Source organism: Peromyscus leucopus, chromosome 13 (assembly GCF_004664715.2).
Source record: "Peromyscus leucopus breed LL Stock chromosome 13, UCI_PerLeu_2.1, whole genome shotgun sequence".
NCBI lineage: Eukaryota > Metazoa > Chordata > Mammalia > Rodentia > Cricetidae > Peromyscus > Peromyscus leucopus.
In genome coordinates this window covers 3,109,259-3,231,154 of record NC_051074.1, presented here as the reverse complement: position 1 = coordinate 3,231,154, position 121,896 = coordinate 3,109,259, and the positions used below count along the sequence as shown (strand labels likewise).

At 47.2% G+C, this 121,896-nt stretch overlaps 3 protein-coding genes and 1 long non-coding RNA gene across 12 annotated transcripts; 1 reads left to right on the top strand and 3 right to left on the bottom strand.

Moving 5' to 3' along the window:
- Positions 1-9,506: 9,506 nt before the first annotated feature.
- Positions 9,507-12,332, bottom strand: LOC119088887. The gene is made up of 2 exons (XR_005092627.1): positions 11,265-12,332; positions 9,507-9,664 (listed from the first exon to the last, which is right to left on the bottom strand). It is a non-coding gene; the product is annotated as an uncharacterized LOC119088887 (long non-coding RNA).
- Positions 12,333-12,423: 91 nt separating this feature from the next.
- Cops7b (COP9 signalosome subunit 7B) lies at positions 12,424-42,866 on the bottom strand. 7 transcript variants are annotated; one of them, XM_028876233.2, is made up of 7 exons: positions 42,621-42,866; positions 34,444-34,621; positions 31,053-31,128; positions 22,799-22,887; positions 20,033-20,235; positions 17,766-17,871; positions 12,424-14,458 (listed from the first exon to the last, which is right to left on the bottom strand). In XM_028876233.2, exons 2-7 carry the CDS (start codon positions 34,603-34,605, stop codon positions 14,300-14,302), a joined length of 795 nt encoding a protein of 264 aa, XP_028732066.1. In that variant the 5' UTR covers positions 34,606-34,621; positions 42,621-42,866; the 3' UTR covers positions 12,424-14,299. The 7 variants fall into 7 exon arrangements, with proteins under 7 accessions (XP_028732066.1, XP_037065943.1, XP_037065941.1 ...); XM_037210048.1 differs by lacking the exon at positions 34,444-34,621 and adding an exon at positions 20,318-20,376 and having other exon boundaries at positions 42,621-42,794; XM_037210046.1 differs by lacking the exons at positions 22,799-22,887; positions 42,621-42,866 and adding exons at positions 20,318-20,376; positions 38,038-38,801.
- A 72-nt stretch (positions 42,867-42,938) lies between these two features.
- Positions 42,939-87,131, top strand: Pde6d (phosphodiesterase 6D). 3 transcript variants are annotated; one of them, XM_028876237.2, is made up of 5 exons: positions 42,939-43,418; positions 82,755-82,843; positions 83,585-83,710; positions 84,486-84,591; positions 86,557-87,131. In XM_028876237.2, exons 1-5 carry the CDS (start codon positions 43,369-43,371, stop codon positions 86,636-86,638), a joined length of 453 nt encoding a protein of 150 aa, XP_028732070.1. In that variant the 5' UTR covers positions 42,939-43,368; the 3' UTR covers positions 86,639-87,131. The 3 variants fall into 3 exon arrangements, with proteins under 3 accessions (XP_028732070.1, XP_037065946.1, XP_037065945.1); XM_037210051.1 differs by having other exon boundaries at positions 82,755-82,932; XM_037210050.1 differs by lacking the exon at positions 42,939-43,418 and adding an exon at positions 43,772-44,158 and having other exon boundaries at positions 82,747-82,843.
- A 13,755-nt stretch (positions 87,132-100,886) lies between these two features.
- Positions 100,887-104,705, bottom strand: Ptma (prothymosin alpha). Its single transcript, XM_028876231.2, has 5 exons — positions 104,459-104,705; positions 102,300-102,371; positions 102,070-102,163; positions 101,788-101,861; positions 100,887-101,617 (listed from the first exon to the last, which is right to left on the bottom strand). The coding sequence occupies exons 1-5, from the start codon at positions 104,501-104,503 to the stop codon at positions 101,570-101,572; spliced, it is 333 nt and encodes a 110-aa protein (XP_028732064.1). The 5' UTR covers positions 104,504-104,705; the 3' UTR covers positions 100,887-101,569.
- Between the last annotated feature and the right edge of the window lie 17,191 nt (positions 104,706-121,896).

Below are 121,896 nucleotides of genomic sequence, written 5' to 3'. Positions count from 1 at the left end.
CTGCTCACTTCTCTGTTGCTGGGAGAAATCCCACGATCAAAAGCAAACTGGGGGAGAAAGGTTACCTGGCTTACACTTCAGGTCATAATCTATTATGAAGGGAAATCAGGGCAGGAACTGGTAACAAACTGTGCTGTGATGCTGCTCACGGGCCTGCTCTCTGGACCACCTGTCCAGGGGTGCCACTGACCATGGCAGGCTGGCTTCTCACACATCAATCAACAGTCACAGTGATTACCCAGACATGGCCATGGGACAATCTGACCTGAGCAACCCCTCAGTTGAGATCCCCTCCTCCCAGGTGACTCCAGTTTGTGTCAAGTTGACAGTAACTACTGATCAGCACAGCCATCATAAATTCTTTGCCAGGTGGTGGTGGTGCATGCCTTTAGTCTCAGCACTCAGGAAGCAAAAGCAAGTGGATCTCGGGGGTTCAACTCTAGTCTACACAGTGAGTTCCAGCCTATCCAAGGTAACACAATGAAAACATCTCAAAAAAATTAATTAATTTAATTAAATAAAAACTAATCAACACAGGGAGTTAAATGTGTATCAAATATTTGATATCCAGGAAAACAGACTTTCATACAAACTGTTATCTATCTATCAGAACTCAGAACATTGTTTCCATGAGATCTTCCTGAAAAATGTATTAGAGATAAGCCTCAGGCTGCCAAAACCAGCAGTGCCATCAAGAGGTAGAGAGCTCTGAATACACAGGAGCCTGTCAAAAAAGCAGGAGGTGCTGAAGGTGTGAATGGGTTTGAGAGAACTGCAGCTAACACAGGAGTAGGCAGCCCACAAAATCCAATAGAAATGCAAGCTCTACAACAGACATGGAAAAGGAGAACCCATGCATTAAAAGAGGTAAAAGACGGGTCTTTATGGCTGGCAGGACACAGCCAGTGTCTAAGGAGGCACCTTTGGGTGGCAAAGCTGTAAGGCAGGTGTGCTGGCTAGTCTTATGTCTACTTGACACACCAACTAAAGTTATCTGAAAGGACAGAACCTCAACTGAGAAAATGCCTCCATAAGATCCAGCTTTAGGACATTTTCTTAATTAGTGATTGATGGGGGAGGCCCAACCCATTGTAGGTGGGGCCATCCCTGAGCTAGTGGTCCTGGATTCTATAAGAAAGCAGGCTGAACAAAGCAGGAGAAGCAAACCAGTAAGCAGCGCCCCTCCTTGATCTCTGCGTTAACTCTTGCCTCCAGGTTCCTGCCCTGATTGAGTTCTTGTCCTGGATTCCTTCAATGGTGAACAGTACTGAATAAACCCTTTCCTCCCCAAGTTTCTTTGGTCATGTTATTTCATCACAGCAACAGTAACCCTAACTAAGACAGAAGGGAAGTTACTTAGCACTTAGAATTTCTTGGTATCATCAGAGCCTAGCAGGTCACCAGGCCAGCCATGGTACACTGAGTCATACCAGCAAGTCTCTTACAAGAAGCTCTGGCCAGGCTGGCAGGAAAGAGATGGGCAAATGGGTATGTGTCAGGAGTCACTCAAGTCTAGATGAGACGAAATGCACACACACCATACTCTGCCATCATCCTAGAACTTGGGCAGTACCATAGTGACATGAGGAGTGACTTCCAGCTGAGGGACCTTCGATACCTCTGTGGACAGAATTCATTTATCTCTCCGGCATTTACAGGCTTGGCCTTCCTTTTTGTAATTTCTGTGTGTATGTGCACATGTGTGTGTGTGTGTGTGTGTGTGTGTGTGTGTGTATGTATGTGTGTGTGTGTATGTGTGTGTGTATGTGTGTATGTATGTGTGTGTGTGTATGGTGTGTGTATGGTGTGTGTGTGTGTATGTGTGTGTGTATGTGTGTATGTATGTGTGTGTGTGTATGGTGTGTGTATGTGTGTGTGTGTGTGTGTGTGTGTGTGTGTGTGTGTGTGTGTGTGCATATGGAGATCAGAGGACAACGTGCTGAAGCTGGCTCTCTCCTTCGACCACAAGGTAGAAGGATCAAACTAAGACTGTCTGACTCCGTAGCAAGTGCTCTTCCTGCAGAGCCATCTCACTGGTCTCTTGACCTTTCATCTCTGTGATCCTAAACCACAGCATAGACTCTAATTTGGAGAGTTTAAGCACTTATTCTGGATTTCTAAATCCAGACTCAAGATTTGCCCAGAATGCACTGTTAAGCCTCAGATTCCAGCCCATGCCATTATGGTATACTGCTGTCCTCTGCTGGCCATTTGTAGTACTTAAAGACAGCATTTAAAAAATAACCCCAATGGCAAAATGTGTAAGAGAACAAGTCAAGAAGAAATGCAATGAGATAAAATATATGTATACACACACACACACACACACACATACATATATATGTCTATATATTTAAAGTTAATACTTCTGGTTGTGGTCATGTGTTTAGTGTTTCTATTACTGTGAAGAGACACCATGACCATGGCAACTCTTATAAAGGAAACATTTAATTGGGGTGGCTTACTTACAGTTTCAGAGGTTCAGTCCATTATCATCACGGCAGGGAGCATGAGGATGTGCAGGTAGGCAGATGTGGTGCTGGAGCTGAGAGTCCTTACATTTTGACTCAGGCAACAGGAAGTCAACTGACTGTCACACTGAGGAAAGCTTGAGCAAAAGGGACCTCAAGTCCACCCCACCCCACCCCACCCCCCAACAGTGACACACTTCGTCCAACAAGGCCACACCTCCTAATAGTGACACTCCCTTTGGGGGTCAATTTCTTTCAAACCACCATACCATAGGATTTCCAGCGGGAGAGACTTGGACATCCCAGGTCAGCACGGTGCCTACAATTGCCACTTGCCCTTCCCATGCGTGTGTCAGACTGGGGCTAGAAGCCTTCCGCCTGAGTCACATATTCTGTCACCAAGCTCACATTCTCAAGGTTGCCCCCAAGTTTCTGTCTCTGCTCATTAGACTAAGAGCTATGTAACCAGGGAAGGGGCCTCATCTGTGATGCGGTCTACAGCTGGGGAAATGTCATAGGAAGGACATGGCATGCAAAGGGGCTGGCTCTGAAAGCAGAAACTTTTGACTAATGCCATTACATGTTACACATATGTAACTGGATCAATAAAGACTTTTGCAGGTAAAAAAAAAAAAATGTCAAAACTCATTAAAATTCAAGAACTGCTAACTGAAACTCCAAGAGAAGTTCAGTCAGAAGGTACATTAGTCAGGGTTCTTTAGAGGAAAAGAACTGATAGAATGAATCTATATATACAAAGAGTGGCTTACAGGCTATGGTCCAGCTAATCCAACAATGGCTGTCTACCAACAGAAGGCCCAAGAATCCAGAAGCTGTTCGGTCTATAATGCTGGATGTCTCAGCTGGTCTCCAGTATACTCCAGAATCCTGAAGAAGTAGGCTCTAATACCAGTGAAGGATGCACTTGCCAGCAAGAGCAAGCAGGAAGAGAAGGCAAGCTTCCCTCCTCCATGTCCTTTAAATAGGTTGCCAGCAGAAGGTGTGGCCCAGATTAAAGGTAGCTCTTCCTACTTTGAATGACTTAATTAAGAAAACCCTCTCATGAGGAGTAGAAAAATTCTCAATAAAGAAAAATAAAATGAAATAAAATAAAAATAAAAAATTCCAATTACTCTCAAATCTCAAACATTCCACTTACAGAAATTTTCCTTAAGGAAATGATCAGACAGGGCTGGGCAGTGGCTCAGGGGTTAAGAGCACTGGCTGCTCTCCCAGAGGACCCAGGTTGGCTCCCAGCACCCACATGGTGGCTCACAGCCACCTGTAACTCCAGTTCCAGGGGATCTGATGCCCTTTTCTGGCCTCCACAGTCACCAAGCACACACAGTACACAGACAAACATGTCAGCAAAGCACACGTATACATAAAATAACAATGTTTTAAAAGCGATCCTTCAGGCCCTCTGAATAGGTGAGACAGCTGATTGGCTTGATCAGTTTGGGAGGCATCTAGGCAGTGGGACCAAGTCCTGTGCTCATTGCATGAGTTGGCTGTTTGAAACCTGGGACTTATGCAGGGACACTTGGCTCAGTCTGCGAGGAAGGGACTGGACCTGCCTGGACTGAGTCTACCAGGTTGATCGCAGTCCTCGGGGGAGGATTTGCCCTGGAGGAGGTGGGAATGGGGGGTGGGCTGGGGGTAAGGGGAGGGGGTGGGAGGGGAGAATAGGGGAACCCGTGGCTGATACATAGAACTGAATGGTATTGTAAAATAAAATAAAATAAAAGTAAAAAAAAAAAGCGATCCTTGCAGTGATGAAAACGTTCTGTATCATAACTGTGGTTGTGGGCACCTCTGCCTACAGAGGTGAAAATGTTACCATCTGGAGTCTTAATCAGGTTTACTTTCTCTGCCAATTAAAGGCGGGGAAAAATCTCCAGTGCTACAGGTGCCAGTGAAGAAATCTCAAACACAGCAAACAGAAGCAGACAGACTCAGCAGCTGAAGAATTTGTTTTTTGTTTTGTTTTGTTTGTGGGTGAGGAAATAGACACATGCCCTGATCCAGCCTTGAACTTCTTGAGCCATCCCACCAGCAGGGACCCTACTGGCAGGACAGAAAAAAAAAAAGCCTACAAGGCCTTTGTCTTAAGCTGCCAGGCTTTTGTCTCAGGTCAGGAGGGTGAGGAAGAAGCCAGCCATCTTGGAAGCGGGCCATCTTTATTCTGCAGTTGTCCCAGCTAGTTTCTCTGTCAACTTGACACAGCTGGAGTCATTTGAGAGAAGGGAAACTTAACTGTGAAAATGTCTCCATAAGTTCTCGTTGTCAGCAAGCCTGTAAGGTATTCTCTTAACTAGTGATTTCAGGGAGAGGGTCCAGCCCATTGTGTGCACAGGTGGGTTACCCCTGGTCTGGTGGTCCTGGATGCTCTAAGAAAATAGGCTGAGCAAGTCAGGAGAAGCAAACCTGTAAACAGCGCTCCTTTCTGGCCTCTTCATCAGCTCTCCTTCCAGGTGCCTGCCCTGAGTTCCTGGTCTGACTTCCTTTGATGATAAACAGTGAAGTGTTAGTGTAATCCAAATAAACCCTTTCCTTCCCAAGTTGTGTTTAGCCATTGTATTCCATCACAGCCATAGTAATCCTAACTGAAACAGAAACTGGTACCAGGATAGTGGGCACTGCTGTGTCAGACCTGACCATGTCTTTGCGGGGGATTGTGGAAGGACTCTGAGCTGAAAAAGCCATTGAGTGCTCAAACTTGGTGAGCCTTTCTGTGGGTGCTTGGAAGACAAGAGCTGTGAAAACGTAGATGATGGAGGCCTGGCTTGTGAAGTTTCAGAGGGAAGCAAATACTCTAGGAGGCTATTTGTGTGAAGAATCCATGGTGTCTGGTCACCTGGAACTGAAGAGTCTGATGTGATTAACAAGAGACCAATGTCATGGAAGTGAAACCTTTGCTTTACTGGGAAAATGATATTGGTCAGCTGGAGCTGAGAAATTAGCAGTGATTAAAAAGAGACCAGCATCATTGAGATGAAATCTTCAAAATGTTTCCTCAGTGTCAATGCATAGAAGCTGTATTCCAGAGGTGGCCAAGGTTGTACCTTGAGCTGGAAGCCAAACTGGGTAATGTGTAAGTCTCCCAGGTAGTACTGGTTTTGAAGGCACGAAGAGGTCACGGAGAGCAGCTGAGGTGTGGCACCGTGAGAGGCCAGAGAGACCAATGGTGGAGCTGCTGCCTCAGTGGCATTTTCTCAATTAGTGATTGATATAGGAGGGCCCAGTCCATTGCGAGTGGGACCACTCCAGAGGAAGGTGGTCCTGGGTTCTCTGTGAAAGCAGGCTATGCAAGCCATGAGGAACAAGCCTGTAAACACACCCCTCCATGACCTCTGCTTCAATCCTTGCCTCCAGGTTCCAGGCCTGCCTTCTTCCAATAATCAACTGTGATATGGAAGTGTGGGCCAAATAAACCCTTTCCTCCCCAGGCTGCCTTTGGTCATGGTGTTTCATTAAGTAATAAAAGATTTTATATTCATATATTTATTTAACTATGTGCATATGTGTGTGGGCTTATGCACATGAATGCAGTGACTATGGAGGCCAGCAGATGGTGTAGATCCCCTGGAGTCACAGGCAGTTGCAGCCATCTGATCTGAGTGCTGGGAACTGAACTTGGATCCTCTCCGAGAGTAGAATATGTTCTTAACTGCCATCTCTCTCTCGTCCCTAAACTCAGCGTGCAACTGGAAGAGGAAGCTGGCTTCTGAGCTTCATCTTTCATGGGAGTGTCCAATAATTTGTGGACAATTTTAAACTACAACATGGAAAGATGTTCACAATATACTAAGAAAATGAAGAGAAATAAGAAGAGCTTGATTGATAACTCCTTAGCTCATCTGTAATCCAGGCCTAAACCTAGGCCCTGACCCCTACCATCGACATTTCCCAGAGGCACAGCACAGGATTTCAAACCCTGCCGAAAAGTGGTTACAGTCTGAGCCCAAGTCACGCCTGGGTTTAAGTCCCAGCTTCACCACACAGTGCACAACAATTTGTGTCCTCATTAGTAAGCAGCTCAGTTTAACAATCCTCACTCAAGTGCTGAGACGAAGCTCACCCTGCATAGTGAGCATTCACGTCCTAGCTGCCTGGCCTGAGAAAGTCTAAGTGGCACATTTCACTCACTTTGAGATGAGGCCCTGGTGAATGTTTCCTGGCAAGGGCAAGTGATTCTGGCAATTACTGTAACCCCAGATAAGGCTATACCCTAGAGCTCCAGGGAACCACAGAAGCCACCCTCCACCCACCCTGGCTCAGACTACTTAGATTCAGGAATGCCTTGTTTGCCAAGCACCTCACAAGATGCTGCAGACACAGACAGACTCAGGGTACTACACAGACATAGAGCACAGTACTGCTTTCCAAGAGCCACACTCTGCAGGGGGACAAGTACTTCCCAAGAGGGTTGTCTTAGTTAGGGTTTCTATTGCTGTGAAGAGACACCATGACCATGGCAACTCTTATAGAGGAAAACATTTAATTGGGGTGGCTCGCATACAGTTCAGAGATTCAGTCCATTATCATCATGATGGGACTTGGAGGTATGCAGGCAGACATGGTGCTGGAGAAGTAGCTGAGTCCACATCTTGCAGGAAACAGGCAGTGGTCTCAGACACTGGGCCATATCTTGAACATATATGAGACCTCAAAGCCTGCCTCTACCGTAACACACTTCCTCCAAAAGACCACACTTCAGTGGTGGTGGCGCATGCCTTTGATCCCATCACTCGGGAGGCAGAGCCAGGCGGATCTCTGTGAGTTTGAGGCCAGCCTGGTCTAAAGAGTGAGTTCTAGGAAAGGCTCCAAAGCTACACAGTGAAAACTCTGTCTCAAAAACAAAACAAAACAAAAAAGACCACACCTATTCCACAAGGCCACACCTCCTAATTTTGCTATGCCCCTTGGAAGCCATTTTCTTTCAAACCACCACAAGGGTCATGCAGGTAACGGGAGCTGAGCAAGGTGCAAAGGGGGAGTGATTCTCCTCAGCAAGGTTGGGTTTGTGGATGAGTGCTTACCAAGTACATCAGAGAGGACAAGCCAGGAAGAGCATGGTGCACCAAAGCAGAGGCACCGGCAGGGAAAGCATCTTCCAAGGGCTACAGCAACTCTGAGAGAAAGAGTTCTTGCTAAAAATATCAGTCGCTGTCCAGGACTAGGGCTCATTTAGTCAGAAGCACATCAAGCCCACTTGGTGGGAAGATCTTTAATGTTTTTACTGAAAGGCGGTGTGCATTGGGATTTTTATCATCTCAAGGAAGTATCCTTTGCTTAAGTTTAGGATATGCCTGGCTTCCTATAACATTCTCATCTGTACTTATAAGTGGTTCTTGTCAAAGGTGTGTGTACAATGTGTGTGCGTCACAAACGCCAGAGGACAGCTCTGTGGAGTTGGTTCTCTCCTTCCCCATTATGTGTGTTCCAGGGACTGAACTCAGGTGACCAGGCCCACACAGCAAGTGCATTCACCTGCTGACCTATCCTGACCCATAAGGAATTTTGTTTTGTTTTTAAAGAAAAACCATTTTGTTGGATTTTGGTAGTAGGACTCAACTAGAAACTTTAAATTGAATTTTCTGTCAAATCACCCCGTCAGCTAAGGATGGAAGGGAATTGCTGACCCCTTAGTAACACAGAACATGAGCCCATGGCCCTCCGGAAGGTGCATCTTCATGGGGTTTACTGTTGTTTGGTTTTGCAATGCTGAGCATCAAACCAGGGCTTTGTACTCTATCAGTGAGCTACTTCCCTGCCCTAACGTTCATCATCATCATCATCATCATCATCATCATCATCATCTCATTTCTCTTCTTTTTTGAGACAAGGTCTCTCTCTTGGAACTCACTCTGTAGACCAGGCTGAGCTCCAACTCAGAGATCCACCTGTCTCTGCCTTCCAAGTGCTGGGATTAAAGGAGTGTGCCACTAAACCTGGAGAGAGAGAGAGAGAGAGAGAGAGAGAGAGAGAGAGAGAGAGAGAGAGAGAGAGAGAGAGAGCGCCCAAATGCATGCCTGCATGCCACGAGGCACGTGTTGGTCCGAGAACAATTTGAAGGAGTTGGCACTGAGTCCCAGGATGGAACTCAGGTCATCTGGCTTGACAGCAGGCAGCTTTCAGTACCTTTAATTTCTCGATCTCCTTATCTCATGAATGAATTATAGTCATTCATCTCTTTCCAGAAAACTGTCATTAATTTAAATTGATATTTAAACTAATAGTCTCAAACTTTTGTGGTCCTCTTTGCTCATTTGTTTTTGTTAATTGGTTTGGTAGGTATTTCCTTTTTTTTAGTTAAAAAAAAAAGAGCTTGGATTTATAATTTTGACTTTGCAGCTTACTTCTGCTCATCTATAATTTCTTTGCATCTACCTGTTGTTGTTTTAAGACTGTCTCACACTTGTGACCCAGGCTGGCCTGAACTCACTATGTAGCCCAGGCTATCACTCTGAGTGGAGGGATTACAAGCATCAACGACCACAGTTGGCTTCATCTACTGTAATCTTACGTATTCTGACCTTCGGCTTCATTCCTAACAGATAATAATGGCTACCCAAAAAGGACGTTAATGAACCAATTTTCAAATGCTTGAAGTGGCAAGGGAGATAGGAAAAGGTTAGCTCAAATAAAGAAAATACAAGTCAGGATGTGAATCAAATATAGTATAGGGACACAACAGGATGAACCTCAAATTCTCATCAGGTAACGACTATTATGGTCTATACTGTGTCTGAATTTATTTTGAAGGCCTACACCCCAGTGTGAATGTATTTTAAAATGGGACCTTTAAGGGGGTAAAAGTTCAATGAGATCTTGAGGACAGGACTCGATCTCCTGGCAAGGCAAGGAGAAAAGGTCCTGTGAGGACAGAGAAGACCTGAGGACAAGTGTCTGCACACAAAGGAAGTGGGCCTCAGGAGAAACCAATCCTGCCAACACACTGACCCTGGACTCACTGCCTCCAGAACTGTGAGAAAATTAATTTCTGTTGTTTAAGACACATGGCCTGAGGTCTTCTGTTATGGCAACCAGAAGAAACTTGGATGGTGACCATCATTTATTGACAACAGATCTGAGAAACGGCCAACTGGCTGTGTTTCCACACTGACTGGCCACAGATGGAGAGCTGGGTGTTAGAAGTGAAGCCAGAGCCGAGCGAAAGAACCACACACCTATGGAGAATGGACACAAGCAAAATAAGGTCACAATGGACTCCAGAGAAAGTGCTTCTTGTCAGCTGGAATCTGTAAGGTCCTCTCCATCCCAAAGGCTTGTGGTTGGTCCAGGATGGTGGAGATGTCAGGAGTGGCAGAAATGCTAGGAGAGGAGAGCCGCCTGGAGAGAAGGCTCTGTACCTTGTCCCCTTCCTCCCCTGCCCTTCTTCACAGCTGCCTAGAAGCAGACAATTCAGCTCCACCATGATGCTCCACCCCACCGTGACCCAGGAACAATGGAGACTAGGGACCATTGACTGAAGCTTTGGATTTTCTCGGGTTATTTTGTCATGGCAACAGAAAGTAACTAACATAATCCTGAAGAAATTTAGAGCAGGCAGCGAAACATAGGGAAGGCCTGGGAATATTAATGCCATGCAGGCTGAGAGAACACCAGAGCAAGAGGGTTCATCGGCGCTGACTGCCACGAAAAGTCATGATTACAGGTTTGCCACTATCGGAAGGTTGGAGGTCAGTGTATCCTTGACCAAAAAGAAGGAAGCAGGGGAAAGGTGGCTATTCAGAGTCAGGTGTCCGTGAGGAGGACGGTCACTGTGTGGAGACAGGTGTCGGTGAGGAGGAAGTAGAGACAGAAACCGAGCTGTTAACACAAAGGCTGTGTCTAGGAAGGGACAATGGATCCAGACAGGATCTACCTGGGACTGTGTATCACATATGGGACTGGGAGATGGAAGATGCAGGAATGCAGGAGATGGTGGGGTGGGGAAGAGCTGGGGGGCGGGGGGATGATGACACACAGGGTCTCCTGTCACAGTGAGAACCAAGGAGGCAGTGGACTGCTGCATTTGCAGCTGGAAGAAAAGAGACCGGGTTTTCCTGGCCAATGTTTTCTACTATCCCAATAAAGTAGGAAAGTCTGGTCATCCACTGAGAGCAAGACAAGAGTGATCAAACAAACCACTGTCACTGTCAGAAAACAGTGGGGAACAGGGCTGGAGAGATGACTGACCGATTAAAACCACTGGCTGCTCTTCCAGAGGACCTGGGTTCGATACCCAGGGAAACTTCCTCACACACAGGGAATGAGAAGGAGCTGACTAGCGGCACCGCATGACGGCACAGCAGCCCTGAGGACCCAGCCAGGCCGGAAGGGGACGACACTCTGCACTGGGGGGCGGGTGGTAACCCGTGCTGGCCAGCTGTGCTGCAGAGGACGCAGGTGGGCACACAGGACCCCAGGCCTGGGCCTCACCCTGCTTCCCCACGACTGACTTCACTGTCTTCCATTCTCAAAGACGGTGTCGCTCACCTCTCCTGGTCAGGGCAGGCAGTTAGGTTAGCTATGCTAATGTCACAGGGTCAAGTCAAAGACAGCCTTCTTGGGAAACGCAGATGTGAAACCTCCATTCTACACGGGCACGGTGGTACACACCTGCAACCCCAGCTCTCGGAGGGAGGCCAGCCTATGCCACACAGTAGGACCCTGTTTCAAAAAATCTACTTAATGAGGTCAGGACTGTGGGCAGGCCTGCTGTTGCGGCCCCAGCCAGCGGCTGGTGGGTGTGAGAAAGTGATATTATAATGCTGCAAGACTCACAAAACAGGTCAATTCACGGTCATGTGACAGACAAGACGGAGGTATGAAAGAAGCGATCAGGCTGCTTCCTGAGAACATCTGTAATGACAGAAATGGTTCACATTAACACAGGCCTGGCCTGATCAGGAGGCATCAGCTCTTACCTCAGAAACACTGGACGAAATGTGGGGAGGACAAATTCTACCTTGAGCCACATCTGAAAGAGGTTATTTGGTAAAGAAAGGAGAGAGAATGGGTTGAGGTCTATGGATGTGCCTGGTCTCAGTGTGTTTCTATAAACTCAGTTCAACCTGAACCACAATTTAAGAATCATTTGCTCTGTAAATGTCTCACTCTAAATAAACTTAATTTTTTAAAAAAGCCACATAATGCTCTAAGTATGTATACAAAGGAGATATTTCCAACACAACTACAGTTTCTAGTAAAAAGCTTATAGAGTAGACAGACACTCGTGGCTACACCAAGAATCCCCAGAAGAAGAAGAAGGTGCAACCAGACTGCTCAAAGCCTGCTGCTAGACTTGACCCTCAAATACCTTAGGTAGAATGATGGGTAAAACTCAAACAACTGCCTCTTTGAAAATAAAACTCTGGAGTCTCAGGCTGGTATCAGTTAAAAGACAAGTCTTCAGAGTAACAAGCGAGACAGGAGCAAGACCGAGAGTCAGCTGGAGGGCTGGCTGTAAACCAGAACGTCACACCAATGGTAGGACACATGAAGTTTAGAATCCGGAGTCCTCTTTTGTGTCACTCGCCAGCAGGGCCCTTGACTCTTTGAGTTTCCTCCAGTGGAAACTGGAGATGACATCAATAATATCCTCACTGCTCTCCAAGGATTGGACAAGGACCAGCTGGAGTGAGGACCATTCTGACACAACTTTACCAGTGTACCGTCATTAACATCACCTTCCAGGAAACAGCAAGCCGGGAAGACGACCCTTGGAGTGATGGACTGCCAAAACAAATGGACATCTGTGGCATACAAACCCCATGTCCTGCCTGCTGCTGCTGCTGCTGATGGTGGCGGTGGTGGCGGCGGCGGTGGTGGTGGCGGCGGCGCATGCCTTTAATCCCAGAGGCAGGTGGATCTCTGAGTTTGAGGTCAGCCTGGTTTACAGAGCGAGTTCCAGGACAGCCAAGGCTACACAGAGAAACTCTTGTTTTGAAAAAATTTTTTTAATTAAATTAAAAATAAACAAACCCCATTTCCTAATAGACTTGCCAATGGGGGAAAAAGATGAACAGCAGCTTGTTCATAGTGTATCCCTGTCTGGGGTCTAGAAAAAGTAATGGGGGAAAAATCTACGAAGCAGGGAGATGTTCTGCATCTCTTAGGGTTTTTGAGAAGTACATGTTTCCCAAAACTTACCCAAAATGTATCCCATTAGAAATACCAATACCCAGAAGGATCTGGTGGAGAAATCAGTATGGGCATGAGTTTCATTCCCAGGATGCCTCCAAGACTTTAGTAATGAATTTCCAGTGAGGATTTGGGGTGCAGGGAGTGCCACATTTATTTAACAACAGGACCCCTCTTCCACAGAGATGTGATCCAGAGATTCATCAAACACACTTTGGGAATCAAACCTAACCTCTGGTTAGGCACAGTGGTATATGAGCACATGGACCAGCATAAAAGAAAAACAAGAATACTTTTAACACTGAATCAACCCACTTTTCAATCATGCTACAAAAACAGTCACATTCTCTAAACCACCCAAATTACTGCTCTCCAAACCCACCTGTACAACCCCATATTCTAGTCACATATGCCAAATCTACACTCTTGTTATTTTGTTGTTTCTGTTTTTGCTTTTCTAAAATGTGCTTTTTCCTCAATAGAGTTTAAAATCAGTCCAGGGCCTCCACCTCCCCTTAGGAAAACAAAATAAAACACACACACACACACACACACACACACACACACACACACCCTCCAACCAGGTGAGAAATCCCCGGCGATTAGACTGTAACAAATATTGACACAAAGGGAGAAAAAAGCATGTTGAAATGTATTAGAATCAACCTGTACAAAAAAAAAAAAAAAAAAATTAAAATATAACCTGAAACTGTTCAAGTTCAGAAAGTCTAGTCAAGTCCTTTTCTCTGGCCAGGAGTAAGATGTCATCAGAGGGCTCTGGGTCGCCAGCCAAGGAGGGGCGGGAAGGAAGGAGAAAGAAGCAGCAATGGTCCTTCACCAGTCTGAGGGGCTTCGGCACCACCATTCCCACCCCGGGGCAGCCAGGAGGCATGAGAGATCTCGGAGAGCACTGTCGGCAGACACTCCCAGTGGGCAGCTGGGCCTACGTGCCAACCCACGGCTGAGCAGGCAGAGCAGGAGGGGCCGGCAAAGGACACCACGCTGGGAGGAACACCTTCTGCCGCCCACAGACCCCAAGCACCCCCACTGGACTCAGGTACCAGAGGTTAGTCAGCCCAGGGCTCCCAACTTGACCAGAGATCCTGGCTGGGCTGAAGAGGCTAAAAACCCAAAGGTTTAGTAAACAGAGCCCAGCACCACGTCCCTCCACGGCCTGAACTGGCACTGCCGACAGGGGTAAGGCAGGAGAGGGACAACGTGGCTACCTGACTAGAGACACTTGCACCATTGTGGGTACTGTGGTACGTGGGGCTGGAGAGCAAGGCTCCTCTTCACCCCGAGAGGAGCCTTCTCCACAGTCACCCCTCAAGACTGAGGAAACTGCCTCCAGCTTAGGACCAGCCTGACAACATGACATGGAGCAAAGGAACACCTGGGAGGGAGGCAGCCCATCGACGAGGAACCCCTGGGGGAGCTGGGCAGTGTCGGACCCTGTCGGGATGGCATCCGCTGAGCCCCTGAGTCTGAAGGGATCAACTAGGAAAGGAGGCAAAGGAGGAGCAATCATTTTCCGCGATGGTACCAGTGGGTGGGGAGGTACTGGAGAGGGTGGGCAGGTCTGGAACTCACTACAGGTGGAGAGGGGAGGAACAGGCCCTGGGCGTCCCCTCCCCACCTGACCCAGGCCTGGTGAGTGCCAGCTGCCCCAGCCGGCCCTAGTGGCGGCTGGAGACCAGACCTTTCACTTTGGACATCTTCTTGGTGGGCTGCCTCTGCTCAGTGTGAGGAGGACCCTCGCGGTCAGCCAGCTGCTGCTCCATCTCCTGAGCCGAGGAGGAGGCTGTTGCTTTGAGTGTCTTCTTGATGTTGCTGACCTGGAAGGAGAAACAAAACTTGTGTGACCTGCCTGAGCACACCTGAAACCCAAGTCCTGTTCTCACCATGAGGACCACCAGAGAAGCTGCCCAAATCCTCTGCAACAAAATCTAAATGACATTCAGAAACCCAGAGAAGACAAACCGGCTGCTCACAGATGGAATGGAAATGGATTCAGCAAAAACGTGGAACTAGGAGCTGCAAAGATAGCCCTGGAGGCCAGAAGAGGCCATCAGTTCCCCTGGAGCTGGAGTGACAGGGAGTTGTGAGTTACCCTGGGTGCTGTGAACTGAACTTGAGTCCTCTGGAAGAGCCGCAAGCACCCTGCCCTGCTGAGCCCTCTCCCCAGCCCACATTTCCAGTTTAAGAACTAGTGTTGGTACTAGTACAAACAGCCCTCTATTTACCGCTGCACACCGTGGGAGCATCTGTGAAGGACATGCTCTTAGAGTGAGCTTCCCAGATCAAAATGGACACAAGTTTAGATTGAATCAGTATCACTATGCAGATTGAGCATCCAGTATCTGAAATGACTCAAACCTGGGGTGTTTCAGATTTCAGTGCTTTTCAAGATTTGGGGATAGATAGATTTGGGGATACATTTTACTGATAGTCAAAAGTTTCTTAGATTGGGGCTAGAGAACTGGCTCAGCAGTTAAGAACACTTGTTGCTCTTGCAGAAGACCCAAGTTCAGTTCCCAGCACCCACATCTGGCAACTCACAACCTCCTATAGTTGCAGGGGATCTGACAACCTCATCTGGCCTCTTCAAGCACCAAATACATGTAGCATACACTCATACAGACACACAATAGACACATAAATAAAAGTAAAATCTTTTTAAAATGTCTTTGGCCAGACATGGTGGCACATACCTTTAATCCTAACACTGAGGAGATGGGGGGAAGGCAGCTCTATGTGAGTTCAAGGCCAACCTGGTCTACATAGTGAGTTCTAGGCTAGCCAGGACTACATAGTGAGACCATGTCTAAAAAATAAATAAATAAAGTCTTTTAATAAGAATCACAACTCTGCTTTTTAAAAATCCACGTAGTAGGCTAAGGAGACAATGCATTAGTCAGCACAGGGCTTACCTTGCAAGCACAGGCCCTGAACTGAACTCCAGAACCCAGACACAAAATGCCAAGCTTAGCAGAAGACATCTGCAATCCCGGTGCTCAGTGGCAGAGGCAGACCCCTGGTCCTCACTGACCAGTTGGCCTAGCCTACTTGGAGACTTCCAGGCCAATGAGAGACTCAGTTTCAAAAAAAACATCAGAGAGTACCCAAGGAATGACCCCTGAAATAGTGCACTGGCATCTACATGCCTGTGCAAACTCATGTACCTGCAGACCTGTGCACCTGCACCCACAAATGTACACACAAAGGGAGGAAAACAGGTGACAGACAGAAAGACAGACAGTGATGACCAGCGCCTCTACCAGACAGTACCAAACTGAGTGTGGGTACCCACGACTAGGACTCAAGAATGGCTACCCAGGCAGGTCTACCAGTCAAACCTATTTTAGCCTCAAAGACTTTAAGGTATCCAGTCATCTGCACCCCCACATCTTGCACCCACTTGATAACAAGTACTCCCACAAGTGTGTCTTCTTTGACCAAAATCTGACCAGGGCTTTCCTAGAGGCTGCCTCTACCCGCCCACCCCCCCAACCCAGGGAGTCTAGTTTGTAGAGCTTTTCCAAAGCATCAGCATCAGGAATCTCCCAGTGGGGTAAACCTGTTAACAAAATGTAGCCTGGTACTATCAGAGATCAGAGACCCTAAAGACAAGCAAGAGACAGAAGAGCTCCCCAGGGGAGGAAACTGCATTCGGAGGGGAGAACCAGGGCAGGTGTGGGAGGCAGACGGTGTGGTGATAGGTAAGTACAGTCCCAATACTCTAGAGGCTGAGGTGAGAGGATGGAAAGCTTGAAGCCAGCCTGGGATGAATTTTAAAAAGCAAGCAAAAGCAAAAAGAGCAAACAGAAATCAAGCCTACAGGAAATGCGATGGAGACGTGAAATATGGTGAAAATCGCTCTCTATGAGGTACCCAGGAGGCATGGTTTTAGCACACTGTAACAACTTAACTCCTGAGGGATTTTCTACACAATAAAAAAGAGCGCTTACTCTTGTTCTATTACCTACGTGAGGGGAACACAGTCTGTGACTGTGTAACAATAGCTATATATTAACATTCCACAGAACACCACACACAGGCACATTCAAATACAAAGAGAAATAGATTCCACAAGCAAATGTAATGAAGAGAAGCTTTGTGGCGCTGTGAGCCATCCTTCTGTTCCCGCCAGAGTGCCTTCAGAGACGCGCAACGCCTGGAAACGGTCCTGTTGTCCTATGTCTCCCCCAGGTATGCTGAACTATAGTTAAAGAACGCTACTTCTAGAAAAGCTAAAATGAGAGAATTCTCAGGCGGTTTGTCATAGGGATGACTGAACTCAGACGGAGGCTCTGGAAGGCACAACTCACCAGAAAGTTGTTGTTCTAAGATTCGGAAGGAAAACATCGAGTTTCTCCCCTCTGAGAACAGCAATGTAATTTAAGGACAAATGGAAAAAAATATATCTCGCCTACTCAGTTGAGAAAATGGTTATAAATCTGGGCAAGCCTAAGAGAAGCACAAGGAGTATGCCAGCATCACCTTGGCTCTGTGTCCGCGTGTTCTGGTCAGGTGAGGGTGCAGTCAGCACCTGAAGCATGCTCAGCCAGGGAGGATGAGCACCTGCTCTTGCTACCGGACCATGAACAAGGTGCTGAGCTCCGCTCTCTCTAAGTTTCTCAGAAAGCTAGTAGGTAGTTAGTAGGTTGTTTTAACGGGTATGGAAGAGGTCATGACCTTGCCCTTTCCTCACACTTCTTTCACATTTCAGTATTTTTTAGTATTTATTTGATTTTACGTGTACGTGAATGTGCCTGGCATACATCTGTGAACATGTGCATGTAGGAGCCATGGAGGCTAGAAGGCAGCATTGGATCCCCTGGAACCGAGTTTCAGGCGATTGTGAGTTGCCATGTGAGTGCTGAGTCAAACCCAGTCCTCTTAACTGCCGAGCCATCTCTCCAGCCCCTTCTATCCGGCTTTAAAACACATCGCCAACAGTTCTCTTCCTCGGGAGCTGCACAGGGTGTGTACACTGGAGAATTTCCCGTTCTATGATGTAAGCCTTCGAATTCTCTGCTAAATCCCTACAGTCCAGCACCGAGCCCAGGCCATGGCAAGGGACTATTTGCTGCGTTCACACAAAAGCACAGGACAGGAACTATCTAGACCCCCCCTCTTTACCTCGGCCTCCACCTGCTGCTGCGTCCGGTGGTGGTTCTCCTTGTACTGGTTGGCTCTCAGAACTTGCTGCTCAATGCCCAGCAGAACGGCCTCGCAGCCATCACACCTGCAATGGAAACACCGTCCTGAGCAGAGTCGCCCAGCAGCACCCACCCCGCGGACTTCCTTGAACGAGCCCCACTGTCAGATGCTCTCGCCAGTCTGCTTTCCTTCCAAACAAGTCCGCACATCCAGTGGCTTGTGGGGGTTTCTCGGAACACAGAAACAGTTGTACAGACTAAGACTGAAGGAGGGACACACTCTACAAGTAACACTGGCTGATATTATTTTAGAGATTGCCTTTTTCCTCAGAATTTGATGTTATTTCCTAGTACCAACAACTTCTCACTTTTATTTTCCCACTTTTTATTTAAAAAATTTAAAAACAGGCTGGGCCTGGTGACACAGCCTTTAATCCCAACACTCAGGAAGCAAGAGGCAGACAGACCGATTCCTGAGTTCAAGGTTAGACTGGTCCAGACCAGCCAGGTCTCAAACTGAGAGTCTGTCTCAAAAATAAAAAAATTTTGGAAGAGCCATGTAATGAATAGTCACATCCCATACACTACTGTTCAATACGGCCAACACTTTGCCTTATTTGTACTCTCTAGGGATAATTCTGTTTCTCATTTACCTCTAACACCTAATTAGGAGTTCTGGGAGTCTCTTTTAGTCACTGAAGTGATGTCTCAATGGTTAGGACACTTGTTGCTCTTACAGAGGATCCAAGTTCAATTCCCAGCACCCACGTACAACCTCACAACCATCCATAACTCAAGGGAGTTCCAGGGAATCCGACGGCCTCTTCTGACCTCTGTGGGCACCAGATAAACACAGTGCACCTCTACACATGCAAGTGAGACACTTAGAGAATAAAATTAACGTGTGTGTGTGTGTGTGTGTGTGTGTGTGTGTGAGTGTGTGTGTGTGTGAGAGAGAGAGAGAGAGAGTGAGAGAGTGTGTGTGTGTGTGTGTGAGAGAGAGTGTGAGAGTGTGTGTGTGTGAGTGTGTGTGAGTGTGTGTGTGTGTGTGTGTAAGAGTGTGTGTGTGTCCCGAGACAGGGCTTCTCTGTGTAGCCCTGGCTGTCCTGGAACTCACTCTGTAGACCAGGCTGGCTTCCAACTCACAGAGATCCGCCTGCCCCTGCCTTCTGAGTGCTGGGATTAAAGGGGTGTGCCACTAATAAATAAATCTTTAAAAAAAAAATGTGGGTGTGGTAGCACCTGGGAGGCAGAATCCGGCAAATCAGAGTTCAGAGCAAACCTAGTTAAACTGTGTATCCCTCAAACCTGGGATACAGAGTTCCAGGCAACCCTGAGCTAGAGAACAAGTCCTGTCCCTGCTACCCTCCCCCAAAAGCAAGTTTCCCTACCTCCCAGAACAAAGCTGTCCACTCTGCCTAATGACATACAGAATGCTCTGAGCCTATGTGGGATACTCTCCTCACTCTCAACAATGCTCTCTCCCTCAAAACTTCCTCATGATTCCCTAAGATCTGGCCTCATAAGCTCCAAATCAGTTAAACTTCAGAGCAAACCCTTGGAGAACACGTAATCACTTTTGCAAACATCAAATTCCACTAAAATAAGACTATATCCCAAAGTCCCAGTTCTTTTACTAAATTCATTTACTTTTTTGGGGCAGGGGGGTCTGTTGGGAACTAGAATCTACAACTGGCCTCCAACTCATAATCCTTCTGCCTCAGCACACTGAGTGCTAGGATTATAGGCATGTACCACCACACCCAGTTGCCCAATTCTTTGTATGCTCAAACAATGTCAAATATTCTGTGTCTGTGTTCCAAGTCACAAAAGCCCGTTCACTCCCAATGACATAACCCTCACAATGTCTCGTCAGCACTAACTAGCTTAACGTGTTACTGACAGACACTACCTTCCTGAGCTCGGCCAAACTGAGTTCATGTGTGGAAGGCCCAGGCTTGGTGCCACACAGGTGGGACAGGAAGGCTCTACCTGCATCCCCACATGAATACTTTATAGCCCACTATTAAACAGCCCTGCTGCCTTTACAGTTGGCTTTACAACCCAGGCACAAGGAAGCCTGGAACAGTCCTAGCGCCACACAGCTGGAATTACAAACGCAGCCCTGGTCTCTGTCTCCGTGTCCTAAGGCCCTCATTCCCTGACCTCCGCGAGGCCTGCCACAAGCCCTTGGCTGGCTTCTGAAGGTCACAAAGGGCACACCAGGAGCCCTGTCTCCAGCCTCACCACTCATGCAAGGTCTTGACAATGTCACTGATGTCTTTCTTTCTGATGTCACGGCCAATGCAGAAATCCACTTCCAGCAGCTGGTTTCGCTGGTCCAGCTTGCCCTGGATGATGTCAGTGTAGACAGCCTCAATGATAAGGTCTTCGAGTTCCCGGAGATTCCTCATCTCCAGGTCCTTCAGCAGCACAGAGTAGGGGATGCACTGTGGACAGGTCATATGACAGTTATAAAAACCACTTGGCAAGCATTGCAAAAGAACAAAAAAAAATTCAAGTATTACCCACATAGGCAATAGCTGTCTCTCTGTGCTTAGGCAATGCAGGCCAGTGGTAATCATCAATATCTAAGATAACAGGAGATGGATAAATAAACTATGGAACCTGTGACACCCAACAAGATCCTACAGCACTCAAGAAAGCACCTTCCTAGTTCTCTATATCCTGGTCTTCACCCAGCTCTCAGCTTCCACATCTATACTCGACAGATGCTAAACACTCCTTCCACAGGAAAGAGATACTCAGTATGTGCTACACTGCCACCTTATGGAGGCTTGAAGACTTTACATAAAATGCTGAATGGTTGCAAGCCTCAAACTGAAGCCAGACACTAAATAGATGGCTTACCCAGTAGAGGCATAGCAAAACAAAACAACAAAAAAATACACTCATGCGCGCGGCGCGCGCGCGCACACACACACACACATACACACACACACACACACACACATACACGCAAAACACGCACACACCACCAACAACAACCCAGTCACCTTGCAGGCCAGCATATCTACTACCTACAGTGGCCAGTAGAGCTGGGCAACTCACAGGTTATCCTCAAGTTTGTGTTTGTTTCTCAAACTCCTCAGCCAATATCAAATCTCCAATAACAGCCCTTCATACTAAAAAAACAGAGTATCTAAATTCATGGATTCTACAAATCCTGAGATATCAGAACTAGTTTAGAAATAGCAGTTAAGTAAACAGAAACAGATTAGAGGAAGGTGAACGCAGAAGAGAACAGAGCAAGCATACCTAGAAGGCTTTTCTATGGATTAAAGCATGCTCTCTAGGGGTGGTGGATGGGTGTAAAATGATAGACCTGGAAAGAAGAAAACGGTCTTCCTACTCCTTACCATGCGTGAGAAGTCCACGATTAGGAAAAGAGAAGGTCCTGGTACCCCATCCCCCAAGAAAGCAGGGCTGACTAGGCCACCAGGGGAGCACAGTGGCGGAGCACCAGACAAACATGCACACGGCACTGAGTTCCAATCCCTCAGTTTAGTCTCCAGAACAAGAGAGAGGGAGGAAGAACAAAAAGAGAAGGAGCCTCCACCTGAAATACGAGGCTGACCACCAGAAAGCCGTGATTAGATCAGATACAATTGTTTGAACAAATGAAAAGACAATCAAGGAAGAAATCCACAACTCTTAATCCCAGAGGAGGAAAGCAAACTTCACACAGAAACAGACACAGTTAAGGAAGAGGTGAGCCAAAACCAGCTAGGAATTCATGGCGTCCGGCCTTTCTTTGCTAAAAGCTGTAAGCTACTGGCTGTAAGGCTTCTTCTAAATCGGCTGAGGCAGAGATCCTGCAGCTATGATGTGGTGCAACTGGACAGGATAGGGCCTAACACTGGCATATGAAAATTAAATAAAAACAAAGTTAGCAGATGAGGAAAAAAGAACAAATAATGCAGTTAACCCTGAGAATCCCAAAGAAAAACAAAATAGATATCTACCTTGCCAGGGAAAGGGGCACGCCTTTATTCCCAACACTCGGGAGGCAGAGGCAGGTGGATCTCTGTAAATTTGAGGCCAGCCTGGTCTACAGAGCAAGTTCCAGGACAGCAAGGGCTACACAGAGAAACCCTGTCTCAAAAAAAAAAAGAAAGAAAGAGAAAGATATATTTCTCTGGACTGGTGGTTGTGGCTCAATGATAAGAGTATTTGCCGCCAGGCGGTGGTGGTGCACGCCTTTAATCCCAGCACTCGGGAGGCAGAGCCAGGCGGATCTCTGTGAGTTCGAGGCCAGCCTGGGCTACCAAGTGAGTTCCAGGAAAGGCGCAAAGCTACACAGAGAAACCCTGTCTCGAAAAACAAACAAACAAACAAAAAAAGAGTATTTGCCCAACACGTACAAGCCTCGAGTTTAATCCCCGGTATTACAAAATAAGTAAAAATCCACTTAGCCCAACACAGCAAGTCTTTCCTCCGGCATGACGGCAATGAATTTGGTACTCTAGGAAATTCAGGAAGTTGTTAACTTGCTGCAAGAAGCCTTACTAAGGCCACTATGGTGTGACCTTAACCACCTGTAACCCAGCATGTGGGAGGCTGAGGCAGGAGGATTGCCATGATTATGAGGTCAACCTGTGCTAAATAGTGAGTTTGAGAATAGCCTGGACCACATAGAGTCGGTATCACCATAACAAAAACAGTCAAAGAAAGATACCTTGCTGTATCAAGATGTATTTTTTTAAAGAGCATTTAAGTAGCGGGCTCCTCTTAATCTGGCAAATTGCTTCCCCTGCATGAAGCCCCATAGCATGCCAGAACAGAGACCTGATTAACCAAGCAGTCACTGCTGGGCTCACTTTTCCAGAACAGAGCGGGGAGTGACTGTCCACACACTTTAGCTGCTATCTTTTTATCTGCCAAACACACTTCATGTATGTAGGATATGAGGAGCTGCATATTTGTTCATTGATGGCAATAAGACACCTGAGCTGGGGTTCAGATGAAGACAAGAAAGGTTTGGGACAGTACCTTCATCCTTGATGCCAAACTCACGATGGTAAGATGCCTCAGCTTGTTCCGCTGAGCTGCGCTCAGTTCTGGCAGGCTCTCCTTGTTGGCTGCTCAGTCCCACCCACCACAAAAATCAAGACACAAAATAAAATTAGGATTTATTTTTATGATACGCTCATCAACTCCCCCACCAAATCTACTACTAGATCACTGTCATGACTGTGCTCTAACTCACTCAGCAAACACGCCATCAAGAGCCCCTACCTGCTCTGGAAGATCAGGTGCTTCCAGAGAGCAGACTCAGTCTCTACACAGGAGTTCAGTTTGGAAGCCAGAGGTGAACAAACAAAATTACATGACCAGCTATCTTTTTTTTTTTTTTTTTTTTTTTTTTTGGTTTTTCAAGACAGGGTTTCTCGTGTGGTTTTGGTTCCTGTTTTGGTGCCTGTCCTGGATCTCGCTCTGTAGACCAGGCTGGCCTCAAACTCACAGAGATCCGCCTGGTTCTGCCTCACTAGTGCTGGGATTAAAGGTGTGCGCCACTGGGATACTGTTGGTGACCCTTGTGAAGCTCAATTAAGTTCAACAATCCTTCATTGAGCGAGTTGTGTGCAGTGCACACATGGCTTACAGGAAGTCGAGGATGAATGTGACTCCAGGCTTTGTCGGGCCGCACCACACAATCCAGGAGTGCCGGCCATGCGGTGCTCAATAACCCTGGACGTGTCCTCAAGCTTGTTCTGTTTCATTGTTGATTTTTGAGGGGAAGGGGTTGAGACAGGGTTTTATGTAACACAGGCTGACCTGACGCTCGTTATGTAGTCGAGGATGACCTGACGCTCGTTATGTAGTCGAGGATGACCTTGAATTCCTGATCCGCCTGCCGTTGCCTCTGCCTCCAAGTGCTGGGATTACAGGTGTCAGGCACCTGGCCACCCAGCCTCAGTCTCCCAAGCACATGGTGCAACAGCTACATGTGCAAAGGCAAAACTACCGGGAGAAATTCAGACTGTCCGGAGAGACAGGTGGAGGGCGAGGGAGACAAGAGAAGAGGTTAGAGGAAGAAAAGAAGAAAAGGGACAGAGAAAGAAAAACACAAACACAATCTCGTCTGGGAGGCACAAAAACCTAAACAAAGGTTTCATGGAAGCAGAGTTTGAGACAAGCCTTGAGGGATGAGCAGACTTTTAGTGCTGACATGAATGGTCGCAGCAGCAGCTGCCCATGACACAGCACAGAGCTATTCACGCACACGCAGCTCACCCTCACAGGCACTCCACGAGACAGGACTTCAACGTCCTCAACCATGATTCTGGATTCCAAAACACTGAAGTTTGTTTGGTTTGCTTTTCTCCGTGTAGCCCTGACTATCCTATAACTCGCTCTGCAGACCAGGCTAGACCGGAACTCAGAGAACCACCTACCTCTGCCTCCTGAGTGCTAGGATTAAAGAAGTGCACCACCACTGCCCGAGGGGAATTTTTTTTTTCTTAAGCAGAATGTTGAAATTTATCAAGCAGCAATTCCTACCTTGAACTGAGGCTAGTTTTTTCTCCTACTTGTGAATACTCACCTGTTTTGTGGAAAAATTATGAATATGTTTGACTTCAGCTTTGCCTACATCCCATGAGATTACAGAACAAGGCACACAGAACAAACTACCTTTCTCTAAAAAGTATTTTCAGTATATTTAATTGTGTGGGTAAGTCTATGTGTGGGTATCTGCACATGTGTGCAGGTACCTTTAGAGGCCGGAGCTTTGGATCCCTGGAACTGGAGTTATAGGTGGTATTGAGCTGCGTGGTGCTGGGAACTGACCTCCAGCCCTCTGCAAAAAGCAACACATGCTCTTAACTGCTATCTCTCCAGCCCCATGTTACCTTTTTAAATTCCCCAAACTCTAAATCCTGAAAATATTTAGCCTAAAGACTTGAAAAACTGCCAGGAGGCAGAGACAGGTGGATCTCTGTGAGTTCAAGGCCAGCCTAGTCTACAGAGTGAGTTCCAGGACTACCAAGACTACAAGAGAAACCCTGTCTTAAAAATAAAAACACACAAAAAAGACTTGTATAATTGCTCTCATTTTACAGATAGGGAAACTAGGGTACACACATGATCATTTAACTTGCTAAAAGACACACCACTAGTCCCAGTGGCTCTAGACTCCAATGCAGGCAGTCTGGAGCCAGAGTCTGCAATGCTGCCTTCTTAGACAGTGGCAAAAGATGCTCATCAGAACCAAGAGCAGGGCAGAGAATGCCATGTACGCAGAAGCAGTGAACTGTTCAATCTGACAGCCACGCAGAGTGAGTCCAAGTGGCCAGTGAGGTAGGAAGGAATGACAAGGAAACAGGAGAGGGAGTCTTGGGTACCAGGTTACTTTTATAGCATCAAGAAAAGAGAAACTCAAAGCGATTCCACTAAAATCAGGAACAAGACAAGGCTGTCCGCTAGCTCTCCCCATATTTATTCAATATAGTACTAGAAGTTCTAGCTAGAGCAATAAGACAACAAAAGGAGATCAAAGGGATACAAATTGGAAAGGAAGAAGTCAAACTTTCACTATTTGCAGACGATATGATAGTATACATAAGTGACCCCAAAATTTCTACCAGGAACTCCTACAGCTGATAAACTCCTTCAGTAAAGTGGCAGGATACAAGATCAACTCAAAAAAATTGGTAGCCCTCCTATACACAAATGATAAAAGGGTTGAGAAAGAAATCAGAGAAACATCACCCTTTACAATAGCCACAAATAATATAAAATACCTTGGGGTAACACTAACTAAACAAGTGAAGGACCTGTATGATAAGAACTTTAAGTCTCGCCTTTAATCCCAGCACTCGGGAGGCAGAGACAGGCGGATCTCTGTGAGTTCGAGGCCAGCCTGGGCTACCAAGTGAGTTCCAGGAAAGGCGCAAAGCTACATGGAGAAACCCTGTCTCGAAAAACCAAAAAAAAAAAAAAAAAAAAAAAAGAACTTTAAGTCTCTGAAGAAAAAAACTGAAGATATCAGAAAATGGAAAGATCTCCCATGCTCATGGATAGGTAGGATTAACATAGTAAAAATGGCAATCTTACCAAAAGCAATCTATAGATTCAATGCAATCTCCATCAAAATCCCAACACAATTCTTCACAGACTTAGAAAGGACAATATTCAATTTCATATGGAAAAATAAAAAACCCAGGATAGCTAAAAGAATCCTGTATGATAAAGCAACCTCTGGAGGCATCACCATCCCTGACCTCAAGCTCTACTATAAAGCTATAGTAATAAAAACAGCTTGGTACTGGAATAAAAACCGACATACAGACCAACGGAATCAAATTGAAGACCCTGACATTAATCTGCACATATATGAACACCTGATTTTTGACAAAGAAGCCAAAACCATACAATGGAAAAAAGAAAGTATCTTCAACAAATGGTGCTGGCATAACTGAATGTCAACATGTAAAAGATTGCAAATAGATCCATATCTGTCACCATGCACAAAACTCAAGTCCAAGTGGATCAAAGACATCAACATAAATCCAGTTACACTGAACTTGATAGAATAGAAAGTAGGAAGTAGTCTTAAACGCATTGGCACAGGAGATCACTTCCTAAATATAACACCAGTAGCACAGACACCGAGAGTAACAATTAATAAATGGGACCTCTTGAAACTGAGACGCTTTTGTAGGACAAAAGACATGGTCAATAAGACAAAAAGACAGCCGACAGAATGGGAAAAGATCTTCACCAACTCCACATCTGACAGAGGACTGATCTCCACAGTATATAAAGAACTCAAGAAACTAGACATCAAAATAATGAACAATCCAATTAAAAAATGGGCTAAAGAGCTAAACAGAGAATTCTCAAAAGAAGAATCTCAAATGGCTGAAAGACATTTAAGGACATGCTCAACATCCTTAGTCATCAAAGAAATACAAGTCAAAAGAATCTGAGATACCACCTTACACCTGTCAGAATGGCTACGATCAAAAACACCAATGACAGTCAATGTTGGAGAGGATGTGGAGCAAGGGGTACTCTCCTCCACTGTTGGTGGGAATGCAAACTTGTACAACCACTGTGGAAATCAGTATGGCGGTTTCTCAGAAAACTGGGAACTCTTGGGCATATACCCAAGGAATGCTCAATCAGACCACAAAGATACATGCTCAACTATGTTCATAGCAGCATTATTTGTAATAGCCAGAACCTAGAAACAACCTAGATGCCCATCAACTGAAGAATGGATTAAGAAAATGTGGTACATATACACAATGGAGTACTACTCAGCAGAGAAAAACAATGACAGCATGAAATTTGCAGGCAAATGGATGGAACTAGAAAATATCCTGAGTGAGGTAACCCAGACTCAGAATGACAAACATGTATGTACTCACTCATAAGTGGATACTAGATATAAAGCAAAGGACAATCAGACTGCAACCCAAAGATCCAAGGAGGCTACCTAGCAGGGGGGACTCTAGGATGACTGTGGTTTATATTAAGTTTTGGGTTTGCCCAATCACTGGGCAAGCTTTAGTGAACATTTCACTATTACGATAAGAATTTGTACTGTATCAAGCTGATGAAAGAAAACAGACTGTACTTTCAGGACGGGAGGCTAAAATCTTTTTAGATTACAAATTATCTATAGAAAAATGTCTGCCATAAATCAAACAGTGAAGAGGAAGATGAATAGGAATCTTACTTACACAACTTAAGTAAAACGTAGCTCTCTGAACAGATGAAGATAAGTTTCTTCTGTATCCCAGAATCTAGTGTGTGTGTGTGTGTGTGTGTGTGTGTGTGTGTGTGTGTGTGTGTGTGTGTGTAATTCAGGTATTATTTGGCTTAAAAGGGCTTATTGGGAAATGTTATCATTTTTACTATTTTCTACAGAGAAAATATTTTCCAGTTTCAAATAATTCTGGAATCTTGAATTATAACCTGTTTTTAATTAAAAAAAAAAAAAAAAAAAAAAGAAAGAAAGAAAGAAGGAAGGAAAGAAAGAAGGAAGGAAGGAAAGAAGGAAGGAAGGAAGGAAGGAAGGAAGGAAGGAAGGAAGGAAGGAAGGAAGGAAGGAAGGAAATGTCCTGCAGGCTTCCCTCCAGCTGGATCTTCAGGAGGCATTTTCTCAGTTGAGGGTCCCTCATCTCAGATGACTCTACTATAGCTTGGGTCAAGTTATATAAAACTTTCCACCACAAACCTGTATCAAGGAAGGAAGGCAGAGTAGTAGAGCAGAAAACCCGATGTTCTTCTCATTCAAACCACCACACACATAAAATAAATTTAAAAAAAAGATGATCTGATACTCACTAATCTTACCACTTTCGCTTTGTATCATATTTAACCCTTTCATTGGCTTCCTCAACTCGAGGAACCGAACTCAGGACCCTGTGCATGCTAGGCAAGAGCTCCACCACTGAGCCACGCACCCATCCCTTTACTTAAACCTTTAAGCACTATGAGAACACCCAAAGATCCACTGGCTGGTGAAGAGCATCACAGGGTGCATCTATCAAGTGGAACAAGACTACGGCGCCAAGGGCTGAGGTTTGCTGACCCTCCAGACATCACGCTTGGGGACAGAAGCCAGACCTAGAATGAGTGAGTGGCAGCTACCTGGGACCACAGTAGGAATAGGGACTGATTGCTAAGGGATGAAGGACATATTTTGGCCTTGACAGGAATGTTTCAAATCATACCATGACAATGGTTGTATATCTCTGTGGATTCAATAAAAATCACTGACTTATACACACTGAAAACAGAGAGAGAGAGAGAGAGAGAGAGAGAAAAGAGAGAGAGAGAGAGAGAGAGGAGATAAATGTCAGTACCTCACTCCTGATTATGTAATGTTTCTTAATATTTTATTTCACTATTATTGTGTGGGTGTGTGTATAATGTCTGAGTGTGAGCACAGCCGTGCTACAGTGTGCGTGTGGAGGTCAGAGTCAGTTCTCTCCTTTGACTCTGGCTCCCAGGGATTGAATAGAAGTTGTCAGCCTTGCACAGCAAGTGTTCTACCTACTGAACCATGTTGCCAGCCCACTCCTGATTTAAGATTATAATTTAAGGCCATTCAAAAAATGCCCTTATCAGAGAAGCTGCTTCTTGCAATAGATGACAATTAACACAGAGACCCATAGCTGGACAATGTGTAAACAGTGAGAGACTTTGGAGCACTTGTCCCAGAGAGGTTGTCTTCATCACTCCTCCCGTCAAGGCCCAGGGATCATTGCAGAAGAGGAGGTGGAAAGACTGTAAGAGTCAGATGTGGTGGACCATGGAATGGTCTCATCCAGACACAACAGGACTGATGTACACATGAACTTACAGAGACTGTGAGAGTAGACACAAAACATGCACAGGTTCAAACTAGACACAATCCCAACACTGAGAGGGAAGACAGACACAAGGTCCCACCCCTAACCAAGAAGCTATTTGTGATTGACACCTGCTGGGGAAGAAAAAATCAGTTTTCTCCAATGGTGTGTACTGAGTACATCAACTGTACTCCAGGGCAGGTTCCGTGCCCAGGAGTGTGAAGCAACACAGAATGAACACCATGGTTTTGATGAGAGCCTTTGGCTTTGTTTTTGTTTTGTTTTACTTTTTATTTTTTTGTCTTATTGTTTTTTGTTTTTATTTTGGTTTTTATTTTTTTATTTTCAAGAGAGAGAGAAAAATCATGAAGTTGGGTGGATAGGAAGGTAGGAAGAATCTGGGAGGAGTTAGTAGGGAAAAATATGATTAAATATATTGTATGGCCAGGAGGTTGTGGTGTACATCTTTAATCCCAGCACTCGGGAGGCAGAGCCAGGCAGATCTCTGTGAGTTCGAGGCCAGCCTGGTCTACAGAGCGAAATCCAGGACAGGCACCAAAACTACACAGAGAAACCCTGTCTTGAAAAAAAAAAAATTGTATGAAAAAATTTACCAAAAAAAAGTGAAAATAAAAACATTCAAATGGGCTAAAAATGTAGCTCAGTGATACAGTGGTTTATTATGAAATAGTAAAAATGAAAGTAGACATGATGGCACATATCTGTAATATAAGAAATTGGGAGGTTGAGGCAGGAGGATCCAGAGTTAGAAGTCAGCCTGAGCAACACAGCAATACTCTGACTTAAAAAAAAAAAAAAATTATCTTACATATGGATTGGGCAAAGCCCTGGGAAAGGCAAAGTATGAGACTGCATACACAGCTAATTATACCCATATAACACAAAACAAGCATAAGGGGAAAAAACACCTAGTATTAAAAAAAATGCTAATGGTAACTTCATGGTCTATAACGTTTTATTATTTTTCAAATTCTCTTCAATATAGTAATCTTATTTTGCTAACAATCAGGTTGGGCAGTGCTTATAATCTCAGCCCTCAAGAGAATGAAGCAGGAATATTTTGAGTTCAAGACCAGCCTATGTTATACATAACCCTATCTCAAAAAACAAATAAAGCAAAATAAGAATTAAAAAAAAAAAAGTGTGAGCCGGGCGGTGGTGGCGCACGCCTTTAATCCCAGCACTCGGGAGGCAGAGGCAGGCGGATCTCTGTGAGTTCGAGGCTAGCCTGGTCTCCAAAGCGAGTTCCAGGAAAGGCGCAAAGCTACACAGAGAAACCCTGTCTTGAAAAACCAAAAAAAAAAAAAAAAAAGTGTGTTCGAGTACAGGGGTCAGCTCTCTCTTTTCACTAAGGGTCCCGGGATTGAATTCAAGCCGTCATCAGGCTTCGTAGCAGTTGTCTTTACCTGCCGAGCTCTCTCACCAGCACCCCTCAAAAATGTTGATAACATTTAAAACACTGAACTGCCAGGTGTGAGGAAGCACGCATGCCTTTAGTTTCAGCACTCAGGAGGCAGAGGTAGGTACATCTCTGTGAGCTCAAGCCCAGCCTGTTTTGCACAGTGAGTTCCATGCCAGCCAGGGCTACATAGTAAGATTGTCTCAAAAAAACAAAACACTGGATTATTTTGCTAGGTGAGTGTCCTACAAACACTAGTTCTCAAGATGCTGATCTGGGAAATAAACAAGGGCTCTGTTCACAGATGCACACACACACACACACACAAAACCCATTTATGCCTAGGACATTAAAAGGTTATCAGGGAAATCCTTCCATGAAATTAAATTACCTTCAGAGCACAGAAGACAGAGATACAGTCAATCATTAGACCTGCCTACCCTGCCCACACCCTGCGAACAGCTCAACAGTTCAGACAGTCTTCTTAAGATCTTCTGAAGGATCTTCTCCAACTCACCTATGTAATCCGGGTATGTTCCGTAGGCAAACAGGTTCAGCAGCCGCAAATACGCAGCACTGGCTCCTTCTGCAAGCTGAAGAAGGACAGGAAAGTTCACCACACAATAAATCTCCACTAATCACTTCAATATTCTAATACAGGACATGTGACCAAATGCCAAAGATGTCATGGCCATTTCTTCTGTACTATTTGAATAGGTAGTTCCTAAGGTCCTTTCCACTTCTGATTCCACTTTAGTTCAAAATAACTAAAAAAAACTAAACAAGATTATTTAAGTCCAAAAGTGACTCTTCTTCCTCCCTCAGGAAGACATTTTGCACAACATATAAGATGTTCAAGTAGCTTCTTCTTCTTCCCCCTTTCCCTGCCCCCTTGCCAGCCACTCCACCACAAAGCTTTGTGCACTAGAGGCAGTTCAAGTCTTCTCAGAATCTCCTCTGCCTTAAAACAAATACTGAAGGCTAGGAGAGTCTGGCCTAACATGCACACAGAGCTAGGTTCAATCCACACTGCAGAAACTGGGCATGGTGGCACAGGCCTGCACTTCCTCAGCAGGTGGACACAGGAGGATCAAAAGTTCAACATCATCCTCAGCTACTTACTGAGTTCAAAACCAGCCTGGATTACTTGCAAATGAGAACCTGTCTCAAATGAAAAACAAGAGTGTGGTAATCCTGCCCACATACCAACTTGTGTATTTCTTTTGTTGTTGTGCATGATGTGGGCATTGTATGTATGTGTGGTCATGTATGCAGTGCACATGCATAAGCTCACAGAACAACTTTATGGAGTCCATTTTCTTTGGGAACCATTGATGAAGGTTCTCAGAGATCAAACTCAGGTCATCAGGCTTATGTGGCACTTTTACCCAATAAGCCATCTTGCCAGCCCCCAACTTAGTACAGTGACACCCACTATCAATCAAATCTGAACAAACTGTATGGCTAGTTCTAAGTTTCAGCACAAAATATGAACTATGAACCCTGGCAATATTAGCACAGTGTAGCATGTGACAGAAAGGCTATACTGAAACAGAGTTATTACCCTGAGCCAAATAAAAATGTTCATTAATTTATTTCACTTATGTTGGTGGCAAAATGATATCCATGGGAAAAAATGCAGAGAGCAGCTGAGTCACCTTGCACAAGCCTGTAACCTCTGCTACTTGTAAAGCTAAAGGAATAAGATCAGAAGCTCAAGGCCAGCCTGAGCCACAGGCTTAGGAAACTTAGCAAGACCCCGGCTCAAAATAAAAGTAAAAGGAGGGCTTGGACATAGTTAAGCAGCAGAGCACCTGCTTAGCATGCAGAATGTCGCAGGTTGAGTCCTCAGTAACACACACACACTCACCACCTCTTCCAACTTACCAAATTCCATAAAGCAAAACAGGAACAACACTAGTCTATCTTAGCTATCTAAAAAGGAGTTCCAATAATCACATCCATAATTTCAGAATGCTGAAAAGCAACTAGCTTCTTCCTGGCTCAAAACAGGGACAACAGAAACAGTAGGCAGAGAAGGTGGTCTGCTAAGGCCCAGCAAGCACCAGTGTGAGAGTGCTAGCACCCTTACACTTCAAGCTGCCATTTCAGAGTGGAAGAAGTCAGTAAGAAGACTGAATCTAGCCCCTACTTTTCATACAATTACAAAGCTAGCTGGAATAGACTATTTTCTCTAGTGCAGGTACTCCGAAACTTCTCTGACTCACTAAGTCTGTAAGGTCTCATTCAGGTTTTTCATGAATCTGAAGAAACAATTACAGCTGGTCAGCTTTCCTATTGGAAAATGAGCTTATCCAAACACAGGGGCACTCTCCTGCAATCCCAGCACCTGGTAGATGGAAACAGGAGGAACAGGATCAAGGGCAGCCTAGGAAACATGAGAGTCAATCTCAAAAAACCAAACTAAACCAAAACAAAAAGCCTAATTCTCAAATCTTCCTCAAAGAATTATTGATTGAATCTTTACTGAAAGTCTACTATGTGTCAGGCTACGTACTCAGCCCAAGGAAGCAATGGTAAGCACAAAAGACTTTACCCTCACAGACCTTAGCATAACAAGCAAGTTACATTAAAAAAAAAAAAAAAAACAACTCACAATTGGACCGGGCAGTGGTGATGCACGCCTTTAGTCCCAGCACACAGGAGGCAGAAGCAGGCAGATCTCTATGAGTTTAAGGTCAGCCTGATCTACAAAGCGATATCCAGGACAGCCAGGATTACAATGAGAAATCCTGTCTTAAAAAAAAAAAACAAAAAACGAACCAATCAAACAAAAAACCCTTACAATTAACAAAATAAAAATCAGGCTGGCTGGGAATGTGGCTCATTGGTACAGTGCTTGCCTACTATGCATGCATGAAGCCTCAGGTTCAATCCTCAGCACCAAATAAAACCAGATATGGTAGTACATGCCTATAATCCCAGAACAGAAGTACTGGAATTTCAACTCATCTCAAGCTACATGCTAAGGTTTAAGGCCTCAACACAGACAAGATCCTGTCTCAAAACAAACCAAAAAAAAAAAAGTGGCTCCATTTTCATCTCTGGCCATCATAGGAAGAAGAGCCACCTGTGAGGTAGTCACAGTAACTCTAGTTTCCTGATCAAGAGAAATAAGGAGACATACAGTACTGAGCCCAATAACCTGAAGGCTCACACCTCAGATTACAATTGGCTCTAAGATAAAGCTGACAATAGATAGCAATGGTGTCATGGTGGCCATGAAGGTAAGCTACCTAACTAATGCCAACACATCCTATATGCAGACCACTACCACCAAGAACACCAGGGCCACCCTCAGCTGCATCCAGCAAATGACTAACAGGAAGTCTTTGGTCTAGGTCAGCAGACAGTGGTCATGCACACAGTCAGTGCCATCCTACACAGGCAGAAGCCTGTGATGGCAGAGGGCACAGAGCCTGCCCCCCAACACACTGACATCTCCTGAGAGCTCCCTCCAATGCAGAAATACATCTGCAATTTTCTCAAAAGAACAAATAAAAACAACAACAACAAAACCCGTGTCTAAAGTAAGAAATAGAGGCTGGGAAGTATTAATTGCTTTACATCCCTTTATTCTTCAACAAGTCTCATTTTTAATGTACAATGACCAAAACCAACTACAACAATGAAACAACACTACTTGTGTTGACATCATTCGGACTCCTTACTGTCTTTCAGACAACTAACAACACAATCTGATTTTATCCAAGTTTAAGGGAACACTGGATAAAGACTCTAAAACGTTATCCTTGATCTCCTCCCCACCAATTCCAATTAACAGGGTACCAAACAAGTCCACAGTCAATGCTGAAATTTGCCGGAAACCTGGAGAATCAGAAAACTATAGCACAGAGAAGACAGAAGCTGTCTGAAAACATTCTTACCTCCTGAACATTGGCCAACTCCAGCAGTTCTCCAAACACATATACTCCAGGAGCCTCCAGCACCTGGCTTATGAGAGTGGTGAGGGCTGAGCCACTGGTGCCTTTGGCTAACAAAATAAACTGCTCCAGGAGGTTGCTGGAGGGTTTCTGTTCACCTGCCATTCTCCGGTCTTGAGATCTGTCCAAAAGGAAAGTGGGCTGGTCATTCTACCACCTTCTCCTCTCCAAAGTGTAGATAAGGCTGGATCAGACAAAAGGACACTTTTGGTTTGGTTTGTTTGTCTGAGACAGGGTTTCTCTGTGTAGCTTTGGAGCCTGTCCTGGAATTAGCTCTGTAGACCAGGCTGGCCTCGAACTCACAGAGATCCGCCTGCCTCTGCCTCCTGAGTGCTGGGATCAAAGGTGTGCACAACCACTCCTGGCTACAAGAACACTTTAATTTCACAGCTCTTCATAAAACAGTCCCTGAATCTACATACAATTCCACTTTGTGAGCTGGGCAAACTTCACTCTGGAGTTCAAGATATTCTGTCCTCAATTCTGAAGGTGTTCTGAAACACATCTTCTAAAAGACACTTTCCTATCTGTACCCTCAGAAGCATCATCTTCTAAGTCCATAAAGCTGACCAGGACACAGGGAAGTTTCTTTACATACGTTTTGTGTGGGAGGGTTCTTATGAGAGAGGGATAAGAAAATATCAGATAGAAAGAGAGATCTAGCTAACGAGAAGAAAGACAGAAACACAGAATAGTTACAGGAGGGCCTTTTCCATTTATTTAAAAGGGATTTTTATAACAAAGCCAAGGGCTGGGGCAAAAGACCTCCCCCTTGCAAGATCAAAGCACACCGCACAGCCAAGAGTAGACCCTTCCAAACACCTGGTAACCACACCCATGGTCAAATCATCTCCTTATGTAGCCCTGCTAGGTAAAGCAAGCTCAGATTCTCTGACCCTGAGTAACTGGGGCCTGCTCAGTTTTGTATCTATCTCATTTCTAGGCTCTGGTTAAGAGAGAGAGAATACTGCCTATGCACAGAGGCAATTTTTGTATCATTAGAATCCTACCTACAGGGGCTGGAGAGATGGCTTAGCATTTAAGAGCAGTGGTTGCCCTTCCAGAGGACCCAGGTTCAATTCCCAGCACCCACATGGCAGCTCACACCTGTCTGTAATTCGGTTCCAGAGAATCTGACACCCTCACACCATTGCATATAAGGTTAAATAAATTATTTTTTAAAAATTCCACCTACAGTCAGGCACATATCACAAACAAAGAGAAGACAAGAGCCACACTTCATTTAATCAAAAACCCCATTTTAAGGGCTCCACAATAAATCGATGCTTAGGATACCATACAAGGCATGGGGTTGCCCAGCAACAGAAAAAAAAAAAAGTCATTTTAGCATAGGAAAGTGGGAAAAGTAATTACAAAATTAAGGAATGATAATTCAAATCTAACCAGGCAGTGGTGGTGCATGCCTTTAATCCCAGCACTTGAGAGACATTGGCAGTCAGATCTCTGTGAGTTCGAGGTCAGCCTGGTCTACAGAGCTAGTTTCAGGACAGCCAGGGCTACCGTGTCTCAAAGAGAGAGAGACAGAGACAGAGACAGAGACAGAGAGAGACAGAGAGAAAAGGACAATTCAAATCTAGAAAATACATTCTCTTTAAGTCAGAAAATGTATCTATTTGGCCTCCTGCTGATACAGACATTTTAACAAACATGACTCCAGAACTTGTACAAAATCTTAATAGGATATGAAGGAACAATGCAGATATTGCCTTTTAATTAATTTTTTTTCTATGAGAGCATTTTGTCTGCATGTATGAATGTGCACCATGTTCATGCCTGGTGTCCACAGAAGCCAGAAGAGAGCACCAAATCCCCAGAGGCTGGAGTTACAGGTCCTTTGGAGGAGCAGCCAGTACTCCTTTTTTTCTGTCTCGAGACAGGGTTTCTCTGTGTAGCCCTGGCTGTTCTGGAACTCGATTTGTAGACCAGACTGGCCTCAAACTCACAGAGATCCATCTTCCTCTGCTTCCTGAATGCTGGAATTAAAGGTGTGTGCCACAACTGCCCAGCCAGCCAATGCTCTTAACAGCTGAATCATCTCTACTACCCCCAATGCGGATATTGTATTGTCATAGTCAAGATATGAGGTACAGAAGAGTTCAACAATTGTGTAATAAAGATATGATGAGTGTGTATGGGCACTAAAGAAATCCCACATAAAATTTTCTTCCAGAAATAATACACACTGAAGAGTGTGACAAACGAAAGAAAAGGTGTGTGTGTTTGTGTGTGCCTGTGCAAATGAAGAAAAAAAAAGTCAAAGACCAGCCCTTTCAGGATATTAGGAAAAGTAAGTATGTTGCCTCACTTAGGGTTACCTAAGAAGATCCTATCACAAACAAAAAAAGTGGCCTGACGTTGGTGGCCCATGCTTTTAATCCCAGCACTCGGGAGGCAGAGCCAGGCGGATCTCTGTGAGTTCAAGGCCAGTCTGGTCTACAGAGCGAGATACAAGACAGGCACCAAAACTACACAGAGAAACCATAGAGAGAGAGGAGAGAGGGGAGAGAGAGGAGAGAGAGAGAAGAGAGAGGAGGGGAGGAGAGGGGAGGGAGGGGAGGGAGGGGAGGGAGGGGAGGAGAGGAGAGGAGGGAGAGGAGAGGAGGGAGAGGAGGGAGAGGAGGGAGAGGAGGGAGAGGAGAGAGAGGAGGGAGAGGGGAGGAGAGGGGAGGAGAGAGGAGGAGAGAGAGAGACTGAGACTAGAAAACAAAGTCCTGGGGAGGAAAAAGGAAAGCTGAGGAAAGAAGAAAAGGAGAAGGCGAGGAAGATAGGTGAGGAGAAGACTAAGTTAGAAAATGAGGAACAGCCGGGCGGTGGTGGCGCACGCCTTTAATCCCAGCACTCGGGAGGCAGAAGCAGAAGGATCTCTGTGAATTCGAGGCCAGCCTGGACTATAGAGGGAGTTCCAGGAAAGGCACAAAGCACACGGAGAAACCCTGTCTCAAAAAAGCCAAAAAGAAAAAAGAAAAAGAAAATGAAGAACAAAACCTGGTCCCACCCCACCCCGCAAACACACACAACTCTAAAGATAAGTGGGCCTCTCAGCCAAGAGACTAAGTGGAAGGAGCGGGTGCGAGGGGTGTTGGAGACGGGAAGAAACTGAGGTGCCTCTGAAAGATCTCAATCTCAAGAGCAAAGTCTGTGGGGACACCCTAGATGGAATAAGATGATGATCTTCTGAAGTGGGAGGCTCCTCGAGGAGGCGGATAGGGACGGAGTGGAGATGAATGCCCGTCTCGGGAAGACGCTATTCTGAAACGCCAAAAGGGTCAAAGGAAACAGCCTCTGTGGGAGGGAGCGCATCGAGGGCAGCTACCGCGCGGAAGATGACAGTCGCAAACTAGAATGGACGTCAGGACTGATGGGCTTGCTCCTACCACCAGCACACAGAGAAGACCTCCCGGCGTCCTGCAACGGGGGCGGGGCGGCGTGGCCATCGGCTTTCTTGGGAAAGCCTGCGGGAGCGAAGCTGGAGGTCCAGCCAAGACCAGTGGGGCCTGCCCTCTTGCCGTCCCCTACCTGTCTGCGCCGACTCTCTGTCCTCTTCGCCGATGTCTCGGCCTCCCAGAGCCTGCCTGCAGGTTGTCAAGCTTCCATGATCGGCCGGGCGTCCGGCGCTTTTCTGTCTCCGCCGACCCGTCACCGGTGCTGTTCCCCCGGAAGCCTCCCACCGCTGCACTCGAGTTCCGCCTACACAATGTTCCCGCTAGGCTTTCACAACCTCCCACCTAGCGTGAGGCTGAAGCGGGAGAAGAGGGTCCCTGCCCAGCTGCAGCCCCAGAACTGGGAGGAAAGGCAAGTAAAACATAGCGCCCGAGGAGAGGAATGTGGCCTAGGTAATTCTAGGGCTTCTACAGTAGCTGTCATCATCACTACCCTGGGCCAAAAATCTTGCATCCCTTTGGCTGAATTTTCTTTACAGGTGAGCTCGCAGGCAACTGCGGCTACCCTGGCGTCCTGACACACTATTTATTGAACTATTTTTCTATTTGACAGATGTCCATATTTATCTTGCCAGGTTCTCATAAAACTATGATCTGTATAAAATATTCTCATTTTCCGATATGCTAACTAGGGTTAACAGTTCAAGTCAGTAAGTGGCAATGTTGGAATCCAGGCTCATGGAAGCCAAGGACGATGTTCTTAACCTCTATTCTGAAACTGTTTACAAATAAGCAGATGGAAGACTAGAGAGATGGCTCATCGGCTAAGAGCCTTTGCTGCTGCGGAGGACTCAGGTTGGGTTCTCAGCTCCCACATGGCAGCTCACACCCACCTGAAGTCCAGTTCCAGAGAAATGCAATGCCCTCTTTGGCTTCCTCGTACACTGCGTTCACATGGTGCGCATTCTACACTCAAGCACACACATGTACATTAAAAATAAATAAATAAGTCTTTAAATTTTTAAGCAGTTGATGGGTGCCAGAGTGGTGGTTCAGAGGTTAAGAGCACTGGCTGCTCTTCCAGAGGACCCAAGTTCAATTCCCAGCATCCACATGGTGGTTTTCAACTGTCTGTAACTCCAGTTCCAAGGGATCCAACACCTTCTTTCTGACTTTCAGGCTCTGTACACATGTAGTACACAGACATGGATGCAGGCAAAAACACCCATACACATAAAAAAAATTAAAAAGTAAAAATAAATTCTAAGCAGTTGAGTTGGGCCAACAATGAATGGTTCTACAAGCAAAACGTCTTTCATGGCATTACATCTGGCACCCTGAGAAGACAGTCAAGAGCTACTGTGAAATTAAATAGTTCAACAGATTTCTTCAGCGTGTATGACACAGATTTTCAGATCCTGAAGACATGAAAAGTCCTTTCTACCTATTATACATTAGAATACACACATCAGAAAGGAGGGGAATGAAGGAGGCCAACACCAACCGATTCATTCTTTTTTTAATTAACATCTAGGTGCTGTAGTGAGAGCACTGCCGTTCTTCTAGAGGACCCAGGTTCAATTCCCAGCACCCACGTAGCAGCTCACAACTGTCTGTAACTCCAGTTCCAGAGGATCTGGTGCCCTCTTCGGGTCTCTACGGACACCAAGCATGTACATGGTGCACAGTCATACATGCAGGCAAAGCATGCACACACATAAAACAAATAACTTTAATTATCTATTGTGTTCTAGCAGGAATTACAGAAGGTTATATGATCACATGATCCCAAAAACAAACTGTCCACAAAGAGCTCCAGTCTATCAAGTGCCATGAGAAAGATTGGAAGCATAGAAAAGAATAGATTGGGGAAGAAAAACTAGATATTTGGGTTTGTTTGTCTGGTTGGCTGGTTTGTCTTTTTTGCCTTTAAGACATGGAAGGCACCAGGCATGGTGGCACATGGCTTTAATCCCAGCACTCAGGAAGCAGGCGGCCTCTCTAGTCCCCTCCTCCCAGTCTTACTTTTTTATTTTTACAATGTCTTTCTCTCCTATTTTCCTGTAAACATTCTATTAACCATATACTCAATGTTTCTTAAATTCAATGGAAAGAGCAAACTTAAACTACTCTAATATATTAATCACGTCTGGCTATAGGCAGCACTCCGTTATTGCTGGCCTGCTGCTCCCTTACAATGTACTTAATAACTTTTTCTTTCTCTAAAAAAATACAATGGGACTGGAGAGATGGTGCAGTAGTTAGGAGCCCTCATTGCTCCACCCAGGTTCAATTCCCACCACGCACATGGCAGTTTACAGCCATCCATAACTCCAGTTCCAAGGGACCTGACACCCTCTTCTGACCTCCAAGGAGAACAACCACACATATGGTGCACATACCCACATGCAAGCAAAACACTCATACACATAAAATAAATATTTTTGGCTGTGAGCCTAGCCTTTAATGGCTGAGCCATCTATCTCTCCATCCCACACATAAAATAAAAATAAATAAATCCAAGACACTTTTTTAAATCTGTACTAAGGATGGAATGTAAGTGAGTAGTAAAGCTCTTGCCTCGCACAGGAAAGATCATGGTTCAATCCCCAACACTAATACAATATTAGTGTATTATATTTCAAAAGACACTAGTAAGAGAATGAAGACACCTTCTTGGAAAAGATATTTGCAAAGTATATGTCAGGACAAGACTACATAAAGAACTACAAATCAGCCGGGTGGTGGTGGCACACACCTTTAATCCCAGCACTGGAGAGGCAGAGGCAGGCAGATCTCAGTGAGTTCGAGGCTAGCCTGGTCTACAAAGCAAGTTCCAGGACAGCCTAATTATAAAAAGTGATCAAAAGCCTTAAGCATTTGACAGAAACACCATTCGAATAGGCAATTAAGATGGTCAGCATTCGAAAAAATAGAAATGCATACTTTAACAAAATATCACATTTAGCCAGAATGACTAAAATTAAAAAGACTTATGGCAAACACCCAGTGTTAACAAGAACAAACACCAACTAGAACATTCCTACAGAGTGGGTAAAAGCCTCAGTTCTACAATCACTTTGGAAAACTGGCGATATCTACTACTATTGACCATATGTTAATCTACAAGATTAACAACTTTTTCCCCTAAAATCTATGCAACATGTCCACAAAAGGAAGCATACAAGAATGCTCACTTCAGAATGTTTCCCTGTCAATGATAAAACTCAGATGTCCATCAATTTCAGAAGATATTAACTCTGGTTTATACATACAACTTACCAACTGAAAAAAATGGTACAAACACAAAAATACTGATTAACAAGAAAGCCAGACATATATTATACACACAGTATAATCACATTTAAGTGAAATCTACATACAAATTCAAATACAGACAAAATATCTAGGAGCCATAAAACCAAGAGAGTGGTTGATTACCTCCAGATATGAGGATTCGGTACTGATTGGGGAAAGACCATAATGAGTGCTGGAAATGTTTTACATCTTGATTTGAGTGACATTGATGGATATATATATATATATATATATATATATATATATATATATATGGCACAGCTCAGTAACAAAGATAACTCAGGATTTAAAAAATGTAACATGAGGGAAAAACCCTCATCCTTTAAGTCAGTGGTTCTCAATCTTCCGAGTGCTTCATGCTGTAGTGACCCTCAAACCATAGAATTATTTTCATTGCTAATTCATAACTGTAATTTTGCCACTGTTGGAAATAGAGGTTTGCCAAAGGGCTGTGACGCACAGGTTGAGAACCACTGCTTTAAGTTAAAATGCCATTTCCACTTCATCAGCACCTCTAAGGTGTTCTCCACTTTATCTTAACCTAACGGCCAAGCAGTAACGCTCTAATGTCTTTTCTTTTGTGCCACTTATCAACTCCATCTTGAATCTCCTTATCTCCCTTCCAAATGATAGTGACGTACCTTTCCCTTAACTCAGTACCTGAACCAAAAAAAAAAGAAAAAGAAAGTTTGCTGAATTACTTGAAAGGAAAAAAAAAATGGGTGGGTGTTCAAATGGGTATAATAGGAACAGGAATGGGAAAGCCTACAGAAGGACATGGGCGTCTTTAAAGAAACGGAGGGTTAAAACAACTTTCCCTACTTTCTCGGAAAATTATATTAAATGTCAAATTGAATGGCAAAAAATCAAATCAAAATAGCAAGACGTATTTAGACTGAGAATATCACACTCTCACACTATAGCTCCTTTCAGGAAATCCACCAAATAAATACTTACCTATTCTGAGTGTTTCAACACTAGTTGGGAAAACCGTTCATTAAGGGGAAAAACAATCACATTGTCATGCTGCTAAAAATATCGCCTACCCAGTGTAGTGCAAAGAGACTAGACTACAGGTCAGTAAACTTCAAGCCAAATTCTAACTTTCTCAACTTGCTGTGATCTGGGGCCAGTCTGCCTCTCCGGTCCTCAATTTCTTCATATTTAAAAAATTAAAGATTAAAAAGTGATCGGGTTGGCAAACTCTTTTAAGTCTTCCTATACTGACATTGAGTATACAATCCTTATCTCTCCCAGTCCGAAGCAGAAACACAACATAAACCCTGCAAAACAAGTAAAAATGCACCTCGGACTAATAAACTAGCACTATTTGAGGAAGTCATTTTGTTCTAATATCGTCCAAGGCTTAATCTGTGGTTTGTTAGTTGTTTGCAGTCTTACCATGGTTTGCAGACTTCTGAGTTCCTTGTAAACAGAAGTTAACTGTCGGTGGGCTGTCATGTCTCCAGGGAGAAAAAGGACCTTCCAGCCGGGTTTCAAGAAACCAACCGGATTCAGAAAGCAACCCTACAGAAGGATTCCAAATTTGCGCACACTGCGCGGCACACTGGAGCCTAAGTTAGAAAGACCGAGCGCAGATTGTACTGGGATTTGTAGTCCCTGGCTTCTAGCGGCGAGCTGGGATAGCCTACTCCCTGGGAGACTGGGAAATGTAGTTTCTGCCACCTTGCACAGAGCAGCCTGCCATAGTCTCAGACCGCCAGTGCACCCGGCGACCGGAGTAGGTGCCTCAAGCTTCTGAGGGTTTCAAGCCACCGCTCCGCTGGGACAAACTCTAGGCAACAACACGAACAAAATTCTGTCCTCCGGGACTCCTCCGGGAGGGCCTTTCCCACTGACGCTCTCCGTCCCCGAGCGAAGCCGCTGAGCGTTGCTATTGGCTACTCGGAATGCCAATCGCCGAGGCTGGCTTGCCATTGGTTTCAGGGCGGGAGCTCCACGACTAGAGGGAAGGAGAAGGGATCAGGAGCGGGAGCCGAGGGGAGGGAGAGGCCGGTTCGGGTCTGGCCGCCGCCGCTGCTTGCCTGAGGTGTCCGGCCGGGCAGCAGCTCCGTCTCGGTTCCTGGGTACCGTCTGCGAGGCCCCGCCGAGCCAGCGTGGGAGGGCCGCAGGCGGCAGGCGCCGCATCATGTCAGCCAAGGACGAGCGGGCCAGGGATATCCTGAGAGGCTTCAAACTGTATCCGCCCGGGAGCAGGGGCGGGGCCGGGCGGGCTGGGGAGGAGGCCGTGGCTCCGGGGAGCCGGGCCGCGGCCGGGGGCGCCCGGTGGGCACCGCGGCCACCTCGCCTGCGAGAGGGGGCAGGAGAGGAACGGCGTGCCGAGCCCCCCGGGAGGGACTGCGAACGGGAGGCGGGCACAGGGGCGCCCTGAGGGAGGAAGGGGACGTTGACGGAGCCCCGGGGGACGGAGGCGGAGGAGCCCTGGGACCTGGCTGCGAGCGGTGTCCGCCCCGAAAACCGGTGTCCTGGGGGCTCGCCGGGGCCGGGAGGCTGGCAGGGGGCTGCGGTCCGCATGCCGAGGCCGAGGGGGTGCGGCGGGCTGGCCTCCGAGCCGGCCGCGGAGCATCTTTGGCGGGAAGCCCATAAGGGAGCAGGGGAAAGGGACGCCAAGCAAGTGACCTTGTGTGAGATAACTGTACATGCTCCTGGGTACCCCATCTCACTCCACACACGCCCACCCAACCACCACCAACCCCCGTCTGGTTTCCACAACTTCTCTTCCTCACTTGTGGCTTCTTCTAGGGCTGGAGTTAGGGCTGGAGTGGTGGAGACGGCGGGGGAAGGAGAAATCCAAGCCCGACCCCACCTTAACACTTTCTTGGCCTTTGAAGCATTGGAGGGTCACTTTTCTCCTCAGCCACTCAAGTTCTCTTTCCAGCAAGATGAGGACCATGAGCATGTGTGAGAGATACCTTGAGGTACTTTGAACTGACTCCTGGCAAAACTGTCTTTGTTCCTTGGCATGCTGTGTTTAATGTATTATGGTGGGGCTGTTCACAATTCCTTGTGTTGAGGACACGGTACAATGTAAGAAATGATTGCCTCCATGGACATAGTGTTGAATGCCTATTGTATCTCCCAGTCCTTGGGAGATACAAGCAAGAGGATCAGAAATTCAGGTCATCCTCAGCTTCATAGAGAGTTCAAGGCCGGCCTGAGTTGCGGAAGACCCTCCTTCATAAAGGGAAAAAGTGGGGAGGCAGGGAAAGGAAAGAAACAGTTGCCTCAGGCCTGTTGTGGTGTGACCATTGTAACCTCTCTATAGTAAGGAAGGTTTGCAGGGTTTGTTCTGTTTTGGAGACAGTGTCACACTGTGTACCTCTGGCTCACCTCAGATAGAGATCCACCTGCCTTTGTCTCCAAAGTGCTGGAAGTACTAGGATTCAGAACGTGGATGAAATGTGTTCCGGTTTTACATTCTGTTGGCCTTAATTTCTGCTTACACCCCTTCCATACAGTATGGACGATTCCTAAGTTCCTCCCTCAGTGAAATGTAGCCATGGCTTACTGAGCTCCTTCCTCCCCTGGAGGTTAGGAAAGCACTGTTCTCTGAGCAGCCTGTGGTTGTGAAGACAGGACCCTGTTTCACCTCTTCCAATATTTAATTGCTTTGTTATAGTCAGAAACCAAGGGTGGCCGGGCATGGTGGCGCACACCTTTGATCCCAGCACTCAGGAAGCAGAGGCAGGCGGATCTCTGTGAGTTCAAGGCCAGCCTGATCTACAGAGAGAGTTCCAGGAGGACAGCCAGGGCTACACAGAGAACCCCTGTCTCGAAAAACCAAAACTGGGGGGTGGGGGGCAGAAAAAGAAACCAAGGGTTACAGTAAAGTTTAGAGTGCTTAGCAAGGCATGATAGACCATGCTTATAATCCCAGCACTTGATGACCGGAGCAGGAAACTGTCTTGAGTTCAAGACCAGTCTAGGCTATAGAGTGAAACCCTAAATCCAAAAAACAAAAAGGACCAAAACCCACCACAGTCTTAAAAGGGGTGGAGGGGTGGACTGGAAGTATAAACAAGGCCTCGGGGTTCTGTAGTACCAGGGAGAAAAAAACAACACAGGAAGTTCTGGGTGCAGAAATGGAAACTCCTCGAGTGAAAACAAATCTACTGAGGTTTTGTTGGTTTGGTTTTAAGGGCAAGCAAGCAGTGTGTATTGAGAAGAAAAGAAACAGCTCCCTGCAGCTGGGAGGGGACTGGGAAATGAGTTGCCCCTGCTGTGCTTCTTAAAAACAGAAGGCTGCATCTCCTTACATATTGCCATTCATGATGCACGTTCAGTGTTTTTACAGAGTGAAGTTTAGTAACAGACTTTTTTATAGCTTCATGTACGATTCTGTTTGTCTTTATAATGGACCGCCTAAGCAGATATGGATGACTAAAGTGTTAGAAAAGCTATAACATGGCCTTTATTTTTCCTTTAAATAATTTATATTATTAATGTGTATGCTGTGGATAATAAACCATAGGCTGTGGGGAATTAAATTCCAGAAGCAATGCTTTTGTCAGATTATAATTAGCACTGCTAAAAACAAATGTTTGGAATAAATGAATATAGCAGAAAAGCTTACACATTGTCACCTTTACTCTTGACATGGACCTGTTGAGAAAAAGGCTAAAGGGCAGATATAGAAAAGACTTAAAGCCTTGTGTGATGGCACATCCCTTTAGTCCCAGGACTCAGGAGGAAAAGACAGGCAGATCTCTGTGAGTTTGAGGCCAGCCTGGTCTACAGAGCAAGTTCTAGGACAGCCAAGGCTACACAGAGAAACTTTGTCTTGAAAAACCAAAAATAAAAGAGAAGAGAAGAGGAGTGAATTGGCTAGTGTGCTTCGGAAACAGGCTTTCAGGGGAAGCTTGACCTGAGCTGATTAAATCATAAAACAAAGGGAAGCAGCCACATAGAAGTTACTAATAGGTTTTCTGTAGCACGATAATAGATCTCTCTGCCAACACAGTAAGCTAGATCAAGCCGAACTGAAAAAGTATAACAACAGGTTTATTTGAGCAAAGCAACTTCCTGGTGAGCTCTCCAGTCCCAGAGATGGAGGCCGGAGAAGCCACACGCCTGAACTAAAGCAGGGAGATTATATAGCAGTAGGTGAGGGATGATGATTTGTCCTCCACAGGCTGGGTTTGTGCCCAAGTATGGTTAAAAACTGAATGTGTAGGTGGGGGACTTAGGCTGCAGGCAACTTCAGGAGAGGAGCTGCTGTGACCACCGAGAATGTAGAGCTGGGCTTTTTGGTGCCTTCCCTTTGTTCAGAGACTCTCTGAGTGGGCAGAGTTTGGAGAGATGGGAATGGGTCTTCTCAGACTCTGCAGGAGCAAGCTGGAGGTTCCAGCCAAACAATCAGCATGGGAGGGATGAAGTGGGCATCCTCTGGTGTCCTTTGTTGACATTTGGAAGTGAAGAGAAGGAAAATGGGGCTGGAGATTAGCTAGCAGTTAAGAACTTAAGGATGTTAATTGTTCTTTTAAAGGCCTGGATTTGATTACTAGCACCCACACCAGGCGGTTGGCAACTTACTGTAGCTGAATTCCAGGGGATCTGACATCCTCTTACTTCCTGGGGCACCTGCACACATGTGGCACACAGAAATTCATGTAGGCACACATACACATAATTAGTAAGTCTTTGTAAGAGAGAGAAAGAAAACAATAACTGTATGGTTTACCTGCTCTCTTTTTTGTTTGTTTGTTTGGTTTGGTTTTGGTTTTCAAGACAAAAATATACAAAGTATACTTATACTTTGGTTGTCTCTCACTGCCCTGGAACTCTGTCTGTAGACCAGGCTGGCCTCAAACTCACAGATCTGCCTGCCTCTGATGCCACCACATTCCACCCAGGCTTCTACTGTCATTTTTTAAAAAATAATTTTATGTTAGAAACAACTTGATCACTCGACACCTTTTGTTGGAATTTTTTTCTGAACTGTTTTCAGATTGTTTCTGAAAAAGGTTTTGTGCTTACTACTTGTCTTATTACTTTTCTGTTGCTGTGATGAGACACTATGACCAGTGGAGCTTAGAGAAGAAAGGGTGTTGAGCTTACAGTTTCAGAGGGTCAGAGAGTGCAGGTAGTCAGGCATGGTGCTGGAGTTCACATCTGATCCACAAATACTAGGCAGAGAGAGCTAGCTGGGAAGGTTGAAGGTTTTTGAAACCCCAAAGCCCACTCCCAGTAATACACTTCTAACAAGACCACTCCTCCTAGTCCTCCCCAAACAGTTCCACAAACTAGTGAGTGACCAAACATTCAAATATATGAGCTAGCTTCTGGAGGCTATTCTCATTCAAAATGCCACATTACTATTTAAAAAAAAAAAAAATTATATTCTCCCACCAAGAGTACTCAGTTTTGCACATTGACTTGTTTGCTTGTTTTTTTTATTGAAAATCTTGTTTCATTTTAAAAGAAAAATGTATCTTTTTAAAATTTGTATTCTTGCATCTCCAGCTCTCTAGAAAAATAATGTGCCATAGTGGTTAAGTGCTAGGTGGTAGTGGCACATAACTTTAACCCCGGTGCTTAGGAGGCGAAGGCAGGCAGATCTCTGAGTTGAGGCCAGCTTAGTTTACCTGATTTATATAGCAAATTCTAGGCACCATCTCAGAAAAAGGCAGAGGAAAGCTATACTGAACTGAGGAGCTGCACTGCCCGCCTTGGGATTCTAGTCCTGTTTTCCTGAGCAGTTTCACCCCAGTCTTCTTAGGTAGGAAGTAGGACTAACATCAGTATCTGTCTTAGGTCTGTAGTGACGTGAAATGAATTGATAGCTAAACTTGTGGAAAGGTGCCTAATATACACTGAGCCTTACGTCCTGGCAGTGTTTTTAGCAATGAAGCTGCAAACGTTTTCAATTTTCTTCTCCGAACTATTCGTTAGTTTACCTATTTTACTATGGTTTGTTTTCTTGCCACTTTCTGATGTTGTTTATATTTTTTCATATTAGCCTTTTGCCTAATGTATCTATTTAAGTATTTTGTAATAGTATACTGTTCAAATCCTTTTCTGTGATTTTGGTTTTGGGTTTTTGTTTCTGCAACACTAGGGATAGACCTAAGGTTGAATCACATGCTTGGCAAGCACTCTGCCATTTAAGGATATCCCAGCTCATTTATTTATACTGTGTATAGAATACGTAGTAGTCACATTCCTCCCCACCTTCTCTTTTCTTCCTCCCATTCCCATCAAGTCTCATCAAGTTGCTTTGTGACTGACTCACTGGGTATAACCGGGGTCGTCCAGTGGGCATGGTTGTGGAGCCCTCCACTGGTCCACTGGTGTGTGAGTAATTCATCAGTGGCTCCAGCACTGAAAACAGTAACTTCTTCCCCAACAGCCCATTGTATCTCCCTAAATTTTTTTTTTTGGAATTTTTACTTAGAGACAAAGTCACATGAAGTTGCCCAGACTGACCTTGAACTCATTCTGTAGCCCCAGCAAGTCTTGAACTAGTAATCTTTGTTCCTCAGCCTCCTGGAAACTGGGGTGCCAGGCCTGTGCCACCGTGTCTGGCTTATCTCCTTTTTGTTGGTTGAACGGAATTCTTTTAAAGTATTTTTTAAAATGTATCTATACTTTCCATTTGGCTTTTGCACTTTTGTCTTATTTAGGAAGATCTCCCTCATACTCTGGTTCAGCTCATAAAAATACTTTACCTGTAGAGAGGGACAGTTGAATCATAACACAATGCTTGTGGCTTTACAGAGGTGCTGGTGATCTCTCTTATCCTAAGATTAATCAAATGACCTGTTTTCTCGTTTTCAGTACTTAACCCTTTAGCTACCTAAAGCGTACTTATGCTTACAGTGTGTGGTGAGATAAGCTGTCTGGAAAGCCAGCTCTCCAGTGCTGTCTACTGACTGCTTAGACCACCCCTCCTCCATTGTTTTGGAACACTGTCTTTGTCAAATAACAGACTTCCATAAGACATGGGTTTACTTTTAGAATATTGTTTCATTGACTTATTTCTTGTTCCATGCATACCTCCGTGCTTGGGTAATCACCTAGTTTCACGATATGGTTTAATATAGTTTCAGTGGGCTTGTCATGACATGAGTGTGTATCTATAAAGTCATAAATATTTGTGTCCCTTTTATTCATACAAAGCTTTGCTCATATGTCCACTATAGATATTCAGTAAGCATAAATAATATTGCAAAACTCAGCTGTAACTGAGAGAATTCATGGAAGGTTTCATATTTGTTATGTTACATGAAAAATAAAGTACTTACCAGGATTTCATTTTCTTAGTATCTCTATCCCACCCCATCTTACCTGTTTTCAGCTCATACAATACACATTAAGAGTCTTCTATTTTTTTGTTTGTTAAAAGAATAACATTTCCTAATTGTAAGTGAAAATTACGAATAAAATATTTTGGGGGCAAATGTGATTCTTCTGCATAGATTTTGGATTTGATTGTTTTAAACAGCTGATAGGTTATGAATCCCACATTCCCCATTTATTACATCTAACAAAGGTCTGTTGGGTGGCTGTTATACACAGGGTACTCAACACTTGAAGGCTACAAAATGAATGATTTCCTCCTTTATTTCTGTTTAGAAGGGGTATTTTTAACATGATTTTACTAGCTAAGCCTGGTGGTTCAAGCCTGTAATCCCAGCTACTCAGAGACTAAGAGAGAAGCATTGAAAGTTCAAGGCCTTCCAGGGCAACTTGGTCTCAAAGTAAAAGTTTAAAATAAAATAAAAAAGAGGACAGTAAAAGCATACTCACCTATGTTCAATCTTTAATACCGAAAAAAAAATTTTAAATATTGTCTTATTTTGCTGTTACATTTTATCACAGTATTTTAATATATTTAGTGTAGTTTACTAATGTGACTAATGTTTACTGTTACTTGCTTTTGTAAAACTTAGAGAATTAGCCAGGTGGTGGTGTCTCATGCCTTTAATCCCAGCACTAGGGAGGTTAGAGGCATGTAAATTTCTGTGAGTTCGAGGCCAGCCTGGTCTACAGAGTGAGTTCCAGGACAGCCAGGGCTACACAGTGAAACCCTGTCTCGAAAGAGGAAAAAAAAAAAAACTTAGAGAATTGTTTTGAAATGTTTTTACTCAAGTTTATCATGTTCATAATTTCCAAAGATAGGTACTGTCAATTGCTTTCAATGATATCATAGTGCTTTTTTGTTTGAGACAGGGTCTGTGTTGTCTAGGCTAGTCCTAACATAAGACATCACTCCCTCTTAAGCATCCCAAGCTGAAACTACAGCCTAGTTCACCATAGTACTCTTAAACTACTAGGTTTCTCATATGGCTTCTATATTATTTTACCTATTTGAGTAATGTTTTTCATTGGCATAAACGAGTTTCATAAATGAATATGGAGGGAGGCAGTGAGATGGCTCAGTGCTGCCAAGCCAGAGTTTTTAAAGTTGTTTTTTTTTTTTTAATATAAGGAAAAAGACTGTCAGAAAAGATTATGTTTTATGATTTTATTATCTTTAATCCACTGGATATTTGCTTTATTAGAATCTCTGTAGAAGTAATATAGAATTCTGTTTTTGTTTTGAGATAGGGTCTCTCTACACAGCCCTGGCTGTCCTGGAACTCACTATGTAGATCAGGCTGGCCTTGAACTCGTAGAGAGCCTCCCGCCTCTGCCTCATCTCTGCCTCCCAAGTGCTGAGATTAAAAGACCATGCCCAACTATGTAGTTTCTTTTTTTTAAGTTAATTATCTCCATTTATTAATACTCTAGATATTAATATAATGTTCAGATGGAATATGAATTAAGAAAATAAACATTTGACTCAGAGTAGAAAAAGAATGTATTGAATACTTCCCAGAAGAAAAAAAAACAATGAATAAATGAAGACATAATCAACTTTATTAAAACTGTCTTCTTATTGAACATTAACTCATTTTGAACAACTTTGGAGGGAGAGGAACACTACTTTGCTTTCTTGTGTGTGTGTTTGGAGCCTCTATAGAGAGTACTTAATAACTATCCAAATTGTGTGTGTAACTGCTATGCAAATAGAGCAGACTGTAAAATTGTAGGTTCAGACTTGCTACCTGAAGCCTTATGACTTTCAACTCATTATGCCCCAGTTTCCATAACTTGTATTCTCAGAGGATTGTTATAAGAATTAGATGAAATTTAAATATAACACAGTACCCAGCATATAGTAATAAATATTAACTACAGTTATTCAATCTATTAATAATTATTAATAATGAGAGTAGTGAACTGGGGCTGTAGCACAGTTAATAAATGTTTGCCTGGTGATCATGAAGCCCTGGGTTTGGTTTCCAGTACACAAAAGCCGGGCATGGTGGCACATGCCTATAAGTCGCCCCCCCCAACGGGGGCGGGGGGGGGGGGGAGGCAGGAGGACCAGAAGTTTAAGGTCATCATCCCAGCTATATATTGAATTCAAGGTCACCATGGGCTGCAAGAGACTCTATCTCAAAAAAGTAATAGTAATATTAGTGCTAATATGACTATAAAGCTACTTAGTCCTCTGAAATATAAGTAATGTCTATACTATGGTTATGCTTTGATCTGAGGAACTATAACCTTTCTCTTTTGGGTCTGAAGAAATAATTTAGTTAATGGGTGTTGTTTAAGAATGCCATTCTAGTTGATGGCAGATAGCTAAAATTTAAAAAAAAAAAAAAATTGATGCAGTTTGAACTTGTTCCCTTGCTTTTCTCTCAGAGTTTGGTCTTGAAGCCTCCGTGGCCTCTTATTACACTTTGGTCTTTGCTTCCAGGCAAAAACAGTTGTCTTGGGCTGGGTAGTATATCTCAGTGGTAAAGCATTTGCCTAGCCTGTATAAGGGCCTAGGTTCAACTCCTACCACCAAACAAAAATAGTCTGCATCTTCCATTTATTCACTAGGCTTCCTTACTAAGTATAGTATACTATTAGGTAGGTGTGGTAGCTCTCACCTCTAATCCTAACACTTGTGTGGCTGAGAATCGCTGCAAGTTCAAGCCAGCCTGGGCTACAGTGAGACAGTCTCAAAATAAAAATAAAAGCCAGGCATGGTGGCACACACCTTTAGTCCCAGCACTCAGAGGCAGAGGCAGGAGGATCTCATTAGCTCAAGGCCTGGTCTACATAGCAAGTCCCAAAAAGAAAAGAAATAGTAGAACATTTTATTTCTCTTTAATGTTAATATTGCCCATGTCAGTGTTGCCTATAATAATTGCCTAGTCCAGGTTTTAGAAATGATACTGACATTTATGATTTCCTAAAACGATTTTTTAAAAATCTGTCAAATTCTTGGAGAGCAACCAAAATATACTAGCCATACAACCAATGAACACTGACCACAGATTGTCTAATCGTGTGTTCCCTGTAGATTATGATGTACTCATACTTCCTCAGGTATTGTCTTAATTAGGATTTTTATTGCTATAATGAAACAGTGACCAAAAGCAATTTGGAGAGGAAAGGATTTATTTCACTTGAATTTCCTTTGAAAGAAGGCAGGGGAGGACCTGGAGACAGCAGCTGATGCAGAGGCCAGGGAGGGGTGCTGTTTACAGGCTTGCTCCTCGTGGCTTGCTCAACCTGCTTTCTTGTAGAACCCAGGACCACCAGCCCAGGGATAGCACCACCCACAATGGGCTGGGCCCGCCCACATCTATTACTGATTAAGAAAATGTTCTACAGGCCTGCATACAGCCTGAGCTTATGAAGACATTTTTCCAATTGTTGTTCCCTTCTCTCATGACTCCAGCTTATGTCAAGTTGACATAAAACTAGCTGGGACAGGCATGGACTCTGAGAAATTGTTAGTCACACTGAGTGGAATATAATTCCAGTCTATCTATTACTTAAGATTGTGCATGTGTGTTCAAGTGTACAGGTATACATGTGTGTGAACACAGGTAGAGGCCAGTCTGAGGAGCTGATCCTCAGACTTAGTCTACCTTATTTTGAGACAGGATCTGGAACTCACCAGTTGGCATATATTAGGTGGCCAGGAGCCACCTGTTTTCCTTCTTCTGGCACTTGGATTGCAAGCCTGTGCCACATGCCCAGCTTTTTTAAGTGGTTCTTACATGCTTGCCTGGCCAGCACTTTACCAGCTGCGCTATCTCCCCACCCCTGAGAATTCCACTCTTTAAATTACTTCTATTTTATGTATATGTGTGAGTGACTACATGTATATATGTGCACCATGTGCATACTGGTGCCCTCAGAGACCAGAAAAGGAGGTCCAGTCCCCTGAACCTGGAATTAGAGGCAGTTGTGAGCCACTTGATGTGGGTGCTGGGAACCAAGCCTGTACCCTCTGCAAGAGCAGCAGTGTTCTTAACTGCTGGGCCATCTCTCTAGTCCCCAGGTTCATCGCTCATTTGGGAATTATTCTTTTCTATTGTACGTATATCCTGTATATTGTTTTTAGTTTTTCTTCATCTCTCAAATTCAGGGTTTTTAATGATTAGTTGCCTGAAGGGGAAAAAAGATACTTCCCAGAAAGTATTTAAGTGGCAAATAGGTTTTTTTTTTAATATTTATTTTATTGTGTATGTGTATTTGCACACATACCTGAGTGTATGTGTAAGTACACCTAAATGTAGGAACCTGTGGAGGTCAGAGAGGATGTCAGACCCCCTGGAACTGGAGTTACAAGTAACTGTGAGCTGCCATGGTCCTCTGGAAGAGAGTAAACACTCTTAATCACTGAGCCATTTCTCCAGCTCTAAATGGGTATATTCTTGATTCCACATGTTTTTACATCTTAAACATTCTGTAGTAAAGAAATGACTACTCCATGGTATGCACTCACTCATAAGTGGATTCTAGATATAAAATAAAGAACAATCAGACCACGACCCATAGAACCATGGAGGCTATATATATATAGCATGGAGGTCTCTAGGATGACTGTGGCTTATAATAAATTTCAGTTTTACTCAATTATTGAAAAAAAATAGCCAAATGAATGGAAACACATGAACTATGAACCAAAGGCTGAGGGGCCCCCAACTGGATCAGGCCCTCTGAATAGGTGAGACAGTTGATTGGCTTGATCAGTTTGGGAGGCAACTAGGCAGTGGGACCAAGTCCTGTGCTCATTGCATGAGTTGGCTGTTTGAAACCTGGAGCTTATGCACGGACACTTGGCTCAGTCTGGGAGGAGGGGACTGGACCTGCCTGGACTGAGTCTACCAGGTTGATCGCAGTCCTCGGGGGAGGATTTGCCCCGGAGGAAGTGGGAATGGGGGGTGAGCTGGGGGTAAGGGGAGGGGGTGGGAGGGGGAGAATAGGGGAACCCGTGGCTGATATGTAGAACTGAATGGTAATGTAAAATAAAATAAAATAAAATAAAATAAAATAATTCTTAAATGAAAAAAAGCAATAAATAAATAATAAATAAATAAACCAGAAAAAAAAAAAAAAAGAAATGACTACTCACAGGAATACAATTAGCAGCTTGGATCATGATGATATATAGGAGGCTGTTACTCAGATCCAATAAGAACATTATGGGCCATTAGGTTTCACAGCAAAGTTACTCATAAAATGTGTCCCACAAGGAAGTAGTCTTCAGATGAGCAACCCAGACCATCTTATTTATGGGAAAGAAAATGCCTCACATGATCCCCTTGGACCTTGGCATAAATAAATGAGTGCATAGTGGTAGTATTTAGAAGACTACCTTGTAAATAGCTCAAGTTATCTCCACTTCACTCTGGAATCTTGTCTTTAAAAATCTATGAAAAGTATCAGATAAAAACTGTCTTGTGGGCAGTCATGGTGTGGCACACCTTTAATCCCAGCATTTGGGAGGCAGAGGCAGGTAGAGCTCTGAGTTAGAGGCTAGCCTGGTCTACAGAGCTAGTTTGAGGACAGCAGGGCTACACACAGAAACTTTGTCTCAAAAAACTCCAAAAATATAGGTTGAGATAAGAATATAACAGACCATAACCTTTTGTTTTGTTTTCTTGAGATAAGGTCTCACTATGTAGCCCTGGCTGGCCTGGAACTTGTTGTATAGACCAGATTGAATCAGCTTGATTACTAAGATTAGAAGCATGCGCTACCACACCTATGTTTTCTATAATTTCCTGATTTTTTTTTAATGTGGTAAGGACTAGAGTAATGGCTCAGTGGTTACAAGTACTGACTGCTCTTGCAGAGGACTTAGGTTCAGTTCCCAGCACCTACATGGTGGCTTACAACCATCTGTAACTCCAGTTCCTAGGAATCTGACATCTTCTTCTGACTTCCACAGGTACCAGGCAACACATGTGGTGTACATACATACATACATGCAAGTGAAATACTCATACATATAAAATTGTGTGTGTGTGTGTGTGTGTGTGTGTGTGTGTGTGTGTGTGTGTGTGTATTGGTTTTTAGAAACAGGGTTTCTCTGTGTAGCTTTGCGCCTTTCCTGGAACTCACTCTGTAGACCAGGCTGGCCTCGAACTCACAGAGATCCGCCTGGCTCTGCCTCCTGAGTGCTGGGATTAAAGGCATGCGCCACCACCGTCCAGCAATAGTATATTTTTAACTAGTAGGTTACAGATAATTCAGTTTGGGAAGCATGATTCTTGTCAAGTCATGCCTTGTGAAAGATTAAGGGAAAGGAATCTTAGCACTGTCATGGAACTAGAAGTGAGAAGTAAGCCTCAATTTCTCGTGAGCTGTCTTCTGCACTGAGTAAGTAGAGAAGGTCTTTGTGTAGCCACTTCCTGGATTCTGCTTCATTTGTTTACAACAGTTCTAAGTGGCATGTCTTCTGCTAAACCTAAGAAATGTAAAAATCATAAACACGTCTTCATGTCCAAAGATTTCTTAGCTGGGTGTGGTGTGCATTTGTGTGATATCAGCACTCCAGAGGTAAAGGCAAAATAAGGGGGCTGGAGAGATGGCTCAGTGGATAAGAGCACTGGCTGCTCTTCCAGAGGTCCTGAGTTCAATCCCCAGCAACCACATGGTGGCTCACAACCATCTGTAATGAGATCTGGTGCCCCTTCTGGCCTGCAGACATATATGCAGGCAGAACGCTGTATACATAATAAATAAATAAATCAAAAAAAAAAAAGGCAAATTAGTTAGGCAGAGTGGCATGCCCCTTTGATCCCAGCACTTGGGAGGCAGAGACAGGTAGATTTCTGTGAATTCAAGGCCAGCCTGATGACATAGAGAATTCCAGGACAGCCAGGGCTACATGGAAAAACCCTGTCCCAAAAAATAAGATGAAGTGATTGAGAAATATACTTAACATTAACCTCTGACCTCCTCGAGACTTGTATAAGGCAGATGGAAAGAATAACAATTAGGATACAGTGTGATAAGTGCAGAGCATTATCATAAGTGCAGTAGAAACTCAGAAGAATGATTACTTCTGGAGGCGTTGTGGAAGGCTTCAGAATTGTCATCTAAATAGAATCTTGAAAGATATGAGTAGGAGTTAAGGAGTTCAGTCTTTCAGATACTGGGGAGTAACAGCAGAATGATGGAATGAACAGTGGGAAGAGACTTGGAATTGAGCAAGGGAGCATAAAATCCAAAGTCCTTGGAGTGCTGAATTTCATTCAGTGAATATTTGACTGTACTGAGAGTCTGACAGCTTATCCATCGGTAGTGATCTTAAGAATACTATCTAAGGAAACAAGATTAACTATAACCTGCCAATAGTAGAAGATGGATAATAGAGGAAATAAAGTCAGCAAAAATACATTATTCAAGAAATCTGGTGACGGAAAATAAAGTTTAGGAAGTAGGTTGAATAAAGTTGTCCTGACTGGCGGGTGAGTATGCGTGAAGTTCAGTGGTAGAACACTAGAGTAGCATGCATGAAGCCAGGGATTCCCTCCTTGAAGAAATCAAGAGGATTCAATGAAAAGGGAGGTCCACTCTCAGCTGTCCAGTGTGTTCACCGTGTATTATCTGGAAGCACAGACGACGCTTTCTCCGTTTGACTCGCAGGGGTGTTATGAGATCATGCCATCCCACTCCAGAACCACAGCTCTTTAAATGTAGGGTGCCTCCTGTTGTCATATTAGACATTTATTCAACTTTGCTTTAAAGTTTAGAATTGCTTTTTACAAATTTTTAAGTTTCATGTTTTAGGAGCCAGAAAAGCCAGAGACTCTCTTACACAGTCTTAGACCTCTGAAAGCTTCTGTTCAACCTGGGAAGTAATTGTCTTTGTGAAAACAGAAGAACCACAAGATCATCTTTCACTTTCCACTTTTGTATTTCTGTATTTGTTTGTTTGTTTGTTTGTTTGTTTGTTTATTTGAGGGGTGAAGCAAAACTTTCCTAGACCAAGTGCTGAGTACAATTGTGAACCACCACACTCACCTCTCCTTTGAAAGATTTATTTATTTCATGAACATTGGTATTTTGCCTGTATGTATGTCAGTTGGATCCCCTAGAACTGGAGTTACAGATATTAGTTGTGAGCTGCCTTACGGGTGCTGGGAATTGAACCTGGGTCATCTGGAAGAACAGCCATTGTTCTTAACCACTGAGCCATCTCTCCAGCCCCTCTGTTTATCTTTTTTAACAGTTATAATTTAAGGAAATTGATTCCCTTCTCAGTACTGTAGCTCCTTTTTTTTTTTAAATTAGGTGAAGTTCAAGAATCCCTGAATATAGATTTTGATGGAATTCAATAACATATTTCTGTGCTTCCAAATAAGGTGAGAGGATAGTAACCTTTGGGGAGTATGCCCCTGAAAGGGGGCCTGCTGTCGTCTCTTCCATCAGGAGGTGCTGGATGCAAAGAAGGCAAAGTTAGTCTCTAAACACCTCTCAGATGTGTCTCTTCTGGCTTGCTTGTCTGAGGCCAGCTTCAGGGCCTTAACTGCAGATCAGTAGAATAGTGGACTCTAGAAAAAGAAAGGTTTGTTCTTTGTTTGACTTTGCTACTGAGAAGACTGTGTTATGTTTCAAGTGGTGATCTCTTTCTCATTACTAAATTACTTACCTGCACTGTTTCCCAGGCCAGTCTGGATTTTGATTGTCTCTTTTCCAAGCACAGTAGCGTTGCCAGAGGCAGAGTATTATTTCACAGTGATATCACCGATTGTTACTGAGTATTAAGTTTCAAAGATGCTGAAGCCTGGGTTCTCAGGGACCTTGTTATACTTTCTCATCATGTCTCCTATAAATGTGAACACTGCTGAGAAATTATTTAGAAAAAAATGGTTTAAATATGTGTCAATTAGCCGGGTATGGTGGTGGTGGCACACGCCTTTAGCCCCAGCACTTGGGAGGCAGAGGCAGGTAGATCCCTGTGAGTTCGAGGCCAGCCTAGTCTACAAATCAAGTTCTATAACAGCCAGGACAGTTACACAGAGAAACCCTGTCTCAGAAAATCAAAATAAATAAATATGTCAATTAGAATTGGCTTTTGAGAATGACCTAAAAGTTGGCCAGCAAGATAGCTCAGTAGTTTTTTGTTTTGGTTTTGGTTTTTCGATACAGGGTTTCTCTGTAGCTTTGGAGCCTGTCCTGGACTAGCTCTGTAGACCAGGCTAGCCTCAAACTCACAGAGATCCACCTGGCTCTGCCTACCAAGTGCTGGGCTTAAAGGCATGTGCCACCACCGCCTGGCTAGCTCAGTAGTTTAAAGCACTTGTTACCAAAGCCTAATCATCTGAGCTTGGTCCCCGTGTAGAGGAGGAAATATGAGTCCCACAGTTGTCCTCTAATTCCACCTCTGTTGTGTGTGCACATGCACAGACACAATGAATGAATGAATGAATGAATGAATGAATGAATGAATGAATATAACTTTCAACTTTTTTAGAAGTGGGGCTGGGGCCGGGCGGTCGTGGCACACGCCTCTAGTCCTAGTACTCGAGAGGCAGAAGCAGGCAGATCTCTGAGTTTGAGGCCAGCCTGGTCTACAGAGTGAGTTCCAGGACAGGCTCCAAAGCTACAGAGAAACCCTGTCTTGAAACTACCACCACCACCCCAAAAAAGAAGTGGGGCTGGGGCCTGGAGAGATGGCTCAGTGGCTTCTCTGCTAGAAGACCCAGGTTCAAGTCTCCGCCTCCACATGGTGGCTTTACTGCTCTCTGTGCCCCCTGTTCCAGATCATGTGACCCGTTTTCTGTCTTCTTCAGGTACCACACCAGGCACGCATGTGGTACACAGCATACATGCAGTTAGAATGCCGCTACACAAAATAATTTAAAAATAGAGTAAATCCTTAAAGAATATACTAAAGGGCCTGCCCTGTGTAGCAAACCCTAAGGCGGCAGCAGCATGAGGCACTGAGAGAGTAGGTTTGAAAACAAAGAAATGCAGGTGGAGAAAACATCCCCACCAGAAAGTAGAAAAGCGGAGCAAAGAAAAGCATCCCTATAAAGAAAATGCTCAGGATGCCGCCATAGAAGCCTCCTTGTTCACTGCCGGGCGGTGCAGCTGCCTCCACCCCAAAGGAATGAGCAGAAAGGTTTTCTTCAGGCCAGTGACCTTGGTGTGGAAGCTTTGCCTCACACTGCTTGGGTCTGCAGTGGTAGACATTAGCATATATCATTATATGCTTAGTCAGTGATTTTGCAAAAAAAAAAAAAAACCTGCTTCCCTTGAAATCACTCAGAGCCACATGCCCATATATAATTTACAAGTGCTCTGCCAAGTCATGAATTCAGGCCTAATGCAGAAAAGGCTTTAAGTTCTCATGTGTTTTACCTACAATTCAGCTGACTTATTTGGCTTTCTTTTTAGAGACAGTGAGTATTCAAGGACTTTTGGCTTTAAAAATTGTTTTAATTGTGTATATGTGCATGCACATGTGTGTGTAGGTACTCACAAAGGTCAGAGGCTCTTAGAACTAATAACTAGAGTTATAGGCAGTTGTGAGCTTCCTGCTTGGAATTGAACTCTGGTCCTCTGCAAAGCAGTATGCACTCATTTTTTTTTTTCTGTTTTTTTTTTTTTTTTTTTTTTTTTTTTTTCTTCGAGACAGGGTTTCTCTGCAAGCCCTGGCTGTCTTGGAACTCACTCTGGCTGGCCTGGAACTCACAGAGATTCACCTGCCTCCGCCTCCTGAGTGCTGGGACTAAAGGTGTGCGGTACCACCGCCCAGCTAAAGCAGTAAGTTGTCTCTCCCACCCCTCCTTAGTTAGTTGTTATGGCACACCAGTCTCACTTTTCCCTTCTACAACTTGCTGATCCCTGGGGGAGCTGCTGCCTGGTCTGCTTCTTAGACACTCTTTAGTAAGCTTTGCTTTCTGGTTGTTTACCAGAAGAGTTCCCGTCAACCATCTGACTTGCTCTCTGATGTTCACTTGTGGCTCAACACATATTTGAGTGTTATTGTGTTGAGTACTGAGAAGATGATAATAAACCTGGGTGGAATTTGATTTATAAACTTAGATATACACAGCACACACATACCTACTACAGTGCAGTAAAACAGTTGACCAGAGTCAGCAGATTGCTGGAACACCCCTCTGGAGAATGGAGTGTGTGGCGGAACCTGGGCTCACTGGTTCTTCGGTAAGACTGCGTTTTCTGCCTTGACTTCTCCAGCCCTGGTTTATAGCAGCCTCTTAACCTGCTGCCCTCCTGTCGCCTGTGATTTTCTGTTCCACACCGGTCTGCCAAACTGTCCTCTTTTTCACTGGCACTACCTCCCTATTGTTATTGTCTTGTCTGTTGTCTTTTTTTTTTTTTTTTTTTGGTTTTTTCGAGACAGGGTTTCTCTGTGTAGCTTTGCGCCTTTCCTGGAGCTCACTTGGTAGCCCAGGCTGGCCTCGAACTCACAGAGATCCGCCTGGCTCTGCCTCCCGAGTGCTGGGATTAAAGGCGTGCGCCACCACGCCCGGCGTCTGTTGTCTTTTTAACCTATGATTATTTGTTTAAAAAAAGTCAGGCATGGTGGTACATGCTTTTAATATCAGCACTTAGGAAACAGCTAGCTAAGCAAGCTCTGTGAGTTTGAGGCTAGCCTGGTCTACATAGTAAGTTCCAGAACAGCTAAGGCTGCATAGAGAAACTTGTCTCAAAAAATAAATGAATAAATAAAATTCCCTTGATGGCCAGCAGGTAAAGGAACTTGCTGCCAGTGTGCCAGCCTCAGCAGCCTGGGCCTACCTAGTGAATGGAGAGAACTGACTTTTGCAGATTGTCCTCTAATCTCCACACATACGCACACACACAAGCAAATAAATTTTAGTTAATATTCTCTCAACATACTTACAAAGCCTAAACTCCGTGTGTTCCTTAGATACTGCCGTAGGTTAGACTGACGTTGTCAAGAGCAGAAGTCTCAGTTTTCCTATTACCTAGAACAGTGCTACTTAAAACCATATTGCTAGAGGAGAATCTGCTTTTCTTTTTACTTCTTACCCTTCACAAGCTGATGTTTTTGTCAAATTATTAAAAAGGTAACATACAAGTAATGGTGAAAAGGGCTTTTAGAATCTCCAACTATTCTGCTAAGTCTCCATTAATTTTTTTCTTGGTTTTTCAAGACAGGGTTTCTCTGTGTAACTCTGGCTGTCCTGGAACTCACAGAGATCCTCCTGCATCTGCCTCCCAAGTGCTGGGATTAAAGGTGTGCCCCTCCAGCACCCGGCTCTATTAGTTTTTTTAATTACTGTTTTATTTATGTGTGGTTTTTTGCCTGCATATGTGTCTGTGAACCATGTGCATGCCTGGTGCCCACAGAGGCCTGAAGACATCAGATGCCCTAGAGTTACAATGCAAGAAAACAAGGCCCGGGGTAATCGGTGCACTGGAACAAACGCACTCTGGATAATGCAGTGAAGTTCTGAAGAAAGGCACTGAGCCCAGGCTCTGACATCTTCTCCATCCAGAGCACTGTCTGGTCCAGTGCTCCATTGACCCTGGCCACTTGTTTTTGTTTGTTTGTTTGTTTTTCAAGACAGAGTTTCTCCGTGTAGTTTTGGTGCCTGTCCTGGATCTCACTCTGTAGACCAGGCTGGCTCGAACCCACAGAGATCCACCTGGCTCTGCCTCCCAAATGCTGAGATTAAAGGTGTGCGCCACCACCGCCTGCCCTGGCCACTAGTTTAACTTCATGAAGATACAGATGGTTGTAAGACACCATGTGGGTGTTAGGAATCTTCTGGAAGAGCAGCCTGTGCTGTAAACTGTTTAGCCATCTCTCCAGCACCCAATTTTTAGATTTTTTTTAAAGATTTATTTCTATTTTCAGTTACATGTTCATGTATGTCTGAGTGTGGGTTTATACACATGTGTGTGGTACCCATGGAAGCTAGAAGAGGGCATTGAATCCCCTGGAGCTGGAGTTACAGGTAATTTTGAGCCAAATTCTGGTCCTCTGCAGGAGCAGCATGTGCTCTTAACCACGCAGCCATCTCTAGCCCCTCCATTCATTTTTTAAATACTTGACTTGTCTGCAATCCTCAAGATGCAACAGCAGAGGACTGCAGTGGGTTCAAGGTCAGACTGGTCAACATAGCAAGTTTCAGGCCGACCAGGTCTACATAGTAAGACCCTAAATCCAAAAAATAATAAACACATCATAAATTTGTGGCAAATGAATTCACAGATCAACACCAGTCTACCAACTGTATTCTGGGTACACAACTATGGAATCCCCAAACAGTTTGCACCTGATACATAGTAACATCACTGTCCATATTCTGGAAATGAATGTGTGAATGAGATGGACAGCATGATCACAGTAGATGACCAGGTAGGAGAGTGGAAATGTGGACTGAGAGGGAAATGATGGAGAAGGTGAAGGCTGGAGACGGCTATCCCACAGGAGACTTTTCTCATCATTCTTAACATCATCCCTTTGACTTTCTTAGCCAGACAGATAATATAGTCTATGCCTGTGTGGATTCCTGAGAAACAGTTTTGGCTTTGCAGTGCTGTGAGTGCAGAAAGAGCCCACTTGCTTATCTGAACTAGCTCTCTGTGGCAGACCTACGATTGGCCAGGCTTGGCTTCAGATACTGACCCCTCTTGGACCAGTACACCTCTCCATGTGTAAGATGACCCATTCTGCCAGATGCTTTCCTCCTGAGATTTCCTATCTCTTTATCTTCTCATAACAGTATCCAAATAGACTAAGAGGTCGTTTTTTTACCAAAATCTTCGTTACAAGCAAACCTCTATGTCAACTAAAGACATAGTTGACATAGTAATTTCAGGTTGTTTTACAACATTAAATCTTCAGTTTAAAAGTGAACTTGTAAGTTCTTGAATCCCCTTGAAATGAAATAAATTCATGGTCTTATTCAGTGTATAGAAAAGCAAGAAAACTACTATTTAAACACCAAACACAATAATACTCAAAGGAGATTGTTATTTTGAAATATTTAAACTCAAATATTTAAGTACAGCTTATAATAAGAAAGTTTTATTGCTGTGAGTAGAATTTTATTACCTGTGTGAATTTGTACAGCTTCAGTAATTTATTTCTTTTTTTTTTTTTTCAAAGATTTATTTATTACATATACAGTGTTCTTCCTGCATGTGTCCCTGCAGGCCAGAAGAGGGCACCAGTTGTCATTACAGATGGTTGTGAGCCACCATGTGGGTGCTGGGAATTGAACTCGGGACCTCTGGAAGAGCAGCCAGTGCTCTTAACCCCTGAGCCCTCTCTCCAGCCCCCAGTAATTTCATATTATTCTCTACTAAGCATATCCCAAAAGAATGACATCAGGAAGGGTAGAGAACCATCCCCATAGTATATTTAGGGGTCTGCTTGCATTTCTTACTTGGATCAATTTTTTTAGCTCTGGTGGCCTGTCTTCACCAAGAGACCCAGGACCCTGCAGCTGCCACTCTCTTCCCTGGAGTATTCAGTGTGGACAGACTCAGTGCCCCCTGTGCTGTTTTTGAGCTGCAGTCGATTCTGTACTATAGTTTCTCTCTGGGACCAATGGCATGCAGGAGAGCTGGTAGTGCCAGAGATGCTAAAGGCTTAGCCGCTGGAGTCAGGCAGTGAGAAGCCAGCTTTAGAGCTAATCTCCTGGGTTAGTTAACAAAGTGTTTATCTAGCGTGAGTGAAGCCGTGGGTCCAGTCCCCAGCACCACCTAAAACTGGGTGTTGTAGTTTCTGCCTATAATCAAAGCACTTAGGAGATAGGGCAAAGGGACCAGAAGTTCAAGTCCAGCCTGGGCTACGTGAGACTCTGCTACCAAAAGTAAATAATTACAACTTGACCACTAACTGGTTTGAAACCTTTGAACTTTCATCCTGGAACCAAAAGTAGCTCATCAAAATAGGGATAATAATAATCCTATTTCATAGGATTCTTATAAATATGGATAAAGCTTGTAGCATTTTAGCAACATAAAGTACCTATTAGCCATCGTTATATAGTCAATAGAAACTTGAAAGACATCTGTTTCTGCCAAGGATTCTTTTTTGGGGTTGTTTGTTTGTTTGGTTGGTTTTTGGTTTTTCGAGACAGGGTTTCTCTGATGCCAAGGATTCTTATCATCAAAGAAATGCACAGGATAGATCACCTGATAACAGAATTCCTTCTTTTTTTTTTTTTTCAGTTTCTTATGTTCATTAAAACAGAAATTTGCACTGAGCAGTGGTAGTACATGCCTTCAATCTCAGCACGCAGGAAGCAGAACAGCCTGGTCTACACAGGGAGTTCCAGGACAGCCAGGATGTTACACAGAGAAACCTTGTCTCCAAAATAAAAACAACAAAACAAAAAAAAAAAAAGAAATTTGCTTAGGTGTTGCCCATTTGATCAGGACTATTTAATAACATGTGCTAACCATGTCATGTAATTTCTCTGGATATTTTTTCAGGAAAGTTTTCTTAATTGTTTTAGAAATTGGGGGAAGCTGGGCAGTGGTAGCAACCGCCTTTAATCCCAGCACTCAAAGGCAGTTATCTCTCTGACTTTGAAGCCAGCCTAGTATATAGAGTGAGTTTCAGGACAGCCAGGACTACACAGAGAAACAGTCTTGAGGGGAAAAAAAGAGAAAAGAAATTAAAGGAATAATATCTTCTGGTACTTTCAAGCATTTTTATACCATTTGTTATTCTGTAAGTATGTGCTAAGCGTCCCTGGTTTCCGTGGAGAAGCCCAGGGAGTGGGCTCTTTTCCTCTTAGTTGCTGTAGTTTAGTCAAGCACGTCTAGAGGCTTAGAAATCACAGGAGGTCGTGTTGCCTGGACGCTGCCAAGGGACCCCGCACTTAAGCTTCTGGGTGTTCTCTGTGCACACAGAAGAGAAGAGGTTCAGTTTGTTGTTGGTTCCCAGAGCACTGCCTGGGGAGACTGGTACTCCTGGGTCTCTGTGTCCTCAGGAGGGAATGATGTTAGTCTAGCCCATCTTCAGCTTATTAACTAGCTGGACTGGTTCCTAGATACATTTCTGACAGGGAGTAGGTTCCTGCAGGCCTCTTACTAGTACTCCTCTATACCTTGCCAACTTGATAACCGAGGGCATGCTTTTTTCTATGTTTTTGGACATTTGATCATTTTCCCTCACTGCCCATCTCTCCTCTTCCCCATACCAGCTTGCCCTTCTTTTTATACACAAGTATAAAACCCACAGTGACTGCTCTCCATGCTCCCTCAGAACAATATGCCCTTCCAAACTTTTCTGACCCCTTAAAATCTTCCTTCCTAGAAACATCTTTTATTCCGTAGCCCCACTCCGTTCATCCACCATGACCTCTCTCCCTGTCTGGTGGGATGGACTTCAGTGACTGTAATGTTTCTTTCTGTTCATTAAGATAATTTTCCTTCCAGAACCACACAGCTACTCAGAATTTGGCTTCTGGGCTATTAGCTTTAGCCTCACTTGGGAACTGGTTGGAAATAAAGAATCACGGTTCCTAACTGAGACCCACTGAATCTGGTGATTCCTATGAACATAAGAGTTTAAGAAAGCCAGCCCTAGGGCTGGAGAGATGGCTCAGTGGTTAAGAGCACCAACTGCTCTTCCAGAGGTCCTGAGTTCAATTCCCAGCAACCACATGGTGGCTCACAACCACCTGTAATGAGAACTGGTGCCCTCTTCTGGCCTGCAGGGACACATGTAGGCAGAATACTGTATACATAATAAATAAATAAATCTTTAAAAAAAAGAAAGAAAGAAAGAAAGAAAGCCAGCCCTAGTGGAGCCCAATAACACACCTACGACCGCTCAGAAATATGAGGCAGGGGTATGGCAAGTTCAAGCCATCCTGGACAACTTAGGGAGATCCCTGTCTCAAAATCAACTGTGGATAAGGATAAAGAAAGGATAAGTGCTAGCTCAGTCAATGGTAGAATGCCTGTCTAGCAAACGGAGACTCTGAGATCAATCCCCAGTACTCAGGGATTTTAGCTCTACTGGAAATCACCTTTGCTCAGAGAGGGGAAAAACTACTGTCAACTAGTAGTTCCCAACCTGGCTTTCAGTGGAATCATATGGGGTATCTTAAATGTGTGTGTGTGTGTGTGTGTGTGTGTATTTATATTTATATACATACACATATATATTTGGTTTTGCTTTTTATTTTTCAAGATAGGGTTTCTCTGTGTAGCCCTGGCTGTACTGAACTCACTCTGTAGACTAGGCTGGTCTTGAACTCAGGGATCCACCTGCCTATGGTTCCAGTACTGGGACTAAAGGTATATGTATGCTACCACCCAGCTAATATTTACTTTTACTGTATGTGTATGTGCCTGGATGTGTAAGTGCAGGAGCCTGTTAAGGTCAGAAGAGGCATCAAACCAAGTCCTCTGCACGAGCAGTAGATTGTAAAAGCAGCCAGGGTTGAACCATTGATATTCATCAAAATTTTAAATATGTCCCACGTGACCAAGGCTGGCCTCAGACTTGCTATATAACCAGGGATGTTCTTGCAGTCCTGATTTCTACCTTAACTGCTGGAATTATAAGTATGCTATACCACATCCAACAAAAGTGTTTAGTTTGGAAGTTTTTCTTTTCTGTTGTTATTGTTTGCAGTACTAGGGATTGAACTTGGGTGTTGATGCTCTACCACTGAGCTCTATCCCCAGCCCAGGTGTTGTTGATGACCCTTAGGTTTTCACCTGTGTGTCATCAGGAGCACTGTGTTTCTAATTTTCCCTTCTAAGTCCTCAGTTTAGTTAGAATTGTGTTCAAGAACAGAAATATGTCATCATTTGAGTTCTCACATAGAAAGCTAGAAAATTCCAAGCTAGACATCATGAAAACCTTGACAGTTTGTGGTTGGCTGAACTGTGTGGTGATCCTCAAACATCAACACAGCTCAGTGATAGAGTGCTTGCCCAGCTTGCAGAGGGCTCTGACACTGAAAAAAAATTAAGGATAAGGGTTTGGCAAATCTTTAGAAATAAGTGTCAGCCTCAAAAACACTGATCTGCTGCCAGGTGTGGTGACACACACCTTTGATCCCAGCACTTAGGAGGCAGAGGGAGGCAGATCTCGGAGTTTGAGACCAATCTGGTCTGAAAATTGAGTTCCAAGACATCCGTGGCTACATAGAGAAACCTTGTCTTGAAAAGCCAAGATAAAAAAGAAAGAAAGGAAACAATGATCTACTTATAAAGCTATTTTGAGATAGCTTTATAGCTCAGTGGTAGAGTATATATAAGTCCTGGTTCCACACTTCTCAGAAATGTGCAGTTCCAGAAAATCGGTTTTATTGTGTGTACTTAAGCATGCATCGTGTATATTGTGAGGGCGTGTCACAGCACACTGTGACAGTCAGTTCTTTTTGCCTTTTCACATGGGTTCTCGGGGTCAAAGTCAGGTCATCAGACTTCTGCAGCAATCATCTTCACCCACGGAGCTTGCTCAGAGCTCTCCTGCAGAACATTAGGATGCTCCAGCCTTAGCCTCCTGAGGGTGTGGTCAACCACAGCTGGCAGCCTTAGCTCACTCGGTAGTTGAAGAAAAGTGTGAAAGGTTTTGAACATGTTCTCACTGTGTAGCTCAGACTGGCCTTAAATTCACAACAGTCGGGCCAGTCAGTAGTGGCGCACACCTTTAATCCCAGCACTCGGGAGGCAGAGGTAGGGGGATCTCTGAGTTCGAGGCCAGCCTGAGCTACAAAATGAGTTCCAGGAAAGGCGCAAAGCTACACAGAGAAACCCTATCTCGAAAACCAAAAAAAAAAAAAAAAAAAAAAAAAAAAAAATTGACAACAGTCCTCACCAGGCAGTGGTGGCACACGCCTTAATCATAGTATTTGGGAGGCAGGGGCAGGTGAATCTCTGAGTTGAGGCTAGCCTGGTCTATAGAACAAGTTATGGAACAGTCAAGCTACACAAAGAAATCCTGTCTTGAAAAACAAAAAACCAAAATTCACTACAGTCCTCTTGCCTCAGCCTCCCCAGTGCTGGGGTTACAGACATAAGCCACCATGCCTGGCTTCTTTTTTAAAGAAAGAGTCTCCATTTCAATGCAGAGACTTGTGCAGCTGTACCTGTTGTAGGACGTGTGGACAAGATGTGAGCTTGAGTAGTGCTCGGGCTGAGTCTGTCTTTGCCTGAAACTGTAGCCTATCAGCTTGGCTATCTTGTCCAGATATGCAAATTGGGAAAAGAGGAGATACCTGGGTGTGGCACAGGCCTGAAAGGTGATACAGGTTAGTGAGTGAATACTCAGTCTCAGAGACGTGTTTTAGACACTGATAGTTATCTTATCTCACAAGGCCTCCTCATGGGCAAGCCAAAGATGGTACTTTGTACAAGCCTCTCTTATAGATAGATCATGCTTCTCACATCGATTTGTAATTACTCTCTTACTTGGTGCTTTCTCTACCTGGAGGAGACTCTAAGGCCCATAGCAGATCAAGTAATCATGGCCTTAGTCCTGAGCTCAATGTTCATAATTGTTTAGTAAATGCTAGATGAATGAAATGCCTAATTAACCTTTAACAACAGGATTTGGTCAGTTTCAAATCAGGATTAATACTACCTTTTTTTGTACCAATCATAGCTTTATACCAGTAAGGGTTTAACAACTGTAAAGTAGGCAAGTATTCTGGAATTCAAGAGGAAAAAAAAATGGAAGAAAATTGTGAAATTTAAAATTGTGTCAAAACTTTGATATTCTGTTTGTTTTTTGAAACAGGGTTTCTCTGTCCTGGAACTCCTCTGTAGACCAGGCTGGCCTCAAACTCAGAGATCTGCCTGCCTCTGCCTCCTGAGTGCTGGGATTAAAGGTGTGCAACATATAACCTGCTTGTTGTTTGTCTTTTTTTTTTAAGACAGGGTTTCTCTGTGTAAGCTTTGGAGCCTTTCCTGGAGTGCTAAAATTAAAGGCGTGCGCCACCACCGCCCAGCTCTTTTTTTCTTTTTAAACAGTTCTTGCTGGATGATGGTGGAACAGGTCTTTAATCCTAGCACTCTGGAGGCAGAGGCAGGTAGATCTCTGTGAGTTCAAGGACAGCCTAGTCTACATAGTGAGTTCTAGGACAGCCAGGGCTTTGTAGAAAGACCCTATCTCAAATAAACTGAAAGAAAAGAAGCACAGTACATCAAAGCCGTGTTTATTTAATTCCCAAGAACTTGAACCTGTTGTCTTCTATCTCTGAAGCATTTGATTTTCCTCAACAAGAGAAATTTACTTTTTTATTGCTGTTTTGTCTTAACTGTGGTTTATTTTCTTTTGGTTGACTGTTTTGGAAGAGTGCTTCAGACTCAAATATTTTAAGAGGTTTAGCTCAGAGACCATGTTTTTCCAAACTTTTTTCAAAGCTTGGAAATTTATAAGCACCTAAACTGGGTGTGATGGTGTATGTGTATTTCTTTTCAACACTGAGGGGGCATAGACAGGCAGATCTCTGTAAATTCAAGGCTAGCCTGTTGCTATGCACAGTGAGTTCCCAGCCAGCCCAGCCAGAGTTACATAGTAAGACCCTGGCTAAGATAGATAGGTAGGTATATGTATAGATATAGGTATATATATAGAGAGAGAGATAGGCTGGCATGCTTGCCTATAAATATATGTCTATATCTCTTGAATATTGACTTCTGACTGGAAATCAGTTTATGAACATAGATGTATTCTCTGACAGTTTAGTTTCATGTTCCTTTCATTTCAGAAAGGGTTCTAGAACAGACCAGACTCGGCATGTCTTCCCATGTCCTTTCAATTTTGTCTGCCCTATTCTGGAGGTTTGTTCTGTGAAATGTTGCTTTGGGGAGAGCTGTCCTCGCCCGTCCTCAGGAGGCATGGCTCTAACAAGAGCTTGTCCCTTTCCCTCAGGAAACTGGAAGGACAGAGAGCTCTTTGCTGACAGAAATGTGGGTTTCATCTTGATGCCCAGTGGCATTTCTGACCCTGAACTGATCTTTCTCAGAACAAAATGCAGGGCTTCCAGGATGCTTTCTTTCTGAAAGTCAGAGGCCAGTGGCACTCCCTGGAGGAAAACCTGGGTTCTGGCTCTCTGGGGAGTGGTGGTGGAGCCAGAGCTGGTGACGGTGCTCAGCTCTCCCTGGGGAAATCCTGGAAGGGAAGAACAGAAGAGCTGGCCCATTGGGATTTCCTGACGCTAATTCATAGAGACCCAGGGCACTTTCGACCTGGAAATAAATCCACCTAAAGTATCCCTTCATCTTCCTCCCACTGCTTACTAGATTTAGTAGGAGGCAAAGTTTTAATATCTCCAAAACCTAATTTTCTTGTTCAGAAATTAAAGCTAAAGGTAATAAAACCTCAAAGATTTTTGTGTTTGTAATTCATCTGATGCAGAGTTTAGTACAGCATCTGTTAAAGAGATGAGCATAAAGTAGGAAACAAGACTTAGAATGTAGACGTTAGATTTTAAATGTAAGAGAAAAATAACTGGACAAGCTAATAAGGCAGGCTTTGTGTCGGTACAGTGCGAATGAGTGCATTCCGTGTTCCAGGCACTCTTAGTGTTTGTTTTGAACAGTGCAGTCCTGGGGCTGGAATTTAGGATCTGGCATATACTGAGCAAGTGCTCTGTCACTGAGCCACATCCCCAGGCTTTCATTAGCTTTAATACATTGAGTCTTGTTTAATTTGCACAAAAGTCATGTATTTATTATATTTTAGAGTTTAGGCAAGCTAAGTATCAAAAAGTTAAGGGGCAGGACAGGTGGCTCAGTGGTTAAGTGTACACGATGCTCTTTCAGAAGACCCGGGTTTTTGTCTCAGCACCCATATGGTGGCTCACAACCATCCCTAACTCCAGTTCCAGGGGATCTGATGCATTCTTCTTACCAGACACATGCATGGTGCGAAGACACATGCATGCAAAACACTCATACACATAAAATCTTTAAAAAAAAAAAAAAAAGTTAAATAAGTTAAGGCCTGAAGCTGGTGAGCTACTCAGTGGGTAAAGGCACTTGCTTTAAAAAGGCAGGCAACCTGAGTTCATCCCTCTAACCCTCACAGAGGTGGAAGAAGAGACGTATAAAGTTGTCCTCTGGCCTCACATGTGCTCCCCCAGATACATGTGGTGAACTCACACACAGTAATAATTTTAATTAAAAAAAAACCCTCCCAAATCACAAAACTATTAAATGGTGGAGCCATGATTGTACCCAAAACTAAAACTCCACATTTTGCTGTATCTGATGGAAGAGATAAAGTAGAGCTGAACGTGAGAACCCTGGAATATGAATGAATAGAGAGAACAGAAAGGGTGAGAAATCACCACTAGAGAAGTATAAAAAGGATTAGGGAGGTCACATGGAGTGAGACTGTTCAGTGATTAGCCATCGTTGGCTAGAACAGATAATTTTTGAGCTGAGGTATAAACAACCTCATTAAGGGCATTAACCTATGGAATCTAGACCTGATCTAGAGAAAGGGCCAGGGAATGCATTGAAAGGTTCTGAACGTTGAACTAGCATTAGGCAGGTGGTGATTAAGAAAGACATTCTGGGGCTGGAGAGATGGCTCAGTGATTAAGAGCACTGCTCTTCCAGAGGACCTGGGTTCAATTCCCAGCAACCATGTGGTGGCTCACACCTTTAATTCCAGCAAAGGCGGGTGGATCTCTGTGAGTTTGAGGCCAGCTTGGACTACAGAGAGAGTTCCAGAACAGACTGGGCAACACAGAGAAACCCTGTCTCAAGAAAACAAAGAAAGAATGTTCTGGCGGCACTGGGTTGAAATGGAAGAATGAAGGAACAGAAGCAGTTAGACGTTCTTGAAAAACCCAGTGGTGACATGGAAATGTGACAGCCATTCCAGTAGGAGAAACGTCAGGGCCTGGTGCTGTCTAGGAGGGAAGTCACAGGGAGGCCACTCAGCAACCAGAGAGAAAGTGCAGAGAGGAGTTGGGCACCAACATAAGTTTCCTCTCATTTAGTAGAACAGTTAACACATGATCATAACTACTCTTGCCATAAACTTATTATACCCCCAGGGGCCAGCCTCTCTAGGCCACTGTCCTTTCTGATTCCACTGTAGATGAATAATCTTATTAAATAAGAAACACAGAGCCAAATGCAGAGTTGAAAGCCCAAGAGGTCAGAGCAGTAGCTGAGAGCTGAGACTTAAAACCACCTTCTTACCCTTCCTGCCGCTGCCGTCCTTTTTTTTTTTTTTTTTCTGCTAGCTCAGTTGGTAGAGCATGAGACTCTTAATCTCAGGGTCGTGGGTTCGTGCCCCACATTGGGTGCCATACCACTCCCCCAAAAGTAGCTTTGGGCAGTGGCACCCATCAAAATTTCCATTTAAGTTGAACCCTTCCTCTCCAGCTCACGAGTCCTGCTACACCTGCCCGCCCTCACTGCAACAGCAGAGATGGCACTTCCCCATGTCTGGGCTAAGGTTCGTGCTGTTCTTTCTTATGAAAGTGTTCTTACAGTAAAGCACTGGCCCTCTGCCTGTCACATCCCAAATATTTTTCTCATTTTTCATTTGATTTAACTTTATGGTTTTAATTTACAGGTTTTCTGTTTTTACTTTCTGAAGTACTTTCAAAATTAAAGTTGCCTACTCAGGTAATAAACAAATACATTCTCCTTGGCAATTTTTAGGTGTTTTTTGTATTTTGGTTGTTTATTTGTTTGTTTTCTGTGCATGGGTCTTTTTGCCTGTGTGTGTGTCCGCGCACCACATGTGTTCCTGGTGCCCATGGAGGCCAGAGGAGGGTGTCGATCCCTTGGAACTGGAGTTACAGATGGTTGTGAGTCACCATGTACGGGTCCTGGGAACCAAACTGGGTTGTTTACAAGAACAGCTGTGCTCTTAACCTCTGAACCCTCTTCTCTGATTCCAAAATTCTTTCTTGTTGTTTGGTTTTTGAGACGGGGTCTCACTCACTATGTCACCCTGACTGGCCTAGAACTTGCTATGTAAACCAGGCTGGCCTTAAACTCACAGAGATCCAGCTGTGCCTCCCCAGTGTTAGGAATAAAGGTATATGCCACCATACGTAGCATAATTTTTAAAATTACATTTATGTGCATGTGTGCTTAAGCATGTGCTCAGGTGTTTGTGGTAGGACATACTTGTAGAGGTCAGAGGACCAATTTGTGGAGTCAGATCTCTCCTCCTAGGTTTATGTGAGTTCTGGGGACCAATCTTGGGTCACAGGCTTTCATAGCTGGCACCATTACCCCACAGAGCCATCTCTTCAGCCCAGCTTTTGGTTTTTTGAGACATAATCTCCTTACGTAACCTAGGCTGGCCAGAACATGTAATCCTTCTGCCTCATATTCTCCAGAGCTGAGATTTATATAGGTTATGTACTACAACATCCAGCAACTTTATATATATACACACACACACATACACACACACACACATAGAATTTTTTTTCCAGAGACAAGGTTTCTCTGTGTATCCCTAGCTATCCTGGAACTCGATCCGTAGACCAGGCTGTCCTCAAACTCAGATTCCCTGCCTCTTCCTCCCAAGTGTTGGGATTAAAGGCCTGTGCCCCCATGCCTGGCTTAAAGGAAAAATAAATAATACTGTTTTACCTGAATAATATGTGCCCTATAATTGTCCCACAAGTTCATTTGGTGACCACAGGTTACAGACTTGAAGACTCAGACTTGGCTTCCATAAGCTCTTTTAAATGAAGAATGTTAAGTGAGAAGGGAGGGAGTTAGAAGTTGAGCAGAAGTGAGAAAGGAACTCTGTAGAGTCCCCTGCCCAAGCCAGATCTACAGAATTTCCTTCTTCCCTTTCTCTTAGTGATAACTCCGTGTTTGCCAAGCAGCACCTGCCAGTTTCGGGGCCTCTCGGATTGCTTGGGTTCCTCTGCTGTTTGGCTCACTGTTTCCAGGGGACGAGCAGGGAGGGAATCCACAGCCTCTGCTGTTGTTTCCAATCAGAAGCCACCAGCTCCATAGCCCTCCCCTGGGACTGACTCACAGCAGAGGGAAATAACGTGACAAATTGACAGGGGCCACACCATGAAGTTACCATAGAATTTCGAGCTCTTTGGTTTCACGGTTAGTGTTATCCTGGAAGTAGTTTCAGATACAGATAGTTTTGTCTTGCTGTACGAGGAGGTCCTGAGAGTAGGAGTATGCTTATCATATAGGGCGCTTTGTAAGCGGTGATGCAATTTAGATGCTGTTGCTTAAAGAAGAAAAAAAATGCAATTTATTGAAGAGATCTGATGGGGAAAAAATAAATGTGGAAGAAAAAGGCCGGGCGGCGGCGGCGCACTCCTTTAATACCAGCACTCAGGAGGCAGAGGCAGACGGATCTCTGTGAGCTCAAGGCCAGCCTGGACTACAGAGCGAGATCCAGGACAAGCACCAAAACTACACAGAGAAACCCTGTCTGGGGGGGAAAAAAAAAAACACAAAAAAACACCATGACCAAGCCGGGCATGGTGGCACATGCCTTTAATCCCAGCACTTGAGAGGCTGTAGCAGGTGGATCTCTAGATTTGAGCCCAACTTGGTCTACAAAGAGAGTTCCAGGACAGGGAAGGCTACACAGAGGAACCCTGTCTGAGGGGGGGGGGGGGAGACCAAAAGCAATTTAGGGACTTGGAGAGGAAAGGGTTTATTTGACCTATACTTTGGCATCACAGTCCGTCATTGAAGGAAGGCAGGTCAGGAACTCAAGAAAGCCAAAAACCTGGAGGCAGAGGCCATGAAGGGATGCTACGTACTGGCTTGCTCCTCATGTCTTGCCCAGCCTGCTTTCTTATAGAACCCAGGACCTCCTGCCCAACAGTGGCCCCACCCACAATGGGATGGCCTTCCCAAATCAATCACTAATGAAGAAAATGACCTACAGGGGCTGTAGAGTTGGCTCAGTGGTTGAAAGATTGAGAGCAGAGGACCCGGGTTCAATGCCCAGCATCTGTATGGTGGTTCACAACTGATCCAGGGTATCTGATACCCTCTTCTGACCTCTGTGGTATCAGGCACACATGGTGCACATACTTACATGCAAGCAAAACACTCTACACATAAAAACAGAGAAAGAAAATGCCTACAGCCCCATCTTAAGGAGGCATTTCTCAGCTGAAGTTCCTCCTTTCAGGTACCTCTAGCTTCAGTCAAGCTGATGTAAAAACCAGCTTGACACACAAGCTCAGCACTTAGTGAGACATACCCTTTCCTTTCTTGTTGTCCCTGAGATCTCATTTTAATGTTAACAGCACCACAATATGAAACATTCCAGCTCTTTAAAAATTCAAACACTGAAAAGTCCAAAGTTTCTTTAAAATATTCAGAAATCTCTCTGAAAATAAAGTCTCTTTAAAAGTTGGAAGTCTCTCAGCTGTACTCTTCAGTAGATGAGAATGAGAGACAGGATGAAAGCTAACACATGAACAACATGGAGGACCACAGTAAGTTTTCTGGGAATCGTGAGGGACTGAATGCATAAAACCAAACACTAAAATCACCTTTTAGTTACTTTATTAAAGCTAGATTAAAAACCAGGTATGTTAGTACACACGTAGTACCTCAGCACTCATGAGTCAGGACAGTTGTCACAAGTTCAAGGCTAGCCTGGCCCACCTTGTTCTGAGCTAATCAGGGCTGCATAGCAAGAGCCTTTCATTTTCTGCTCCCCTTGCTCCCCAACAAATAAAAAGCCAGGAAGACAGAAGAAGGTGATGTGTGCTGTTTGAAAACAATTGATCTCCTTGGGGGAGGGGTGGCTAATTGGTTGGTTGAGTTTGTTTTTATTACTATTATTTTTAGTCATATGTATGTGTGTGAGCTGGTGCCTGTTGGATCACCTGGAGTTGAAATCACAGGCAGGTTTGAGACAGTCTCCTCTTACGTAGTTCTGGCTGTCCTGGAACTTGTTATATAGACTAGACTAGCTTAACTCACAGAGATCCACCTGCTTCTGCTGGGATTAAAGGCATGGCTTACTATGTTCAGTGAATTCTTTGGGGAGTTTTTAATACTAAATAACTATAGTACCCCACACTTGCAGCGTGTTCTATAATATATAAATGCTTTTTTAAGCATTTTGTGTAATCTTGTCCCAACCTGAAGACCCTGGTTTTATATGTTTCTTGTATTTACAACTAAATACAAAATACACTAAAATAATGTATTTAAAATGTACTGGGCTGGGTTAGAGATCCCATGACTGCTGTGTGGCAGGTGTTCTGTAGTGCACTCGTGTCTCTCTCTTGGCTTTTCCTTGTCACTGTACAGTAACATACCCTGTGGTCTCCATCTGTGTCTTCCTAACACAAATAAAAGCCTGTGACTTTTTATGTAGATATTTCCTCTTTGGGGGGCAGGGGGGTCCAAGACAGAAGTTTCTCTGTAGCTTTGGAGCCTGTCCTGGAACTTGTTCTGTAGACCAGGCTGGCCTTGAACTCACAGAAATCAGCCTGCCTCTACCTCCCAAATGCTGAGATTAAAGGCATGTGCCACCACTGCCTGGCAATTTCAAATACTTTTAAAGAGATTGCTTACTATTTCAAATTCTAGCTGAATGTTGTTCATGCCTATAATCCAGCACCCTGGAGACAGAGGTTGGAGGATCATTAAGTTTGAGGCCAGCCTGGTCTACCTAGCAAGGATAAAATAAAATAAAATAAAATAAAATAAAATAAAATAAAATAAAATAAAATAAAATAAAATAAAAAGCAGCACAATTTACATGATAAGTTACATGAAATTGTATCTGCCAGTTAAGGTTTTCTGAGGAGTCCTCTTCTGCCCATTCTAAGAATCTTATCTACCAAGACAATCATATAATACTTAAGTAGCATAAAAATAAACAAGAATTATGCAGTCTGGTCTTCCCGAGACTTCCTTTTGTTCTCTTCTGCCCTGGCCCTGTCTCCATTCTGAGTCATAGAAGGCGTCCTAGTTGCCTCTTCCCAACCCCCACCCCTCACTCCCCCCATTGCGTCTCCACACTCCCTTGTGTGTGGAGTGTGTTTCTTTTCTCTCTTCCTTCTCTGACCCCCACTTTCTCTCTATACTCTCTTCTCTTTTCTAACTTCTCATTCTTCCTTCTTCACCTGGCCACTGAGGTTCTGGCATGTACAGTCAATCTGCTTACTGTAGAGAAGTTGATGTTGACCATTCCCATTTAAAACTAAGACTCCTGGAACCAGAGTGTTCATCCCCAGTGCCTCTATGTGGTTGCTGGATGATATTTTAAGTCTTTTAGTTCTTTCCCGTTCCTCAGACAGGTTCTCTGGTTTTCCCCAAGCCCCAGCCCCTCCACTCTGCTGCCTCCTTCATCAATGCCTCTGCATCCACTTCTGGCTCCAGCTCCTGTACTAGCTCATCTAAGTTCTTTTTTGTTTTTAGTTTATGCATGAGTGTTGTCCCTGCATGTATGTATGTGTACTACAAAAGGCCAAAAGAGTGCCTCGGATCTCCTGGAACTGACACTCCAGACGTTTGTGAACCACCGTGTGGGTTCTGGGAACCCGAGCTCTCAGCAAGAGCAGGAAGTTCTCTCACCTAACTACTGAGCTACCTGTTCAGCCCCCACATAGATTCCTTAGCATAAAAAGACTCATAAAACCTTCCCTTTAAGCTAAGAGCCTCCCATTCTGTCTTGTTATTTCTTTCTTTCATCTTTCTGGAGGCTCAATACTTTGCAAGCTGAAACTTATCATTTTACTCTGAAACTTAAAATGTTTTGTTTTTTATTTATGTGTGTATTTGTGTTTGTACATGTATGTGTGAGCATGTGAATGCCACAGCTTACATGTAATGGTCAGAGGACAACTCACGGAAGTGGCTTCTCTCCTTCTACCATGTGGGTACCCCAGAGATTGAATTCAGATCATCAAGTGTGGTGGTAAGCCCCTCACCAGCCCTGAAGCGTATTTTAAAGCCGTTGGTTTTCTTACATGTGAGAGCATTTTACTTGGCTGGTCCTGACTAAGGGAGTCCTAATACCAAGAGGATCTTCCAGAGCAAAGGAGTGTTCCTCTGCTCATCCTCCTTACAAACACCAGGGAGCCTTTAGAAGAGATGGCCTGGCTGACCCGAGGGTGGTGTTTATAAATAGTACCCGGCACCCCTCCTTTAAAGCCCGTCTCCCTAATCCTCTCTCTAGATTGGAGGTGACTTGACCTTTGAGCCTTAAAACTCAGGTCATTTTTTTCTCTCAAAATTCTGCATAACAAAATGCTGTTGAAGCAAAAAAAAATTCTATAATTTTATGTATATGGGTGTTTTGTCTACATGTATGTCTGCGTGCCACTTGTATGCAGGACTCACTGAAGTCAGAAGAGGGCATTGGATCCCTGGAACTGGAGTTAGAGACAGTTTTGAGCTGCCATGTGGGTGCTGGAAATTAAACCTGAGTCTTCCGGAAGAGCAGCCGGTACCCTTAACTGCTGAGCCATCTCTCCAGCCCCAAAGCAGAAATGTTTTCAAACATTTGGCCAGTCATCAGATCTTGTCTTTCACTTTTGGAAGCCAGCATTTGGGGAATTTTTATTTGGTTGGTTTTTATTTTAGCTTGTTTTGCTTTTGTTTTTGAGACAGGGCCTCACACTCAATCCTGCTTCAGCCTTGTGCACACTAAGATTTCAGGCCTGGGAATCAGTGTGTTTGTTTGTTGGGGTAGTTCTGTCCCTGTCTCTGTCTGTCTGTCTGTCTATCTGTGTGTGTGTGTGTGTGTGTGTGTGTGTGTGTGTGTGTGTGTGTGTGTGTGTTTGTGTGTGTGTTGTGTGTGTGTGTGTGTGTGTGTGTGTGTGTCCCTCAATTCTGAGAACAAGCCCCGGAACCCAGGACATTGAGAAACCAGCCCACCAGAGGCCCAGCCTTTCTTTTACTCCTAAAGTCACAGGACGTTAAGGAGGCCTTAGTTCTTCCACTCTGCCACCCGGACTCTTTTTTTTTTTTAATTGTTTTTTGAAACAGGGTTTCTCTGTGTAACAGTCCTGGCTATCCTGGAACTCACTCTGTAGACCAGGCTGGTCGCAAACTCACAGAGATCTACTTGCCTCTGCCTCCCGAGCGCTAGGATTAAGGGCATGCGCAGCCGCCACCAGCCGCCACCACCACCAACTTGGATAGAACTCTCTTGTATTTCTCTGGTTTCATATTGTTTATAGTAGATTCGATATAATAAGTTCCTATGACCTTGGAATGAAGCACTTGATCTAGACATGGGCAGTTTTCAGATTAGGGTACATGAAAAAAATGTTGAGCAAACCAAGAAAATGTTTTATGCGTTTGAGTATTTGCCTGCATGTATGTATGTGCACAATGTGTGCGCAGTGCCTGTGGAGGCCAGAAGAGGGTGCCAGATGCCCTGGAACTGGAGTTATAGACAGTTGTGAGCCACCCTATAACTCCAGTTTTAGGAGAGCCAATGTCTTCTGGCCTATGTGGGCACCTGCACTTGTATGTACAAGCCCACACAGAAGCCCACACACAAATACCTAATCACAAGTAAGGTGTGGGAGAATTAACAGCCATTAAGAGCACAGATTTTCTCTTCCAGAGGACCTGAGTTAGTTCCCAGCATCCATGTCAGGCAGATCACTGTCACCTTTAACACTAACCCCAGTGGAGATACCCCTGGCCTGCATGGATACCTACACACAGACACCCAAACATACACATAATTTTATTTGTTGACATTATATATAATTACATCATATCTCCCTTCCCTTTCCTCCAAACCTTCCCGTGTTCCTCCCTACTTGCTCTCTTTCAAATTCATGACCTCTTTTTCTTTTCTTTTCTTTTTTTTTTTTTTTAACTGAGGCAGAGTTTCTCTGTGTAGCCCTGGCTGTCCTGGAACTTGCTCTGTAGACCAGGCTGGCCTCATACTTAGAGATCCACCTGCCTCTGCCTCCCGAGTGCTGGGATTAAAGGCGTGCGCCACCACCTCCCGGCAAGAATTTTTTTTTAAACTTTATTTTATGTGCATTGGTGTGAGGGTGTCAGATCCCCTAGAACTGGAATTACAGACAGTTGTGAGCTGCCATGTGGGTGCAAGGAATTGAACCCGGGTCCTCTGGAAGAGCAGCCACTGCTCTTAACCGCTAGGCCATCTCTCCAGCCCCCTAGATATGCGTTTTAAATAGTAGAAATAAATCTTTCGCATCCCAAAGTTTTCTTGCTGACCTGTGCCAGGGGTATATTCTCATCAGATACAGCTTGAGCTGAGACTGTTTCTTTAAGGCTTTTCTGGCTGTAGTTTTTTGCTAAGAATGTCTTTCCTGCCTGTGAGTCAAGAATTACAGAGATAATTGTCATTTGTGTTTGGGTATGTTTTTTAGTTTCCAGACAGTCTGATGTGCATGTTGCTGTAGCGAGTACATAGAACATGACTGTGACCTTTTTGCAGAACATCTTCTGAAGATGTGGGGCTTCAGATATCTAGGCCGAATCTGATCTCAGAATGGGTTGACAGGGTAACAGTTTGAGTTGTTCCCCATCTTAGAATGAAGAAGCTTTCTCATGTATACAGGGATAAGAGGCAGATTTTTAATACTTAAAATTGTAAGTTATGACTTAAGTAGAAATATATACACTGAAGTTGCATTTAAATTTAGCTTTCTTCAATTTTTCTTCCAACTTTTGCATTAGCTTTCTTGACTCTGGCACCAAAATTTGTTTTGCTGGTAGTCTTTTTTTGTTGTTGTTCTCTGGATGTGTTATTAATATATCACTTAACTTATCAAACACAGAACATAGAAAACATATTTAAGTTTAAAAAAACATATTTAAGTTAGAAGCCATATTTAAGTTGATTAAGATTATTAGTTGACTAGTCTATAAATTGTAGCAGCCATGAACCACAGAAAATCACATAATGTATACAAAATCTGTTATATATTACAGTTGGCATTTGGGTTATATCATGTCTTTCTCTTTTCTAAAGATTGTTTAGAGCTGAGCATTGGTGGCGCACGCCTTTAATCCCAGCACTCGGGAGGTAGAGGCAGGTGGATCTCTGTGAGTTTGAGGCCAGCCTGGTCTACAGAGTGAGTTTCAGGACAGCCAGGGCTACACAGAGAAATCCTGTCTGGGGGTGGGGTAGGGGGAGCAAACAAGAGTGTTTTTTTTTTTTTTTTTAATGGTAAACACTCTTTTTTCTTTCTTTTTTTTTTTTTTTTTTTTTTTTTTTTTTTTTTTATGTGCATTGGTGTTTCACCATGGGGAGTTTCTGGTCCCCAGAAATAAGTTACGAACAGTTGTGAGCTGCCGTGTAGGTGGGTGCTGGGGGCTGAGCCCAGGGCTCCCGGAAGAGAGCAGTCAGTGCTCCTCCCTGCTCCTCCCGCTGAGCCCTTCTCCAGTGCGGTCTTTTATTCGTTCTAGATGTTCTTTTCAATCTTCATCTGCAGTCCCTTTTCTTTCTCTCTGAGTTGTTTTGGTTTGTCTTTCATAGTAAATGTCTTCTTGATTTTTGATGGTTCTTGGCTGGTGTGTGTGTGTGTGTGTGTGTGTGTGTGTGTGTGTGTGTGTGTGCGCGCGCGCGCACGTGTGTGTGTTCATGGGCACATATGCCACAACACTTTTGTGGAGGTCAGAGAGGTCAGAGGACAGACTTGGGGGCTCTGTCCTGCGCTTTGACCTTGACATCCAGCGATCCCCCTCAGGCTGTCAGGGTCCTACCACAAGCACTTGGGCCTGCAGGATCAATCCAGCCCCTGGCTGTCTGCTCACATTTAAAAGCAGGACACTGAAAGTTATTTGAGCATTCCATGCCAGTGAGTGAGGCTATGGCTGTGATCTTCATTATAGTTCGTATGACTCAGTTCTCTGGCAGGACCCCTGTTGTCTGACCTCTTACGTCGTTTACTATTTTGACTGATGAGATTCCTTTGACACATTTCAATTTCTTTTTCACTGTTCATTTTTCTGGTCCTTGCTTACAATTTCTCGTTGCTATCTTTGAGTTCTTTTTTTTCCTCCCAATACTGGGGATTGAACTAGGACCCTGAAAATGCTAAGTAAGCTCTCCACCACTAAGCTACATTGAAGCCCTTTGCTCTGAATCCTTATGTGAGATGATATCGATAAAAATCTCTCTGGCGGTCTCTATCTCTTCCCTTAGGTACCTTTTGGACTTTCCTACATATTCTTACCTGCTTTCATGGGAAGTTTGGCAGACTTGCTATAAAATAAACAGAGTTGATAGGAGCAAAGTGAGACCCCTCCACTGCACAGTCAGAGTCACTCTTGGAGCCTTACTTTTCCTTAATCATAGTTGATCAGAAATTGGATGAACCTTCGGGATGCTGAAACAGGGAAGATACTCTGGCAAGGAACAGAAGACCTGTCTGTCCCTGGTGTGGAGCATGAAGGTACTTTGCAGTCCCTTGAATGCACGAGCTGTGCCCAGGGCCAGAACAGACCCTGGCATCAGGGAGCTAAGTAAACAGCCAGTAGACAGGTGAGCCCTACCGGCAAACAGGAAGAACACTTCTTGTTCCACTTTTACATTTCTTTCTCTCACTTCCCCAAATCCACTTTAGCTTTGGACCATACCCAGATCTGGATGTGGTGCCTCCTATCTGTAATCCCAGCACTTTGCAGAGTGAGATGGGAAGATAAAGAGTTCAAGGCTAGCCTCAGCTATATATAGTTAATTCAAAGCCAACCTTGAACCATATGAGACCCTGTCTCAAAAAAGAAAAGAAAAGCTATAAGCTAAGATTTAAACTTTTTCCAAAAGAAAATTTTCATTTTTATCTCTCTGGAGGAAAAAAGAAAAGGTAAAGCATTTCAAGGAATCAGAATATAGAGAAGGCACCCACACAGCCTGAGTAGAGAGAGGATGTTCTACAGCCTGAGCCTGCCAAGACCAGCTAGGTGAGGCCTACAGAGACACCAGGTCTCGTGCTCCTTGGCAACATGTCACGTGTTGACACAGTAGATCTCTGCCGCCTTCAGCTGGATGTAATGCAGTTACCAAGGCATTTAATGAAATTTCATAAACATAACACATTCTCTAAGGCAGGCAAAGGAACTCCTGGGAACCTAGAGCATCGTAGTCCTGTGGCTCTCATTTAGAAGGGTACCAATATCTCTCTCTCTCTCATCAGCCCGTGTGCCCAAGAAAATCCTCAAGTGCAAGGCAGTGTCTCGAGAACTGAACTTTTCTTCTGCAGAGCAAATGGAAAAATTCCGCCTGGAACAAAAAGTTTACTTCAAAGGGCAATGCCTAGAAGGTATTCTGCTACGTGTGTGCCTGGAACCAGAGTGTAGAAGAATAGGGGCAAAAGGCAAAGCAATGCTTTGAGAATACTAATTGGATAACTAATAGAATTTCTACATTCCGCAACACTGGGGACCCAGTGACGACAAAATAAGGCTGGACACAAAAGGGACTTTGAGCTCTCTGAGACTGGAAGCTTGGGTGCCTGTGCCTGTCCTGTACCTGGTGTGGTATTACAGTGTGGTCTTGGAAGAAGCAGCTATGAGGAAGTGTAGTTTAGGGCTGTACCTACACATCATAAGCTGTAACTAGTAGGGACTCCTTGCATTCAGTTCTCAAAATGTAAGAGAACATGTGGGCACTATAAAGCTAAAATTCCAAAGGCCTTTCTGCCTCTATTTTAGTGCACATCTTGCTACTCCTAAGAAAGTACTGCTTAGCTGGGCAATGCTGACACACACCTTTAATCCCAGCACTCAGGAGGCAGAGGCAGGTGGATCTCTGAGTTTGAGGCCAGCCTGGTCTACAGGACTAGTTCCAGAATAGCTGAGGCTACACAGAGAAACCCTGACTTGAGAAGAAAAAGAAGAAGTCTGTAGCATGAATCAGAACAGAGTGTGTAAAGGTCTCTGTGTCCTTTAGCAGGTCTCTGGTTTAGGAGGTATCTGATGGGTTCCTTTCATGGCTCTGCACAGGAAGAACCCACTCTAAAGGAGAGGGACAAAGAGCCTATGGTTCCCCGTGCCCACAAATAGCACCTGCTCACTGGCTTTTCCTTCTTCCTTCAGAGTGGTTCTTCGAGTTTGGCTTTGTGATCCCTAACTCCACAAATACCTGGCAGTCCTTGATAGAAGCAGCACCTGAGTCCCAGATGATGCCCGCCAGCGTCCTAACGTGAGTGAGGTCTCAGGGAATTTCAACATGTGTCTCAAAACAGGCTTTCAGGCAGGTGGGACTCCTGGTCCTGTTCTCAGGCAGAGAACTAGAGACAATAAGAGCAGAATTCCCAGGCGTGTGTCAAGGTTACTGACTTTTGTCCTATGAAAAATAGCAGGTTCAAAACCTTAAACCACATTTTAAACTTCCAGTTCACTCTGAAGACTTGTCTCTGGGTGATAATATGTTTGTTTGTTTGTCTTGTTTTTGAGACAGGATCTCTCTGTTGTAGCCCTGGCTGCCCTGAAATTCAACTCGTAGACCAGGCTGGCCTGGAACTCACAGAGTTCTACCTATCTCTGCCTCCCCACTTCTGGGATTAAGGGCATGTGCCACCATACCCAGTCTTAAAATAACTATTTTTAAAAATAAAATATAAGGGCTAAAGAGATGGCTTAGAGGTTAAGAGCACTGGCTGGTATTTCAGAGGTTCCAAGTTCAATTCCCAGCAACCACATGGTGGCTCACAGCCATCTGTAATGAGATCTGGTGCCCTCTTCTGGTGTGCAGGCATACATGTAGGCAGAACACTGTATACATGATAAATAAATAAATCAAAAAATAAATAAATAAAATAAAATATTTTAAAAAAACCCTCAGGTGATTTGGTATGGCAGTAATACTCCATTTTATAAATGGGAGCACTGCCATTTATGGCCCAGTGGGAATGTTCTTTGCTGGCATGCATGAGGTTCTGGGATCCCTCTCTGGCACAACTAGGAAAGGAAAAAGCAAGCAGAATGGGCCACTGAAATAACCATCTAGCCCCATTCTCATAGTCCAGGTGCCTCGTTTAAGGCTCTTTGGTTGGAAACCACAGAGACAAACCCTGACCTGAGTTAGACCAAGCAGAGACCTGGAAGCTTGGAAGAGATGTCTGTGATGTCTTCCTAAGGAGTAGCTGAGGGAGGTGCTCCTCAGGAAAGAATCCGATTGGCATGGATAGAATGCTGTGACCCCCTATGCAAGGTGAGAGAGGCCCTTCAGCTGACCCAGAGACTAGAAGAGGGCATTGTCCACAAAGGAAGAGAGAGCACAGTGCTACTACCCAAAGTCAGGAAGAGTGCGGCAGGGCAAGGTACCTTAGCTGTCTGCTTTAGTTAGTACTGCAGGAGAAAATGCCTCCCTAAGGTTGGCCCAGGACCTGCAGCCATCCATTAGTAATCCAGCCAGAGGTCCATGGGACTGCACACAGAGCGCTCTGCCAAGACAGAGGCAAACTCTTTTGTTTGGTTTGTTTTTCTTTTTGGTTTTTCGAGACAGGGTTTCTTTGTGTAGCTTTAGAGCCTGTCCTGGAACTCACTTGGTAGACCAGGCTGGCCTCAAACTCACAGGGATCCGCCTGGCTCTGCCTCCCGAGTGCTGGAGGTGTGCGCACCACCGCCACCCAGCTCAAAGGCATACTCTTATTTCTGACTTCTGCACTTGATGGGAACAAACAAGTCAGGTAAGTTAAACACCGTGTAAGAATCTAACCCAAGTAGACAACACTTTTTAATTTTGTTTTGCTTTGCTTTGCTTTGCTTTTGTTTTGAGACGGGGTCTCACTTGCAGCCCTGGCTGGCCTGGAACTCACCATATAGACCAGGTTAACCTGGAACTCACAGAGATCCACCTGCCTTTTCCTCTCTAGTGCTGGGATTAAAGGTATGCACCACCATGCCTGGTTTTGTTTTCATTCTGAGATAGCCCACTGTATAGTCCAGACTAACCTTGAACTCAGATCCTCCTGTCTCAGCCTTGTGGATGCTGGGATCATAGGTGTACACCGCCACACCTGACTCTGAACAAGTTGTGATGCCCAACTAAGGCTCTAGGTGGTATGTGTACCCAGCCCGGAGAACCCAGATGGACACCATCTGTGGAAGTGGTGCCTTGGCCTGTGGTACTCAATGTCTTTGCCCTCTTAATTCTCTCCCACAGGGGCAATGTCATCATAGAGACAAAGTTCTTTGACGACGACCTTCTTGTCAGCACGTCCAGGGTGAGGCTTTTCTATGTCTGAGAGAAGAACTTGTGTGCACTTGAAGAATTTGGAATGGGGGCAGGAGGAAGCATTACTTTTTTCCTCCACACATTTGATTTTTGATACTCCAGCTGATTCCTTCAACACAGAACCCACCTGTGGCACCAGGAAACCAGCTCTGTATAGGTAGCCAGTTGACTTTTTCTCCCAAAACCTCATCTTCACTGACAAGACTAAACTCCTAACCCCAGCCAAGGGCAGGGACCAGCCTTGACTCCTTCCTGGTGTGAGCATGGGGACAGACACACACCAGGAGCCACAATGCGTCTGTCTCCTGCCCCACCTCCTTGGGCCCTACAGGCTTTCTTTGGCCTCTGGTTTTGAAAAAAATTTACCTTTCTGACCCATTTAGTTCTTTTCCTACCACCTCTATTTCATACATTCTCCTACCTTTAACTTGTAAAATAGACAATGATATTATTATTACATAATGTAATTAAAGCATTAAAATATTCCTACAGTCTTTAGCATGGCACTGCTTCCTTCTCTCCTCTTTTCTGGACTGTGAATCTGTCTTCATGAAGGAAGAAAGATGCTGATTCTCACATTATAGGATTACAAACTCTCTTTCACTCCAGAAGTAGATGGACAGCTCTCATTCCCAAATGCCCCCAGTGCTGCTTCTAAAAGTGGACATCAGAAGACGGTGTTGGGGACACACCGGGTTGGGACAAGGCTCAGAGGCTTAGGGTGACGTCAGAGGAACCCCGCGTGGGAGGAACACAGACCTTCTGCCGTGCTCGGGGCTCTGACACAAACCAAAGGAGTTCTTTGACAGGGACCCAGCTCTGGGCCACAGTAACCTTTGTTCTCCTTTACCAAATGTTAACAACTTCAGGTTGTCTGTCCGCCAGAATGGTAGACCTGAGGCCGGAGGGCACTACCTGGCTCTTTGGTGTCGCCTAGTTCCCAGGTTCCCTGGTCTTTCCTAGTCCCTGTCTCGTGAGGAGTGGGTGAGGAGGAGGTACCATACATTCTGATCGTGCCAGTAGCAACTTTCAGGGACAGTTCTCTCGTCCTGTTATCTTGGAAAGCTTGGTTTTCGTTTCTATTTTTAGGCAAGGTTTCAGTGTAGCACCAGGCTGGCCTCAAGCTGGCTGTAGCTTCAAGGATAACCTTGAACTTGTGATCCTATCTCTACCTTCTCTGTACTGGAATTACAGATGTGTGATACCACGTACAGTTTATGGGGTGCTGGGGTTCCAGTCTAGGCTTCTTTGCATGCTAGACAAGCACTGTACCAACTGAGCTACATCCCTACCTTAGAGAACTATTTTTCTTTTTTTTTTTTCCTTTTCTTTTTTTCTTTTTTTATTTTTATTTTTATTTATTTGAACTATTTCTCTAATATCCAAAACTAAATTAGAAAATACAGGGTAAGGGGCTGGGTGAGGTGGACACACCTTTTTTTTCCCCCCCAACAAGGTTTCTCCATGTAGTTTTGATGCCTGTCCTGGAACTCACTCTATAGACCAGGCTGGCCTCGAACTCACAGAGATCCACCTGCTCCTGCCTCCCAAGTGCTGGGATTAAAGGCGTGCGCCACCACCGCCTAGTGGCGGACACACCTTAATACCAGCACTCCAGAGGGGGAGACGGGAAGATCAGGAGTTCAAGGTCAGCTCCAGTCACAGGGTATGTTTAAGACTGCCTGGGTACAAGAGACCTGCCCCCCCTCCCCCGCAACACACGCACAGGCACACGCACAGGCACACACACACACACACACACACACGCACAGGCACACGCACAGGCACACGCACACGCACTGGCTCACGCACACGCACTGGCTCACGCACACGCACTGGCTCACGCACACGCACACGCACACGCACTGGCTCACGCACGCGCTCGCTCGCGCGCACAGGAAAAAGATGAAACTGGATGGTTTCCTCTTGTCTTCTTGAAAGCCCACTCTCCTCTGCTTTCCTGAACCATCCGCACTCCCCGAATTCCCTCAGGGAATGCTTACCAGGGCTGGACACGTGGCAGTGGAGAGTAATACCTGGAAGATGCTTCCCCAGGGCAGGCATGATGACTCACCTAGCACATGGGAGGCAAAGGCAGAGGTCGGTTCAAGGTCATCCTCAGCTACATAGCAGTTTTGAGGCTATGGCCTACATGAGACCCTGACTCCAAAGAAAATGAGTCTCCCTTCTCTCATCCAGACAAAACATTCAGACTGAACCCTTTGCCAGCTTCTCTGAGAAAAACAGAAAGAATTACATCCCAGTCGTTCTCTCTAGGGTAGAATGTATATGTTCAGGGACGGCTGTCCTGAAACAGCATTGGCGATGCAGCCATGCTATGAGGTCTGCGCCAACAGGACAAAGGACGCCGCGGGGTTGGAGGGGAGGGGGGCTGACACAGACCCCAGATGAGTGTGTGCGGGTGAGTGCAGGTGCCCCGGGCTAGTTCCAGGCCTGATAGGGATATGCTGGGAATGCAACTCCAGTCCTCTGCAAGAGCAAGAGCACCTTAGCCCAGGAAGCCACCTCCCCAGCCCCCTGGTCAGCTTTTAGAGGGTGAGTGAAGACTGAAGTTGGAATTGATACCCAGTTGCTTGAAGGCTTGAGTTTTTTCTGGATACTCTGAAACTTTATTGGAAGAAACATGTAGACAAAGCCTGGCACAGGATGTGGCCACTGGTTTTCCAAAATTGGTAGGTACTTGCTCAGATCCCCAGAGGGTCTGATTCCAGAAGTATGTGACGTGACACCCTTGCACACAGAAGCACCCCTCAGGCTGGGGCTGTGTTCAGCAGTAGAGCCCAAGGGTTCAGTGCCCAGCAGTGCAGGAAAAGGAGAGCGTGCTGGTGTCTGGTGTAGACAGCTGTGGACTACTGTGGAGCATGCTAGTGCGGCCATTGAACTGCTAGAGACACAGACGCGTACATGAGGACGGCCCGAGGCTGGCCCAGGTCTCTGCAGTGTGCTGCTGGGCAGAGGCGACCCATTCTGCCCTGAGCAAACTGAGGGGAAGAATTAGCTCGGGTCACTGCGGAGAGAGGGAGTCCCAGACCGCACTGCCCTGGGCAGATCCTAGTGAGAGCAGATGGCGGAGGACATTGGCAGAGCTTCGCCGTGTGCCGTGCAGTGGACCTCTCACCTCCCCAGTGTGTCACTTGCCAGTATTTTAAGCCCTTTGAAAAAAGTCTTGGGGTATTGCTTTTGTGTTTTATTTGTGGGGCAATGTCTCAGAGTCTCATGTAGGCTGGCTTCAAACTCCTCACCCTCCTGACTCTGCCTCCCTCCTATTAAGATTATAGGTGTGGCCACCACGCCAGTTGAAATTATTCTTTTTAAGTTTTTTGGGGGTTGGGGGGGGTGGTGGTTTTTTTTGTTTGTTTGTTTGGTTTTTGGTTTTTGGTTTTTCGAGACAGGGTTTCTTCATGTAGTAGTTTTGGTGCCTGTCCTGGATCTCACTCTGTAGACCAGGCTGGCCTGGAACTCACAGAGATCTGCCTGGCTCTGCCTCCCGAGTGCTGGGATTAAAGGTGTGCGCCACCACTGCCTGGCTCTTTTTAAGTTGTTTTGTTTTGTTTTGTTTTTAATTTATTTATTTATTATGTATAGAGTGCACATATCCCTGCAGACCAGAAGAGGGTACCAGATCTCATTACAGATGGTTGTGAGCCACCATATGGTTGCTGGGAATTGAACTCAGGACCTTTGGAAGAGCAAGCAGTGCTCTTAACCTCTGAGCCATCTCTCCAGCCCCTCTTTTTAAGTTTTTAATATTTATTTTGTATGTGTGCACCAGTGTGAATGTCAGATTACTTGAGCGAGCTGGATATCTCCTTCCACTATGTGGGTTCCAGGGATTGAACTTCCGTTGTTAGGCTTGGCAGCAAGCATCTTTGAGGATCCCACGTGGTCTTTTGTGGTGAGGGATGTACCAGGCACTGAGTTTGGCTTGCATGGTGCATGCCCCCTTCAGGCCATACTCAGAGACCATTCAATCAGTAAGAGGCTGTGCTCTATGTCTGCCTGCGTTGATGAAACCCCATCAGGAGGAGAATATGACATGGTTTTCATAAGATGGGCATTTATAGGAGAGACGCCCGGAGGACGAACAGAGTTGAGAGAGGTTCTCTGTCCTCACTCAGCTCACCGATTGCTTGGCTGTTGGTTGGTTTTGTTTTTAAGATGCTGGGGATGGGTCTTACACATGCTAAGCATATTTTTGAAAAAAAGAGGGCTAGAGACATAGCTTAGCAGTTAACACAGAGTAAGACCTTTGCAGAGGAGCCAAGTTCTCTTCCCTGCACCAGCACTGGCCGCCTCACAGCTGCCTAGAACTCCAGCTCAAGCTATCTAATGTGTATGACCTCCACAGGTACCTGCACTCACATACACGAAATTTAAAAAGTGAGGGACTGCAGAGATGGCTTGGCAGTTAGGAGCACTTACCGCCCTTACAAAGAACCCGGTGCGGTTCCCAGCATCCACCTGGCAGCTCGTAACTGTCTGTAACTCCAGTTCCAGGGGATCCCACACCTTCTGACCTCCACAAGCACCAGGCACGGACATGGTGCGCATACACACACGCAGGCAAACATGCATGCGTGTTAGAACAAATCAGTCTAAAAGTTCCCATCATCCATACAGCAACTCACAGCCATCTGTAATTCCAGTCCAGGGAGTCAGACCCCCACTCTGGCTTTCACTAGTACCAGGCCTGCACATAGAGCTCACACATACATGCAGGCAAGATACTCATCCAAAGAATTCTTTTTAGAGGGGAGGGAGGGAGGAGGAGGGAGGGAGGGAGGGAGAAGAGGAAGAGGGGGAAGCCCTGGCTTAACCTCCCCGTCCTGTCACTCTAAATTTCAGGCTTTCTGGAAGTGTCTTAGCCCCCCCATGCCCTCCTTACTCCACAGCCTCTGCCTCCCCTCTGTCTCCCCTCTGCCTCCCCTCTGCCTCCCCTCTGCCTCCCCTCTGCCTCCCCTCTGCCTCCTCTCTGTCTCCCCTCTGTCTCCCCTCTGCCCCCCCTCTGTCTCCCCCAGTGGCCCCTCCCAGACTCCTCGCTTCTCGACTGCACCTGACCCTTTGCCTTCCATGGAGAATCTTTTGTTTCAAGAACTCCTGTCTGTGTGTACTACTCCTGGCTCTTTGGTACTCTTTCTTTTTTCTTCAATAACTTAAATCTTCGGCAATTTCACACACACACACACACACACACACACACACACACACACACAATGTAGTCTTCATTTTCTTCTTGCTTCCTTGACCCAAGTGTTTAGTTTTTGGTTTTTTTAACTATTGTGTATCAAGAACATACTGTGTGTCAATTCGTTAAGCCCTAAACCTTGACTCACATTTCCTGAGCACGTCTTCAGGCAGCAGGCACTGGAAGAAGTGAGGCCCTCACCTCCCATAGATTCCAGTGGGGAGAGGCAGGAAGCCAAGATGTAGCTTCGCGTTCCGAGTCACACACTTAGGAAGCAGAACCTGCAGCAGTGGCAGACCAGGCCCACAGGGTTGGTGGGTGCCCAGCAGCCAGCAGCCTGGAAAGCCAGCTTTTCCCCCATTTCCTCTGCAAAGTCTGTGGAAACTGCTGTCAGTAGCAGCAAGAGTGTATATACCTGACTTGCCTCTGGATCAGAGAGAACTTGGTTGTGGTGGAGAGCAGCCACTGCTGGGCTGACAGGAAAAAGGGGGGAGTTGGGCAGAGGGGGTCCTGGGGCTCTGCCTTCCCACAGACTCAGATGGACACCACCTCCACGTGGACAGGCGGGGGCTTCAAGAGCAGCGGTCTCCATCCTCCATGTCCGTCTAAGGTAGACTCAGGAGCATCGACTTCGCTCTATAAACATCATCTCCAGCCCTTACTCTGGTCCCCCATAGCCAACTGGGGACCAGGAACTGGCCGCTCCTACCCATCCCCATTCATACTGCAGGTGACGACAGCCTGAAAGAATAACCTAGATGCAGAACTGGTCACCAGTCCTTTCTACGGGACTTTCCTGTGGCCTTAGCTGGAGGCAAAATCCTCTGCCCAGTCTGTCAAGTTCACTTTTAGCACTTGTTGTTTCAGAGATCTCAAAACACAAGGCAGGTGGTGTGGTGTGATGTGGAGGCCGAGGCAGGAAAATCGGAGTCCAAGACCTGCCTAAGCTACATAAGTGAGACTCGGTCTCAAAAATGTTCTTTTCTGGTAGATATGGTGGCGGACGCCTTCCATCCCAGCACTAGGCTATCCTAATCTACATGGCAAGTTCCAGGCCAGCCAGGGTACAGAGTATGATTATTTTCTACAATGTGTGTGTGTGTGTGTGTGTGTGTGTGTGTGTGTGTGTGTGTGTGTGTGTGTGTGTGAGAGTGTGGCCACAGCATGGGTGGAGGCAGGTGTGTGTATGTGAGCGCCTGCAGAGGCCAGAGAGGATGTTGGATTCCCTAGAGATGAAGTTCTAAGCCACCTAACCTGGGTCCTGGAAACCAAACTCCAATGCTCTGCAAGGGCAGCAAGTACTTTGAACCCCTGAGCCAACCTCTCGCCACCCCTCAATTTTTTCAGAAAAAAAATAAATAAATAAACGTTAACTATTTTTAAGAGAGAAACCTCAGCGAATATCTTTCCACTCACACCAGGACAGACAGGGCAGGGAAGCACAGCAGTCAGGCACGGTGTGAGTGCCCTGACCCTGGCGCCCCTCGCCCTCTGTCCCCTCACGGATTCCTCCGTCACCACACAAACCTTTAGTTCTCCTGGTAGCTCCCCGAGCGACATGGTCTTCCTGAACCCTTGTCAAGCAGCGGGGTCTACACCAAGGAGGTGGAGGCGGCAGCTCGGGTCCTCACGGGCCTGTGAACTACCTACCACCTTCCCTGTTCTTTATCTGCTTCTCCCTGCCTCCCCCCTCCCCGTGATCACTGAGTAACACTTTCCCTTTTTTCAATGAAAACGTCGATATTCTCACTGTGAAAGATTTTCCCTTAGCTATTTACTCCTTTTATTTTATATGTGAGTGTGTGGCCTGTATGGACGTGGGCACAACATGCGTGCATGGTGCCGTGGAGGTCAGAAGTTGGTGGATCTATTGGATAGAATGTGGATGCTTGGTAGCCACCGTGTGGGTACTGGGTACTGAACCCTGGTCCTCCGTAAGAGGAACAAGTGCTCTAACCACTGAGCCACCTCCCCAGCCCCTTTGTTTCCGTTTGTGTTTTGGTTCTGAGGTCCTGGGATTCAGACCCAGGCCTTGGCATATCTATACAAGCATGTTCTACCCAGCCACACCCCGAGCCCTCCAGGTCTTATTTTATCGTCGGATTATATTATATACATAATTTTGTATCAACTTTTCTCTTGACGTTTTAATTTTTTTTTTTATTTATTTTTTGAAACAGGGTTTCTCTTGTAGCCCTGGTTGTCCAGGAACTCACTCTGTAGACCAGGCTGGTCTCAAACTCACAGAGATCCGCCCACCTCTGCCTCCCGAGTGCTGGGATTCGAGGCGTGTGTCACCACACCATTTCTCTTGATATTTTAAAAGGAGCTTTCCCCCACATTGTTCAAAACCATTTGTATTGGGGCTGGAGATATGGCTCAGCAGTTAAGGGCACTGGCTGCTCTTGTGGAGGACTCGGGTTCAATTCCTAGCACCTACATGGGGGTCCACAACCATCCCTAACTCAAATTCTAGGGGATCTGATACCTTCTGGTCTCTGCAAGCACCAGGCATGCATGTGATACACACACACACACACACACACACACACACACACACACACACAAAAAAAAAAAAAAAAAAAAAAAAAAAAAAAACACATAAAATAAATCTAAAAATGTTTGAAAAACGAACTTATGTGTCATCCTAGAAAGAAGGGTACTGGCTGGATGGATGGTAGTGTCGTACACCTTACTCCAGTACTCTTTTGAGAGGTAAAAGCAGGCAGATCTCTGTGAGTTTGAGGCCAGCCTGATCTACAGAGGGAGTTCTAGGACAGCCAAGGCTACACAGGAAAACCCTGTCTCAGAAAAAAGGAAAAGAAAAAGAAAAAAAGAAGGGAAGGAAGGAAGGGGAGAGAGACAGAGAGAGAGAGGAGCACATGTCTCACATTGACAGTTCTTTGTCAGGCATAATGGCACATGCCTATAATCCCAGCACTCAGGAGGTAAAGGCAGAAGGATCAGGAGATCAAGTCCAGCCTGGACCACGAGAAACACTGTCTCAAAAACAAACCAACCAAGGCTGAAGAGATGGCTCAGTGGTTAAGAACACTGGCTGCTCTCCCAGAGGACCCAGGTTTGATTCCTAGCACCTAGGTGGTGACTCACAATCTTCTCTAACTCCAGTTCCAGAGGATCCATCTCCCTCTTCTGGCCTCTGAGGGTATTACATGCACATAGTACCCAGCCATACATGGCAGAAAAAAAAAAAAAAAGAAGAAGAAGAAGAAGAAGAAGAAGAAGAAGAAGAAGAAGAAGAAGAAGAAGAAGAAGAAGAAAAAAAAGAAGAAAAGCATGAAGAGCTAAAAAAGCAAACAGTGGCCAGGCAGTGGTGGGTAGCACACACCTTTAGTCCCAGAACTTGGGAGGCAGAGGCAGGCAGATCTCTGTGAGTTCAAGACCAGCCTGGTCTACAAAAGTAAGTTCCAGGACAGCCAGAACTGTTATACAGAGAAATCCTGTCTCAAATCAACCCAGTTCCCGTGCTGTTTCTGGACTGAGTCAGGACTGAGGTCTGCAAAGCAATCTCTCAGTGTTCCTGGCAAACACTCTTCTACCTGCTGCACATTGCAGCATTCAGCCCTTCTGGTGAATAATGTCGCTATGGACAGCCTTGAGTCTAGTGCCCAACCCAGCTGTTCTGCTGGCCCTCCAGTGGTTTCATGGTAGTGCATTTCTTGGTAAAGAGTATAATGTGGGGTGGGAGGAGGGCTTAGTACATGAAGGTGCTTGCTGCCAAGTCTGCTGACCCAGGTTCCATCCATGGGACCAACTCTGACCCACACGTGCCTCCTGGGCACACAACTCCATGTGTGCACCCGAGTGCATGCCCACACACAACTAAAATAGAATATATCTAAGAACATGCATGTGCTTTTCTATGTGTGTCTTTTCTTTTTTGTTGTTTTATTTTTGAGACTAGGTATTACCATATATCCCTGGATGGGTTGAAACTCCCTCCTGAGTGTGGGATTATGGTCGTGAACCACCCTGCCTAATGTGGGGTTTGGCCCCTAAGAGGGTCAGAAGGCTCCCAGATAGGTCTCTATCGGTCTCCACCCCTGCTGTCTCCCCAGCCTGCCACTGCCAGTTAGGTCCCTGGCCAAGGGCACACGGGCTCCTCTCCACGCCAAGCACAACCCCAAACTGCCTGTGCCCACAGAAAGAAGCAGCCTAAGAAGGGTTCTAAGCTAGACTGTGGGACCAATCCCCAAGGGATCCACCTCCTGCCTAGTTCAGCACATACTCCCCAGCCCTGGCGAGGGTCTGTGTTCTGCAAGATCAGCTTTTTTTGGACACCAGTGTCCTTCAGTATGTTAATAAGCTCCATTGAAAAAAATCCAGGTCAAATAAATTTAGATGTTAAGCCTTCTTGGAGACTCAGCACTCTTGGGTATATTAAAGGCCCAGGGGGCCTTTTACAAGGGGGGAAAAGAACCTTTTCCTATCACCTCAACAGACAGGATGGCTCTCACCTCCCATTTCTCAGGTGTGCCAGCTTTCAAACTGCTTGACCATGGGGAGGTGGAGGGCCCCCCCTTTCTGGGAGCCCCTCCAAACAACTGAGTTAGTTGAGGGATGAGGTTACCCTCTCCAAAGCAAGAATAATAAAGCTATGAAGTCCAGTCACCAGAGGCTGAAGAGAGGAAAAGAAGCTCAGGCAGAGGGCACAAGGTGGGGAGTCCACGGCCTTGGCCACAACCCATCTACTGAGAAAGGTTTGAGAGGAACTAGAATCCTGTTAAGACATGGCCTTTGGAGGTCAGAGATGGCTTGGTGACCAAGGCAATTCTTGCTCTTGCAAAGCACCTGGGGTCAGTTCCTAGGACCCACCCGCATGGTGGCTTATAACCATCTGTAACTCCAGTTTTGGGGGATCCTACACCTCTTCTGGCCTCTGTGAGCAACAGGCACATGCATAGCACATGAGCATACATGCCTAGGAAAAACAAACAGGGGTTGGAGTCAGGCACAGGGGCACAGGCCTTCAATTTCAACACTCAATAAGCAGAGCCAGGTGGATTTCTGCAAGTTTCTGGCCAGCTAGGGCCACAGAGTGAGACCCTGTTTCAAAAAAATGGGGGCTAGTAGCACGGAGAGATGGCTCAGTGTTTAGAACGCTCTTTCAGAGGACTAGGGTTTGGTTCCCAGCACAACCACCTATAACTCCAGTTCCAGGAGACCCAACGCCCTGGCCTAACCACCAAGGGCACGATATGTAAGTGGTACACAGACAAAACACCCATACCAATAAATATGTGCATCACCACCACCCAGCTAAAAATAAATATTTTTAAAAGAAGAAAAAAATGCTTAAAAATAAATAAGTTGGGTCTGGAGAGAGGGCTCAGTGGTTTAGAGCACTGACTGCTCTTCCAGAGAGCGGGGTTGGATTTCCAGCACCCACACTTTAGCACACAACTATTTGTAACTTCAGTTCTGGGGGTCTGCTGCCCTCTTTTGGCTTCTGTGGGTACTACACACACATAGTGCATATACGTACAGGTAGGCAAAGCACCCATACATATCAAGATAAAATATTTTAATTAAAAAGAAATAGCATGGCTGGGCAATGGTGGTGCACGCCTTTAATCCCAGCACTCACTTGAGAGGCAGAGGCAGGTGGATCTCTGTGAGTTCAAGGCTAGCCTGTTCTACAGAGCTAGTTCCATGACATCCAGGGCTACACAGAGAAACCTTGTCTTGAAAAAACAATAAATAAATAAACAAATAGAATGTAATTTTTGTTGTTGTTGTTTTGAAATAGGGTTTCTCTGTGTAGCTCTGGCTGTCCTGGAACTCAATATGTAGACCAGGCTGGCTTTGAACTCAAGAATTCCATCTGCTTCTGCCTTCCAAGTGCTGGGATTAAAGGCGTGCTCCACCACTGCCAAGCAATAATGTAAAAAAAAAAAAAAAAAAAAAAAAAAATTAAAAAAAATCTGGGGGCCACCGGGCAGTGCTGGCGCACTCTATTTCAAGCAGTTATCACCAAAAGGATGGAGGATACAAGTGTCTCAAGTGACCAGCTGGCACTCATTGTTGCTATGGGAGCAGCTTTGATGGGGAGCCTCTGGGCATGCATGCTCCAAGCTGGGTCCCTTGCTTATGCTAAGAACATCATGGAATCCACACCAGACATCAGCTGGCCGCGTTTTCTTCAAGAAATGCACTTACAGACCATTCATAAGAGCACAGCAGGGCAGATGGCATTAACCCTTTCAGCTATTTCCCAAGTTAGGCATCCATAACTCCTACGAGTTCAAAGCTAAGGTATCCAGAGAGGAAGGTCTCAGGTGACAGCTTTCTACCCATCCCTGGGTGGCCCTATCCTTATGATGAAAACAAGCTGGCCATGGTGCAGAATCGGAGTACACTGTATCAGGGCATGGCTGCTGGCCGCGTTTGTCGGAGACCGGCCTGTGAGACCAGACTAAGAGAAGCCCTAAAGAAGGCTGGGCACAGGCCTTCAGTCTTCAAAAAACACTTTCCACCGGGAGGGGACCACAGAGAGGTCAGAAGCCTGAGGCAGACAGGGACGACCCAGAGCTGGGTTGGCCCCCGAGGCGCTGTGCACGTAGATCATCTGCAGTGAACTGACTACAGGGCATGTGACTGCAATGCTGGTCCCCGAGGGCACCGGAGAAGCCTCTGGGGCCTCAGCTCTGTCCCCCTCCAGAAAAAGGAGCAGATCCTGGGAATGAGACATTAACCGCCCTGAGGGGGTTGCACGGGATGTGACGCTGACTCCACATTGACTAAGGTTCCAGCAAGAGAGAGGGAGGCAAGTGTAACGGAAGGGAAGGTACCTCCCCGGACCGGGCCCATTGAAAGGGCCCTTGCCGAGACCTAACAAATCTTGCGAGCCCCTGCAGCCCTGCGCCCACCAGAGGGCGCCCGTGGTTCACGAATCTTCCCGACCTTGCCTAGGCATTGGCGATGTAGGCAGCAGGATCTTGGTGACCCTGAACCATTTGGAAAGGTCCCCAGGTGAAAGAATACCAAGGGTGGCAGTTCCCAGGACTGATCTCCAGAGAATAGGATGCAGACTCAGTGTACATGTGAGTGTCTCAGAACCAGGAAGTCGGCAGGGAGCGGGCCTCACTATTGTCCCCATTTTCCAGAAGACAAGATTGATGCCGCAGCAAGACTCACTCACTGGCTCCGCTAACATGGCTGTCAGATCAGTATTTCCTACTGCAGCCTCAGGGGTCAAGTTCAGCTGCTCCCAGCTTCCTGCACGGCTGTCCCATGTGGAGCGCACAGCCCTCCGCCTGCTTTAGAGACCTTCCCCTCCTGGATTCAGGGTTTGCAAGCATCCTAATGACCAACGGTCCTGGGATGAGTTTGGGTTTCTTTCCTGGAGGAACCCGCAGAGAGAAGACCGGGTGCACAGGGTTCCACCAAAGCCTGTCTCCGCTCTGGGGTACATCCCTGCTGAATGGTGCTGGGCAGGACTGTTAGAGCTACAGCTTTCAAAAGTCCTCTTGGCCACAAGGTGACATGAGCCAGGCCTTGTGTGCTCCGGGGTGGAAGGGCAGACTGCAGTGATCCATACTACAGGGGCAGGTGCTGGATCTGTCTCTCCTGCTGCCCCGTGTCCCATCCCTCCCTCCCTCCCTCACCTTAACCCCAACCATTCTATCTCCCAGCCCTTTCCCCTCCCACTTCCAAATTCCCCTCTCTCCCCTTCCTGGGATGCCCTCCCTGACTCGGTTTCCCTTGTCCTCATTTGGGGTCCAGGGTCACTAAACAACTTTTGGCTTTTTTGAGACAAGGGTTTCTCTGTGTACGTCCTGGCTGTCCTGGAACTTGTAGACCAGGCTGGCCTCGGAGTCCTGAGGTTAAAGCTGTATGGCAGCACACCCAGCCAGGCGTTTTAATTTTTTTTTTTGGGGGGGGGGGTTTTCGAGACAGGGTAGCTTTGTAGCTGTGTAGCTTTGCGCCTTTTCCTGGGACTCACTCTGTAGCACAGGCTGGCCTCGAACTCAGAGATCCGCCTGCCTCTGCCTCCCAGAGTGCTGGGATTAAAGGTGTGCACCACCACCACCCGCAGGGATTTTAAATTTATGTCCTGGCTTGCTGCTTGCTCCTCTGGACACCTCTCCAGATCAGATGACTCCTTTTAAATGGAGAGAGCAACTGCAGGTGAGGGCATTGAACACACAATGCTTCCTTTGGGAGCCGGGTCCCAGGAGTTGAGGTGCAATCTTTTGGCAGTCAGAAGACTCGGGGCCCAGACCCATTCCCCAAATAGCTATGTAACTGAGTCTCAAGAGCTGTGGCCAGTGTCCTTCAGTCTCCACTTCCTTCTCCACCACCACGAGGTCAAAGAACGTCCATTCCCTCAGTTCCTGGCTGCAAACTAGTAAAGCTCATCTCCTACACTCACAGCCCCATCTCCCCTCACCTTGAAGGGCCAAGGTGCTCCACTTCCCAGAGTTGACCAACTCGACCTGACAATATCAACCCCTAGGGGCTGCTTTTTCTCTCCCCAAGTCTGAAAAATCCCAACCACCTCTACAATGCGCTCTAACGAAAGGTGAAGACCGTTTGCCAGGTGAGGCCAGCCCCCGAATGACCAGTCTGTGTGACACTGGGAGCTAAAGGCTTAGCTGGCAAGTACCACGGGCCGCCACTAGGGGCAACCACTAAACCGTGCTGTTACTAGGACAGCAGCCAGTGAGAACTCGGCACTCCACATCCAGCGCAGTCCGCATCTGGCAGCCAGTGACCTAAGTCCAACCCCCAGCTAGAGATGTTGGTACCGTGGTTGGAAAGGACAGGCCACGGGAACCTCGATGTCCTGTGGTCAGACTAAGATACAAGGTTAACACTCACCTTTTCTAGACCAGTGCCCTAATCCCAGCACTACCCACGCCCCTCTCCAGAAACAGGTGGTCAACAAGTCAGGGTATACAATCACTCAGGAGGTTCAGGGGTCAGAGGACAGGAGACATTCCCAAAGAACTGAACACACACGTACATACGTCCACACGTACATACGTCCCCACACGCACGCAGAAAAACGAGGCTGGAGACACCACCGTTAGAACAAACTCAGCAAAATAAAACCCCGGTTTATTGTTGGACGTTGTTTCACACATACATCAACAGGCCAAAAAAATAAACAGCAACTTCATAGACAAAAAAAAAGGAAGGAAAAAAAGAAACCTTTTATCTTTGGCCTTTTTAACCATCTCATACAAACCAACTACTTATAGTACAGCTAGGTACATACACAAAAAAAGTTACTGGAATGCTCGGAATAAGATTGTTTTTTTGTTGTTGTTTTTGTTTTTTTTACAAGGTTTTTTTTTCTCCTTTGAGATTATAATGAACATGGTCACACCACAAGTAAGGTCTGAAGTAGGACAGAGAACGCTCTGAAGGCTGGTCTGGTCACCCGTTATCATTAAAAATGGCTGACCCTTAACAATATGTACAAAAATATAAAATGTAAATAAAAAATACAAACAAATTTTCCTTTTAAAGTATTTTTAAGAAAAAAAGCAGGGCCTTGGAAGTTTTGGTTCTTTTTTCCTCCCCTGTTGCAAATTCATGTGGTTTTGGTGGGGTGGTGGAGAGCGCCATGTCGTGTGGGTGGCATTGCCCGCTGTGGGCGGGCGGGCCTGCTCCTCTACTCGAAGGTGACCACGTTTAAATTCTGAGACGGGAAGTGGAGGGTGAATAGGTCACGGCGGCCTTAAGTTTAGCTTTTCCTTTTGCTGTCTAGTCATCCTCGTCAGTCTTCTGCTTCTTGGTGTCAACATCGTCATCCTGCACAGAGAGAGGCACCCATCAGCCCTGTCTGTCACTGCAGGGTCGGCTGCAGGGCAAGACCCGGTCCAGAACTCGGGTCCCTCCCCACCTCCCCGCCAGCCGTGCGGTGTCAGAACCAGCCTGGGAAAGACTACCTCACACGCCCCAAACCCCAGGCCGAGGCCTACCTCATCATCTTCAGCTACCCGCTTGCCCGTAGGGGCCTCAGCTTCCTCATCTTCATCTCCATCCTCTTCCTCACCTGGGGAAGGAATCAAGGGCTGTGTAAACCGCTGTCCTCTACCTGCAGCCGCCAACGACCCTGACCACCGCGACATGCCCCCTGGGCAGACCAGAAAGCACGTCTCCCCACTGAGCTGTCCAGCAGCAGTCAAGTGCTGACGAGGGCCGACTCCGCGGTGACCCCAACCTCCCTTCTGGCAGCCAGGGAAGACAAGACTACTACTCACCGTCGCCTTCTTCCTCCTCCTCCTCTTCCTCCCCACCTTCCTCCTCCTCTTCATCTACCTCGTTTTCAGCCTCCTGCTCCCCATTCTCCTCATTCTGCCGACAGAGAACACACCTGGCGTCAGCCGGCTCGAAGCGGGCCTGCACGTCCTGCACACCGTGCCCCCAAACTTGGGAGGTGACACCACCCCCCGAAGAAGCCGGGGCAGACGCCCCGCCGGGGGACACTCACAGCATTCCCGTTGGCAGGTGCGTCTCTTCCATTCTCTGCCTCCTCCACAACTTCCTTCTTCTCCTTCAAGTCCTTCAGGAGGAAGAGCAAACCCGTTAGACTTGACGGCAGTCGGCACAGGCGCGCTGCTGAGAACCAGGCAGAGCCGACCGTGACTAATGTTGGGGGTCTCCGGCTCTCTGGGAAATGTCAGCAGCATGGGTCACAGGCAGCAGGGCCTGGTGCATGGAAAGGTCTCCATCCTCTACAGCCCGAGTGGACTCGGGAGGCGACAAGCGTCTCAGCTGCCATATGGCACGGCGGCCAAACCCGCCAGGCCGGGCCGACAGGCTGGGACCGTGGCCCTCACCTGCAGTCTCCAGCTAGAGGGAGCTCCACCCTCGGGACGCGCCACAGGGCCATAAATAAATAAGGTAGCGAGGGAGGAGCCCGCCATGGCGGGGCGCTGCTGGGGTGGACGGGGAGTCCGGACGGGCACCGGGGCCGCCGCCGGAGGCGCAGCCCTGGGCGGCCGCCTCGGGTCTCAGCAGCCCGGGCGGAGGCCCCCGCAGCCCCGGGACGGAAGCAGCTGGCACCCCGGGGGCCCCGCCGCGCACTAACTTTTTCCACCCGCGTGGCTCAATCGGCCGCACGCCCGGGGCAGCACGGGCACAAGGCGCCGCCGGCCGCCCGCGGCCCTGGTCACCCGTCGGCGCCGGCGGGTTCGCGCCCACCGCCAGCCCGCCCGGGACCCCACAGCACCCGCTCCCGCCCCCTGGCGGCCGAAGCCCGGGGAGCGGGTGGGGGCGGGGTGGCCGCGGCGCGCAGGCGCATAACTCTCCGCCAGCGAACTACGCGCGCGAGCCTCGGCACGCACCGCGCGCAAAGAGCACGTGGCCCGGGGCGCCGAGTGCGCCCGGGGCTGCCGGGACCCGCGGTCCGCGCTGCCCCGGAGCAGCGCGGGCTCCAGGCCGGGAAGACCGCGGCGCGACGTCCCCTGCGGGCGCGAGGGCCGGCTGGCGGCTCCCGCCTGCAGTTTTCGCGCGCAAAGTCCCGCGGGAGGGCGCCGGGGAGGGGGCTCCTGGCTCCGCGCCAGAGACCGTCGGGGGCGCACTCCCCGGGGGAGCGGCACGCCGGGCCTCGGGGGGATTCACCTCAAAGAAACTCCCGCCGAGGCCCGCGCGGGGGAGGGTGCCAGCCCGGCCGGCGGGGCGGCTCCGGGGCCGCCGGGCAGCGCTCCGGCCGCACTCGGCGCGGGGTCGCCGTGGGCGCGAAGGTGCCGGCGACGGCCTCGAGAGCCGCCCGCCAAGGTGACTCGCGCCGAGTCCCCTGCAGAGCGCGCACACCGAGATGCCTGACCGCAGGGCTCGTGCCGAGGGCGGAGGCGCCCCACGGGCGAGCGGCCGCCTCCGGTCCGGGAACCCGGCCCGCCGCGTCCGCGCGGGCTCCGGGGCCGCCGCGTCCCAGGCGCCGCAGCCTGGCCGCGGGGGGCGCCCCCGGCCGCTCCGCCGTGCGGCCGCCGCGCTTTCCGCTTCCTCCCCCTCCGGCGCGTGGGCTCGCCGCCCGGCCCAGCCTCCCGCCGCCCGCGGATGGCCGCCCCGGCGCGGGGGTCCCCGCCGCCGGGCCCACCCTGCACGGCCGGCCCGCGACCCCCGGGGCCGCGACGCCCGCCCCATCCGCGTCATTCCGGGTCGCCCCGGACAGCCCGCCGCCGGCCCGCTACGGGGCGCGAACAAAGGGCAGCGCGGCCCGCGGCCCCCGGCGCACACGCGCCCCCCGCACTTCCGACCGCCGACGCGCCGGAGTTTCAAAGTTATTTTCCGTGCGCCGCGGCCCCGCGACCCCGGCCCGGCCCCGCGACTCGCGGCGGCCGCCGGACGCGCCGGCGGCAAGTTCGGGGGCTGCAGCCCGGCCCTCCCCGGCCACCCCGAGCTCCGCGTCGGCCCCGGCCACCGGCCGGCTCCCGACGGCGGCACCGCCGCCCGCCCGCGTCGCGCCCCCTCCCCCGCACACAAAGAGTGGGTGTCCGGGGCCATCGCGCCGCTGGGGGGCCGGCGAGGTCCCCCGGGCGGCCGTCTCGCCGGGCTGCGCCCTTTGAGCGCGGCCGCCACGCGCCCGGCCCCGCGCGGGGCGACGGCGCGCGGACCGACCCCGAGGGGGCGGGCGGCGTCCAGCCTCACCTTGGTGGTGATCTCGGAGCTGGTGTCCACGGCCGCGTCTGACATGGTGGGGCACGCCGGTGATGCGCTGCAGCGAGGGGGGCGAGGAACCGAGTTCGAGGACTCTGGCGAGGAGGCTGCCGGAGTCCGCCGCGGAGGAGGAGGAGGAGGCGGGCGGCGAAGGCGGCTGCAGCGAGCGCGGAGCAGGGCCCGGGAACAATGCAAAGATGGCTTTTCGGAGCAGCCAGTGGGGGACTCACGCGGCGCCGGAGCCTTTAATATAGATTAGTGGGCGGTGCTCGGCCGCCCTGCGGCGGACGCGATTGGCCGAGCGCGGGGAGCGGGCGTCTTCCCATTGGCCCGATTCCGAACAATGGGCAAGCGAGCTTAAAGCGGCAGTGGCCTCGGCGCGGCGCGCGCGGCGCGGTCCCCCGCCGCGCTGTCATTCAGCGTCTCCCGTGCGGCGCGGCGGGGCCGGGGGCCGGGGGCGCGTGCGCGCCGCCCGCCCGCGCGCCCGCGCGCCCCGCGGCTGTTTTGCCGAAGCTCCTGACGCAGAGAAGCAAAGCGCGGCAAAGGCGCCCGCCCAGCGCCCGTCCTCCCCCCTCCCGCGCGGCTGCTCGGAAGGCGGGGGCGGGGCGGGGAGGGGGAGGGGAGGGCGAGCGCGGGGCGGCGCTTTGCCCCGGGCGGTGCCCCGCGTGCTTCCCGCGCCCACGGCCCGGCGGCCCGCACCCTCGACCAAGGGCCTGTCTGGGTGCAAGCGGGCGCGAGTCCGCGGCGGGCACGCGGGCTCTCGCTGTCCCGCCCCGGCCCCGCCACCCCAAAGGGTGGCGCCGACCCCCGCCGCCCGCCCCCAGTCGCGCCGTCCAGGCCCGTGGGCCTCGAGCCAAGCACACACTCGGGGCCCCACGTGCGGCGGGGCGCAGTGCCCGGCGCGGGTTTCCGCCCTCGAGCGGGTCGTGCGTGGGCCCGCGGGCCCCGGCCGCTGGACGGCCACTGCCGTCGCGGCGGCCCCCGCCCGCCTTCCGGCCCCGCCCGGCCATCGGGTCTCCCCCGCCCCGCACACTCCAGGGTCTCCCGTGGGCCGCGGGCGCCACGCCCCTGAGCGGCCCGCCCCCACGGCCACGGGGGCACGTCCTTGCGGGCTCCTTCAAACCCGAGCCACTCGAGGAGCCACGCGGGGCCGTGAGAAAGACGACCCGTGCGGGCGCCACACTCAAGATGGCGTCGCGCTCGGCAGGCGTGGCGTGGCGCGGCACCCAGCTCACACGAGCGGCCTCGAGACGCCGGGTCGCTCCCTCCCTGTCGCCCTCGCGGTCGGCTGTCGGGCTGAGCCGTCCGTCCCGTGGGCAGACAGGCTGGAGTGGCCGCGGACGGACTCCGGGGCGCCACCTTCGCCACACTCAAGATGGCGGCAGACCGCGTCCGACCGCGTGCGGCCAGGAGGGGGCGCCCGCCACGGAAGGCGGGACTTGGGCGAAACCCGCGCGCACTGGCCGAGAGTGGCGGGCGAACACAAAGTTGACGCTTTGCGTCCTGCCATTGGCCGGTGCTGCCGTCTGTCTCCTGGGGGGCCGTGCGCCCGGGCGCGGGGAAAACCCGGAGCGTGGAATCGGGGAGGGCGCATGGATGCCAAGTTCCGCCGCGCTTTGAGGTCGAGGCGAGGGCCCGACCTGCCCTTATCGGCGCCCTCGGGTGCGTCGGCCGGTCCCCACCGAGAGGCCCCTTTCCTGAGCCCGGGGAGAGCGTGGGGACGCGCGGGGTCGGGGAACTGCTGGACCCGGGATCCGCCCGCGAGCCGCACGTGGCCGGCCCGATCCCCGCGCACGTGCCAGTGGCGCCCGCCGTGTGGGCCTCGGCGAGCGGCTCTGCCTGCAGGGAGAGGGCCTCGCCGCCGCCCTCCGGCCCGCTCGCACTCCGGGGTCCCGCGGTCGCCCCGTCCCGGAGCCCCTCGGCCACTGCGCTCGCGGGCGCTGCCTCTTCTCAGCGCGCACTGAGGGCTGCAGATAGGCATCGCCCCGAGTTGGTTGCCTGAGCGCCCCAGGTTCCACAGGCCGACCCTGAGTCCGAACCTACACACACACACGCACACACACACCCGCCAGCTGCCTTTACCGCCGAGGACCTGGATCCACTTTCCATAAACTGAGAAGGGCCTTTGAGCCGAGGCTGCCAAAGACCTCTCCTTCGTAGGAGGGATTGTGCTTCGTGGTAAACAGAGAAAGGAGAGCCTGCTACCTGGGGCTTCTCCATTAGGCTGCTGTTACGCTACTCTCCAGGGTTTGATTCCATCTACAAAACCCAGATGCACAAAGAGCTTGGCCTATGCCATGTCTTAGCAGTTGTGACTTCTGACTTCACAGCTGAAGAGCAGACCAGGTTCTGGATCGGGGAGCAGAGGGAGGTGGGGTGGCAAGCAGTGAGCAGCCGGATGAGTATGAATTTCCCTCGAAGAACTGCTTTATCCGTCTTGTGCCTGTGCCCCTGCCGTTACTAGAAGGGAGAGAGGGAGACTCGGGCATCTGGTTCCAGAAGCCACCTAAATTCAAGCGCTTACCAACCACCCACTGTATTCACGACAGTGTGTCTGACTCATGCAATCAAAGACAAACCCAGAGATTCTAGAAAGAGGCTTAGAACCACCAAGTAAACCATGGTCAGAGCTCTGGCTATCTATGGTTGAGAAGACCCGGAACAGAAGTCACCTCTGGATCAGAACTGCTGCAGTTATTGAGGCTGTGAAGGGTCCATGACAGGTTGGTCTACATCTTCAGCTTTTCTTCCTGCCTCCTCTTCACCTCCACTCATCCATGCATCTCCGGCATTTGGCTGTTCCAGAGGCAATAAGGCATTTCCATGGTGTTGCCCAAATCTCTCAAACAAGCTCGGGAGCTCTAGTAGGCCACGTATCTTCCTCTGGGTCAGTTCAAACAGACCTGGGGTGTTTTGGGCCTGCCCTAGAGCTGTTCTGTGTGGCCCAGATTGCCTCAGGGCAAGTTCACTTTTAGGGAATTTTCCTGGGCACACCTCTCCTTCCTGTACACATTCCCCTGTAAGCCTGACTCATTTATTTCCACCGACCTGGCCCTGTGGGTGCCTAGCCTGCAGCCTGGCTTTCTTCTGAGCCATCTCCAGCATACGTATTCCTTATTGGTTATGTATTCCTTATTGGTTATCTCACAGTTCTGTCTGAAACCCAGACAAAGCACACACTTGGGAGCTGGCTCAGATTTGGGCACTGCCAAAATGGTGCCCAGGATAAAGGTGCTACCAAGCCTGAGGACTTGAGTGTAATCTCGAGGGTCCACGTGATAAGGAGAGAATCAACTCCCACAAGATGTCCACTGACCTCCATGTGTGCCTCCTCACAGAGATAGGTGATATGCCATTTTCCTGTTTGGTTGGTTTGATTTTTTAAGACGAGGCTTCTCTTTGTAGTCCTGTCCCTGTAGACTAGACTAGCCTTGAATTTAGAGATCCACATGCCTCTGCCTCTTCCTATTGGGGTTAAAGGGGTGTCCCACCATGCCCAGACATATACATGTAAATTTTTAAATTAAAATGTATGTTTGGATAAAACTGCCTGGATTCACCCCCATCCTTGCTGCTTGCTGGTTGTGAAAAATCAGGTGAGCCATTTCCTCACCTCTAAAACCTAGACATGGCATAACAGTTCCCGTTGGGAACTGAATAACTAGATATGCAAAAAGAGCTGAGAACAGTGTCCAGCACATCCAGGGAAACATGCTCTCGGGATGCCGCCTTCCGTCCGCCATCTGTATGTAAGCGTGTTGCTTTAAGGGTATCTGCAGGACTCTGGCCAAAGGAACAACGTCTTCAGCAGATTTTTCTCATATTCAGTGGCAAACGAGGACGGTGTCTTCACTGGGTTTCTAAAGCCTGTGATTCAGTGCCCAGCATGGTTGGCAGTGCCTTTGGCCTCCGAGGAATGATGGAGTCTGGGAGGTAGCCACAGTGGAACAGGCCTCAAAAACTCCCGCCTTCCCGCCCTTCAGAGCCCCTGGAGTTTCAGGCTGTGGTTTCCTTGCTCAGGCGTCAGGGCCTGGGGAGCTGCCAGCTGCCTTTCAACCCTCCCGCCTTGCCAGCGGCAGGATTGTGTAAGAGCAGTCCCAGCCCCGTGTGCCCCCCCTCCCGCCATGGCTGCTCTCTAGCAGGCCTGGACTTGCCCGCCCTCACTGTCCTCCCTGGGGAGCCGGGCTAGAGGCCCCGCTCCTGGTACTCACACAGGTCTGGCCACTCTGGGAGGCTCCTGCCAGCAGGGAGAGGGTGGGGAATGGCTTGACGTTGGAGGCCAAAGCCTGCAGAGCCTGGGTGCTGGCGGGAGCCAAGTGAGGTAAGGAAGCTGGAGAGGGGAGTGTGCAGAGACAGTAGCCATAACCCCTGGGTTCAAGAGCGCTGTCCTGCCAGACTTCCTGTACACGTGCCCCCTGCAGAGACTCCAGGAATCTTGTGTCTGCTGTGCCTTTTCCTGGCCACCGTCCCTGAATCCCAGCGCCTGGTGTACCTATTTGCATAGCTGAGCTTGTGGGTGTTTTTTGCTTAAGCTCTGGTTACATTGGTGAGTGAGTGGGCCCAGCCTCACCTCAGGATGGCACAGGAAGATGCTGGCTGCAGGAGCCCATGAGCCACACGCCTGGGTAACCACCTTCGAAGGCCTCTGAGCTGCTGCATCTGACAAAGAAGCAGGTCCCTACGAGACCTTAAATTCAGCAGAGACTCCACACTTCTGCCTTCCTGCTGCACCGTCCAACTTGGGGACCCAAGTGGGGGCTGCTGAGATCACACAGAAGAACTAGGGCCATGGAGATGAGATGCTTCCCCACCAGCAAAGTCCTCTGGGCAGGGCCCAGCATGGAGATGTCCCTCAGAGGAGATGTCCTCTGCAGAGCAGTTAGATCTTCCAGGCATGTTCTGTGATTTTCACAGGGAGAAAGAGGCAGGTGAATGTCTCTCTAGGAAAATCTCAAAACCAGACAGGGCCTCACCGAGCTTCAAACCTGCCAGGGAGGGCAAGGCCTGGAGGGTGCCTTTTTATAGAAGTGTGTGCACCATACATGAGAAGTCCAAGGTAAGAGCTGTCCTCACACCTGAACTGGGTGGCCCTGCCATCCGTCAGCTACTTCACGCTCTCTCAGGCCCTGAAATGTGACCAATTACTGGCTCCTTGCATCAGCTTTCACTTTGGTTGTGGTACTGTCTGTTAAGGTGATGTATAAGGTTACCTCAAAAACACTGACAGATGCTTCCCATACACACAGCTTCTGGAAAATTCTCACAATCCACACTTTGTTGAACAGCAGAATATGGCCTACTTCCTAGGGAGAGAACAGCATGGAATCCCACCTCTGGCTGACTCCTCACAAAATTTTTGGTCAAGACATATTTTTAAGATCTCCAAAGTATTAAAAATCAACCTTCTTGTTTAAAATTTTCAGCATGAGCTGGGCATTGTGGTGCACACCTTTAACTCAGCACTCAGGGGACAGAGGCAGGAGGATCTCTGAGTTTGAGGCCAGCCTGGTCTGCATAACAAGTTGTAGGCTATTCAGAAATACATAGTGAGACCCTGTCTCAAACAAATTATATGTTCAGGGTGATTAGGTATGTTCCAGAATGTTTTTCAGAATGCTCAATCAAAGTGAGTCTGGGGACCGAAGAATCGTCTCAGCTGTTAGGACCGCTGGCTGCACTGGACATGGTTGCACACTCCGGAGGCAGAGGCAGGTGGATCTCTGAGTTCAAGTCCAGCCTGGTCTACAGAGAGATTTCCAGGACAGCCAGAGCTACAAAGAGAAAATCTATCTCAAAAAATTAAAAAGAAAAAATTTTAAGAGCACTGGCTGCTCTTTCAGAGAACCAGGGTTTGCTTCCCAGCACCTACATGGCACATTACCACCATCTGTAACTCCAGTCCCAGGAGATCTGACACTGTCTTCTGGCTTCCGACTTCCATGGGCACCAGGCATGCATATGGTACCCATATACATGCAGGCAAAATACCATCAAAATAAATAAAAATTATTAAAAAAAAAAAAAAAAAAAAGACTAAATCTGGGCTAGGGGACATCTGTGACAGAAGTGAATGTGTTCTGAAAGCCTACATAGTAAGTCCCAGGCCAGCTACATAGCGAGACCCTGTCTTTAAAAAGGAAAAAAAGGAAGCCCAGCGATGGTGGCCCACGCCTTTAATCCCAGCATTTGGGAAGCAGAGCTAGGCAGATCTCTGTGAGTTCGAGGCCAGCCTGGTCTACAGAGCAAGATCCAGGACAGACACCAAAACTACACAGAGAAACCCTGTCTTGAAATAAATAAATAAATAAATAAAATAGGAAAAAATGGGCTGGGCAGTGGTGGTGCGTGCCTTTGATACCAACACTCGGGAGGCAGATCTCTGTGAGTTCAAGGCCAGCCTGGTCTACAGAGTGAGTTCCAGGACAGCCAGGACTGTTACACAAAGAAACTCTGTCTCGAAAAACCAGAAAAGGAAAGGGGGGGTGAGTGGGGGAGAGAAAAATGTTAAAAGAAAAAGTGGCTGAGGAAATCTCCAGGTAAAATACCTGCTATGCAGACAGGGACAGGTAGATCCCCTGGGCTCACTGGCCGGCCAGCCTGGCCTAATCAGTGAATTCCAAATTCAGTGAAAGATCCTATCTCATAAATGAAATGGAGAGTTATCAGAGAAGATCCCAGGGTCAACGTCGGGCCTCCAAGCATACACATTCACACGTCTATAAAGACACACCAAACATCACAGAGAGGGATGACGGGGGATCGTCTCAGAACACTAGTTTAGGTGACTTAATGCTTTCAGCTCTTTGGAAAACTCAGCTGGCAGAAGTCCTAGGGGCTCTCCCAGCCCAGCCTCAGCCTCCTCCGTGTGCCTCCTTTCTGGGCCAGCAGGGGGACTGGGGGACTCATTTCCAGGCTTGGTTGACCAAGATTCCAAGCAGCTCTCTGCCCTTCGCCACCTGGCTCCCCACTGAATGAAAGGGGATTCCTGGCACCAACAGCCGCTTAAGTAGGCCATGGGCACAGTGCGCTGGGCATAGACAGAGGGTGGGTCTGTTTGTTTCCACCTGGTGTGAAACTGTGTCCCATGCTCCAGGTACGTTTCATCAAGAAACGATCATGGGGGGGGGGGTGCCCCCGTGGGTACAGGCTTACCGCACAAACCCGGGGAGCAGAGTTAGATTTCCATCATCCAGGTAAATGTTGGGTGGGGGTGGCTGCCTGCCTGAAGGCCTGGCTCTGCAGAGGTAGAAATGGATGGCCACCCAAACCAAACTCCTAGCTAGACCAGCAAGAGACCCTGCCTCATAAAGTGGAGAGTGACTGATGAAGATACCTGGTATCAACCTCTGGCCTCCACACATGTGCACATGTGTACACTTACACACCTGTGGCACATCCCAAAAAAACAAAAGGAAATGATTATTCAGACTGAAGATGTAACTCGATGGTAACATCTCTCTAGCATGCATAAAGCCCTGGGTCCAATACCTAGGACTGTCCTCAGCACAGAAAGTTCTAGCCTAGCACCGTAGCTCATGCCTGTCTTTCTAGCACCAGGCTACAGCCGAGGATGGGGAGTGAAGAGGGAGGATTACCAATGTTTTACACCAGCACCAGCTACAAACTGAGTTCCAGAATTCCAGGACAGCCTGGGCTATAGGATGGGACTGTCTCAAAAAAATAAATAAATAAATAAATAAATAATAAAATGGCGAGAGGGTGGAGGAGAAAAAAATAAACTTTCCAAGTGCTCTGAATAAAAGGGAATTAGGTGGGCTTGATGTTCCACTAAAACCCCCTACCCAGGGTACTGAGACCTCTGTTAAGGAGCAGTGTAAAAAAAGAGAAAACCATAAAGAGGGAAAAAATGTGGCCTTTGAGATGGCTTAGCAGGTAAGACCCATGTCACCAAACCAGACCAGGTAAGTCGGTCCCTGGGACCATGCGGTAGGAGGAGGGAACCCGCGCACTCCAAGTATCCTCTGATGGCACATGCGCTGTCTGAATGAGATAAAAGGGAAAATGACTAAAAGCCCACGATTCTACAGTCAGGGCGCGTGGGAAAGAGTTTCTGGGTAGAGAATGGAGCCCAATACGTGTGGTGGCACCCCATCTGTAATCTCAGCACTGTGGAGACAGAAGAAGGAGCGTCACCACAGGTTCAAAGCCAGCCTGGGCTACAGGTTCAAAGCCAGCCTGGGCTACAGAGCAGGGAGGGGATGGGAGGAAAGAGGAAGAGCCGGGGATGGAAGGACAAGCCTGGTGCCCTGATTGCGGCTCACCATGCCCCTCACACTGTCTTTAAATGACTGGGACTGTGGCTGACACCAGCTCTGAAATCACAGGAGACCAGAGCAGACCTGAGTGGCCAGGAGTACTTCCTGGCACACACGCAAAAAGCTTAACCAAACCTGAAGGCAGGGCAGTGTGAGGGGAGAGAGCAAGAAGGGCCAGCAGCCCAGGAGACATCAAGTGTCTTTCCACGGTGCTACAGGGTCTCGCTCTGTCCTATCGAAGGCGTGGAAAACGGGTCACTCCAAGCTCTCCATTGAATTATTTGTGAGTGAGTGTGAGGGTGTGTGTGTGTGTGTGTGTGTGTATGTGTGTGTGTGTGTGTGTGTGTGTGTGTGAGAGAGAGAGAGAGAGAGAGAGAGAGAGAGAGAGAGAGAATGAAAATAGAAGTCAGAGAACATTTTCAATTCTCCTCCCCCCCCCCCCCCCACCGTGTGGGTCCCAGGTAGCAAACTCAGTTTGGCAAGAGATGCCCTTACCCACCTGCTGAGCCATCTCTTCAGACATAGACACATTTATCTTTTCAATTTTTGCCTTAGGAGAGGGAAACTAAGGCACAGGCATTGCTCAAAGCCTTCTTTCTAGTCAGTAAATGGCAGAGCTGGGATTTGAACCCTTGGTAGCCTGGCTCCAGAGCCCCAAGTTACGTGGGGATGCAGACACAGCCCTCAGCCCTCCCAGCAAAGGAACTCCTCTATCATAAGCAATCCTGCCCACATGGAGGAAGTGCCCTCATTCCTGCTCCCTCTGCCTACTAAAGATGGGATCTCCTGGTTTTGTCCATTGGCAAGACATTTTGTTCTCACAAACCAAAGCCTTGCCCCCAGCGGATCCACCTCAGAAGATGTGGGATAGGCTGGCTTCCCAGAGAGGTGCTTTCTGTCTGACACAGAAGATTCTTGTAGAGGAACCGAGTGATATACAAAGTAAGAGCACTTTGTTATTGCCACCAAAAGCATACCAGAAACCGTCTACTCTCCAGAAATGCTGGCATATGCATATAATCTCATCACTTAGGAGGTAGAGATCATAGGATCACAAGTTCAAAGCTAGGCTAGGCTATATAGCCAGTGGTAGGCTAGCCTGGACTATCACATCCTGTCTCAAAAAGGAAAGAGAAGAAAAAAGGAAGCTTACTGAGAAAGAAATGTGCATGGGATGGTCCCTTGGGACATTCCATGGCTTCAGGAAACAGTGGGTAACACCTAGTGCAAGCTCTCCAAGCTAGCTAAAGCTGTTCACTGTGCAACATTGGCCCTGTGAGTTCAAGGCCTTTCTGATCTACGCAGTGAGCGCCAGGACAGCCAGGAGTATGCAGAGAGGCCCTGTCTTAAAACAAAAGAAACCAACGAAAGTCTGAGCTTCACAGAAGCCCAGCCACTTCTCTTTCTTCTCAGACCCTCTGGGTCCTACGACCAGTTCATTGCATTTCAGTGTCCTGTGCCAGAAACCCAGCCTTACATCCCAAGATTGGCTGGTCTTACACACACACACACACACACACACACACACACACACACACACACACGTCCTACGTGATCTTCAGAAACCAAAACCACCTCTCCAGGGTTTTCTCTCCATTGTCCTTTCAGCCTTTTTATAAATTTTAGAGTCTAACCTAAGTTAATGAAAGTGGTCATTAACCAAACTGGAGCCTTTATACCTAAGCGGTTTCTCACAGGTTATAACGTTCTGGCTTTTCACCAGTCTGGAGAGGTGTCCCCATTTCAGGGAAGAGAAAATGTGACTGTCAGAGGCACTGGCGGGGGTGAACATGGGTCATCCCACGCCCTTCAGCCCCCCAAACTGGCTGTCCTGTTCTCAGTGCCCTTCCCAACATCCCCCTGCCTGAGTGCAGATGGGACTTGTAACCCTTTTTCCTTCTTCTGTCCTGCCCACCTTCTGTCCAGTTCCCTTTCCCCACCCCCCCACACTTTGGTATCTGTGTGTGCATGTGCAAGGCCAGGGTGTCTCGTGCTAAGTAAGCACTCTGTCCTGTCACTAAGCTGTGTCCCTAGCCCCCACTTCCTGCTTACAATTCTCTTGCCCTCTGGGGACTTTCCAAGACACTGTACAGTTCATTATTTAAGAGTGAGTGAAAAATCAGGAGCCAGGCTTGTTGTTGGCTCATGCCTATAATCCCAGCACTCGGGAGGCAGAAGCAGGCGGATCTCTGTGAGTTCGAGGCCAGCCTGGGCTACCAAGTGAGTTCCAGGAAAGGCGCAAAGCTACATAGAGAAACCCTGTCTCGAAAAAAACAAACAAATAAACAAACAAAAAAACTTACTGAAAAAAGCTGGCAAAATGGCCCAGTGAGTAAAAGTGCAAGCCTGATGACCTGGGTTCGATTCCTGGAACCCATGATGGAAGGAGAAAGCACACTCCTGAAGGCTGCTTCCGACCTTCGCGTGCGCACCTTGCCATGGCATCCTGGAGGCCTCACTCACAGATGAACTAACAAGAGCGACCTATTACTTAGCCTACGACCCTTTGTTTCTAGCACAGGCTCCTTGGAGTAGGATGTAGACCCTGGTTAGGCTCACACATTCCCAGTGCAATGCAGAAAACACACACACACTCACACGCACACACTCTCTCTCACACACTCACACACTCTCACACACTCACACTCACACACACTCACACTTTGAAGCCCAGCTGCCCTTGAAGCTTACAGCCTCTGTGTGCAGCTGAGCCCCTGAAACCGGGTGCACCAGCTGGACCCAGGTGAGCAGGAGCACGGACAAGGTGGGAAGGGGAAAATGCTCCGCAGAGCCCCATGGAGAACATCTGGCCTCTCTGGGAACTCATCACAGCTGGGTAACACAATGAATAGCTCAATGGTAATGACCCTCCTTGACATTCAAATCTCAGGACCCTTGCTTTGTTTGTTTGTTTGTTTGTTTGTTTCTGTTTTGTTTGGGGTGTTTGTTTGATTTTTGTTTTGTTGAGATAGGGTCTCACGCTGTTAGCCAGGCAGACCTTGAACTCATGGCCATCCTGCCTCTGCCTTCCAAGTACTGGGGTTACAGGCATGCCCCACAACACCCAGCCTATGACTACGGCTTTTCAAGAGACTGTGGCCCTCTGATTGGTGCTAATAACTCTTGAGGTCATTTTGCTCTGCCCTGGTGCTTCTAGCCCTGCCTTAGGTCCCCTCCCAGGGGCCTTCAGTCATCTCTGGGCCCTGAGCCAGGCTTCATCAGATGCTGGACATGCTGGCCTCCTGAGCTTTCTCCCCAAATTCCCATCCAAAAGATACTCTCTAGGAATGCTTCGTGTGTGTACACACACGGGTGTTAGCCCTCTTCTGTTCTCAGATTGACATCTTCCTGTGCACACAGACTGCTCTGCTGAAGTGCCCCCCCCCGGGGGTGGGGGGGCAAGGTCTGCTTTTGGGATACAAAGACTGTGATGGCAAAGTCCCTGGCCGGAAGGATGGGAGAAGAGCCAAGAGTCACAACCCATAACCCTAGGAAACAGTTGGGGACCCCAGCTCTCACTGCTCACCTGTGGGCTCCCCATAGTTGAAGCAACTTGCCCAGACAGAAGCCAAGAGCAAGAGTGTAAGCTAGAGGTGAGGGCAGGCGCCAGAAAGCTCACAGAGGGCAGGCACACACGGGCCGCACCTGGTCCCTCAGCTCATCTCTTCTCTGGAGAAGGCTGCCTTCTGGTTCCTCCATAGTCTGAGCTGTAGATGTACATTGTTAGTACATGCGTATAATCCAGGGCACACACTCTAACCACACTCCTAACTCCTAGTCCTCTTCTAACTTTGTTGGTTTTGTTTTTTTTTGTTTTTTTTTTTTTTGTTTTTTTGAGACTTATTCTCATTCTGTAGACCAGGCTGGTGTCCAGGAACTCATAGAGATTCCCTTGCCTCTGCCTCGTGAGTGCTGGTATTAAAAGTATGCACCAATAAATTTAGCTTTTTTTGTTTGCTTGCTTGCTTGCTTGCTTGCTTGCTTGCTTGCTTGCTTGGTTTTAGTTTTGATTTTTCAAGACAGGGTTTCTCTGTGTAGCCCTAGCTGTCCTGGAACTCACTCTGTAGACCAGGCTGGGCTCGAACTCAGGGATCCTCCAGCCTCTGCCTCCTGTGCTGGGATTAAAGGTGTGTGCCACCACCACTATACTTTCTTTTTACTCTTTCTTTTGAGACCTTAAAGTTACCCACATCAGCAACGGGAAGGTGCGTGAACTCGTGCAGATGGTGGGGTGAAGAGAGATGAGCTGAAGAGAGGCAGTGAGGGATCCTAGGAGCGGGGAAGCTGCAGAGCTGGAGCAGGACAGGGAGGCAGAACCTGCGGTGCCTAAACATCTGGATCTTCAGAGAAGGCACACAGAGGAATCTTTCAGATCAATTTACCAGAACCCTGTAGCCTGGAGCCCCAAAGGTGCGGGTGCTGCTCAAAGCAGAGCCTCGGCTCTGAGATCGCTTTCTGAAGGATGCTTCCCCTTGGAAGCCCCCACAATGGCTTAGTCACAGCTCAGTCCCTGGCCTGACCCTCTGTACATAGTGTGGTGGTCCTTTGGGCCAGCTCTCCCGCTCTCCTTGAGTGAGGCACAGTGTGTCGACATATATACATTCATGGTTATTTTGAAAATTTTTTTAAAAAATTAGAAGATCCAGGCATAATGGTATATGCCTGTAGCCCCTACCAGGAGGTAGGAGGACCACTTGAACCCAGGAGTTTTCGAAAAATAAAAAAAAAAAAAAAATTAAATCTAGGCCTACTGGTACCTGTTTGTAACCTTGAAATCCAGGTGCTTGGGAGATGGAGTCAGGAAGACTGGAGGTTGAGATTGAAGATCTGCTCTGGTTACACAGTGAGTTCAAGGCTGCTAAGCCTGGGTAACTGCAGACACTTACAGACTCTCAAAATGAAAAGAAGAGGGAGGGCTGAGGTGCCCCTCAACGGCAGGATGCTGACGTTTTTTATTTATTTGATTTGCGTGTGTGTTATACGTGTGGGGTAGTACATGAGTGTGCACACATGTGGAGGCCAAAAGAGGACACACCCGCTCTTCTCACCTTCGTCTCACTCCCCAGAGACAGGTCTCTCACTAAGGCTGGAGGCTAGCTGGAGTTACAGGCGTGTGGGAGACCACACCCAACTTTTTATGTGCATGCTGGGATTCAAGCTCAGGTCCCTCACAACGGTACAGAAAACACTCTTCTTACCCACTGAGGCACCTCTCTGGCCCTCTCCTTCTCTTTCTGTAAAGGTGGACCAAAACAGGAAGGAAGCACTTTGCAAAATAAACAGAGCTGCAGATGCTGTGTATTAGGATGGAGCCATTTGAGACCAATTACAGAACACATCAAGGATTATAGAACAATGCCGGGGAGATTGAACACAGGCGTAGGACCCTCCCCCCAAGAACCCTGCTTCCACTGGGGTGGTATCTCTGTGCCCTGTACCCTGCATCAGAAAGGTACCCCAGAACCGGCTGGGTCAGGGGATCAAGTCCAGCAGCTTTTGGACAAGGGCCCCTGTTTAGAATTCAGGTCTGCAGACTGAGATAGTGGATGCTTTCCCTCTGTGGATGCAGAAGCCAGCTTTCTAGCTGAAGATGATGAGATATAAATTGTATGAGCTGATGAAGAGATGCCAACTGCTGTGGTGGGAAGGGCATGCACTCATTCATTCATTCATTCATTCATTCATTCTCTTTCATCAGCCCCTGCTACTGAGACATGCCTTCTGCCAAGTAAATAAATATGAGGACCAGGCGATGGTGGCGAATACCTTTAATCCCAGCACTCGGGAGGCAGAGCAGGGGGATCTCTGTGAGTTCGAGGCCAGCCTGGTATATAGAGTGAGTCCCAGGACAGCCAAAGCTACACAGAGAAACCCTGTCTCAAAAAAACAAAAGAAAAAAAAGAAGCAAGGAATGGATGGGGTTTGCTGTAGAGAGTACGATGAGCATCGGGAATCGAGCGGCTGCCTTGCTGAGGGTGGCGGAGCCGGAGGCCAGATCCCAGCAGAAGCCAGTCCCAGCAGCCCCTTTTCATCAAGGTCAGAAGATGGGTCCCAGGGCAGGAAGATCCGGAAGGAAGGGAGGAGCATAAACCGTCTGCCTTGGGCCCTCTAAATGCCAAAAGACTGAAGGAGCCAAGGATGGAAGCTGGCAGGTCGGGCCAGGCAGAGGTGGGTGTGATGGGCGTGTGGGAGGGCCAGGCAGAGGTGAGTGTGATGGGCGTGTGGGAGGGCCAGGCAGAGGTGAGTGTGATGGGCGTGTGGGAGGGCCAGGCAGAGGTGAGTGTGATGGGCGTGTGGGAGGGGCTGGCAGAGGTGGGTGTGATGGGCGTGTGGGGGGGGAGGGTGAGTGTGATGGGCGGTGGGCAGAGGGCCGCAAGGAGCCTGATTGACAGACTGCTGGGGGCAGGTGGATGGGCAGCCAGGGCTGTCCTGGGCACCAGTGACCTCCTGCCCAGTGCCAGCCAGGCCGGGGGGTAGGGGTGGGGATGTGGCTGGCCTCTGGCAGAGGCTATGGTGAATGAATCACGGTGGTGCCAGGATGCTGCAGGCCTTCATCCCGCGCTCCCTAAGGACCAGCTAATTCACTTGGAGAGGGGCTGGCTGGGCCGCTAATGAAGACAGCAGCTGGCAGCTGCCCCACCCTGTGAAGCCCACACACAGCTGACCAGTGGGTGAGGGGCTTGGTAGGAAGCTGGCAGCCCCCTCAACAGACCTGGCCATCTTACTGTCCACTCGTGGAGAAAAAGAAGGGGGGGTAGAGAGAGAGAGAAAGAGAGAGAGAGAGATCCCCATGAGAGACATGTCATTCTGGGCTGCAAAGGACTTGACTGGGAGAAGATAGCTGGAGGGGACGTGGGGTGCCCTGGTGGGAGGGACGTGGGGTGCCTGGTGGGAGGGACGTGGGGTACCCTGGTGGGAGGGACGTGGGGTGCCCGGGTGCGAGGAGGAAGAGGAACTTTGAACACAGGGTATTTGGAGGACTGGGCCCTACCAAGACTAGCAAGTGAAGCCCCAAAGAAACAAATCAGTTGGAGAACGACACCAGTGTCTCTGCAGGCCTCGACCCTGGCTGTCTGCTGACGTCACAGGTGTGGTACTCCTGGAACCAGTCTTCACTGACTGGGGTTCAGTGGCCACATGTTGTGTGGGTTTCTGCTGGGCTCCACACCTGCCCCAAATCCTCCCCCGAGAGGAGTCAACTCAAGAAGTGTGCCAGAGACAGTCCCCAACTTCTACCTACTGGGGACCCAGGTCAGGGTGCCTCATGGCCCTCAAGGCACCTGAAGGACAAGAACAGTTTGCACAACCTTTAACAGTCCCTCCCAGGGGAGAGCCGCCTCCAGCCTTCCGGGGCTGGGTGGTCCTGCTGAGAACAAATAGTGGGTGATAGGTAGCTCATCCTGCTACCGTGGCTGCTATCCTGCTTCTGGGTATCTTCCACACAGTCCCCCAGGTTCATTTCCTGAGCTAAGCTGAGCTCAGGGTGACTGAGCTCAGCCTGGAGGACTCTGGCGGGGCGGTCTTCAGGCACGGTTGCCTCCTCCTGGGACCTGGGGAACAAAGGGGAACTGGCTCGGGAGGGCAGGTGGCAACCACGTGCTCTCCCAGCTGCGGCTGGCCTGGCAGGAAGGTGACTTGAGCGCCCTCTGCCGATCTGGGTGCCCCTGGAGAGAGGAAGTGGCAGTTTAGGGCTGAAGTGGCCATACCTTTTCAGCAAGGCAGGGCTGGCTGGGTGCTCCTCAGTGAGTCCCTGTGTGTGTCTGGGAAGGTGTGCCTGCCTGTGGCTGGGTCTTTGTCCGCAGACAGATGTGGAGATGCCTCTGTGGTGTGTGTGACGGTAGGCATGTGTGCGCATGAGTGTGCCTGCGCCTGTGTATGAGTATCTGACCATGTATATATGCGGTGTGTGCAATGAATTCACTGTGTGTGTGTATCTGCACCTGTTCTTGTCTGAGTGTGGATGTATTAGATGCATGACCTCTCTGTGTGAGTGTACATCTCTTGGAGTACAGATGTCCATACCCACATCTGCCCACTTGGGTTGGCCCCAGGTGGACATGACTAGAGCCACCAGGGCTTGCTGGGGAGGTTGCAGGACAGGCAGTGGCGGCAGATTGTCCACGTCATTCTCAAGTTCACCCAGGGTCTTGTGGGAAAAGGGAGGACGCTGGGTGTGGAGGTGCACACCTTTAATCCCAGCGCAGGGGAGGCAGGGGCAGGCGGATCTCTGTGACTTTGAGGATAGCCTGAGCTACAGAGTGAGTTCCAGGACAGTCAGAGCTATATAGTGAGACCTTGTTTCAAAAAAAAAAAAAAAAAAGCTGGAGAGACATCTCAGTGGTTAAGAGCTGCTGGCTGCTCTTCCAGAGAACTCAGGTTCGATTCCTAGCACCCACAAGGCAGTTCACAACTGTCTGTAGCTCTAGGTCCAGGGGATTTGACACCATCACACAGGCATTCATGTGTGCCTGTGCACATAAAATGTAATTGCAGTAAAATATAAATAAATAATAACAGATAGGCATAAGCCACTAAGACCCACTTTCCTATAGGGTACCCTGCCTGTCCCTGCCAAACACAAACCCCTAAATCCTAAAATGCCAGGAGGTTAGTGCTGACCCCAGACAAACACACCTGAGACCTGGAACCTTCCACTGATGGCCTGGGGGCTCATCCAGCAGCCAGTGCTGATCATGTCATGCCAGCTGCAACAGCCTCTGGCTGCCTCTTCTACCATCAATGCCTCCTCTGTGGACTCGGGAGGTTGGCCTGAGAAAGGCCCTGGGCCTGGGCCAGCCTGGTCCTCTCACCGGGTGGCACCAGACGGGCCTCTTCTTTGGCTCAAGCCTCGGGCTCCTCATGGTAATCTCCAACCTAGAGCCCAGTGCCCTTGAAGGACCCTGCTCAAGGAACTGAGCCCGGGGAAGGGGTCTCTGCATACACGTCCATTCCAGCTCGGCCAAACGGGCCGTGTCTGCGCACACCTGCGTAGGGGAAGGTAGTGTGGATTTTCTGAGCTAGTAGAGAACTTCAGCTCCTGGCCCCACCCAACTGGAAAGTTCTTAAGGCTGCTCGGGTCTGACCCCTTTGTTCTTGCCCAGCCCCCGCACTCGCTCAGGCCAAGGCCCTCCCTCCACCACCTGGAGGGGGAAT

Bases quoted from the DNA above. Each gene is read 5' to 3' on its own strand.
- Ptma (XM_028876231.2), bottom strand. From the start codon at position 104,503: ATGTCAGACGCGGCCGTGGACACCAGCTCCGAGATCACCACCAAG. The intron at 102,372-104,458 runs GTGAGGCTGGAC...TTCCTCCTGAAG, and splicing joins GCTCCGAGATCACCACCAAG to GACTTGAAGGAGAAGAAGGA. The intron at 102,164-102,299 runs GTGAGTGTCCCC...CTCTGTCGGCAG, and splicing joins CACCTGCCAACGGGAATGCT to AATGAGGAGAATGGGGAGCA.
- Pde6d (XM_037210050.1), top strand. From the start codon at position 43,880: ATGCTCCTGGGTACCCCATCTCACTCCACACACGCCCACCCAACCACC. The intron at 82,844-83,584 runs GTACTTTGCAGT...CTCTCTCATCAG, and splicing joins CCCTGGTGTGGAGCATGAAG to CCCGTGTGCCCAAGAAAATC. The intron at 84,592-86,556 runs GTGAGTGAGGTC...TCTCTCCCACAG, and splicing joins ATGCCCGCCAGCGTCCTAAC to GGGCAATGTCATCATAGAGA.
- Cops7b (XM_028876233.2), bottom strand. From the start codon at position 34,605: ATGGCAGGTGAACAGAAACCCTCCAGCAACCTCCTGGAGCAGTTTATT. The intron at 22,888-31,052 runs GTGAGTTGGAGA...GGGACTGAGCAG, and splicing joins AACATACCCGGATTACATAG to CCAACAAGGAGAGCCTGCCA. The intron at 14,459-17,765 runs GTAAAGAGGGGG...TTCTCCTTCCAG, and splicing joins AGCAGCAGGTGGAGGCCGAG to GTCAGCAACATCAAGAAGAC.